General features: G+C 37.9%; 1 protein-coding gene across 1 annotated transcript; it reads right to left on the bottom strand.

Moving 5' to 3' along the window:
- Positions 1 to 54,519: 54,519 nt before the first annotated feature.
- Positions 54,520 to 137,238, bottom strand: GC (GC vitamin D binding protein). The gene is made up of 14 exons (XM_030314490.1): positions 137,071 to 137,238; positions 85,755 to 85,935; positions 73,431 to 73,500; positions 72,734 to 72,866; positions 70,266 to 70,477; positions 69,013 to 69,145; positions 68,627 to 68,721; positions 65,396 to 65,525; positions 64,105 to 64,307; positions 63,247 to 63,376; positions 62,690 to 62,787; positions 60,787 to 60,919; positions 57,182 to 57,236; positions 54,520 to 54,694 (listed from the first exon to the last, which is right to left on the bottom strand). Exons 1-13 carry the CDS (start codon positions 137,236 to 137,238, stop codon positions 57,207 to 57,209), a joined length of 1,716 nt encoding a protein of 571 aa, XP_030170350.1. The 3' UTR covers positions 54,520 to 54,694; positions 57,182 to 57,206.
- Between the last annotated feature and the right edge of the window lie 6,941 nt (positions 137,239 to 144,179).

Genomic DNA, 144,179 nt, shown 5'->3' with positions numbered 1-144,179 from the left:
CAGCATTTAAACACTTCATGATCATTAATTAATTGATATTATATCCTATTTGATGGGAAAAATGAATTTCCTCCTTTAAAAGACAAATTGAGCTAAATTTGATTCTTTGAGCTAATACTGCCTTTATTTTTTTTTAATATGAAATTTATTGTTGAATTAGTTTCCATACAACACCCACTGCTCATCCCAACAGGTACCCTCCTCAATACCTATCACCCACCTTCCCCTCCCTTCTACCCCCCATCAACCCTCAGTTTATTCTCAGTTTTTAAGAGTCTCTTATGGTTTGGCTCCCTCCCTCTCTAACTTTTTTTTCCCCTTCCCCTCCCCCATGGTCTTTTGTTAAGTTTCTTAGGATCCACATAAGAGTGAAAACATATGGTATCTGTCTTTCTCTGTATGACTTATTTCACATTATTCTGAAGCAAAATTGAGGCTAAGAATGGAGATGTTGGGCTTTCAGTATAGGAAAGAAATAAAAATTAGATTGCCTATTAGGTTACCTGCAATGTTAGATCTCTTGATTAAAAGAGAAAGTGTAACTATCAAAGAAATTGAAGAATGATAAAAAGTGAGTTTTTTTTTGTTAACATGAACACATCCAGTATACTTATTTAATACCTAGCCATGTATTATTTTTTGTTATTAGTTTCTCTTTCATTTAAGTTTGTAATCCTCTAGCTGGAAAGACTATATTTCTTGGATTTACCACAGTTCCAACACATTATCAAATATTACATATAATAAATATCTTAGGAATCACTACAGAAAAAAAATCCATGAAATTATAAGTGGGTATCTATCTCACTGTGTTGGATGCTGTACAAAGCAAATGACTTAATGATGCAGTTCTGTATTTTCTAACCTGAGAAATAGCATCAAAACCAGAAAAGTCAAATTACTTGTTTGCTTATAAAATCATTCTGGGAATTTTATAACAAAAATGTGAATATTTTTCCTATTCTGGTTCTCAGTGATGTTTGAGGTGATTACATTCACAATAGAGAAAAAGCCTGATCCAAGAATAGTTTCAAGGGGAGGAAAAGTACCCCACAAAATACGATTAAAAGCAGAGATAACTAGAAGGATTGTTTCAAAGAAGAAACAAGTTCTTCCTTAATTCTCAATTTCCTTTTAAGCCCCCCTTTTGCTCAGGAAATGTAATATCCCTCATCCCACAGTTAAGACCAAAATCAATAGAAACCTTAGGCAGTTATATCTCATCTTGAGTCCAATGTCATTAAGTTCACCTAGAACCTTCTTCTGTAGCCAATTCGGGTACATAGAGTCATCTAAGGGTAGGAGGATTTTTGTGTGTGTGTAAAGAAAGCAATAGGTGAAAAATATCAATATCCCATCATTGAGTTATTTGTTCTTTCAGCACATATTTATCATTCCAAATGCTAAATGTGAACAAAACTGACCAAAAAAACTTTTTTTCCCAACTTCGTTGTGTTTACATTGTGGGGAGAAATATAATAAACAAGTAAAATACAAAGTATATTGAATATTGATAAGAAGACAAATAGAGCAGGGAGAGATGATAAGAGATGCCAGGTGGTGCATATTAGGGGTTTGCCATTTTATATAGGGTTGTCGGAAGACCTCAGTGAGAAACTGACATGGAGCAGGGATCTAACAAAAGTGAGGGATGAGACGTGTGGATAATTGTGCAATGTATGGTCCAGTCAGAAGAAACCTCACATGCAAAGGCCCTGAGGTTGAAGTGGATTTTGCATGCAGGAGGAACAGCAAGGAGTCTCACTTTTAGAAGTGGAGGTAAGTGAGGGCAAGAGAAGTGGGAGGTGAAGTTAGAGATATGAGATGGACCAGGGCCAGGAAGTCCATTTTGAGTACTGTGGTTTTCCCTGACAGTGAGATGGTTTTGAGCAGAAAAAAAGTGTAATTTACTTTATGTTGTAATATAGTCACTTTAATTGAGGTTTTGAGAAGAGGCTATGGAAGATCTGGTTGTGTTTGAATCCCAGTTGTGAAATCCAAAGGAAATCTCTCCTCCCTGGGCAGTTGAGACCCAATGTGACTGCTGGCTGCATCTGTGGATGGTGCTGATGTCTCTACAGTAGAGCTGACAAGAACACAAGCTTCCATGTCAGACAGACCTGTGTTTGATGTTGGCCCTTCGTTTATTTACTGAGTGATGTTTGCAAGTAATTGAGTCTTAGTTTCCTCATCTGTAGGACAGAGCTTAGTGTGGAGTTCTTAGTGTAGCATTGTCACGTAGTAGGCCCACAGTGAATATCAAAATTCTTGTGGTCCTTTCCCCGTTACACCAAGCTTTGTTGCTTCCTCATGCTTCAGTCTGGCCCCCAACCTGTGCTCCAAATCACGCTCCCTTTACTGGTGCCTGCTATGGGGAGGCCAGTGCACTGGCCTCCTCCCTCCTGACACCTCACAAAGTCAGATGGTGACGGTGTGGCACTGGGCTGAAACCCCAGCCCGAGAAAGGAGGCACAACTTTGGTCTGTGCCTCTCAGGGTTTCTTTTTAAATCTGTGCACTCTAACTAGGGGCACCGGGGAGAAAAGAAAAGCTTTTGGTTTGCAACATTCTCTACACCCCCTCCAACTAAATGTACTAAAAAGAAGTTGCCTAGACCAATGATTCATAAGCTTTTTCATGGCACACATAGAAAATAATGACCTTTGCATAGGCCATTTGGGTAAATGGATCAAGCCCCCAGTGGCTAGAAGTTATGGATCCAGAAACATCAACTCCAGGTTCTGCCCCGTTATCGCTAGGCAGACCCAGTCATCTTATAGCACTGGGGTCAACAATCTTGGTTTATATACAACCTAGGAGTTTTCTAAGACGTGAGATTTTCGGTGCCAAAACTGGGGAAGTCTCAGCCAAACCGGGACATGTTTGTCACAGATGTGTCTGCTGGGAAGCTTTGGACTAGACCACAGCCTGGACCATTTGCCTAGTGTGTGGAAGAAATGAGTAAATGAGAAAGGTGGAGAATCTAGAGCCAGCTGGGTTCACCCTGGAAAGGGCAGAGAGTCACTGGTGGAAGAGGTCTGGCAGGGAAGAGGAAAGGAGCCAAGAATTTTAAGATGCCTTTTGGGAAGCATTCTAGAGAGATTACTTTGTGTGGAGAGCTTACTTAGAGCAGAATAAAAGGAGACCTTGAGAACAGATGTTTTCCAACTATTTTTGGATCCTGGCACCTGTTAGCATGACTGGGCCTCGTGGTGACTCAGTTTCGTATAGGTAACCCTGGGAAGTAGACAGGAGGCTGTGAGAGAGGGGTTAGGGGTTATCAGAGAAACCGGCTCTGTGAGCTTCTCAACATTGCGTTTTACTCTGATTTTGAAACGTTTTCTTTCAACTTGTGTCGCTGATTCTTACTTTCACGACGCTATAGCATTTTGTTCTCAAGATGAGCCTTAGTTTGAAGCAAATGAAGTCCTGTTTCATCTGCTTTCCTCCTCCAGTGTCTTGAGTCCCCACTATGATACAGCCCAGGAGCTTGCTGGCCCTTTCCACACCTCTCCCTCCTCCTACATTCAGCCTTTGTTTCACAGGTGAAGATGCTGCTTTGGGATTTTAAGAGGCCTTATTAACTTCCTTCAAATGTTCTTTTAAAAAAAATTAAAAAAAAAATTTTTTTTTAATGTTTATTTATTTTTGAGACAGAGAGAGACAGAGCATGAATGGGGGAGGGGCAGAGAGAGAGGGAGACACAGAATCGGAAGCAGGCTCCAGGCTCTGAGCCATCAGCCCAGAGCCTGACGCGGGGCTCAAACTCACGAACCGCGAGATTGTGACCTGAGCTGAAGTCAGACACTCAACCGACTGAGCCACCCAGGTGCCCCTTAAAAAAATTTTTAACTCTTTTTTCTTTTTCTTTTTGAGAGAGAGAGAGAGAGAGAGAGACAGAGTATGAGCAGGGGAGGGTCAGAGAGAGGGAACAGAGGATCCGAAGCAGGCTCTGCACTGTCAGCACAGAGCCCGATGCTTAGCTTGAACCCACAAACCGCAAGACCATGACCTGAGCTGAAGTCAGGCGCTCAACAGACTAAGCCACCCAGGTGCCCCTAAATATATATATATATATACATATTTTTTTTTTCCATGTTTTTCCATGTCCGTCACTTAACTTTAACACTCCTGACCCGACCAAAGGAGGGAATTACTGAACAGTCAGTTTTGTGATTCAAAATAAATTCTGCTTTACTTCTCTTCACTTATCATTTTGTTTTCTCTGGGCTTGGGGTACTCTAGGAAGGCTGCAGTGGCACTGACACCCAGCCAGGCCGTTTCTGGCCAGCAGTTCACCCCTCCGGTAAGGAGGAGAGAGTTGTGCAAGGTTAACACCATTTACTAAGTAGGAAAAATGGTGGCAGCTGCCGGAACAATTTCTAAAACCTCAGGTCCTGGAAATTAGGTTGTACTTGCTGTTGGTTTCCTTGTAGTACTGTAAGATTTATTGAAAGCAGTTAACACACTGACCTTCCTCTCCCTTTAGGAGGTGGTTGGTGGCATTAAGTTGGATGGAGAGGTGGTAATGCAGGAGATAACGATAGGGTTTAAGGAAATGTGACAGGTCTGAGTGAAAGGACAAAGGGAAACATTTAAAACAGGGAGCAAAGGAATGCTAATGTGGGAAGGAGAAAAGACATCCCTCACATTCAGGGAGAAGGGATAGAAATCAATTATTGGGGGTGTGACAGAAAAAGATCTTGGGGTCTTAGCAGACGGTAAGGTAAAGGGAAGTTGCGATTTTATACTGTCACTTAATGTGTTAGTTTTTCTCTCAAAATGTGTGAGTTTAAGCTGATAAAAGTCTGGTGGCATTTTCAGTAGGACACTTGATAATTTGCTGGCCTTTGCTAAAGTGGCCCTGAGTACTTTCTTCAGTGTTGGCTGAGAATATTTCCCATCAGCATCAGCTTTGCATTCCCTAATTCTTTCATAAAGGACGTGATAAGTCTGCTCCCTCTCTCTTCTGGTTTGCTTATTTCATAAAAATAATTCCTTCTGGCTGAATCCAAAGAGCTATTGGAAAGACCTTTGTCCTCTGATGAAGAGCAAGTCCTGAGGAGAGGAAATTCATTAATTCTTATTACACATTAAGGTATAGTTTCAGTGTGAGGAAATTCGAGATCATTTCCTGAAAGCAGCCTAGGAAGGTGGGAGAGAGAAGGCAGCATGAGGACAGGGCCTCAGGACAAGGAAGGGAGGAGACAAACTATTCCAGAAGGTAGGCTTTGTGCCACATCAGTTTTGCCAGCCTTCTCTGCCTGCCCTAGCCGAAACAGAAACCTCTGGATATCTCCCACGTGTTTTCTGCCTTCATTTTAGCTTTGCCATATTTTCTGCATAGTTCTCAATGTTTTTAGGCTTTGTTTCAAAATGGTATTTTAAATAATTATTTAAAATAATCTAGCACAAATGTGTTTCTATCCAGATACCAAAAGGGAACAGGTTTTTGTGGGGTTCCTAAACTCTTCTACCTAGAAAAGTTACGTCAATGTGATTTTGGGATCTGTGAAAATGTTTTTAAAGGAACGTGAGCATACCCAAACTTATAGGTCAAAGACAATGCAGGAAAACCAGGCTCTCGAAAGGGCAGAAGTTCATTCTTGAAGACTGAGGGGTGGGCATGGCTATCAATACGCTGTGCGGCTGGTAGAAAGGAAGCAGGCAAACTTCCCTGGGCCAGGCAGACTTTCCGGTACAGAGTTCTTTATTTGGTTGCTATAAATATCGCCGTTCTTCCCTGGGGAAATCTGTCTAGTGTGGAAGAGAAAGTGAAAGGGGGGGTTGGTGGTGGATTTGAAGATTGAGGTAGGATGAGGCTATAGATGACATATTATAAGATTTTCTCTCTTGGATTTATTATGGGAAACTAGAAATAGTTTGTGGGGCTTGTGGTCAAACATAATTTCCTCAGAGCTGCTTTAGATTAGAGGCAATGCCAGAATGAAAAGGGAGCCAGGATAAAAATGTTTAATAATTCTTCCTGTTATGAAATGTCTTTTTGCATATTTATTCTAGCCAATCTTGAAGAAAATATTCTATTCACTTCTGAAATTCAACCTGTTTTGGGTTGAAAAGAAAGAAATCCCATTCTCTTTCATTTAATCAGTAGATCAGACAATGGCTCATTAAAAAGCTATTTGGGTGCCTACTAAGTGCCTACTAAGGCATGATGCTAGACATGGAGAAACAAAAATCATGAAATCATGTCCATCATATACTGTTCTAAGGAATTTAGGTTTTATCCTATAAGCCCTGGGCAGCCATAAAATATTTTTTTATGCAACATTTTTTTAAGTTTATTTATTTTTGAGAGAGAGAGAGATAGAGTGTGAGCAGGGGAGGGGCAGAGAGAGAGGGAGACACAGAAACCAAAGCAGGCTCCAGGCTCCAGGCTCCAAGCGCTCAGCCCAGAGCCCTATGCAGGGCTCGAACCCACGGACTGCGAGGTCATGACCTGAGCTGAAGTTGGACGCTCAACCAAATGAGCCACCAAGGCGCCCCGGTCATAAAATATTTTTTAAGTGGGTAAATTACATGATCAAATCTATAATTTGGAAAAGTCACTTGGGTGGCAGAGAACATACCATATGAGGGCAAGACCATTATAGTATTTGAGACCAATTTGGAAAGAATTGTTATCTAAACAATATTGAATCTTCCAATCCAAAATCATATTATATATCTTCATTTCTTTTGATCTTCTTTAGTTTTTCTTAGCAGTGTTTTGCTGTTTTCATTAAACAGTTCTTACACATATTTTATTACATTTATTCCTCAGCATTTCATGTTTCTGATTCTACTATAAATGTTACTGTTTTTTACATTTCAATTTCCAATTACTTGTTACTTGTATATTGAAATGCAGTTGAAATTTGTGTATATTAACATTGTACCCTTTGATCATGCTAAGCTAGATTATTGGTTCTAAGAGCTTTCTTTTTTTTTTTTTTTTTTTTTTTTTAATTTTTTTTTTCAACGTTTATTTATTTTTGGGACAGAGAGAGGCAGAGCATGAACGGGGGAGGGGCAGAGAGAGAGGGAGACACAGAATCGGAAACAGGCTCCAGGCTCTGAGCCATCAGCCCAGAGCCCGACGCGGGGCTCGAACTCACGGACCGCGAGATCGTGACCTGGCTGAAGTCGGATGCTTAACCGACTGCGCCACCCAGGCGCCCCTCTAAGAGCTTTCTTTAAATGGATTCCTGGGGCGGCTGGGTGGCTCAGTTGGTTAAATGTCCAACTCTTTATTTCAGCTCAGGTCATGATCTCATGGTTCAAGAGATTGAGCCCCTTATCACTTGTCAGTATGGAGCCTGCTTAAGATTCTCTCTCTCTCTCTCTCTCTCTCTCTCTCTCTCTGTCTTTCTCTCCCTCTGCCTCTTCGTTGCTGGTGTGTGCTCTCCCTCCCTCTTTCAAAATAAATAAATCAACTTAAAAAAAAAAATAAATGGATTCCTTAGGAGTCTAAAAAATGAACATGGTTATGTTTTTGGCAGAGTTTTTCTTTTCTTTCAAAATTGCTTATCTTTTTTATTTCTTACCTTTTACACTAAAACTGACAAAAAATTTTCAGTAGAAAAGGTAGTGGACATTCTCACTTTCTTCCTGAATTTAGTGGGGAAGAATTTAGCTTTTTACTATTAAGTATTAGGCTTATTCTGGCCTCTTAAGATCACTAAACAGTTCTTTTGTGTGTGTATGTGTCAAACTGCTTCATTCTAATAGTGAAAATAAGTAACAGGAATCGTACTTGGTACTGGCAGCTCTAGATCCCCTGTCCCCATCCCTCTCAGCCCCAAGGCTTGGGGTACTCATTCCTGCCCTCATTGGACTCTCTTACTAGTTTGGACCAGGAGAGGCCTCCACTTTGGAAAACTACACTGGGTAAGATCTTCCAGTGTGCACCAGCTTCATGATTAGTGACAAACTCTCTCAGTGGCAGCAACAGCAACGAGCCTGGACTTTACATTTCAGGAAAGGATGCATAAAACAAAGGAAGTCAGACTCAGCACAATGTATTAACAACAGTCCCGCTGTAGAAGACATGACACTGGTGTGCCCAGCCGGGCCAGACCAGGAACAGGAGACACGCCCAGAGGAGGCTGAGGACGTATAGACAGCCATGGAGGGGCCCTACACTATCACTCCCAGTATTGGAAAGAACTAACTGAGTACCTATGTTTACATTCTCTGGAAAGACGATCAACTTGGGAGTTAATTCTATTTACTGAAAAAGTACATACAAGATTGATATTATTTTTCTGAATGTTCAAAGAATTCACTAGTGCAGTCATTGGGACTTGAGTCTTCTCTATGGGAAGAATTCTATATATATATTATTATATTATATACTAAGTTCTTTAATAGACTTAGGGTTATTGAGATTTTCTATTGCTTCTTTTTTTTTCTTTAATGTTTTATTTTTATTTTTGAGAGAGAGAGAGAGAGAGAGTGCACAGGCAGGGGAGGGGCAGAGAGAGAGGGAGACACAGAATCCAAAGCAGGCTTCAGGCTCTGAGCTGTCAGCACAGAGCCTGACTCAGGGCCTGAGCCCAGGAACTGTGAAATCATGACCTGAGCAGAAGTTGGATGCTTAAATGACTGAGCCACCCAGGTGTCCCTAGATTTTCTACTGCTTATTAAGGCAGTTTTTGGTGGTTTGTGTTTTTCAGGAAATTCGCCTATTTCATCTAAGTTGTCAATATTTTGCCAAATGTTTTTTGTGATATTCTCTTTTTATCCTTTTAATGTGTACAGAATTTATTTGTTTATTTTTGTTGATTACTTAAAAAATTTTTTTAGTTTACTTATTTTTGGGGGGGGCAGTGAGCAGGGGAGGGGTGAAAAGAGAGGGAAAGAGAGAATCCCAAGCAGGTTCTGCGCTATCAGCACAGAGCCCAATGCAGGGCTGGAACTCATGAACCATGAGATGATGAACTGAGCCAAAATCAAGAGTTGGTTGCTTAACCAATTGAGCCACCTAGACATGTCTAATGTGTGCAGAATTTATAGTAATGTCCTCTGTTTCATTTTGACATTGGTAATTTGCCCTCTTTTTTTTTCCCTAATAAGTTTCAGCCATAAGTTTTTCAATTTCATTGATTTTTTTTCAAGCTACTTCCTTTTAGTTTCGTTGATTTTCTCTATTTGCTTGTCACATTTCTATTTTTCCCGATTTCTACTCTTTATTCTTTTCATCCTTCTCCTTACCTTGGGTTTAATGTGTTCTTGTTCTTATTTTCTAACTTAAATCTTAATGATGATGCTTTGGCCATTCGTTTGAGATCTTTTCTAATGCAATCGATTAAGATTATAAATTCCTCTCTAAGCAGTTTTAGCTGAATCCCACAGATTCCAGTGTGCCACTTTTTATTTTCATTTACTTTAAAACATTTTCTTATTTCTCTTGTGATTTGTTCTTTTACCAATATGTTGCTTAAAAGTTTAATTTTCAAATATTTGGGGATTTTCTAGATTTTTTTTTCTTTTCATTTTTAATTTAACTTGGTGTGGTAAAGTAATATATATGATATGATTTTAAACCTCTTAAATTTTTGGGGGCTCCTGGGTGGCTCAGTTCGTTGAGCATCCGACTTTGGCCCAGGTCATGATCTTGAGGTTGATGAGTTTGAGCCCTGCATTGGGCTCTGTGCTGACAGCTCAGAGCCTGGAGCCTGCTTTGGATTCTGTGTCTTCCTCTCTCTCTCTGTCCCTCCCTCACTCATGCTTTGTCTCTCTCTAGCTCAAAAATAAATAAACATTAAAAAAAGTTTCAAACCTCTTAAATTTCTTGAAACTAGGTTTTATGGCATGATGTTTGGTCTACCTTGATGAACGTTCCATGTGCACTTTTGTATAATAACATTTCATGGTAACATTACAATGTTCACTTTGCTATTAATATAGCCATTCCTACTTTGTTATCATTAATGTTTGCATGCTATGCCTTTCTCCCATCCTTTAAATTTTAACCTATTTTTGTCTTATCTTTAAAATAGGTTTTTGGTAAACAGTATATAGTTAAGTCTTATTTTATGATCTGGTCTGACAATCTCTGTCTAACAATTAAAATATTTAGACTATTTGCATGTAATGTAATTACTGATGATTGAGTTTAAATCTACCATTTTGGTATTTGTTTTCTCTGTTTTCATTTTTTTCTGCCTTTTCTTGGCTTGACTCAATATTTTTAAGGTTCCATTTTACCTCCATTAGTGGTTTTTTCATTAGATTCTCTCAGCTTTCATTTTTCTGATAAAATTTTAATTTTTCCTTTTTTCCCCCAAGGATATTTTCACTGGATGTAGATTGCCTGTTGATAGTTTTCTTCTCTTTGCGTTGTCCCATAGCTTGCTTAGTTTCTGACAGGATGTTTATAGACATTCTTGTTGTTTCTCTATGTATGTGTGTTTTTTTCCCCCTGTGATTCCTTTAAAATGTTCTCTTTAATGCTTGCTTTCAGCAGTTTGATCATAATATGCTTTGTGTTGTTTTCTTTATGCTCACCCTGCTTGGGTGTCTTTGAGTTTCTTGGATCTGTTTGTTGATAGAATTTGTCAAATTTGGAAAACATCTGGCCATTTACTATTCAAATGATTTTTTTGCCCACTCTGCAGACTCTAGTCATATCCATGTTAAACTACTTTATATTATTCTATAGGTCACTGAGGTTCTGTTGATTTTTTAGTCTTTTTTTTTTTTATTTTTGTGTTTCATTTGGATAGGTTTTGTTGCTATGGCCCAATTTCACTGAGTTTTCATCTATAGTGTTTAAACTACTATTAATTGCTTTTAGTAGATTATTAATTTTAATTACTGCAATTTTCATTTCTACATGTCCCATATGGTTCTCTTGTATGTCTTTTTTTTTTTCATTATTATGCTCATTTCCTCCATTTGCATCCTTGAGTATGTGGAGCAAATGTATGATATCATTTTAAGCTCTCAATCTTCTAATTCTGTTATTTCTGGAAGTTTCTATTGACTGATTCTTCTGGTCACCTGTCAAATTTTCCTGCTTCTTTGCATATTTAACTAATTTTTTTAAGTTTACTTATTTATTTTGAGAGAGAGAGAGAGAGACAGAGACAGAGAAAATAAGTCAGGGAGAGGCAGAGAGAGAGGGAGAGAGAGAATCCCAAGCAGGCTCTCATTGTCCGCATAGAGTGCAACACAGGGCCCAATTCTACTAACCATGAGTTCATGAACTGAGCCTAAATCAAGAGTTTGATGCTCAACTGACTGAGCCACCCAGGTGCCTCTCTAACTTCTTTTAAATGACTGTTAGACCTCTGATTTTATGTTGTTGAGTGCCAGATGTTTTTGTTAATTTAATGAGTTTTGAATTTTTTCTGAAGAAAGTTAAGTCACTTGTGGATTAGTTTGATCATTTCATAGCTCCTTTTTAAGTGCTTTTATCTGGTGTGAATATAGAGTAGTTTCTATTCTGTAACTAAATTTATTTCCACCTTTAAGGCATGGTCCTTGTACAGTCTACTGGATGATGTATGTATCTGGCAAAGTCTCTCCATTCTGGATGGAGGGAATTCAAGCTGTTCCTGAATGGTTCTTAACTCTAGGAACTATTCCTCTTTAGCTCTCTGGTGATGACTTTTTCCTCAGAAATTGTTCTTGTCTGTCCTTATGTGATTTCACTTTATAAACAGGCAGATTGCTGTGTAGTTGAAGATTCAAGGTGAACCTTAGATTTCTGAAGCTTTACATATGTGATTTTGTATTCTGAGGTATGTTGCCTTGCAAATTCTAGCAAGTCTGGCCTCCCTGAACTCCAAGCTGTGTTTGCTCTTTGCTCAACACAGTGAGATTGATTTTCCTCCCTGTATCACTTCAGTGATGGTAATGTTCACCTAGTTCCCCACTCAGTGCTTCCATTTTCTCAAGAGTTGTAAATGGTTGTGCAGTAACTGAAAATAGTTATTTCTTGTATCTTTTTTTTTTTTTTTTCTAGTTTCCTACTGGCATGGAGGGTAGTTCCAGACTGCTGTAACTCTCTTATGGACAGAAATAGAAGTGTATTTTGCCTCTTAGCCTGTTCCTTGTTGTCATCTTCTTTTTTTCCACTATCTAGGCCACCACCATTTGTTTTTATCTTACTTTTTTGGGTGAGAGTGGTAGAAAGGGCTTAGAACTTGTGCACAAGTAAAGATCAATAAGGAGAGGAGAGCAAAGCATCAAAGCGGGCAAATGTTTCTCCTTCTAAGATTGGTTTCTCCATTAACAAGATTTTCAATCATTATTATGCTAAAGGATTCTCTGCCCCCTTTTCAGCCTTTCTTAATATTGCTAAGACTGTCTTCTTCTCATAAGTCTGGTGTATTATTATGCTAAAAGAGTCTCTGATTTTTTTTCTTCTGTTTTAACAAAACTTTTTTGTTTTGTTTTGTTTAGTTTCTTACGGCTTAATATCCCAGAAGGAGACCCCAGAATATAGTGAAGAGTGGAGAAAGCCCTAAGATATTACAAAAGTGGGAGAAAAACTGGGTCTTGGGCACTGTGGTTATGAGAACATTCTTCTTGCAGTTAATGTTTGCTTCTCATGGAAGCATAGTTTTAATGTCTGCCCACAATAATTTATCATTCATATTTCTACCTGGGAGAGTATTTATTTAAGAGCTAGGGAGGCCAGCATGAATACCCTGGGGAACGGACCAAGAAGATAAAGTAAATTTTTCCCATACGACCTGTTTTTTGTTATTTTTTATTTTATGACTTTGACATAACTGGTTCTTCCTTTATTTATCTCAAAATATACTAAGGTTATTTTTCATAGGCACTGTTTTCTTTAGGTAGAAAGAAGTCACTTTATAAACTTGTTAAACACAATATTTATAATATTTCCACACTTCTGTGTTTTAAGAAAATGATAGTTAATATTGACAAATTGTCTTTAAACTATGTTGTAATTTTATTTTATGTAGTACCTCTTATCATGCTATGTACTCAACCAGTTCTTACAGAGTTACTCCTGCTCCCCTGCAGCCTGTCCTGTTTGATCTACACCCTCTCTTCCAGGTTTACTCTCTACCCTTTGCTGCCCTGCTTTGACCCCCAGGTTTATAAAAACATTGGCTCTCTTGCCTTGATGGTTGGATCTGAAAAATTAAGAGCCCAAGTACAAGATTGGAGGGAGAAGATTGGAGGGAGAAAGAGAGAAAGGAAAGTATATTTATTTTGCCCCCTCTTCCTTCTCACAGTCTGGCAGTGGCTCTTGAAGAGTCGTTTTCTTCTCTTGCTTCAACTCTCCCAGGGTTCAGGTACCTTCTATTTGTCCCTTCAAGTTTTAGGGTAATATCAGCTCCTCTCTGTTGTAGTCCCTAGACAATTCATTAATGCATTGACTCCCTCAGTTCTACTCGTGCCTCTATAAGTAGTCCCTTCATTAAACTCCCTTCAGTTAAACTCTTTTGACTGTGGCTCTTTTTCTTATAGGGACCCTGACTGATATAAATCCCTTTCCATATATTGTTCAGAGATCGCTTTTTAAAACCTAAGTCAATAACATTACTCCTCTCTTCCAAACTCTTTAAAGATTTTATTTATTTATTTATTTATTTATTTATTTATTTATTTACAGTTGGAATCAAATTCAAGTTCCTTGATAGAACCTCATGATCTTAACTCTCCAATTTCATCTCATTCCAATGTCTTTCTATCTTAACCTGCTCTAGCCACATGGTCCTCTTTCTTTCCCATGAACATTCTAAGCTTATTCATGCCTTGGTGCCTGTACAAGTTACCATTCTCTCAATGTGGTAAAGCCTTCCCTTGGGTTTTTACACGACTGACCCCTTCTCATCATTCATGTTTCTCCTCAATTTTCACCTCCTTAGAGAGACCTTCATCGATCAACTTATCTAAATCAATCTCCTCCTCTAATATTCTAAATCCTATAACCCCACTATTTGTTATTTTCAAATAACAATTGTTACTCTTAGAAATAATTTAACTTTCAAGTTGTTTATTATCTGTTTATCCTCACTAAAGTATAAGCAACTATGTTCAAGACCTTTGTATGCTTTGTTCACCATTGTATCTTCAGTCTTAAACCAGTGTGTGGGCACATCATGTACCTTGATGAGTGAATAAAGGGTTAATTTAAGGAAAGACTGAAATAATAAATAAAACTGAAGACATCAAAGAATTCTTAATCCCCTGGAAAGTGAATTGAGTATATAAATCTAGTCTTAAAAGATGTATCCTGTTCCATCTATAGTTCTGGATAAAGGAACAGAACCATTGGTATCAGTGCAAGCCAGTCAGACTTGGAAGAAGAAAAGAGGATTGAGAAGAATGGAGCTGAGAATGTGGCAAAGACTGTGAGCAGGAGACTGATCATGGACCAATGCTTTAGTGAGCATAACTGCCCTGTTTTAAAGGGGAAAATGCAATAGAAAATAAAATCAAGCTAGATCCAGAATGCGCTGTCTCAGTAAAGGCCAAGAAGAGCAACAGGAGCCATAAAATCAACCTGATATGAAGTCATTGGAATAGCTAACCTCATGGGAATATGAGAGAAATACCCACATAAAACCCAAACATTACCTTAGATGTTGTAAGTGTAGTTCTGTAGTTCTTTGCTTCTCCAGTCTAGCATCTGTGCTTAGGAGATGTTCCCTCTCAAGTCATTTGGTCCCCTGCAACTATCTTGATCACCTAGATATCAGCAGGGAAGACTTGGAATTTCTCAGTGGGATTTGTCAATGAGTGCCTTCCCCCCCCCCCCTCCACCCCTGGCAGGGTCAACAATTCTAGCAGAAGGATTCCTTCTCTTGAGATGCTACCCCTCTGTTTGAAACTCAGTATACCTGTACATATGGACTAATTCAGGAGCAGAGCCATGGTGTCTCTGTAGAGTGAAGTATGCTACCTTTTTACCTCCCATTTGAAAGTCAGTTTTTCTGCCTGGCTACATCAGACTCTCAAACTCTGGTTCTTCTCAGTCATACCAAACATTATGCTGACTGTTAGGTCCATCCTGTCTCTTCTACAAAAGGGTGGTTCATCCCTTCTCTAAGCCCATTGCTTATTTATCCAGAGGCTATTAGGCTACTTCACTGTCCTAAAATTTAATCTCATTAGTCAAGAATATCAGATCAACTAAAGATACCAATAAAATATGTTGATTACTTATCCTGATACCAAGTGAAACTGAGCCCCCCTCAGTGGCTCCTAAAATTCTTAATTGCCTGGAGAACAGTCTTTAAGCCTCTTTGGTAGGAGTGAGGAAAAGCTGTGCTCAAGGAGTCAAATTCCAATACTTCCTCTCCACACCAAAGGTAGTAGAATTACTTTTTTTTTTTTCAACGTTTATTTATTTTTGGGACAGAGAGAGACAGCGCATGAACGGGGGAGGGGCAGAGAGAGAGGGAGACACAGAATCGGAAACAGGCTCCAGGCTCTGAGCCATCAGCCCAGAGCCCGACGCGGGGCTCGAACTCACGGACCGCGAGATCGTGACCTGGCTGAAGTCGGACGCTTAACCGACTGCGCCACCCAGGCGCCCCCGTAGAATTACTTTTAAAACTCAGGTAAATATGTTTCCCTGAAGTAATTCTTCTAGAACAGCACTGTTTAGTATGACCTTCTCTGATGATCGAAATGTTCTATATCTGTGGTATCCACTGCAGAAACTACTAGTCACATATGGCTGTTGAGCATGTAAAATGTAGGTAGTGTGGTGAGGAACTAAATTTTAGATTTTATTCAAATATAAATATATTTTTTTAAATGTTCATTTATTTTAAGAGAGAGACAGAAAGAGTGTGCAACAGAACGGAAGGGGGGGGTCAGAGAGAGAGAATCCCAAGCAGGCTCCCAGCTGTCAACACAGAGCCGGATGTGGGGTTCAAACTCATAAGCCATGAGATTATGACCTGAGATGAAACAATGAGTCAGATGATTGATTGACTGAGCCACTCAGGTGCCCCAATAATTTAATTTTAAATTCAAAAAGCCACATGTGGCTGGTGGCTGCCATATTTGACAACTCAGTTACAGAATCTGTCTACAAATACACCACAATACAAGTACAAACATTTGTGCTTCCACTTGTTTATGAGGGATGATTCAGTGAAGGGATTGGCAAGAATCAGAACTATGTTGGAAGGGCACCACACATAAACAAGAATATATCTTGTTCAGGCACCAATTTATAAAGGATGTGACTTCTTATTCTATTCAGTCTGGAAACCATACTAAATAGAGCCAAATAATGTGTTTCTAGTATTAATCCCCAATTAATTTTTTATGTGGTATTAATAAAACTTGTAGTCAATTTGGTTAAGGAAGTCTATGACATTTTTTCTTTGTTTTGAGATGGCACTCCCAATTCACTCTTAACTAAACCCCATGCTAATTCTTCAATATACATGCGTGCTTGAAAAGTGAGTATAATTCTGAAAAATCCAACTGCTGTTATCTCTCTCTGACATTGCTCAAAGCCCATCCTTTAAAGTACAGAGCTACCCTGCATTGGTTGTAGAGTTGCATTAACTATAGTCTAAAGCTTTAGCTGACTCTGTTAATATTTCATGAAGTTTTATAATGCTGGTCTCTGTCTCTTTCCCTGTGTGAATGGACTCTACTTATGCTGTCTATAAAAGTTTCACTCAGTGTCCTTCAAGAAGAAGACACCAAGATGGGATTAAACATGCATATCAGGGTTCTATCAGGGGAAGGTGCTTATGTGAAAGAAAGTAGGGAGGTACCCAGAGAAGGCTGGGAGAACCATCTGACCACTATTCAAGTTTAACCCAGAGAGAAAGAATGTTGGGTGGAGTGCCACACAGTTTCAACAAAGTCATCAGGGAATCTCCCAAAGTTAGCCAACAAAAATCTCATGTCTCTCTGGAATGGGATCTGTCTTAGTATCACTACTGTACTCAGTCACTGGCTGGAAATGCATGGAAAAAGCCCATGGAGGAAGCAGCTTTAAAGCAAATACTGGTATGGATTTCCAAGCTAGGGCCATTGGTTAATTACACTTGCACATTGTCATGGCCCCCACACCTTGTACAATGCTTGTACAGTGCTTGCTTCAGTTATGATGGATAGACAAGAAAATGAAAGATGAAAGATAGGATGGCTAGAAAATAAAAAAGTCTGAACATTGCATAGGAAACTCTACTCCATGACTCAGAATTATACTGCCTCCCTTTTCCCCTAAGGTTAATTCCAATTCTTCTTTATCAAATGTTTCCATTGGCTCTAAAACTAGGGTTAGCAGCCAACTTCTCACCATCTTTCTGGGCTTTTCAGTTAAACTGTTAACATACCCATTTGCAAGTGGATCACAGTGGATCTGGCCAAGCAGGGCTACATTAGTAATGCTTAGGGATGGAAAAACTGAACCAATATTATTTTTAAGTCACTTCTGTCCAATTCTAGCTTTTTTTTTTTTTTAAATTTCCAGAATATACCAAAGAGAAGTTTTTTCTTTTTTTGTGTTCTACTTGCAAGCTACTATTGTCAATTTACCTGTAGTTTTGAGGTCTTTGAAGGAGGCTAATAAATAATAGCCTGCTTCCTCATTCAGTTTCAGAATAATTGAGAAATAAGAAGAAAGTCAGTAGAGGTCAAAAAATGCACTTAATTACTGATAAACCTACCATTGGAGAGTTTGACTTATATCTGTGGACAAATTGGCTTCTTAATGTTGACTCTAAATTAGGAGGTTCAACTGTTCAGCTTTGCTTGCACTAGAACAGAGCAGAAATCCCTGTTGCCAAATGTATAATCTACACAAACTGTAGAAGAGAGATGTGTTTCCTGAAAGCCCTCACAGTTTCTCTCTCACATTCAACAATACAGTTAAGTCACTCCTACTCTACCAGGACTGAATTAGTTAAAGAGGCAGAGAAGTGAGGAGTGGGGGTGCCTGGGTGGCTTAATTGGTTAAGCATCCAACTTCAGCTCAGGTCATTGTCTCCTGGTTCATGGGTTCAAGCCCCGCATTGGGCTCTGTGCTGACAACTCAGAGCCTGGAGCCTGTTCTGGATCCTGTGTCTCCTCTCTCTGCCCCTCCCCTGCTTGTGCTCTATCTCTCTCAGTCTCTCAAAAATAAATAAACGTTAAAAAAAAAAAAAAGAGGCAGAGAGGGGCCAAGAGTGTCAAATTAATGGAAGGCAAGGTCAGTGGTGAGAAGATGCATGCCTTCCCCAACATGAAAGACAAAGTACCATAGTGACACAGGTGGGGGAATACACAGACTCAGTAATGAAACAGAGGCCAATTATTCTCTTGTTTTGGGGTGTTCTTAAAATTATTTTGAGAATACCGCATTCAGCTAATAGTTATATTTATATACCTTTCTCTCTAGACCCTTGAAAATATATTTTCCTTTTCTGTTTTGGCTCAAAATTTTGGGTCAAAGTGTTTTTAGAGAAGCTCATGAGAGCTATGGATTCTTCCTACCAAAAATGTATGCAAACTCAATTTCTGCCTCAGTGGTTAAAAAACAGATTGGTTTCTTTCTTGACTGAAAACTCCAGGTCTCTTTTCTTTTTTCTTTTTTTTATGTTTTATTTATTTTTGAGAGAGAGAGATAGGCAGACAGGGAGACAGTGAGGGCATGAGCAGGGGAAGGGCAGAGAGAGAGGGAGACACAGAATCTGAAGCAGGCTCCAGGCTCCGAGCTGTCATCACAGAACCCAATGTGGGGCTGGAACCCATGAACCGTGAGACTATGACCTGAGCCAAAGTCGGATGCCCAACCAACCGAGCCACCCAGGTGCCCCTCCAGGTCTCTTTTCTACACTGTTTTTATTTTGCATTCACACACACACACACACACACACACACACACTGGACTTGAGGTTCTAAAGGCCCTTTCTTTCATTTCTGCTTTTCTTAAGCTCACTTGAGAGGCGCCAAAATCACTGTAATCCTGACTTTTGACCTTGGGGAGCTTATGTGAAATGGCCCATAAACTCATTCTAAGAAAAGATTACTTAATGCCATTTCTGTATTATTGTGGAATTAAATCCTCTTTCTCAAACTCATTTTTACATTATCTTTCTCAGGTCAGAAGCTTAACCTGAATTTTATGGATTTGGGGAAAAATTATAGCCAGTGAGACATTCTATATTGTGAGATAGTATAATGCATTGGGTAGGAACTCATAGCTATACTTAAATCCTAGCTCTTTGACCTTGTTCATACTACCAGACCTCCCTGTGACTTAAGTTCTTCATGAAATGAGGACAAAGACAGTAGCTATGTTACAGGGCTATGGTGAGGCTTATAGAAGGGGATGTACGTAAAGCATTTAGTATGGTGCCTGGATATAATCAGCAGGCAATAAGAATAAGCTGTTCTTATTGTTACTATTATTTTTATTCAAATTTACATTAACATCATCTGCCACAACATTTGACACAGAATAAGCACTCAAGAAATATTTACGAAATGAATGACTAGGACAAGTGTAATCAGTTTGTTCTTTCTGTGCCCTAGAGTAGAGGCCTTACTATAGTTTAGGTCATTCTATGATAGAATTCAAAATGGACTTGCTACTCTTTAGTCCTTCTGTGACCAGAAGAATCCATCTGAAAATATGATACTAAATAATGTAGTATCTCTAGCTGTTATCCTATTGAAAGACTATCTGTTGCACTCACATTTACTCAGAAACTTCTCTTCAAAATAAAATGCTTGCACACACTCACTGAGTGAACATACTCAGAACTCTATTGCAGAGGGATTTCTGATCTATTTGTTGGAGCAGATTCTTTTCAAGAATTGGTGCAATTTGTTGAGAGTCAAAAGTCAAACTAAGTTAGGATTGACTTGACAGTAGAAATAATCATTTCTAGAATCACTTGCTCTTTTTTTCCTTTTTACAGATATATCCATATCTATAAAGATGATAGATGATAGATAGATAGATAGATAGATGATAGATAGGTAGATATGCATGTTTTGAGATTAACTTTTACTATTCCATAGATTATGGATAATTATCACCAAGCCTCTCACCTCAGGACATCAGAAGTTTTCATATCAGTAAACACAGGTTAAACAAGTGTCTTTTTAAAAAACTGCCCTGTTCTGTCAGTGTTCATTCTCACATGATTTCCCTCCTCTGCCTTGTTGGACAGATAGAATCTTATGAGAATGTCAGCTTGCCAAATAATTGAAATTCTTTTCAGTAATATAGGATCCAAATCAAAAACATTCCTGGAGACTAGTAAATTTACAAATGTTATTGCTTATACAGATGTGTGTTGGAATGAAATAAAATGTTAGGTATGACAACAACAAATTATAGAAGTATGAGGCTGCCTTCAGGCACATGAATATATACATGAGGGTAGAAATATTTTGGTGGGAATTATTACTAAGGATGTGGGATCTTTGAAACAATATTTGGGAACAGAGGATTCCAAGTTAAAATCAAGGGGCCCAGTCAATAAATATTTCTTGAGCACTAATTATGTGCCAATCACAGATGATATAGCTGCGAATGAGACACACACAGTCCTACTCTGGGCTTATAGCCAGATGCAGAAGACAGACATTAAGTAAGCAAATAAATAATTCAGGAGTGTGCAGTGCTCTCAAGAAGTTCAGGGTCCTGTTGGATTTATGGTAAGTGTAGGTTAGGGAGGAGAGGGATCTTGCTTAGTCTGGGAGGCTAAGAAAGGTTTCTTTCTCAAGGAAATGGTGCTTACAATAGGACTTAAGGATGGCATGGCTAGGAAAGAAGGGAAATTTCTCTGGCTAGGTGAAGAGTACAGCATTGACAAAGACCCATGTGGAGAGTTGAGAGAAATCTAGTACATTAGCTTGCTAGAGCTGTTGTAACAAAGAACTGCACACTGGATGGCTTAAACAACAGAAATTTATTGTCTCACAGTTCTGGAGTCTAGAAGTCCAAGATCAAGGCATAGGCAGGGTTGGTTCCCTCTAAGGACTATGAGGGAGAATCTGTTCCATGTTTCTTTCTGTTCATGCTGGTAGATTGCTAGCAATCTCTGGTGTTTTTTGGCTTGTGGAAACAGCACTCTGATTTCTGCCTGTCTCTTCACATGGTGTTCTCTGTGTGTGTGTTTATGTCCAAATTTCCCCCTTCTGTAAGAACACTAGTCATATTGGATTAGAGGCCCACCCTGCTTCAGAGTGACCTCGTCTTAACTAATTATGTGTGCAATGGCCCTCTATCCAAAGAAGGTATTCTGAGGTACTGGGAGTTAGAACTTCAACATATGACATTTTAGGGGAACGCAATTCAGCCCATAATGCCCAGCAGGCCTAGCCTGGGGAGAGGAACAAGGATTGTGTTTTGATGTGGTATCAGAAAGATAATTAGGGTCCAGGCACATAATGCGTTTTTAGGTCAGGTTAAGATTTTGTACATTTTTCTAAGGGCCATGGTAAGCCATTTATCAATTGGTTTTTAAAATTAAAAAAAAATTTTAATGTTTACTTATTTTTGAGAGAGAGAGAGAGAGAGAGAGAGAGAGAGACAGAGTGTGAGCAGTGGAGGGGCACAGAGAGAGAGGGAGACTCAGAATCCAAAGCAGACTTCAGGCTCTGAGCTGTCAGCACAGAGCCAATGCAGGGCTAGAACCCACAAACTGGGAGATCATGACCTGAACCGAAGTCAGACCCTCAACCAACAGAGCCACCCTGGCACCCCTATCAGTTAGTTTTAAGTAGGGAAATGAAAACTATCAGATTTGTGTTTTTAAAGGATTGCTCTGGCTTCAGGGTGGGAGACCGATTAGTAGGTGGGTGAGACACTAATTATATCACATCCCTCCACTTCTCTCCTTTGGAATCCCTCTAGTTCTTCCCTTAGATCTATTTCTCCCTACCCTGATGCCATGAATGCCATTTACCTGGTCTTTGGGGTGCCCAAATCTCTTCCTTGTGGGAAATGCTGTCTTGGGAAACTTTCTATGTTACTGACTTCATCTGTATTACAAAGTTTAGCTTGGCACAAATAATTTAATTAACTCTTGATCTTTTGAGATCACTGATACTTCACATTGAAACTCTGATGAACATACTGCTAATAAAAGTGTTTCACAATTAATAAAAAGACAATTTGTGTGTGGTGATTAAATTCATATAAAATCAAGTATTTAAGTCTGGGCTTTTACAAAGCTATGGGAAGGTTCCATGAGTTCCTTTTTGGTCAATGACTTGCATAAGCAGAAAGCAAGTCTGATTCAGGTGACTTTCCCAGAGCTCCTTCTGGCTGCCCCATGTAAGCTGCAGGATTTCGGGTTTCAAACCCCACATCATCTGCAAGCCCTCATGGGTACTTTATGCTGATAGGCAGAAAACTACTTTTAGTGATCTAATCTTCTCATAGGATTATGCCTGGGGATAATAAAACTTTACTAAATGCCCGTGGGAATTTAAAGATAGCCTTTGTAGTGGAGGTAATCTATTGTCATACTGCATGGTAGTAAATTGGAAGGATATTGAAAGTGATTAACAGAGCAATTAAAAGATATAATGAAGGGGACTGTGAGTCTAAATTGCTAAGACAGAAGAACTATTATTTAAAAATTGATTTGAAACCTTAACATGTGCTTCTGTGATCATCACTGTCAGGATACATGCTTTACTCTTTTTGTTTTGTTCCTAAAACAAAACTTCTCTGTTTCTTCTGTTACATGTGTTGACATTCAGAACTGGAACATGTTGAGCAGTTATTTGTTCAGGACCTTCTGTGTTAGACAGGGGTCATGTTATAAGCTAACTTAACAAAGAGAACCCAAGCAGAGAAGTGCTTTTTCTTTTCTCTCCCATAGGTTGTGATGTAGGTCCAGAGGTAAATGATGTAAGTTGTTGGACTTTGATGTTCAGTGATGTTCATGATGTAAGTGGTTGGACTTCGATGTTCAGTGATGTCCGTCAAGAGCCCAGGCTGGTGGGGAGGCTCTACTATCCCCATCCTGTGGTTCCCAAGCTGGGTCTAAGGTAGTGATTGCAGTTGTCATTTCCCAACCAGTGGGAGCAGGAAGAGTACAGGTCAAGTGGCTTTGAAGAAATGATATAAGGATTTTGGTATTCATGACCACTCCTAGCTAAAACAGGGTCTCACTGGACACCTCTGTGCCTAAATAAAACATGGGGGGGGGGTTATTACTAAAAAGAATTCTGGGGGAATTAATGGTTTACACTGTACTTTCATCCTATGATAAGGGAATTAAGACCCAGAGAGGGGAAGTGATGAGGCAAAAGTCCCATGGCTATTGAAACTTAGATTTCCAGACTCTCAGTAGGGGCCAAACTTGACTAAAAGTCCCTGGGAATTGGCCCTTGTCCCCTTGCATTCATGTTGCTGATATATATATTTTTTAATGGTGGACAAAGGTCAGGAGTTTGTCATTTGATTTTCAGGGATTTATAGGAATTAATTAATTAAAAATTATTTTAATGTGTATTTATTTTTGAGAGAGAGACAGAGCGTGAGTGAGGGAGGGGCAGAAAGAGAGGGAGGCCCAGAATCTGAAGCAGGCTCCAGGCTCTGAGCTGTCAGCACAGAGCCTGATGTGGGACTCCAACTCACGAATTGTGAGATCATGACTTGAGCCGAAGTCAGACACTTAACTGACTGAGCCACCCAGGCGCCCCAGGAATTAATTAATTTTAAGGATTGGTCTGAAAGGTCTTTCAATGTACTGAGTTTGTCAGAATAGAAAGATAATGGTAAGCTTTTCTTTACTTGCTTTAGAATAGTTTTCTCCATACCAATGTGCTGCTCTCAACCCTAAATTCATATTGACCCATCTTGCTTCTTTTACACATTTTCAAATTAAAATCTAGCTTTCTGAGGAAGTCTGTCCTTGATGACCCTAGTTAGCATTTTCACATATTGTCTCTCATTCTGATATTATCACACCATTTGTTCAGATAAACAAAGTATGGGTAACCTGACATAGAATGTGATCACTCTATTTCTATTAATAGAAACCCTCAATTCCTACTTTCATATATCTCTTCTCCACCACGTCACTGAGGGAAACATGGATCAAGCAAACTGAATAGACAAGTATTGGGTATGAGATTTTGTGAGTGTGGAGACAAAGAACTACGTTTCATTGTGTTGTTAATATCAGTATTGTAATAATCAGTATTGTAAGTAATACTTTTCAAAAAGATCTAATTTATCCCTGTTTGGTTCTTAGAATCGTACTGCCTTTGAGGGAGTTTCTGATTAATGTTAAAGAAAATCTGTGTCTAAAGGTGGTGCTTCAGATTCTCTTGGGCTTTGTCAGGTAATAAGATTTCAGTTTCTGTTTTCTCTTGATCAGTTCTGGGCAAGATTGCTTCCTCTTTACAGCATAGCAACATTTTAGCTCCAGAGATGATATCTGTCTCAGTTACACACTGGAGAAAGCCTGCAGTTGTTATTTTTCTGCGATGAAGATGCTTTAATACTACATATCCCCTTATACAACTATTCAGGATGTGTTTGTAACTAAATATTAAGACTTTAGAAGGCCCTTAGGAGAACACACGTTAGGAATGAAGTTGTTTTCTTTAGATATAGTAAAGGTAGTTTTTCTTGTCCTTTTCTTAAATTTCCTAAATTTGTTTATCAAGTCTTGCCAACTCTAAGAATAATGTACAAAGGGGGGGGGGTGAGAATGCAGGTACTCAAAATAATGCTTGGATTACTTTATTCCTAAATTCAAACATTTGAAATTTTATTTTTCTTATATTGGTTCTTTTTTATTTAAGAGAACTTTGTTCTGTAACTTCCTTGCCCCACCTCCAAACAAACCGATAATTTTCTACCCTCTCTTTTCTCACTTATATATTTCTATTACATACTCCCTTATTCAGACCTAGACACATCATGATTGTTTGTCTCTGTTTAAGTAGGAACCACATAAAAACCCAAGAGGTGAGACAGGAAGCTGGCAAAATGGAAAACTTCTGCTTGTTACTGGTACCCAGGAACTGCACTCACAGACTAGCCATGTTATCAACCTCTGCTTCATAGACGTTCCTGTTTGCTCTGAACTGATTCTTGACCCCTTGTCTGGTAGCCTTTGTCTACTAGAATAAGTGCATCCTTCCACTGCCCATGGTTCATAGGGTTTCAGAACACCTTAACTTATATGCTCTGGACCCCTTCCTGAGTCTGACCCAATTCAATACACCATCCTAGGTCCTTAGCCTTGTCTCAGCTATCCTAGTGATCTCATGTCCATGATCAATATCATTTCTTCTTTAAAAGGCTATGAGCAAGCACCTATGCCATGTCAGAAATATCAAAAGGAACGCCTAGGTGGCTCAGTTGGTTAAGCGTCCAACTCTTGATTTCAGCTCAGCTCGCGATCTCATGCATGAGGCCTGCTGGGGATTCTCTCTTCTTCTCTTTGTGCCCCTCCCCTGCTTGTGCACTCTCTCTCTCTCTCTCAAATTAATTAAATAAACTTAAAAAAAAGAAATTTCAAGAATTCAAGGAATATACAATGATATTGCTCATTCCAGCAAAAGCATAACAACAAAATCAAAACACATTAATTTAATTTAATTATGTATATATAATTCATTTAATTACATGCATAGTGTTTATTGGGCTAGGAATAACATTTTAATAGTAAACTATTCAAATGAAAATAGTAATATTTCTATACAGCTAAGGTAAATATGATAGTCTAGAAAGTGGTTCAGAGATGGGAGAATACAAGTCTGTTACTTTAGTTTTCTCTTGTTTTGATCAATTTCTTCTTCCCCAAATCCCAAGGTATTATTTTAAGACAGTTTGTGCCCTTACTCAAGCATTTACTTTGAAAACTCCCAGGACAAGACAAGAAATCATTATCTACCTGTTCTAGATTTCTATAAGCTAGGGTAGGTAAACAAGTCAGCCAAGAATTAAAAATTTAAGCTATGCTCAGTTTGGTTTTCCAAGAAACAAAAGGAGAATTGCCTCCTTAGAGAAACTCATTCAGATGGTTAGAAAGCTAAGTTGGCAGATGGTAATAAAGAAGGAAAAGAAATGCATGTCTATTGGAGTATTTTTTAAAATTTTTTAATGTTTATTTTATTTTTGAGAGACAGACAGAGACAGAGCGTGAGCAGGGGAGGGATAGAGAGAGAGAGAGGGGGAGACACAGAATCTGGAGCAGGCTTCAGGCTCTGAGCTGTCAGCACAGGGGCTCAAACTCACAAACTGCGAGATCATGACCTGAACTAAAGTCAATGTTTAACCAGCTGAGCCACCCAGGCGCCCCTGTTTTTTTTTCAGTCTATTTTTATTTTTATTTTTTTTTCCTTTTTTTTCTTTTCCTGAAATTTATTGTCAAATTGGTTTCCATACAACACCCAGTGCTCATCCCAACAGGTGTCCTCCTCAATGTCCATTGCCCACTTTCCCCTCCCTCCCACCCCCCATCAACCCTCAGTTTATTCTCAGTTTTTAAGAGTCTCTTATGGTTTGGTTCTCTCCCTCTCTAACCTTTTTTTTTCCCTTTCCCTCCCCCATGGTCTTCTGTTAAGTTTCTCAGGATCCACATAAGAGTGAAAACATATGGTATCTGTCTTTCTCTGTATGACTTATTTCACTTAGCATAACACTCTCCAGTTCCAACCACGTTGCTACAAGAGGCCATATTTCATTCTTTCTCATTGCCAAGTAGTATTCCATTGTATATATAAACCACAATTTCTTTATCTATTCATCAGTTTATGGACATTTAGGCTCTTTCCATAATCTGGCCTCAGCTGCAGCAATTTCTTACTTGACACATCTCCAAAGGCAAGGGAATTGAAAGAAAAAATGAACTATTGGGACCTCATGAAGATAAAAAAGCTTCTGCACTGCAAAGGAAACAATCAACAAAACTAAAAGGCAACCAACGGAATGGGAAAAGATATTTGCAAATGACATATTGGACAAAGGGCTAGTGTCCAAAATCTATAAAGAGCTCACCAAACTCCACACCCGAAAAACAAATAACCCAGTGAAGAAATGTGCAGAAAACATGAATAGACACTTCTCTAAAGAAGACATCCAGATGGCCAACAGGCACATGAAAAGATGCTCAACATCACTCCTCATCAGGGAAATACAAATCAAAACCACACTCAGATACCATCTCACGCCAGTCAGAGAGGCTAACATGAACAAGTCAGGAGACTATAGATGCTGGAGAGGATGTGGAGAAATGGGAAACCTCTTGCACTGTTGGTGGGAATGCAAACTGGTGCAGTTGCTCTGGAAAACAGTGTGGGGGTTCCTCAAAAAATTAAAAATAGATCTACCCTATGACTCAGCAATAGCACTGCTAGGAATTTACCCAAGGAATACAGGAGTGCTGATGCATAGGGGCACTTATTCCCCAATGTTTATAGCAGCACTTTCAACAATAGCCAAATTTAAGTCTATTTTTAAAAGTAATGTTTTCATTTTGATTGTAATTTCAAATTATCATTAAAAATTAGAAAATACAAAAACAAAAAGGAAAATGTCATGCACAGAGTACTACCGTTGTGGGGAATTTTAATCTTAAGAACTGAAAAAGGAGGTGACATGTCATTGGGAAATAAAGATGCAGTAAAGATGCAGGGCACAAAAATAGCATTTTTACAACACTGTCAACAACCATTCAATCAGATTGCTTTCCTAAAACCAGCCCTTAAATATGGAAGTGTCGATGAGTAAAGAGGTAATTTTGGTAGGCAGACAGAGTATAGAATTAAGAATCTTTTTTTTCTATAAGGATACATTTTTTTAATTTTAATTTTAAAAAAATGTTTATTTATTTTGAGAGAGCAAGGGAGTGCAAATAGGGGAGGGGCAGAAAGAGAGGGAGAAAGGAAATCCCAAGCAGGTTCCATGCTGTTAGCACAGGGCCCGACCCAGGGCTCAATCCCTCATCCCTGGGATTATGACCTGAGCTGAAATCAAGAGCTGAATGCTCAATAGACTGAGGCACCCAAGCATTCCAGGATTAGGAATTTTTATGGATAGAATCGTGAATGTACCATGGAAGGGAGCCCAGAGACTGGAGGCAGTGGAAGCAAACTACCCCTATTTGGAAAGGTTGCTTGTTACTCTAGGCCTTGCTCACTCTCCTCTTAGACACTTCGATATCTAATTCTTTTCAAGTCAGTTGTTATACTACTTCTTCCTCTTTTTAGTACCGTCTCCTACACAACTCTTCCACAACCTTGGCTCTCACAGAAATAATGATAACAACAACAACAACAACAACAACAGCAATAATAATGCCTAAAGCAACTACTATTTATATAGCACGTTACAGCTTACAAATGCTTTCAAATATATGTTCTCACTTAATATGTGTATTAGCATTCATTCATTCAACTAACATGTAAAAATCAGTGACTAACTTTCTAAGTGAAATGAAAAGGCCTAATGAAATAGGTGTTATAATCCTTTTTCCGTACATGAGGAAATAGTGCATAGGAAGAAGACCTGGCTTTTATTTAAATCTAGGATTCAACTCTAGGACTTCCTACTCTAAGTATTCTATTTTTTTTCCATGGTGCCTTGAATACTGAACTAAAGGATTAGTGAGCTTGAGTTTCTGTAACCAGGATCTTTAGTGCTCTATAGAAATAATTTGTTTCTGATGAAATTTTAAGCCCAGACATTTGTTTGGACCTAATTTTTAATGTATACCATGTCCTAACTTCATTTGTATGTAAATATCTCATGCCAATAGACACTGAAGAATTTCTTTGATTCAGACATGATATCTTGCTGTACAAAATCCAGGGGGCTTTTCTAAGATCTATGGACAAGAATAGTAAATATCCTACACAAAACAGCACACTTTAATTTCTTACTCCTTATTTTTGAATATACTGTATATAAATTTCATTAAAGCAAGGCTTTGTATGTTTTACTCAGAGCTGTGTTCCCAGTATCTAGAACAGTGATCCGTAGAATATGTTCAATAAATACTTGCTGAACGAAGGAAGACACATTGCTCTTTGTTGGTAAGGAGGTAAAGATGAATGCAGAGCATTTTGCATACATTATCTACTCAACATGTTAATCACCTGGCCAGGCACTGCACTAGAAACTGAGGATTAAAGATAGATTGTGACCTGGTCACATGATTTTTTTAAGTCATAACTTTTCAATCGTAGGTGATGGAAATACAATAAACTTTCTTAAGCAAAAAGAAAAATGAAATGCGTTGGCTCAGGTAGCTGGAAAGTTTGAGAAATGTGGCTTTAGGTAGGGTTTACTAAGAGGTTTGTGTACTACGAGAGGTATCTGCTTGCTCTTCACTTTTGTGTTCTGCTTTCTTTGTGACAGCTTTATTTTTAGGTAGGCTACCCTAAAAGGACAGCAAGGAAGGAAAACAGTAGCCCTACACTATACTTCTGACATACTTTTAGGTAGTGACTACAGCCTCTTTCTGGGGTGGCTGTGAGAGAGATGAGAGATAATGATGATCTGAACTGGATTAATATCAATGAAAATGATAAAAAGTGAAGTGATTTGAACAATATTTACAAAATAGAACTGATTGGATATAGAGGAAGAAGAAGGAAAAATCTAGGATGGCTCCAGGTTTTCAACCAGGAAAACCAGTAAGCCATTTGCTGAGACTAGAAATACTGAAGATAGGCTGAATATTTTGAAGAAGAAAGGTTTAGTTTGGAAGATACTGAAGTTCAGTTTTCAATAAAAAACTTAAAAAAGGGTAGTCTTCTGACCTGAACACGAGGAACGAAATCTGGGTTGGAGACATCTAGTTGGAAGCCATCAGCATGAAGATGGTAATTGATGCCATGGTAGTAGATGAGATTATGTAGGAAAGGTTAGGAGAGTGTGAACAGAAAAATTCTTAATACACAGCCTTAAAGAACACTTATGAATAAAGGATGGTTAAAGGAGGAGAAGCCTACCAAGAATATGGAGGAAGAATAACCAGAAACTTAGAATGTGGTATCATATCTCTATTGCATTGTTGGTGGGAATGCAAGCTGGTGCAGCCACTCGGAAAACAGTATGGAGGCTCCTCAAAAAACTAAAAATAGAACTACCCTACGACCCAGCAATTGCACTACTAGGCATTTATCCAAGGTATACAGGAGTGCTGTTTCGAAGAGACACATGTACCCCCATGTTTATAGCAGCACTATCAACAATAGTCAAAGTATGGAAAGAGCCCAAATGTCCATCGATAGATGAATGGATAAAGAAGATGTGGTATAAATATACAATGGAGTATTACTCGGCAATCAAAAAGAATGAAATCTTGCCATTTGCAACTACGTGGATGAAACTAGAGGGTATTATGCTAAGTGAAATGAGTCAGTCAGAGAAAGACAAAAATCATATGACTTCACTCATATGAGGACTTTAAGAGACAAAACAGATGAACATAAGGGAATGGAAACAAAAATAATATAGAAACAGGGAGGGGGACAAAACAGAAGACACTCATAAATATGGAGAACAAACTGAGGGTTACTGGAGGGGTGGTGGGAGGGGGGATGGGCTAAATGGGTAAGGGGCATTAAGGACTCTACTCCTGAAATCATTGCTTCACTATATGCTAACTAATTTGGATGCAAAATTTTAAAAAGTAAAAAATAAAGTTAAAAAAAAAAGAGTGTGTTAGGGAGCTAACTGAAAAAAAAAGAATGTGGTATCATAAAAGGGGAGAAAGTATGGAGAAAGAGAGCACTACCTCTCAAAATTATCAAATGTTGTTGAGAATTTAAGCAATACGAGGACTAAAATACATTGGAAACAGTGCTTGAGATCTTGTTCAGAGCACTGGTGATCTTGTCAAAAGCACCTCAGTGGAATGGTGGGGGTGGAAATCAGACTGCAGAGTGTAGACATGTAGCTAAAGTTGAGAAAACAAGTGGGAAACTTCCAATGCATTTTTCTGTAAATAAGAGGCAAAAATAGGATAATGTCAGAGCAGGACACGGGATTGAGGAAGGACTTTTGTTTTTAATGAGAAGAGATTGAAGAATATCTAAATGTCAACGAAGAGGAACCAGTAGAGAGAGAAGTTGGAGACAAGAGAGAAAGGACTGAAAAGTTGACAAGGTGAGAGGAGATGGGTCAAGAGCATAAGCAGAGGGATGTGCCATTAATAGAAGAGGCGATACGTTTTTCACTCTAACAGAAGCCAAGAAAAAAGAGATGGGTGCTGATATAGGTGGGCATTAGTTCAGCTTGGTGATTGGAAATTGAGGGACTGTCTTTATAATTAAAGTAACTGTGTGTCTTAGTTTTGGAAAATCTTGGTTGATACTTATTGTCCTGGTGTAATTATAAGAGTTTCCTGCTTACTCTCAAAATTGTTTCACTTTGGATGAAAAATTATATAGTCATCCTACTTAGGTTGGCTTCTTTTTTCCTTAGTAGCATTGGAGGTGAGGTGCGGGCACAGGTTCGAGGAGAGGGAAAAGGTATGGAGTAGTAGCTATGGAGGATGGAGAATAAGCTGACTAGAGCCAAAAAGGCTGTAAGATGGCATTTCAGGCCCAACTGAATTGGGGTTTGATTTTCTAGAAGCACCACTATATCTCTATCACTGTACGATAACCTTCTAAGACTTGTGTTAATGTGCCTATTTCCAGGTCTGAAAGCTGACTCAGAGAGGTCATATAACTTGCTCATATTCACAGTAATAAGAAGTAGAGCTTGGATTTGAACCCACATCCTTCTGATTCCAAGATCTGTATACTTAACTATGCCTTGTATCATCACTAAAACTCTTGGGATTTTAGATAGTATGAAGCACTACTTATGCTACCAATTGCTGTGCTATATTGTGTAAGCTCTTTTCATTTACAATATACAGTTATTATTGCTTTGATTATATATATGTATGTGGTTTCTATTCCAAATCTGTATATATTTTGGAAAATGTTCCTGTCACAGCATGACTAAGTTTGGGAACAAAGCTAGGAGAGAGAAGATCTTAGGTTATAAGGACTGCCTTGTGCTTCCAGCTGAAATGTCATAACACACTGGATGGACCATTGGTTTTGGGGGAAGATCAGTGGTGAAGAGGTTGCTGATAACAGTCTCATATGGCAGTTTGTGTACAACTTATTTTTAAAAATAAAAAGAATTAGAGGATATTCAAAATTATTTTTGCATGTATGTGGTAGGTCAGGGGCTGGGGAGAAGCATGACCGCTGTGATTCCAGAAACAGACAAATTATCTCTTTCCCTTCTCTTAACAATGAGTTGGGAAACATTTTCCACTGGCAAGGCTGCTGTGTGTGTGTAGGGGTGGGGCTGGGGAAGGCAGAGAACTCATCTGGATTCTTTGCAGTGTTAAAGGAAAAAACTCCTGGAACTTCAAAGCTCTCATTGGTACTTTGTGTTGCTAAACATAAGTTTCTTATCATTTTGGGGATAGATATAGATATAATTATAGATGTAGATGTAGGCATAGATGTAGGTGTAGGTGTAGGGGTAGATGTAGGTGTAGAAGTAGATGTAGATATAGATAGATGTCATTTTGGTTTGGGGAGTAAACATTTGCATGAACCTGTAGTTAAACAAAGGTAAAATAATAAGATCCTATTTGAGAACACTGGATTTGGAATAAAAGAAACCCAACTGCTCTACAAAGCAACGCCAATGACTGTTTTCTGTGGTCAATAAGAGCATTTCTGTAAGATTATTATTGGGTTCACTGGTTTGATTTCTCCTGAGCAGCCAGAACAAAGTAAAGGTGGCATTTTCCTCAGTGGAAAGAATGAATGGGTCCTAGGAATTCAGTTGAGAGTTGAGGAGTGACTTACAGAGTTTAGGAGTAGCATTTCCTGCTCTTTTGCACCGTAATTGCCTTAAGTCTCCATAAACTTTGCAACAGGCCTTTACAACCATTTACTATGGGTCAGGTAACGTTCTAGGTGTTTGAGATACCTCATGGACAAAACAAAGATCTCCAAATGAGGGTAACTTATATCATAGCAGGACTCCTTTAGTCATGCCATTTGAAGAATAAAGTCTCATGTCAGCTGTGTTTTGGAGAAAGGAAGGCAGTTTCTAGTTTCGGAGTAAGGCAGAGCAGAGACAACTTCACTAGTATGGAGACTAGTTATTAGATGGTGGGGGTGGGGAAAAGTGGTGAGGAAGCCTGGCATAGCCCAAACCAGAAGAACATAAGCTCCATTTGTGGATTCTCAGAGCTTCTAAAGGGGCACTTTGGGTAGTCACACATAATGGAGACCCAGATGGTAATTATCACAATATTGGAAAGAGAGAGAATCCAATAGAGTAGTGAGCTCCTGTGTTATGCCTATAATAACATGAATTTAATTCTCAAATTGTTGACCATATTACCTGGAGTGGAAGAAAGAGGTGGCATCAGAAATAATGTACAGGGAATTGAGCTTAAATCTCATTTACGTCCATTTCATGTCTGAATGCTGTCATGTCTCACGAGTAACCTCTGTGGAAGAAAGGTTGAGAATCATTGGTGTATCTGCCCCCCAGGAATATACTTACTAATATGGAGTAACTGTCACTTGTCAATATAGTTTATTGACAAGTAACATAGATATCCTTTATCTAATAGAATCCTAGATTACATTTCTCATTAGCTATTGCCAGATGGAGACGTTTTTATTTTCAACCCTAGGGTACTGTCCTTGTAAACATTGCTTCCATTCATCCTATATGGCCATAATTATATGCTTAATCAAATGATTGTTCTTCAAAAACACACATTGTGTAAGAATAATTTTGGTAATTATGGTATTTTTCTATCCATTATTCTATTTTCTTCTCAGAGTTTTCCTCCCCTAATGAAATTATATTCATTTTATTTCAGGTACATCAATACGTTATGCCTTTTTGTGTTCTCTGATTACACTTATCATGTTAAGCTGCACTTCTAAATTCAGTTTAGGCTTATATTTTAAAATATGTGATGCACTCATTCAGTTTCCTAACCACACAGAACACCAAATGGACTTTTAATTCAACCTCATGCATATGGAGTTATTGACCTAAAATAGTATTGACCTTTCGGGTCATGTTAATGAGATATGGAGAATCTATAAGAACAACATAAAAAAAATCAGTTTAATTAGCTTCTTTGGCTGTATGAAACTCTTCCTTAGCTTCAGCTTTGCCTTAACTGTCCCAAAATCTTTTCAATTCCATGTCAGATTCTTTTTTTTTTTTAAAAAAATAATGTTTATTTATATTTGACAGAGAAAAAGAGAGAGGAGACAGACTCTGAAGCAGGCTCCAGGCTCTGAGCTGTCAGCACAGAGCCTGATGCAGGGCTTGAACTCACTAGCTATGAGATCATGACCTGAGCCAAAGTCGGATGCCTAACCGACTGAGCCACCCAGGAGCCCCTCCAGATTCTTAAAATTCATGTTAGTAAGGTCTGCTATGCCAGACACAATAATGGCCCCCCAAAGATGTCCATGTCCTAATCCCCAGAACCTGTGAATATGTTAAATTACATAGCAAGGGGGAATTAGGGTTGCAAATAGAATTAGTTGCTAATCAGGGGGATTTAAAATAGGAGATTATCCTGGATTATCTAGGTGGGCCCAATGTGATCACAAGGGTCCTTAAAAACTGAGAAGGAAGCAGAAGAGTCAGAGGGAAATGTAATTACAGACCAAAGACACAGGGAGATACAAGGTTGGGGCTGGCTTTGAAGATGCAGGAAAAGGGCCATGAGCCAAGGAATGTGGGTGGCCTCTAAAAGCTGGAAGGGGCTACATAAAGGATTCACCTCTTGAGCTTTAAGAAAGGAAGACAGACCTGCCAATGATTTTGGCTTCTGACCTCCAGAATGGCTTCGTCTTGGACAAATTTAGATAGTATGTGGTTTTTGAGCAATTAATTTATTTTATCTATGTTGTCAATTACGTGTGCCTGGACATCTGTGTGGTATCCCCTAATTCTTCTTTCACTGTCTACAGAGTCTGTAGTGACATCCCCTCTTTCAGTCCTATTTTCTAGGTCTTTACAGTCCTGTTTGGATCTGACCTGTGCCTTTACCATGTTTGCAAGTCTGGGACCTGGGCAATGATCTATCTTTTAGTTTTTGAGTCTTTTGAGTCTTTCCTAGGCCACCTGAGGTCAGATCCATGCACGCATAGCTTGGAGGTGAGCCCAGCAGTGCACAGCCAACTCTGTAGGATTGCTTCCCTGAGCTCCTCCCTCTCTGTAATTTCTCCATTACTTCCATTTCCCCAAGGTCCCTCTTTTCAGTCCTGCCGCCAGAAATCTGAAATTTGACTTACTCTGTTCTGCCAACATTTCTGGTGACTCCAGCAGTGTTTGTGGCTTGGTGGTTGAAAGATAGGGAGAACAACTGTAAGATTTTACCCTTCTCACCCCACTCTCTTAGGTCTTAGGACCACAGCTTTTCCAACTGGTGAGGAAGTGTTTTCTCCTTCAGAGTTTTAGGCCTCTGTGGTACCTCTTGCACTGTACTGCCAGGTGACTCCTTAACCACTACATAAGCCTAAACTAGAGCTCTTTTTCTGGAACCTTTTCTGCCTTCACAGGTGCTTACTTCTAGGTTTTAGGCAGGTTGGTGGTTAGGCATGGTGACAGCAGTGGTAAAAAAAGGTAAATACACTACTGTTTCAGTGGTACTCCAAATCTTGTCTTTCTTCCTAATCTACCTGCTCTGTTCTTCAAGGAGCCCCTCCATGAATCCTGTCTTGGTTATTAGCTACATTCAGTGGGAGAAACAGAACAGAATGTTTATCCTGTCATACTCCAAATTGGGACTGGCTAGAAAGCTTTTATTAGACTGGAAGGTAGCACGCTATAAAGCAATAAACGTTTGCAGTTGTAAATTTGGTGGAGGACACTCGCGCCCTGATGGGATGGTGGTGACGGGCAGGTATGACTGAACGTTAAATGGCTTTTCTTCATGATTTCACCCAGGCTGCCTCAGCTTCCAAATTCATCATCCCCTATCCCTGCCCCTCCTTGCAGGCCCCACCTTAAAGGGTAGGAGTCCCTTTCAGCCCTGGGACACTGTTTACCATCAGACCCTGTGTCACAGGAGTGCAAACTGAGCATCCCAGAATTCCCCCTCCAGGGGTCTATTTCCCTGCATCCGTTGTCTTCTGATGATTTCAGTTGTCAACATTTGCCCAATTCATCATCATTCTCATGTGACATCTGTGGTAAACTTAAAGACCATTACATATAACATACCTTGGAACAAGTATAAGGATCTTTATATTTTTATAGCTTCACTTTAAACTGTTTTATGTTTCGTGCCCCCAGCCTGTTGGTTAACCAGTTCAGGGACATGTTGGAGCGGTGAGAGTTCACACTGCTCTTGAGCACACAGAAAGATGATTACATGGAATTTGCTGGAATCCTCCTTGAGTTTATGTCACTAGTAAATCTCCTGTAAGCAGTTTAGTCGTTCACACACCGAAAAGTATGTGGATTAGGGAGAGTAAAAGACTGTGTGGGAATTTATACAAATCAGGAATGCTGGCTGGCCCTTGTTGAATCCAATTTTCTCTTCTTCATGATCAGCTTAGAGTCAGAATATTATTGCTGAAATGGACTATTATTGCTGAAATTAGACTGTTAGTCTAACTGATGAAAAAAAAATTAAATGACTTGCTTCAGGTCACACAGCTAGTGGATGCCAAGACTAGGTGTGGGCTATAGGTCTTTGGACTAGCGGCCTATTGTATCGTGTTTATGAAGCAATTCTAAAGAATTCACCAGTAGTGGGAATGGTGTTCAGGGTGCCAGCGGCCCCCAGTTGTAACAGGCATGTAGGGAGTTTATGTCCTTTGAAGCCTATATCCTGATTTCACTTGTTTGGGGGCGATTGCATTCTTTTGCATACTTGTATATGCACTCAGCTTAAAGAACAGCAGAGGGCTAAAAATCAGAGAGTTTATGATTCTACACTTTGGTCACTCAGCAGGACACCACCACATACTTTTGCTTTTGGTGTATACTCGGTCGGTCATCTACAACAGTAACAAAGTAACAGTAAACAGTCATTGAGAGCATATGAGTGCAAAGCACCAGACTGGTCTCTGGTGATAAAAAGGGCAGGCTAGGTTTGATCTCTGCCCTTAATGAGATCAGTGTAGTATGGTCTGTACCAGAAGAATTGTTTTCTGAGCTAAAGAATATGTAATTGGAGGTGGGCCTTTTCTCCCCCTCCCCTTCTCTTCTATTTTGTGCTCATTATTCTTTCTAAATGTGGGATATGCATTGAACTATTTCAGTCTTAACTTGCCTTTTTGAAGGCCCTTTGGCATCATTGGTGTAAGCAGATAGATTATTAATACTGCCTCATTGACAGTATAACCACTCTTCTTCTGGTTTCTCTAATACCCCAGCAGCTTCAGATCTTAGAACACTCCAAAGGCTCTAGGTTCTTGTCCTCATCCCTTCTGGTTGTTCTAGACCCAGCTCATGCCTAGTTCTGCTTTCTCATCACCTACCCTGATCTTGGGTGGCTGGGTCATGTTCTGTAATTCACCACTGCCTGTTAGCACTGGTATCTTGACTGGACTCACCCTGTTACACAGAACAAGTTATCAACATATATCTCTATGTAGAGATATATATAAATAAATTATGTATATTAAACACAGAATTACAGAAAAAAAAAAAAAACCCAGAAATTTGTGACAGTGTAGTTCTTTAGAAAAAGAGATGAGGTAGTTAGGGGATGGTTCCTGGTAGTAACTATAACTAGTTGTGCTTTGCTTTCCACCTTAATTCTGCTAGGTTATAACATTAAATATATTCTTTAAAATTTTTTTAATGTTATTTTTATTTTTGAGAGAAAGAGAGACAGAGACAGAGAGAGAGAGTGTGTGTGTCTCCCTCAGAGGGGCAGAGAGAGAGGGAGACACAGAATTTGAAGCAGGCTCCAGGCTCTGAGCTGTCAGCACAGAGCCTGATACGGGGCTCGAACTCCCCAACCGTGAGATCACGACCTAAGCCAAAGTGGGATACCTAACCGACTGAGCCACCCAGGCACCCCTACATTAAATATTTTCAAAGTGATGATAGCCAATGAGGTCAAAGAAGCACGTGACTGTTGGGAATTTAGTTTCAATGACTTGATGCGTTTGGCATCCTCAGTATTTTATATATTCAAGGCCATAAACCAATATCTGAGAGAATGTGGCAACTCTTGTCACATAATATATAACACAATGTTTTAACACAGAAGTAATGCAATTGATGATTGTGGTGAATAAAGAGAGCCAGTTTAAGGAGGAACCAGATACACTGGCGTCTGTGATCTAGGTTAGAGGTATCTTTCAGTTACTAGTCTTTGCAGTGTTTTGCTAAGATTGGAAACTCACTGGGCTTGCCTGGTGACCTTCAGGTTGACTGCATTTCTTAAGGAGGAATCCAAGAGACTACGGGTTACAACTCCATATCAGAGGGCCCTTAGAGGACTCTTTCAAGAAGTTTTAGTGAGGATTGACTGAGACAGAACACCTAGACTCCTTCAGGACTTAGAGATCCAAGGCCTGGAACTTTTTGTAGCAACTTACACTAACATGAGAAAATTCTGTAAGGTATTTCTGGACGCATGTGCTGTTCTGTGCAGACTCTGAACCTGTGAGTGAGAATCAGGCTAAAACCACTGGTGTATACCCTCAAATATCAGGAGAAAGGGGTAGTATGAAATGGTCTGCAAAAATCCAGATGCCATGGAACAAAACCATAATAATAAAAAAAATATTATGACTAATGTTTATGTCATATCTATTTACTCATTACAATACCCCTTAAAGATACTATTTTTCTCACTTTACAGATGAGGAAACAAAAATATTGTTAATTGTCCAAGGACTTAAATAGAGAAAATGGAATTTTTCTTTAGGCCAAATGGAGATGGTTTGAATGGCTTAAAGCAGGATAAGAGAACATTACTATTTAAAGGTATCATGTTTGTGCTATGGAAACAAAATTCAATCATAGTGTTAGATCTGGAAAGTGCCCTTTGATTTTGTGGCAGGTAATCAGAAACCTTAATGGGCTCATTTGCCCAAGGTCATCCAATTAATAAATAGCAGAGGTGGCAGTAAAACTCAAATCTTTCAACAACCAAAGTCCTTCCATTAACTTTCTGATAGTGGAATTCAGAATGATGTGAAAGTTGGCTTGGCTGCCTGCAATCTTACAGTAGTCAGGATTCTGCTACCATCTAGTGGGTCAACTGAGTAATATTTTCACAGTTTTCAGATCTGAGCTGCATCAAACACACACAGTATATACTGTTGTCTGAAATACAAGGTGAAGAAGGAGTTGTAGAGGCTATCTAGTGTGCTGGGAACATTTTTGCAGATGAGAGTATGGAAGGATTGAATGAAACTTCCAAGGTCGCACAGTGTGATGGGGAGACTGAGGTAAAACCCTGGTCTCTTCACTTTCATTTAGTTCAGTGCTCTTTTCCTCTGGTACTCCACTAATGGGAAACAAAAGTCCCTTTCAATTTACAGAATCCAAAATCCGTGTATTTGCCTGAAGTGCTGTGAGGCTTTCAGCACGTGCAAGATCAGTCAACTTTCTCTTTTGGCAATCAGTTCTTAGTTATATAAGGGAAATATATGGTGGGAAATATATATGGAAATATATAAGGGAAAACTGGTGTATGTAATATGGACATACATCTACGTCTCCATATCTCTATATATGGCTATGTCTCTACCTCGATCTAGAACTATAATCTTTTTTTTTATGCTAACACTAGAATAAATTTCCATTTCTTGGGCACTTGATTACCTATGATAAACTAGAAGTACACTGGATGGCAGTAGACTGCTGGTCAGCATTTTCTAAAAAGTTAATGAGCTTAAAAAAAGGTTAATAGAGTACACATAATAGAATATACAGTATAAATTAATAAAATATATTTTATGCCATTATAGGCATAGCCATAGAGGAGTTTCATAGCAAATTTCAAAGATGCTTATTTCAAAAATAGATTTTTGTTTCTACTTCTGATAAGTTCATTTTGCATATCAGGTACCATACAAGGTCTACCACAATAAGCCTTTAAATATTCTTTAAGAATTAGGTTGTTGAATCTATGCATGAAATGGAGTGAGTGAAAATGGTGACTCCTTCTCTCTTTGTCACGTTTCCTCGTTTGTTTCTTCAATTCTTTTACCTAAAACAATGTACTGAGTATCTGGGGAAGATAGAACTGTTTATTTGGTGATATTGTTTTTGAAAAACTGTATGGGAGCTGGGACAGAGAAAAACAGACTTCTATCTGGAAAAAGGAGTTCTTGTCATTTTTGGATGATCTAGGCCATAGGGAGATTTTAGAGATTTTCTTGATTTTTACCTCTTTACTATATGTTCTAGATATAATTCTCCAATAGGTGGAAAACAACATCAAGTTTATTGTTTGGTATCATCTTCAATTTTGCAAAATGCTTGACACATTTAAAAAATTTCACCATATCTTTAGCAATGTTATAACAGTACTGGAGAGGAGAGAAAGAAGGGAGAGATGGTGGAAGGAAACTAAAATCTTCGGACCCAAACAAAAATATATAAAATGTACCTGGCTATTAGAATATATAGGTAGAATAGACTGGGTAGCCTCAGTTGGTTAAGCATCTGACTTTGGCTTAGGTCATGATCTTGCGGTTCATGGGTTCGAGCCCCACGTTGGGCTCTGTGCTGACAGCTCAGAGCCTGGATCCTGCTTCGGATTCTGTGTATCCACCCCCCACCCTGCCCCTCCCCTGTTCTCAATCTGTTTCTTTCTCAAAGATAAACAAACATTAAAAAAAAAAAAGAATATATTGGAGAAAATGCTTTCCTGGCCAAACATAAATGTTTCTTTTATCATAACTTCGGGCATAATTTAGAGAAGCTGCTTTTTTCTTAACCATTATGCCCAGTGGACACAGACAATGAGGTGTACAAGTTGAGTACATGGGCTCTGAGGTCAGACTGCTTAGCTTTGAATCCCAGCTCCACCACCATTTACTAAAGTACCATTTAGCCAGTCACTTAATCTCATATGTGTCAATTTTCTGCTTTATAAAATTGGTATAATTACTGTAGCTTTTTCATAGAGCCTTTTGTGTGTGTGTTGGCATGAGATAGTGCAGTTAAAGTGTTTTGAACAATGCTTTGCACATAGTAAACACTAATCTTCAGCTATTAAAATAATTGTTATTAATGGCTCCAGAGATCTTGAAGAAATTAAAGTCTAGGCTTAACTCAGTGGAACCATGAATCAGATAACATTTCTCTTGGACCAATCTCCATTTTAACCACTTTGAACTAATTCTGTTCCTTGGAGAATAGTTCTTCAATGTCTTGAAAAGATCATAGTTTCCTCTGAATGTGTTGAATCTGGCTCCACTCTGTACTTAATGTGGGGACTAGGATACTACAGCAGGACTCCAACTGGGGAAGTCATTATACCTTTTCTTTCTCAGCAGTTGTCAGAATTGGTTGGTATTACAAGAGTAAATGACAATGTAGGCTACTCTTCAACAGCACATGGAAGATGCTAAGTTTTGGCCTAACTCATTGGCTTACTGGTCCCTGGGCAGGAGACTATGGACACAGCTGATCTCCGAGAGTGATATCTTTATGAAATGTTGGGCCTGTGCCAAGGAGGCATGGGTATTGAGACCCTGGATGATTTACACTGGAGAATATTTTGAATACACATAATATCTTCCTCATCTCCCTCACAATTATCACAGACCATGGGAGAGCTCTTGGAAAAGCCATGGATAGTATGGAGCTAGACTATATTTCACTTATAGGAATGAGGAAGTCTTGGTATCGCATTTTGAGATTTCAGGTCTCAACTATATATCTTAGTTGGAATCTTTCTGCTTTCTCATTGGATCTCAAGGATAGAAGGTAGTTAATGATGTTAATCATACTTTTCAGTTAACATACATTATCATCTTTGGTTCATGTAAGGCTCAACGTTTAATATATCCCCATAACCCCATATCCCTCTGCCTATGACTAATCATTCTATGTGCTTCCTATGTATACTTTCACTCTGTATCTGTTCTTGTGAAATATAAAAATTTTGTTTTGCAGGTATGTATTTTTCATTGGAATAGATGGTATTGTGTAAAAAAATGTCATTGTATTTTTTTTTTATTTTTTTGTGTGAGCACTATGATTTTAACATCCATCCATGTTGCTATATGCACATTGTTTGGTGTTTTTAATGTCTGTGTAATAGTCCATGGTGTGGGTCCATTACATTCTACCTGTTTATTCTTCTAGGCTAGGGCCGGATAGGCAGTTTTTGTTTGACTCTCTACCTCCACAAACAGCACTACAAAAGCATCCTCCTCCATGTTCTTTTTCAGACCCACGTGATAATTTTAAATGTATTTATATGTTTATGTATTTATCTCCAAGTACAGAATGTGGGGTCAGAGTTTACGTCTATGAGTAATTGGCTAAGGGCCTCTAGATTCCTCCCACAACATATACACCAGACTGCACTCCAACCAGCAGTGCATGAGGGGTCCTTTGTCCTCAGATCTTCACCAACTCTTGTCATTACACAGCTTCCCAAGTTTCTTCAGTCTCACAGAGGTAAAGTGATATTTCATTGTGATATCTCATTGATATCTCATTGATCGCTTTTCTCCGATAATTAATGAGTGTGATTATCTCTTTCTATGCTCACAAGTCTTTTGGGTTTCCTCATCTGTATTTTGTTTATTTAATTTTTTATTAATAGGTTAAATTTTTTTTTATTACTAGGCTTTATCTTTTAGAGCAGTTTCAGATTTAGAGAAAAACTGAGCCAATAGTACAGTTCCCATACTTCCTCCCCAACTCCCATATTGTTGCCCCTCTTCACACCTTACATTTGTATGATACATTGGTTACAATTAGTGAACCCTAGTTTATTTAGATTTCTTTAGTTTTTACCTAGTACACTTTCTTGGTTCAGGATGCCAACCAGGGTACCCCATTGTATTAATTTTGATGTCTCCTTGGGCCCCTCTTGGCTGTGACAGCTTCTCAGACTTTTCTTGGTTTTGATGACCTTGAGAATTTTGAGGAGTACTGGCCCAGGTATTTTGTAGAACGTCTTTCTATTGGAATTTGTCTGATGTTTTTCTCATTAATAAACTGAGTTTATGGATTTTTAGGAGAAAGACCACTGAAGTAAAGTTTCATGTTCATTCGATCATTATCAAGAGTACATTCTATCTACATGACTTATGACTATTTATGTTGATTTTTATTACTTGGCTGAAGCAGTGTTTTTTAGGTTTCTTTCCTGTAAAGTCTCTTTTTTTCCCCCTTTTTACATAGTATACTCTTTGGAAGAAAGTCACTATTCAAAGTCCATACAGAAGGAGTGGGGAGTTATGCTCCCCCTCTTTTAGGGGGAGAATATTTACAGAATTCATTGTAATGCTTTTGCAAGGAAGTTTGTCTCTCCTCATTTACTAATTTATACAATAATTTATTTATATTGGTATGGACTAACTTATCGACATTTATTTATACTTTGAGCTATAATCCAATACTACTATGTCTATTTTGTTCTAGTTTTGACCACTAGAAACTCCTTACATTGACTCCTGTGTCCTTTTAACTTATCCCAATGTTCATGGTCCACCCACCATACTTTTTTTTTTTTTTAGCACTTCCATTCTTTCTGGAGATTTTCTCACTTTGAATATTTTCTCCCTTGGTTTTGGGATAGCCATTTCTCCAAGGATGCCTAGCTCCTTTTATTGGAGGATGGTATTAGAAACTAAGATCAGAGTGCTAGGTATTTTCATTGCTTCTGGGTTATGGTTTCTTTTAGGCCTTCTCAGCTGACAGAACAAGCACACACATGTGTGTGTATATACAAATATATATATACATATATATATATATATATGTATATATATATATATATATATATATATATATATATATTTGCCCTTAGTTTTACAGACTTTGTTTCTAAATTAAAAAAAAAAAATGTCTGCTTATTTTTGAGAGACAGAGAGAAAGAGCGCAAGCTGGGGAAGGGCAGAGAGAGAGGGAGACATGGAATCTGAAGCAGGCTCCAGGCTCTGAGGTGTCAGCACAGACCCGACATGGGACTCTAACTCATGAACAGTGAGATCATGACCTGAGCCAAAGTCAGACATTTAACAGACTGAGCAATCCAGGTGCCCCCAGACTTTGTTTCTAAAGTTATCGAAGTTGACACCTTTTCCCCTAACTCTGTTGGTGAAGTTGTTTCTTCTCTTGTCATAGTCTGGATTCTTTCCTGTGGTCCTTGACCTCATAAATGATGTTTTTAAAGTTGCATACATTAAGGTTCACCATTTGGGTTGTACAGTTCTGTGGATTTTGACAAATGCATAATGTCATTTATCCACTATTACAGAATCACACAGAATAGCTTCACTACCCTAAAAATGCCCTGTGGTTCCCCTAGTCATTTGATTGACAGATTTTTATTTTTTCCTTTATGCATTTTGTCTGCATGTGTCTGTGAAGTTTATTCAGAGTATACTTTGTTGAACAGCATTCTTTAACCTTTATGTAATAAAATCCATCACTATTTTGCCTCTGATTTGTCCTTTTTGAATATTTTTTAAAGTAGGCTGTTCCTGATATCATGTTATGAATATGTTTGCTTACATTTTTCTCTATCAACTTCAGAGTGTTATAATTTTATCTTAAAGACTTTAGTCCATTTGTATCTTTACATATGTTGTTTGATAGCATTCAGATTTAATTTTTCTACACATTGAAGAAAAATTCCAGACCATCTACAAAATAATCTAATGTTTTCACATTGATTTATGATGCCATTACTATAGTTTTAAGTTCCCATATATGCCTGGATTTATATTCTACTCTGCTTAACTATTTGTATGTTATTATATTGTTTATTATTTGTATGGCTTTGTATTATGTCTTAATATCTGCTTATGCACATTCCCGGACATTACTCTTCTTTTTTTAGGCTTCTTTGTTATAGATGTTTTAAAATTTCTACATATATTTTCCAACAAGGATTTTGAATGATTCTTTAAAAAAATTCACCTGGAATTTTAATGGGGGATTGCATTTAATTTATAGATAAATTTGAAGAAAATTTATATTTTTATGACAGTCATTCACTTCAAGAGCATGGACTGTCTTTTCACTTATTCAGCCCACCTTTAAGATTTTATCAGACTTTTAAACTTTTCTGAATGCATGAGCAGAGTTTAGAAGCTTTCTTCTGCGTACTTTGCCCGAGGTTGAATCCACTACAATTCAACCTTCTTCCCCTACTATGTTCCCAAGTTCAAGACAGCCTTTAGAGAATTCTCCAGCCTTCAGACTCTCCAAACGTTCTCATAATTATTGTTATCATGGCGGTTAGTTCTTCAAATCATTTTAGTTTCCTTTCACATTTATAGTTGTTCAGGTTTGGAGGAAAGAGTCAGCAGCTTGCTTTAAGTCACCATCCTGATAAGCCTGGTGCAATTTGTTGTTAAAGGGGCCTGAATAAGGCTGTGTATTGCTTTTGTGTGTGGGGGGAGGGGAGGGGCGGAGGGAAGAAGTCTCTTACTTGATTCATTTTGGTACCTGTAAAATACAGACCTGACCTGAAAAACTGCAGGCCCACGTGGAGGAGCACAAATGGAGGCCCACATAGCATATGTCTAAATATTTGAAGGTTTGAAAACAATCTGACAAACTGTTAAATAAATAAAACATGTTGTATCCTCCTTGTTTGGCAAACATACTTTTATAACAACCTGAAAATCCAGGTTTAAGCTTAAAATCCTTAGATTCCTCTGAATTCTGTAACAGAACTTGGTAAAATGCAAAAAGCCAGCGTCTATCCGGTGGCCTGTCTCTGTCCACCTCTGTGGTGATCTCACACATATGCATATGCAGACCTTGGTCCACAAAGCTAACCCCTGTCCACATCCTCTAGAGACAACTGCCTCTTGGGCCACCAGTGTGGTCTTTCTAGTGAGGAGGGCTGTGCAGGTGCTGCAATGGAATGGAATTCTGGCATCCTGGGTACTAGAATGAGGTGTGGAAGGAGGAAGAGTAGATTCTAGGGTTGGCATATTCCTTTGGCTCCGTGGATGTCTGTCTCCGTGATGCCATGGGAGAGTCCTAGCTAGGCAAAGGCAAGAACAAGGTACCCTAAAGTGTGGTGCCCAGAGCTGGAGTTCTGTGTGCCTAGGTCTAAGGGAGGTAGTGGTCAAGTACTATTGCTTTTTTTAGTCTTAGGCTTTGAAGAAATATCATCCATTCCATTTCAGTTCTGAAGAGGTATGGTTGTTGCCTAACCTGATGTAGGGGAGAACTTTCTGTTTTGGGGGTAAAATGAACTATGGATTATGAGAAGAAAGACATCTCATCCCAAATTGCTTTTCTTCCTGTTCTACCTGCAGAATGTAGATGTGAATCACAAGTTTGCTCTTAGCCTGGCTCCTAAAAGAGCATGGACTGACTTAAAACAGAGGCTAGGAAGTGTGGATGGTGACTCGGGAAAGCAAGCCCTCTTTTATTTATTTTTTATTTTATTTTATTTTTTAAAATTAATGTTTTATTTATTATTTTCGAGAGACAGAGGGAGACAGGCAGAGCATGAGCAGGGGAGGGATAGAGAGAGAGGGAGACACAGAATCCGAAGCAGGCTCTAGGCTATGAGCTGTCAGCACAGAGCCCCACGGGGGGCTCGAACTCAAAAACTGTGAGATCATGACCTGAGCCAAAGTCAGGTGCTTAACTGACTGAGCCACCCAGGTGCCCAACAAGCCTGCTTTTAATGAGACTTCACTAAGGATGGATCATATAGTTGTTTTGAAGTTGTGTTATGGTTAGGATTAAAATCAAATAATGTGTTTCCTTAATTATCTGTGCATAGAAAAAAGGGCTCAATCCTGAAAAGTCCACATCACTGATGTTCTTAGCATTTTATGTAATGGGATAAAACAGTCTTTTATTAAGGAGGGGAGGGTGAAGAGGACAAGATGCAATCTTTGTTCCTCTTTTGTAAGGACTGTGTTCTGGACTGGCAGAGTCATGAATCAATCTCTGCTTGGGAGGGGTGAACAGTACTGTATTTTGCATAAAGTAGCAGAAAAGGTGCAAATCTCATAGGTACACAAGTCAGAGAGACAGTGGAGTTTAAACGACTGGTTACTTCCGGTCCCTGTTGTGTCTCAAATCTTCGTGAAGTAGATGAATGATAAATAGTGATGGCCTCATCGCACTTGCAGCACAAGGGATGGGTGGGTCTAGGTCGTGCCGCTGGTGTGCTCTGATAACCTGAGTTTCTGGGTAGAAGTCAAGTCCTTTCATGTTTTCTACATACGGCTCAGAATGTAAGCAGTGGAGTGGAGGCAGTGACCAGTTTCATAGACAGGTGCTCCTGAGGGAAGTGTCTTCTTTTTAGTTATGTATTAAACCACAGTACATCCTGCCTTCGTGGTTGTTTTCCAGGAACAGCTAAGAAATAGAAGAAAGATCTGGGAGGTCTATTTTCACAAACAATGATCTGGTCTAAATTTATGGCAAGAATGATGTGGTTCTAAAATTTTTAACATGTCAGAAAATTTTATCAATGTTTGCATGATATAGCCATGGAAGTGCTTAGAGCAACCATTTTGAAATACAGTTGTGCTAATTAAAAATTATATAATCGACTATATATAATTGCCAATTGGTGACAACATTGATTTTATTTGAACCAAAATTAATCACAGATTTCATCATTGCAGTCTTTTGAGTTAATGACTGATGATGTCTCACTATATAATTCTGTGCTTTTTACATAGAGACATTCTATTAGAAATTAGATTAATAGCTGAGTGTATTTGTCAGCCTGACTTGAATATATTAGACATCATAATTAGGAACATATGAATGACAATGAGCCAAATATGATAAACTGGATGAGAAAAACTCATTGTAGACTGTAATTCACTTTTTTCGATGGTAAGTTTGTAGTAGTTTTGACCTTATTCTGAGTTTATATTAGTTTCTTATTTTCATCTGATTAATTTTATAATATCTAAATTTATTCTATGCACTACTTCTCAGATTACTGATCTAGAAAGTAATTTTTTAAAAATGGTGATTTTCTTTCTGCTCAGCAAATCTATATTTGGCTTAGACTCCTATTTACATGATTTCTCCAACCTTAGGAGTGCTTTGTCATATTCTGCATAGCCATTGCCAATGACAAATAGGTTGATCTACAAATTTTATCTGGAGGGTGGTTTTAAAATGTTTGCAAATTATTTGATACTTCATTCAACAACAAATGCAGTCTGTCTCATCTTGTCTTGAAGCACTGCCTGTTAAAATAGAATGCAGTGGAAAGAGAAACTCAACAGGTGAACACAGGGGAAAGGAAGGAAAAATAAGATTAAAACAGAGAGGGAGGCAAACCATAAGAGACTCTTAAATACAGGGAACAGACTGAGGGTTGCTGGAGGGGTGTTGGGTGGAGAGATGGGGTAAATGGGTAATGGGCATTAAGGAGGACACTTGCTGGGATGAGCGCTGGGTGTTATATGTAAGTGATAAATCACTGGGTTGTACTCCTGAAGCCGAGACTATACCGTATGTTATGAATATAAATAAAAAAAAAAAAAGTAAAAAAAAAATGCAGTGGGAAGGATGCTGCCTGACATCGAAGGGTTGATTAGAAAGGGCAGTTTCCAGGGACACCTGGGTGGCTCAGTCCAACTTCAGTCCAGGTCATGATCTCAGTTCACGAGTTGGAGCCCCGCATGGGACTCTGCTGACAGCTCAGAGCCTGGACCCTGCTTCAGATTCTGTGTCTCCCTCTCTCTCTCTGCCCCTCCCCAGCTCTCTCTCTCTCAAAAATAAATAAAAACATTAAAAAAAAAAAAAAAAAGAAAGGACAGCTTCCACCATTATGTCTTGGGAAACTCAGGAATCTGTAGCCACCTAAGAAAGGTCTGGCTGTCCTGAGGCTGCCTGAGAAGACCACCTGACCAGACTACCTGGAGCCCGCCCTCTGGTTCCTTTTGGGCCCAGTCCAGCTTATGTGAATGGAACCACCTTCAGGATGGGCCCCACTGCTGCCTGACTGCAACTGCACGAGAGACCCTGAGCTCAGTCAACTCGGATAGACGTGAGCACACTCTTAATGATTGCATTGGTCTTCAGCTGCTCTGTCAGGGTGGCTTTTGATTAAGCCATAGTAAGTGGCACACTTACCAAGTAGTACATGCTGTACCTGACTTACAGGAAGTGCTTAGTGCATGTTCAGTATTGCTAGATCAGTCTTCGCTGTTAGCTTGTGTTCATTTCACCGAACCCATGTTACCTGTAAATTAGATGCATTAGGATCTGGATTATCTGCCTCATGTAAATGTGAAGATTAGATGAGATCATAGAGGAAAGTTTCCGAAAAAGTAACATCAAAACTGCTTAAAAGCATGAAGTTGAACAAAAATCAAGATGGCTGCACTATTCTTCAGAGGAGCTTGATTTTAAAGTAACCTTTTTCCTCTCTTCCCCAAACCTCTCCTCCTCTTTTGGTCTTTTGTTTCAGGAACCACACAGCCTGAAAAACCACTAAGGAGGCTGGCACACACACACAATTTGTGTAGAAACCGACTAGGTCCTGTATTTCCCTACCCACCCCTCTGCATCGTCAAGCCCCTTCCTCTGGGTAGGCTTGGCAGTTTCTGAAGACCCTAGCCTGCTTCAGTCTCCTTGCCCCACTAAGCAATACACCTCTTGTTCCTCTTTATCCCAAACTCTGTTTTCGAGTTATATTTTGGCCCTGAAGCACACAGGTCAGTTATAGACAACGATACAGTGTGTAAAAAGTGAAGTATCATACTAGTTTTTTTTTTTTTTTACATGTTCTTACCTAATTCTTACTCCATCACTTATGCTATATTTAAAGAGAGAAAAATGGCTTAATTTTTTTTTCTCAAAATTTTAAACATTTCAGGACCTAAATGAAAAAATTAGACTGATCATTTGGTTGTGTTGTGTACAAAGTTGCCAAATTGACACAGTTGTTGAAATCTCTGAGAATAAAAGTTGAAACTTCTGTACCTTGTTAACTTGGCTTTTCATGTTGTTCTAAATAGAGCTGTAGCACAAAGTAAGCATATTCCAGGTGATTAGTACTGTCCATTTTATGAAAATCTGATTTCAGAATAGATTTCCGCACGGCCATCTGTCTTTAGGCCTGCCAACCACAAGGTGGAGGCAAAGATTTTTATTTGAAACAGGCACGCCTTCCAGAGGCTTTTCATGGTGCAACACACAATGTGACAAAGATCCATATTTCTGATATTGAAGCGTGGGAAGAGACACTAGTTCATTGTTGGAAACTTTCTTACTGGGGTAGAAACAATACAGGACTTCTAAACCGCTCATCTGTGGATGGGTAAGTAGGTACTATTGTTAATTGCAAACTAGAATTTGCTGAAAAGCATTAGTTATACAACAGGGAGATTTGTGGTGGTGGGTGCAGTGCAAGGAATAATTAGGTACTTTTCTTGGCCTAATAGGGAAAAAAAGCTCAGATCCTGGAAGAAATGGAGAAGGATGGAATAGCTTCTGGAAAGGGGCATCTTTTGACTTGATTATCTATGACTAGGTTTCTTTCTTTCTTTCTTTCTTTCTTTCTTTCTTTCTTTCTCTCTCTCTCTCTCTCAAGTTTATTTATTTATTTTGAGAAAGAGAGAGAACACATGACAGCACAAACCATGAGGGGCCAGAAGAGAGGGAATAGAGAGAGAATCCCAAGCAGGCTCTGCACTGACAGTGCAGAGCCCCACACAGGGCTCAAACTCACGAACTGTGAGATCATGACCTGAGCAGAAACCAAGAATCCTCCCCATGACTGGGTTTCTTTAATGGGAGACAAAAATTTCACTGAATAATTAAAAAAAAATGTTTATTTACTTTTGAGAAAGAGAGAGAGAGAGAGAGTGAGCAGGGGAAGGGGCAGAGAGAGAGAGAGGGAGACACAGATTCCGAAGCAGGGTCCAGTGTCCCCACTATCAGCACTGAACCCAATGCAGGGCCTAAGCCCAGGAACCGTGAGATCATGACCTGAGTTAAAGTCAGCCGCTTAACAGACTGAGCCACTAAGGCGCCCCGCGTTGTATAATTGACAACATTTTCCTAGTGCAATGGCAGACCGAGAGAAAATGATGTTAGAAATTTACCCTTGCCCCGGGTACCTGGGTGGCTCAGTTGGCTAAGCATCTGACTCTTGATTTCGGCTCAGGTCATGATTTCACAGTTAGTGAGTTCAAGCCCCAAGTAGGGCTCTATAGTCACAGTGCTGAGCCTGGCTGGGATTCTCTCTCTCTCCCTTTCTCTCTGCCCCTCCCCTGCTCTCTCTCTCTCTCTCTCTCTCTCTCAAATAAACTTAAAAAACAAATAAATTTACCCTTAGCCAAAAGGTCCTTAACTGGTTAATTTCAGATGTCTCCCTTTTCCTAATGTGGGTGAGGGTGTCAAGCTTCCAAGGCAGTGATTTGCAGGCTTTTGCACTTCAGGTTCCACTCAAGACTGATTACCCATCTAGCCCCTCTCCCACCCACCTCCCTCCATCAATCCCCAGTTTGTTCTCTATCTTTAAGAGTCCTGTGGCTTATTTTCCTTGCTCTCTCCCGCCACCAATCCTCCTTAGGTTCATCTGTTTTGTTTCTTAAATTCCACATATGAGTGAAATCATATGGTATTTGTCTTTTTGATGAATCACTGAATTCTACTCCTGAAACCAATATTACACTATGTGTTAACTAACTAGAATTTAAATAAAAATTCGAAAAGAAAAGAAAAAAAAAGACTAGTTAAATCTGTGTCTCTGGGAATTGTTGGTCTCTCATTTGGGTGAAGGTGAGGCTTTCGTGGTGGGAAGATCAGAGTCATAAAAACACAAGCTTCTAAGCCTTCAGGTTTATTTTTAGCTATTTGGAAATTGGGTACACTGTCAAGTTGACCGAATTCTTGTTTCATGAGAGTTTATTGCTGTTGAATTAAATGACATCATAGACACAATCCCTTTGCTATGTCTTTAAATTAAAATCTCCATAAAAAAAGAGCTTTGTTTTTGTTGAAGGATTTCCAGGAAAAGGTATTGATGGTGTAGACCAATTAAGGTGATGGTTCTCAGGTGGCAGTTCGAGAATCACCTGTGAAATGACTTAGGCATCTAGAAAAGCACAGGGGGTTAGTACTACAATTTGAAAGACAGTAAGCCTGATAAAGGACAGTGGAAATAAAAGAAGTTTTGTGTGATGGCTACCCTTTTTTGTGTCAGTTTGGCTAGGTTATGGGGGCCATTTGTTTAGTCAAATGTTAGTCTAGACATTTCTGTAAATGTATTTTGCAGATGTGATTGACATCTACCATCAGCTGACATGAAGTAAAGGAGATTACTCTTGATGATATGCAAATGCCTCATCCAATCAGTCAAAGGCTTTAAAAGGAAAAACTGAGACTTTCCAGAGGAGACTTTTACCTCAAAGCTGCAGCACGGAAACAAATCCTTTGTGGTTTCCACACTGTTGGCCTGCCTTGTGGACTTCAGGCTTGCTGGCTCCATGACTATGTAAGCCAATTCTATAAAATCTCTTCATGTCTCTATCTCCTCTTAGTTCTATTTTCTTGGAGAACCCTTATCGATATAGTGTGTTAAGTGCCATTTTTAGAAATACACAGTTTTATTTGTTTTATCATGGTGAGTATCTGGTTTCTGGAAGAAGGTGATAGGCAATGCATAAAAAAACTGAGGATTATTTAATAGACACAAGTAAATTCAGCTATGGTTGACAGTAGATGGAAATTCAAAAGCATGTCTTTAACGATGAGAAGCACTTAGGAAGTAAGTGTAAGTTTTGGCAATATCTTCTCAAAAGACCTCTGCTTCCCATAAAGTGGAACAAGTACAGGCATAATTATGCATATAAAGTCTAAAATTAAAATTCTTGTATTAGAATGATGGTGTATTTGGGTCAGATATGCTTAATATAAAAAAATAATGAAAGGTGTTCGGAGTTGGCTGGAAAATCTATCCACAGGAGCCCTGAAAACACTACTTCAGCCCATCATGTAATACTTATTGAATACTTTCTAGTGGCAAAAAAACACCCGGTGCTGCTTGGTCAGGCATAAAAATGCTTGACCAAAATTGACTTGTTTGTAGTGATTAATGAACATTTTGTGAATGTAATTTCTCAAATAAGAACAGTTCAATTTTCCAAGATGAAATTTACAGAGAGATAATTCTGGGTGACATCCAAAGAAAAAGGGGTCTGTGGTTAAATTTAGGGAATACTGAATTGTACACAGCAAATTGTGACTCTTCAAGGGAGCTAACCTAGATTGTTTCCAGAAGTTTAGTTAAGGAACACATTCTTCAAGTATGCCCATTAATCTCCCATGGCATACTGGACCTTGAAAACGAAGTCTCTTCTTTATTGCTGCATTGGGCCATTCATTTGCCTTTTTGGAGTTTCATTCTCTCATTTTTATCAGTGATGTTTACATATCAGAATTGGTTTTGAAACTTCAGCAAGGTACTTTCAGAAATGATAAAGAACTTGAAGAAATCTAAAATACTGCCTAAGTATGTAGCATATAGTTGGTTGCCTCTTTTTTTTTTTTCTTCATTGTATCTGAAAAACTCATTTGAGGTTAATTTCCTAACATTAGGAAATATTTGTGTAAGGTAGGACTCAACCTTCTACCGACACTGCAAAGGGACAGGCATTTTACTTCCCAGATACTGGCAGCTAAAGTCTTGAGCATTTGACCTTGACTTAGTTAATGAAATTCTCCCTGCTGGGACTTAGAATCTTGAGGAGTGACCAGGGATGATTTTGGTTAATGTGACTCCAGTTACATTTGCTATAAAGTCTATATCTCTACCATAGAACTCTATATCTACCATGAGATAAATGTAAAGTCCTTCAGGTAATTAATTATAAATATAGAAGTTTTCCTTGGCTTGTATTGGTTTGAGAGGTATTTATTTGAAAGGTATGATCTTTTTTTCAAAACTAAATATGTTGAGTTAGAACACCTTCACTTTCCCTGAGCAAAGAAAGCACATAGAAATATTCTCTACAGTGTACACATGATAAATTGGATTAAGCTGAAATCAGGTTTTTAGAATTTTGACCTAATAAATTGCTCTGAGGAGTCATCTTTAACAAAAACTTGTTCAGGCCACAGAGATTTTCTTTTTGTAAGGTAGATGTTTCTTAATCCCATACAACCTGCACCTGGGAGCAAGGTTTTCTCCAGAAGGTGGTGGTGATGGTTCTTAAGGAAGTGAGTAATCCCAGGCTATTTATGATAGAAGCCTGGCTAACTTTTCCTTAATGGTACCTATTAGGCCTGAGGAGCAATTAAGGAATGGAACTTCGTGTACTGGGAATTTGAAAGTGGATGCTTAACGTTGTGAATCTTCTAGAAATAGATAGAAAACAGGTGCTTGTAAGGTGGGGGCTGCGTATCTCAGCATTTTTGTGAAAATCACAGGGACAGTGCTGAAGATCAACGTGGTGACATCCTTGGTAACATTTATGATCTGCATTGTTTTTATTTTATAGCAAATTATCATACTTCTCATTGTATAAAGATACTGTAGTTAATAAGAAGCAGGAAGTATTCTACTGGTCTCCCCAGGAGCTCTGGTTTTGCTTAGGTAAGGCCATCAGATGTTGTTCCCAGGGTGGTTCCAGCACTAGATCTATGAGAACAAGGCAAATAAATGTTAGACGAACAGCTAATGGGCACAATCATAATACTGCTCAGCAGAAGTTTATAAGATCAGGTTATTTTTATGTTTTAAGAGAAACCTGTCTAGCATGACCCATATATCCACTGTGATCCACCTGATGGGGCCAGAATAAAAATGTAAGAAATTCCCAAAACCTGTACATAAGGCCATCACTGTTGTTATGCCAAGGTATATCATAGCTTTTCTTTTCTTCTTTGAACTAAGGATGTATGTAGCTTTGTGCTCTGAGAATGTTCTCTGCCATAGCAAAAAACACAGCAACCATGAGGTTTCTTAGTCATGGGATTGAGATGATAGTTTTTTATTTTAGTAAAACACTTAGTGTAAGTTCTTATCAAATCTCCTTCTACATTGTAATGAGCCAAATGTGTCTCCATTTTGATTCCCACCCCCCCCAAGATACTACAGCAGTTATACCATAGTTCTATTTGCACTGTGCAAGAAATTCTACCTTTCATTGTCCTGTGTGAGGTTATGTCTGAGGATGAGACAGACACACCTGTGTTTTCCTCACTTGTTTCTTTCAAAGTGTAAGCACCTGGCTATGCTGAGTTCTTAGGTTTCTCTCATGTAAGCACCTGCTGAGTGTAATTCTGGTAGTGCTTTCTACCCAACTTGAATCTTCAATGTGGACCAAATCCTTGATCTGTTGGCAACTCGGGGAACACCATTTCCAAAGCTGAAGGCAAAAGATAACTAGATTTATGGGATTTATTAAGAGACCACAATTCTCCAGTGAGACCTACAAATGTGGCCACAATCCATCAATTTTGGGGCTTGAAGAAAGAAAGTGATCAAGGGGACCACTAACTGTCCAGATGACAACTCAGGTTTACAATGGTTTTAGTTAATCAAATAGCATCACACTGTTGACTGGAAGACCTGAATCATAGGTGTCCTTGAGGATGAGAACACCTTGAGACAAAGGCTTCTGCTTCTACAAGGCCAAATCTCTGACGAGATGAAGGCTTTCACTGAGAAGACAGGCAGCGCTAGCCAGTTGGTTTAACAGTTGTAGGAACTGCTTCCTACTAAACAATATGTGCCACTTCTGTCATTGGAGAGCTGATGTGTTCTAGTAAGAGAAAAATCAAAAGAAAATGGATCTATTCTAGAGCAATTTAAAATCTGAAAAGCCTCTCTGGGGGAAACTTGTTTTAGTTTAGATTTACATCTGTAATAGAAGCAACGTAGCAACTTTGCTAATAGTATTTCTTGGCATTTTATACACATCACCTCACCTTCATCATTACAACAATGCTGGGAGGAGCAGTTGTAATTTTCTTTTTACAAAAAAGGTAACCGTGGGGCGCCTGGGTGGCTCAGTCGGTTGAGCAGCCGACTTCGGCTCAGGTCACGATTTCGCGGTCCATGAGTTCGAGCCCCGCGTCGGGCTCTGTGCTGACAGCTCAGAGCCTGGACCCTGTTTCAGATTCTGTCTCCCTCTCTCTGACCCTCCCCCATTCATGCTCTGTCCCTCTCTGTCTCAAAAATAAATAAAAACGTTAAAAAAAATTAAAAAAAAAAAAAAAAGGTAACCGAGCTTTAGGGGGTATAGATAACTTGCTCACAGAGATGGATAGTTGGAGTGGAGATTCTAATGTAGACTGGGTAATTCCCCAAATTTCTGTGACCACCACCCCCTCTATTGTACTGCCTCTGAGTGTTAATTTTCTTTTTTTACTGTTTCAGATGCAAATAGTTTATATTGAAAGCCTGAATGTGGTAGAAGAATTTAATTTCCTTAGTCAATGGTTTTTGCTTCCACATCATTCTTAGGAATGTTGTCAGTAAATTAGCAAAATAAAAATCTTACAGTGGTGAAAAGCCTCAGTTCAAGTAAGGTCTGAGATAAACCCAAATGATCGTTTTCATCACTTTAAATCTCAGAAGTAATCTCTTTAAAATGAATATAATTAAATCTGGAGAGAATAATTTTGTTAATTTGCAGAGTTGAGGTCACCTTCAGTTTAAAGTATGGGGTTCTAGCTTCTGTTCTTAGCCTCTTCATGTATTTTTTAGTGGGTAAAAATGTAATATTTAAAATAAGTGAGTGAGAATATTTCAAACATGTTTTAATTTGAAAAATGCCTTTCTCCTCCTAAGAGCCCTGTGGTCTTTAAGACTTGATGGACTCGGTCTTTAAATCTTTAAACTTTTAATTCATCAAAATCCCTGAAATGATCTCTATGCTGTCATTACCTTAGATGTGAGGTTGTAATAGGTATGTATCAAGCTGGAGACCTGGTTTCTAGTCCTAGACAGGTCAGAAGTTGGTTGTGCATGCTTGTATAAGCTCTTTAACTTTTTCAAATACTTAATATTTTCATCTGTAAAATCAGTTTGAATAGCTAATAGAAAGACTATTCAAATGCTGATGTTTAAAATACATTGTATAAATCTACATTCTTTGCTGCCTTCAAAAACTATACTTACCTAAGACAATACACATGCATCAGGACTATAGGGTGTTTTTCATTTCAGCCTCAATCTGCAATGAAAAAAAATGTCTTCTAAGTCATAAAGTATTTTGTAGACTGTTGCAGATGGTATACAAAAATGTGAAACTTGCTTGGGGAAAAGATTCTTGTCAAAATGTCGTTTCATATTATTTATTGGCCATCATTCACGTTTGGTTTTATACTGTCTCTGCTCTTAAAATTTACAGTGTCCCAAGAAAAACAGACCAGAAAAAAGTCAATAGTTAATAAGATCTAATTATTGGGTGTGCACAGAGTACAAAGAGAAAACAGAAGAGCTTGAGTGTCAGGGAAGGACTCCCAGAGGAGGTGAGGTTTAAATTGTATCCTGAAACTTGAAAAGTTTAGTCAGGATGAAGTAGAAGGATTAGGCAATAGAGGATGAGTCATAATGTGCAAAATCCTTGAGGTAAGAGCAAGCTTAAGGTACTTGAAAACTTGCAAATAGTTCAGGAGAGTCAAAGGAGGAAGAACAAGAAGTAATGGTAGATCTGACTGAAGGGGCAAAGGTCCAAGCTCTATTTAAAAACAAAACAAAACTTTAGATGCAATGGAGAGCAATTATAGGAATGTATTAACTATTTGGTATTTTACAAAGATTATTCTGATCTCTGTATAGAGATGAGGTTAGGTGTAAGAAAAGGAAGGGGGGGGGGGTACAACCAATCGGGATGTTGTAATCCAGGCAAAGGATTGCCTCAATTTAAGTACCAGTAACTTAGAAGTAGATAGGGAGACCAAGATACTGAGGTGTTAGAATCATAGAATCAGTAGGATTTGGAACTTGGACAAATATGGAAAACAGGTGAAATACAGGAGTATTTGTTATCTTAGACAGTGGGTGAATTGTGATATTCATAAATTTAGGAAATACAAGAGGAGGTTTTTAAGGGGAAGATTTGGGGCTCGTTGAATTTGAATTTCTTCTGGAACAAGAGAGCCCCATAAAGTTGGATAAAATGCTCAGTGCTGAAGGAAGAGATCTTGGCCTGAAGGTAGGGATTTGGAGATTAAAGGCATGTCTTTGGATGAGAATGCTCAAGGAAAATGTACTATAAAGATCAAGGAAGAAAACTCTGGAAAGGAGGTAAAGGATGGCTAGAAGAGGACAGTATAAAACAGCATGAGAAGGGAAAACTCCTAGAAGGACAAAAGGTAGAAAGTGATGATACAGATGCCAAAGAAATTGTTTCAAGAAGGAAGGAATAGTTGTGGGTGTCAAGTGTTTTTGCAGAGAAGGCTGGTAAGAAAAGGACTGAACGTTGGTTAGATTTAGCAAGAAGGAGATGGTCAGTGTAATGTTATTGTTATGGTACCATCAGAAGTTCTGTGAAGAACTAAAGAATTAACAGGTGTGAGGAAAGAACATACTATTTCAAAAATCTTGGCTGTAAGGGGAGGAGAAAAGAAAAATAATGAGGGAGTAGTGTCTAAAATGTCTTATTTAAGGTCAGGAGAGAAGTAACTTTAAATTGGATGAAGCCAGTAAAAAAGGATTGTTGAAGCAAAATAAGTATAACTAATGGAAGAAGAGCAAGGTAGTGGGATGGGTGGCATTCAGATGGACAAAGCTGACCCAGCACAATTTTTGTTCAACTTCAGAAATAGTTTTGGATTTCAGTCAATAATTAAGTATTTTGGTATCTATACTTTGATTTTTATCATTAGCTAAGTTGGGGCTGAAGTCTATGACCATGCCTGGAGTGAGAGTAATGGACTGCTAAGGAATAAACATGATTTTCCTAACATCTGGTAATCTTTGCATATTTCCTTAGACCCATCTGTAAAAGGGAAATTAAAAATAGTACCTTTCACTTAGAAAGGTTTTAGATTATTTTATATATACGTGCACGTAAGGCTATTATCCTTCACATTTAATAATGGCTTAATAAATGCTAGCTATGATGTTGAGGATCATAAAGCTACTTCTAAGAGCTAGGATAAGCTGTAGTGGATATGCCAGTCTCCCCTGTAGTATGGGTGAAAGAAAGGGGGAGGGGAGAGTCTGTCTCCTCCTTGCCTGGCTCCCACTTGGCCATTTGCAGTTGTCTTTGTTGTCAAAATTGTAATGACCAACTCCAGCATGTAACAGAGACTTTCTGAAACTTTCTGAAACCATATTTAATGCCCCTAGCACTCTGTTGGGATCTTAGAGGAGCATAGTAATGAGTTCTCAGAAGAATCCATGGTAGTGCCTGGACTGAATGATGGGTGGAGAGGAAAAAAATTAGAGTCTAATTTTACAACTGTTTCTGCAGCTAATGAGCTTCTATGGGATAATAATAATAATAATAATAATAATAGAACTAGTTCTGAGGGTGCCATGGTGAAGCTAAAAGAAAATTACACTGGTGGCTATTTGCTGGTCATTTCAAGATCAGGGTGAGGGGTAGGGATAGGTCAACTCCTAATGTTAATTTAGTCTGGTTCAGAAGCCCCTTTGCCATTCTTCTAGTGGCTGTGCCAAGTATATTTAGAATGGCAGATAGAGGCAGATCCCTGGATATAAATGACTTCGGAGTCAGTGTAGTAAATAGGCATTAATTTTCAGGAAAAAAATTTGTCAAATATAGGACAAGGGGATTTAGTAAATTATACCCCAAATATTACAGAGTCACAGGACAAATATGCATACCAAGCATTGAGAATCAAAGCACATGCTGTTGTAAGCTGAGGTCAGAAAGTAGAGGCAGCTTGGTTACCCAGCTGTGAGATGAGTGTGGAAAGACCATCTAAAAGGCTCCTACAAATAGCAGAGGTCTCATCTGAGTGCTCCAGACCATCAAATATGCGCAAGTGCCTCAACTCCATTTATCTCCCTCTTTGCTAGCAATTACTGAAAGACTGGTTGCTCAGCAGCACTGCTCCACACTTACTGGTTATAAAGCAAGAAAATAGTTACGAACCTGCCTTTTCATCATTGTAATTGAAAATACAAAGGTTTTAAATGGCAATATGTTATAGAAAGTAATGGAAAAGCAAGTCAAACGAAAAGCAAGAGACTTGAAGGAAGCCTGTGTTGTGTGCAGTTCAGTTTGTCTTGGATGATGTCAAAAAGGAAAGTGTAATTGGATAAGCAGATAAGAGGGACTAGGAAAGGGTTGTAGAATTGCTATTTTTTGACAGAATGTAAAAGAAAAATATTTCTTAAAATTGAATGAGACTCTCAGCAAAATCTGCTGATAACAACTCCTAGGTAAGGTAACTTTATTTTCCTGGGATAAGGCAACCTAATGCAGCTGTTGTATCACCAGCTCTCCCCCTCTCCCTCTCTCCCTCTCAAAAATAAACATTAAAAAGCTGTTAATATGTTACCACCTACAGTTGGGAAAAACCCTGCACTGTACTTTGTTGTATTCACAAACCTTTTGTTAAAAAAGTTGAACTGTCTCATTTGCTTTTAAATTGGCATAACCTGGAAACAACTTTTGTCTTTACAATGAAAGTATCAGGAAAAGTCTGCCACATACGGGCATTTCAATAACAAAGGAATGAGTAAATCTGAGTACACAAGTTCTTAAAATACTGTTGGGTGATCAGGAGGGGGTTAAATTTTCTTACCTCTAAATCACAGTAGAGAGGAGGTGAGTTTATGGAACAGCACTTGGAGGCAAAGTCTGAACGCTTGTCAATCAGCCCTTGGAGTTCCAGGGCACTGACGTCAGGCAATTTTGCTCTTAATCGTTCTGCTAGTCTGAAAAACCATATTTATGTAAGGTTTCCATACTTGTATTTTATAAACCTTTCTCATACAAAATGATAACCCACTTCTGGTCTTTTACAATACAAAGATGGAAATAGTTCTTAAATTACGGGTCTGTGGAGTGATTCTTAGCGACTCAATTTGAGGTTAGAAAATGAAATCTCCAGCTCTTCTCAGATCCTAAAAGTAAATTTGCGAATTGCTGCTAGATTTGAACTCCAGGCTTTCCCTCTTCATTTGCTCCATTATATCAACACAGAAGACTTCCTCTCCTATTCTTGCTGACGTTCTATCTTCTCTCCTGTACTACATTTCAAGTTCCTTAAAAAGCCTTTCCCTGTCAGGACTTTATGCCACCTTAATCTTTTTTCTCTTTATTCACTTTATACAACTTCCCCCTCAGCGTGCCTACTTTCCAACTGGCTATGTTGGAAAACACAAGGTCAGAAACGGGCTCTTGTTTTTAGCTCTACTATCCATTATGTCTCCACCTCACTTTCAAGATGGTGCTAGGACTTGAGTTCTCTAGATTCTCTCCCAATTTGAATGGTCTATAATCTTGGTATCTATTGTTATAATGGGCAATTCAGTCTTGTTTTCTGATCTTCTCCAGGAACTGTTTGCCAGCCCAGTTGTGGGCAATGGGAGGTAGTAGAAGCCCAAATTTATCTAGTTGGGGTAAGGTGGATCCTGGGAAAGCACAAGAGGATGAGGGGGGCTGGTTTGCTTATAAAAGCATTACTGAAATGAGTTGGTCCCAGCTGGAAGGGGAGGCAAGTCAGACCAGGAGGAACTCCGAGGATGGAGAAAGTATGTGCGTGCGTGTGTGTGCGTAAGCTGGTGCAGTGTTTCAAATACCTAGACTCCGTAGTCTGTCTTGTGATTTTATAACCCTACATGTCAATTCCACTATATTGATAATTTCTATAATCTCAGTATGTTAAAAATATCAGTAATTGCCCCATGCGACCCTGGAGTACAAAACTTGGATTATCTGTTTAATGTTGTTCTATACTATTTTTTTTTATAATTGGAAATATTTTGAACTTAAGGCTTTCACAGTTTTTCATTTTAGAACTTTGCTAAAGTAGACTTCATTAGGGTCCTACTTTTGGGGATTCTTTGGTCTTCTTGTGGAGTTCCATTTGTGCTTGCTTTAGGCCTATGTTGACCAAGATGATTTGAAATGGATGTGAGCAATCTACTTAATGAAACTAGGAATGCAATGGGTCTTTAGGAACCCAGCAAAATTTCTTTCACTTTTATGGCCGTTCTTGAGAAATAGGACTACTGACTATTGTACAACATTATTGATGATTAATTAACATTTGTATCTTCCATTTATAGAGAATACATGCTGGTCATGGGTGGTACTACACTTGATTGAAAGTTTGGGTTGTTAGACCATCTGCCATGAAGTTAGATAACTTCAGTAGTTTTATAGTTCCTCAATTATTGATAGCAATATCTACATATGGCTTTAGGGCAAGAATGTTGATGAACTGTGGGCTAATCTGTTTTTGTTTTTTTTATGAAGTTCCTATAGGTCTTATAAATATACTTTTGTGGCTGTGTTCTAATTGATATCTCACCTGATACACATGACCATTTTTCCCCTCCAAAAAGAACTCCATTTAGATAGAACTCCATATAAATATCAGATTCTACTTTTTAAAGTCTCAAGTCTTCAACTATACTTTCAAATCATAATACCATGCTAATATTTTTGATAAATGTGGAGGAAACAGAAAATTTCCTTACTTCTTCTTAAACTCTGTGAAAGTGTTTTCTGAATAATCTGCACATAGTTTTTGTCCCTTGTCAATGAAAGAAGATAATTCCTTTTTCAGTTGAGGGCCCTGTAAGAAAACAATTACATAGCAAAATTATTTGTCTTGAAGCACTGTTCTATGAGGCATTAATCAGAATTCCGTGTAATGTGTTATTATGTGTGTTTATTATCTACACCAGATATTGGCAAACATTTTCTACATAAAACCAGATAGTAGATATTTTAGGTTTTGTAAACCATATAGTCTTTTATAATTATTCAACTCTGCCAATAGGACACAAAAGCAGCTATAAACAATGTGTAAACAAGGAGTGAGGCTGTGTTCTAATGAAACACTATGAATCCTGAATTTTGAGTTTCACATTTTAATGTGTCATAAAATTAAAAAAATTAGAAGACCATTCTTGGCTCATGGGTCATGTGAACACAGATATGGGGTCAGATTTGGCCCATGAGCTACAGTTTTCCAACTCTTGACCTAAACCAAGGTTGCTGAAGAAAATGAAGAAAATAGAGCATATAGTACCTGTGTATTAATGCAGGCAGCAGAGTCCTCAGACTCACAACATTCAGCAAGGCTTTTCAGGGTTGGCTCAAGAATTTTACTGAGGAATACTTCTGGAAGAGGAGTTCTCCTACTTAGTTCAAATATATATCTGGCATGAGAGAGAAAGGAGAGAATACTCTTTAACATGTGTAGATTTGTGTAAATGTTCTCTGTATTATAAAAAGGCAGATCACCTGACTTCTGCATCTTAACTAAAAATAAAAGATTTAAGTAAATGTGACTCCAAATCGACAGATTTTGGATTAATATTCTCATTGAAATGCAAATTATTAGCAGTTGCTTTGTAACTATTCTGACTAGTTCATAATGAATTAAAGCTCTGTGTGTACTATATATGCATATGTATATGTTCTATATAAACCTATCTATTTCAAAATAACATGGAACTAGCTTTTGTGCAACTATAACACCATGAATCTCACACAAAGCATCAAGTAAAAGCCTTAATTGGCTTTTCTATGAAAACAGATTTCTATAAATTCTTCCATTGTTTTATTCCATTGTTATCTATGCATTTATAAAAATCCTACTTGGACAGACTTCCAGCCTAAAGTTAGTCTCCATTCTGCTCTCTAATATTGATAATTTTCTGACCTGTTAATACAACCTATTTGTGAAATATTTCTATGCAATGAATATGCATATACTTGTAGCTTATGCAACTTAGGGTATATGCAGCAAGGGTGTATTTTTAATTTTTGTTGGATCAAAACAGATAAAGGTTTACCCTTTCTTCCATTTAATTTCTTTGTCATTTAATGCTAGTGAATATCCATACTGTCAAGAAAGAAAGTTACTCCAGTTAACTCTACTTACTGATCTATGGCTTTGGTGTTTCCTTTATCACATACGTCTTGACCTGTGGGCAGCTCGACAGCTGGCAGCTCTGGTGTTGGGGCAGCAGGCATGAAGTAAGCGCACATGAAAACGTCCATGGGCGTTTTTTCTTGACAACAGTCCTTAAACTTAGAATTCTTTGTGGCTAAGTTGTCACAGATCTTTACTGTGTATTCAGGCAGCTACAAAAGCAATTGTGAGTTTGTGCATTGTTAGTTTCTTGGTTGGCCTAATTAAAAACAAGGAAGGCTTGGGTGCCTGGGTGGTTCAGTCGGACTTTGGTTCAGGTCATGATCTCGCAGTTCACAAGTTCAAGTCCTGTGTTGGGCTCTGTGCTGATAGCTCAGAGCCTGGAGCCTGCATCAGATTCTAGATCTCCCTCTTTCTCTGCCCCTCCCCTGCTTATGCTCTATCTGTCTCTCTTTCAAAAACAAATATTAAAAAAAAAAAAGAGGAAGTCTTATGTAGGCTTACAAACCTTGGCATGGTATAGATGAAAAGTTGTAAGTCAGGTTATAGAAAAACACCTATTAACGGAGACCTGTTTTCTTAGGTTGTTATCATCTGTTTTTTTTTTTTCCACTATTATTTCTAAAGCTGTCCAGACTTGGGGTGACCCTTATCTAAAGCACCAGTTCAAATTCCTATCTAAAGGATTATGTAAATAAAAAATGATGAAAAAAATTGACCATCAAGTTATAACAGGTATAAACATGAGCAGCTTTGAATAATAATTGTTGCAGTATTGTTCAGTAGAACTTTGATGAAATGATCTGTATCTATGCTGTCTTATGCTATTGTACGTTTAAAATGTGGCTAGTAGGGTGCCTGGTTGGCTCAGTCAGTAGAGTATGTGGCTCTTGATCTCAGGGTCATGAGTTGGAGCCCCATGTTGGGTATATAGATTAAGTAAACTTTGTTAAAAAAATTTTTTTTCTTATGTGGCTAGTGTATTGAGGAACTCAAGTCTAAATATTATTTAAGACATTAAAATTAAGTAAGTGAAGTTTAATGATAATTAAACTGCATTGGGTTGTGCAGGAAGAGTAAGGAATTCTTAGGAATTAGATAATCTTGTCCTTGTGTGTGGACTTTGCCATTTACTATTTGCAAGACTTCAAGTTATTCATCCCTGTTAATCATTACTCATCTGTAAAACGGAGTTAATGACACACTTAAATTTCATGAGGATTCACTGAGTTGATGTATGTAACCAGCAATTTAGAGTGCCTGCCACACAGTACATGGTATATGATGATGATTCTCTTACCTCCTTGGCCATACAGTCCTCAGAGGTAGACTCACAGCACTTGGAGAGGATTGTGGTGATCTCTTCAGCTAGTGGCAAAACATCCTCCAGATCAGCAGTAGGCACTTTCTGGGCTAATTTTACGAGATGGCTAAATGGTTAAAAATGGATTGTTAGGTTACCCATATTCTGTTCTCTTTTTCCCTATGAACGTACAGTCTGGAGGAAAATTACCATGGCTTCAACCCTTTGTCCTTGATAGCTGCGTGGAACACATCTGCTATGCAATGCTTCCTATGTGCTAGAGCCGCTAATCAAAATTCAGTCATCCTAAATAAATCGTTTTGTATTTTTAGTACTGATACGCAGCTTTTCTTCTTGTCCCATCCACTACTCGAAGCACGCCTTTAAAATGTTAGATCTACGACAGCAATAAAGCACTAAGTCCCTATTCATAAGACCAATAGCCTATTTTTGTGGCCCCTCATTGTACTTTTAAAAATAGTTTATAAATTCTCTTAGAAACTACAGATAAAAGAAATATGAAGACTTATAGCCCTAGATCACAGAATTAACAAATGCTGGTATTTTGGTATATAACCCTGAAGCATTTCATCAGGTTTACCAAGTATTTCATAACGGATTCTGCTCTGCTACACTATTTATGTATTTGCCTTTTTCACTTAATGATACAGAAAACATTCCTGATCTACAAGTATTCTTTTAAAATTTTGGCAAAAACACATAATAGTGTTTGCATCTTAACTATTTGAGCATATAATTCAGTAATGTTAAGTATATTTACTGTAAGTAAATATCTGTAAATACAGACTTCAGAATCTTTTCACCTTGCTAAATTGAAGCTCTATACCCATTGAAAATTGACTGCCTCCACTCCAATCTTGGGGTAACCACATTTTTCCTTTTGTTTCTATGATTTTTCACTGCTTTAGATACTACAAAGTGGAATCACACAGTATTTGTCCTCTTGTGACTGCTTATTTTGCTTAGCATAAGACATTTAGGTTTCTTCTACCTCTTGGCAATTGTGAATACTGCAATGAGCGTGGGTGTGCAAATATCTCCTTGAGATTCTACTTTGAATGCGAAAGTGGGATTGCTGGATCATACGATTCTAATTTAAAATTTTTGAGAACTCCATATTGTATTTCATAATGGCTACACCATTTTGCATTCCCATTAATAGTGCACAAGGATTTCAATTTCTCCACATTTTTGCCAACACTCATTTAGAAAGTGGCCATCCTAAAGGGTATGAGATGATCTCTTATTGTGGTTTTGGTTTGCATTTCTCTTATGATTAGTGATATTGAAAATCTCTTCATGTGCTTGTTGGCCATTTCTATATCTCTTGGAGAACTATTTAAATAACTTGATTAGACAGAATTGAATACTTTGTTATTGTTGAGTTATGGAAGTTCCTTAAACAGAAGCTTAAGTTTGATGTAGTTCCATTTATCTATTTTTGCTTTTGTTGTCTATTCTTGGTCATTTCCAAAAAATCCTTGTCAAATTCAGTGTTCTGAAGCTTTTCCTTTTGTCTTCTAAGAGTTTTATAGTCTTAGGCCTTACGTTTAATCCATCTTGAATATTCAAATCTGTTGTAAGAGTTCAATTTAATTCCTTAGCATGTGGATATCCAATTTTTTCAGCACTATTTGAGAGTGTCCTTTCCCCATTGTGTAGTCCCAGCACCTTTGTTGAAAACAATTTGGCCAATTTGGATCTCTGTTCCATTGATCTACCTACATATATATATATAAATTTATATATTTATAAATTTATATATTTATATTTATATATATGTATTTATGCCAGTACCATAGCATCCTGATCATTATTGCTATTAGTGTGTTTTGAAATTATAAAGTGTGAGGCCTCCAACTTTGTTTTTCTTTAAGATTGTTAGGCCTGTATAGAGTCCCTTGGCATTCTATATGAATTATGAATTTTAGGGTGCCTTTTTTTTTTCTGCTGCTGTCAAAAATGTCACTGGGGTATCAATAGGGATTGCATTATATCTGTAGATTGTTTTGAATAGTATGAGCATTTTAACCATATTCTTACATTAATGATCATGGAATATCTTTCTATTTATTTGTATCTTCAATATCTTTTACTAGTAATCTATAGTTTGTTTTAATTATATTGTAATAAGATATTTAATCCAAACTATGGCATTCTCCTATGGATATACCACAATTGATATAAGTATTCTCTATTTTAGGGAAATTTTGGAAGTTTCTAATCTATTGATATTTAAAAAGAAATGTTGCAGCAACATATCTACTGAATCTTTGTTCATGTTCAATGCTATTTCTGTGGGATAAATTCCTAGACACAAATGCAAGTATAAACTAATGATTAAGATCTAATACATATATATTATATATATAATATATATTATAGGTGGTTTTATATTATAAATCCTTATGTTCTACTTCCTAAATATATTACCTTAATGCAAAAGGAAAACTAAAGGGAAGGTCTAGAGAAAATGCCATTTAGTATTTGAGTATTTCTATTGGAAGATTCTTTTTAAAGGACTCATGAAAGTAGTTTCTATTACCATTAGAGAACCTTAGGGTCTGATGCCAACACAAAATAGGCTTTTTCATTACCATTAGAGAAAAGAGTCTTGTGAATTATAGACTGTAAATACTGAAAAGATAAACCGCAAAGTCTAGAAGTCTGGGGAGATGAGAAAAGTGTTAACCTAGAAACTCAGAATTAAAATATAGTGTTAACAGTAGCCACACAAAAATCAAAGTGAAGGTTATAAATAAAGTAGCTAACTAATTAGAATATATTCATTAAACTTAAGAGACATGCATGATATATAGCACAAAGCTTCATATAATAAGAATTCAGGAAGTCTCATCCCAAGAAAAAAATAGGTCAAGGAAATAACAGGTGATGAGTAAAAAGAGTTTTTGTGTTTGTAATATATGCTAATATGAATACTGAAGAAACCATTTCTAGTGGTCTACCAGTTTTCCCATAAGTATATGGAAAAGGTTGATTAAAAGTAAATGTCATATTTGACAATGTATACTTGTTCTTGATTCATATTTCATGTAGAGAAAAAGAACCGGACTATATTTTTGAGAATTACAGGAACATAAGACTATAGTCTATATATTCTATCACAAATATTTTCTTAGAGAATTCTAATATTCTAGATCGTGTAGACACAAACAGCTAAACATACTGTTAGTGCTTAATCTTTACCTGAGCCTTGATTTCTCCTTCCCATAAGCAGCATATTGTGAACAGACTCTGTTTGACATAGTGGTGAGAAGTGATAAATGTTTCATCTGGAGTCTCTAGGAAATAAGTGAGAGAACCTTATTAGATGGTCAAGATCCATTGAAAGCAGTTTGCAGAAATGGAAAAAAGAAACTACTATCTTATATGACTATAAAACTGAATTCTGACCAAAGGAACTAACTGATAAATCTTTCCTAGAGGTGGTTATATTTTTTCCAATGAATGAAATGCAAAGGAGGCATTTTAGAAAGTTTCTCCTTCCAGAATCTGAACTACTATTACTTAAATTCAATGGCATTAATAGAGGAAAAAAATAGAACATAACTACATAATAAAATGATACCTACCTCTTTCAAAAAGCATACTGTTGGGCTGGGTGAGGTACAGCAGGACCCTACCATAGAGAGATAACTCTTAGTATAACCGACTAAGAGTGGTAGAGGAGCTTGTCCATAATTAATGGAATATTCATACATAAATCTGTGGGAGGGGAAAATAGTATTGGTCAACATTTGTGGGAAGCAGAATCTACTTTTTCATTAGTTTGGTGGAAAAAGGATGTGTTACATTAGTTCAATTTCAATATCTAAGGCTCACTAAGGACTTAGAGATAGGATACTAGTCCCTTTTAATCAATATTTTTAGTAAAGTAGTTTCTTAAATTTCCAAGTGGGTTGAGAGGAGGGGCCATTTGTCTCTTTATCGTTTAGTGTCTACTAAGTGCATGGCCCATGATAGTTGCTTATTAATATTGAACAAACTAAAATGAAACACCTTTACCTTTCATCATCTATCCCAGTTGACTTATTCTCCACAATTGCTATTTGTAGGCTTATTTATTGAAATGTTTTTTAATTGTTAGGAGTATAAGCCATAAGGGTCTATATGAGACTCTGAAATCTTGGGCAAAATCCTGATTATTTACAGGGATGAGCAAGCCAACCAATTTTTATAAAATCATGACCTTAATTTCAATTCTGAGGCCAATCTGAGCCACGTTGCATTTGACTCTTGGACATGTATTTTGCCATTATCCTAAATAGAATTGTATAGCTGTGTACACTTTAAATGTTTAATTTTCAGAAAAGCATGTTTTTTTATTCTCATATCCCTAGAAACAGTTGCGAACATGATGTGTTCTACCACATAAGTGAACATGTAATTTGATCTCCTTGATTAACATTCATGAGGAGCCAGATGATATATTGATTCTTCTATTAGTCTTGGAAGATCACAAAAATTAACATAAATGGAAAGAAAAAAATCTACCTGATTGAGTATGCAAGGATCCCTAGCATAAGGGGAATCACGGTAGCTGTCCAATATTTGAAAATGTCACATAGACAGGGGATCCAAGTGATTCTGCTTCAGGTGATAGAACTAAGTTTGGAAGTTTTAGAAAGTTGACTTTATCTCTGTCTGAGAAAGGCATTTATAATAATCAGCACTGACTGAAATGAGAAGTCTTAGGGAAGAGTCAAGTTCTTAATGGAAATTTCCTGGTTGCTGTAGAAGAGGCGTTTATGTAGACTAGGGGGTTAGATTTGACACACTTCTGATTATTTTATGCCCTGAAGTTTTACTTATGAAAGCAGCTTACTGCTCAGCAAAGTCTTTGGGATCTTTCCTGAATGCCTCACAGATTTCATCATTTGTTGGCTCTACGTAGGTAGGGAATTCTTGTGGCTGGTGCTTCAGGGCAGCCATACAGAGTTTCTGTTCAAGGCCCTCTTTGGTACAGCACTCAGCAGTTCCGGGGTGCACTGGGAATGGAGAGTCACTTTCACAGGACTTAGCAGACAATGCTGAGGTCTAGAATGAGAAAAGAAAAACAAGTCAATTTCTATATGGAAGTTTCCAGGCTTGTAATTCTCCATGGAGTATGACCTGTTAGTCTTTAAATCTAAAAATTCTCATCGGTAACAAACTGTCCATGCCAAAAACTCTACTGGATGACTTATCAACATGACAATTTACATAGTTACAGGCAAATACAGGGTCTTATGTTAATTACTCATTAACGGAAATAGAACCTTCATTAACAAGTGGACTGTTTGCAGCTGTTAGAGGTGGTTTTTTTTTGTTTGTTTTGTTTTTAGCTCAATGTTTCTATACGTAAATATTAACATATCTCGGGGTAAGTGAGGTCATTTGAAAAACTTCGCTGGTGATTCTGCTATGATCTCCCACCTGCTTTCTGCTGCAAATACCCCAGGGAGAAGGGTCACATCCTTCTATTAAATGAGCAGACTCTTCTTGACTGTTTTAGTCTTCTGCATTTGTTTGCATTCTCTTACCTGCTGGTGCTGGAGCCTGCTTTTGCATCAGGATCAGAGCCCAGACGCCTGGGTTTTACAAGGCAGAAACTGATTCATTAATTCAAAGAGGCAGCCTGAGGATCTGTTTCCTAAAGCCCCAATATTTATTCTCCTGTGCAGTACAGATTGAACACCACTGGTGCAACTTAATTTACTGCCTCAACACTGTGCACTGATAGCGTGGGCAGACTAAGCCCATAGTAAGGGCACCACTAAACCAATTGCAGCAGCAAAATGTTCTTTTTGGAAAGAATTTGATACTTGGAATAAATGTAAAATAGAGTCCCCATGGGAAAAACTTTCTGGGGATTTACTAGGGAAAACTGCCTAGACATCCCTACACTTAATTTATGTTGGTCATATTTTTAAAAACTTCTAAAGATCATTTCCTGTAAATGAAGGAAAGCAACATGATGAATTAATTACATAAGCCAAAAGTAAACCTCTCCTCCTCATCTCCTCCTCAGACTCTCAGAACTTAGGAATTCTTAGAAACTCTTTTTCATCCTTATCTCTTGTTGGTGAATTTTTTTTTCCTTTCCATTTCTTTCCCTGGCAATTGTCCTTTTTTTTTTTTTTTTTTTCTTATTCTCTCCTTTCCAAAAAAAGTTTGTAAAGAAAGTATCAACATGGTTTTAAAAATGCTTCCCACCCCTGACAATGGCAATGCCATCTCTGTTTCATGTGATCTGTCTCTATAATCCTGGGGCTTATCTCAGGTCAAGGGGTCAGTTAACTAATGCATGAAATAAAATGTAAATAAGACAAAAACACGTTCTGTTATTGATCATGGTTGGTAGTTTATTTTACAGTGGTGTAGAAGGTCTGGTTGAAATGATAGGTATTTATGGAATTGATGGTGGGGGGGAAAATTGATTTAAAATTCTTGGAACATATACAAGGGCCCAATGAAGCAATTAATAGGTAAGACTAATCATTGTGTAGGATTAAGAAATTTTTTTTTTCATGTTTGTTTACTTTTGAAAGAGACGGAGAGAGGCAGAGCATGAGTGGGGGAGAGGAGAGCGAAGGAGAGACACAGAATCTTAAGTAGGCTCCAGGCTCTGAGCTGTCAGCATAGAGCCCAATGTGGGGCTAGAACCCACGAACCATCTGAGCCTCCCAGGCACCCCTGTTTAGGATATATTCAAATCAGATCTTTGGAGCATGATTTCTGCAGGCTTGAACAAAGGGTTTGGTCAGTAGAAGCCTCTATCAAAATGCATCTAAATGTGCTTTGCATGAGGCCTGATAACTGTGTTAGTAAATTGCTAGAAACACCTGTAGTTTTACCTTTTTCAGGTCTTGTCTACATTTCGAATCCTGTCAATTCAGCATTTTAACTTCTGCATTTATACTTAAAGGGAGAAAACCCAGAACCTAGTGTATGTATATAAGGCAATTTTTGAAACCCAAAATAACTTGAGGCCAACACTAAACTATTCTGGGACAGTTGTACCTGTCTTAACATGATAAATGTATAGGTATGGGTAGGCTTTTAAGGTACACAGAATGCATTATTTCAAGGGGTTCATGAACTAATAGATATCCCAGTCTTTTCATTTGAACCTTGTAGGACTAATGGGCAAAACTGATTCATTATACTAGAATAGGTCTGGGCTGGGGGTAATTCTCTCAAACTTGGAGTAGGTGGAGTTGATGTCTAAGATTTCCCCGAGATACAGCATAAAGGCCTATCTTGGCTTCTTTCTGTGACTCCGTAAGGACATAGGCAGCCACATGAACCTACCCTGAGGTCATAGCAGTCCGGGTCAGCCCCTTCAGCACAGCAGGCTTCTGTCAAGGAGACAACTTCATTCACAAGGTGACTGATCTGTTCAAATGTGCTACTGGGAAACTTTCTGCTGTATGAGACCATTGATCTGAGGAAAACAGTAGGTTGATATATTTAGAATTTTAAGAAACTTCACATTTGCACATATTAAAACATGAAATTTGTTCAGTCTTTAACCAGAATATTGCATACATTGATTAGTGAAAAGAACCTGAGGTTCACTTTTAAAAAATAGTTTTTGTTCTAGGCAAATGTTCCCTTGTAAAATGGAAGTTGGATTTGGGGGTTTTATCCAAGAAGTCTTCTATTCTTTCCTTTCTCAAGCCTCCCCAGTAATCCTGTTCTATGTCTTGTTTTTGTTTGCCACAGCCCTTGTATATACTCTTTGCATTTTATTTTATCTTAAGCTGTGCTTGTTCTCTTAACTCTATTAATAACCTTACTGCTAACAAATTCTTAGACTCTAGTAACGATAACCCAACTGGATTCTTTGGATGTCCTCCACTGGCCTAACACCTGTGCCCACATTGGTCTTGGGTTCTCACAATGTGCAGAGAGTGGCTCAGCCCTCCCTGCTGAATTGAAGTTCTCTCACATGTGGTTTCATTCAAGGTGAAGTAACCAAGAGAGTGAGTGAATACCTCGTACTTACAAAGATGTGAAGTCATCTTTTCCTAGATTGGCAAGTTCCTTGCAAACTTTATCCTTCTCATAATCTCGGCCTAGGAACCAGAAATAGAAAAATTGGTATCTTTTCCTTTCTAATGAATGTAACGTTGTATGTATAGGTCTTCCTCATGATGCATCTATGGTGAAGGTAGCATTTTCTCAATATCTATATACAATTTCATTTTGGGGTGCCTTTCTAGCTGGGTTCCTACAGATCAATTTTATGGCCTGCTATGCATTGTAATGAACAGCAGAACAAACGCCCTAATACTGAAAGCAGAGAAGTCAAAGGTCAGAACTTACTGATAGGGCAATCAGTCTCTTATGTCACTTCTGTATAATAATGCTAAAAATGTAACTTTTAATCTTTCCCTTATTTGTCTCCATTTCACTATGGTCTTAAACAAGAACAAAACATAAATGGTGAGCATATGCCCATACACACTTAGTGAAGAGCTAGCCCCTCTAATGCAGGACTTTAAAGGAGATTTGTGGCTTGGTGTTGCCACCATAACTCCATTACCCACTTCAAATTCTATCAGGGAAGGCTAGGAATTCAGCTTAGGGGGGAAAATGGAAATTTGGCAATTTTCTCCCCCCAAAAAAAGATTAGCCTGTGAGGTGGGTTTGGAGAAATGGTGGAAAGCACTTCCCTTCAAGCACTGAGAGAGGCTTAAAGGAAAACACTCAGACCTTCATAGGTGACCCCTGGGGTTTGGGGTACAACGGCAGGTGTCTGATTCAGACTAGAGAATATTAGAGGGTGAGAGGGGCTAGTGAAGTGGCCTGGGGCAGCAAAGGTGAGGGCTTTGAGTGGGAAGCTGTGTTGTGGTCTGTGGACCTTATATAGATCAAGCAGGAGAGCAATCTGACCTGGAGTTGTCTTAATTTGGGGGGAGGAAGGGGTGGCCTGTCTAGAGGGCAGTGTGCTGCCAACAGTGGGACATCTCTGTGTGGAGTCCGACAGCTTGAAAGTCAGAGGCCCAAGGGGAAGTTTTAAGGTGCCAGCTGGATGTCAGAGATTCCAGAAATGTTGCAAAGAGCTTTCCAACGAACCCATAAAGTGTCAACTTTGAATATTTCCCATAACTAGTGGAAACACTAGCTCACAAAACTGTCCATTGAATTAATGTTCCTGCTGCTTGCTTCTCCTGCTAGCTTGTCCCTTTTCTGTTAACCTTGGAAGAGGTAAAAGCAGTTGAGTGAGCATGAGGAAGAAGAAGAGAATAAGCAGAGAAGAAACTGTACATGTCTTTTGTTGCCACCATAGGCAAAAGGACTGAAACAGTCCTGATCTGGGGGGGAGTAGTTTCAACTTCAAAAGAACTTACAAATATTTGACCATTAAACAAACCAGCCTTTCCCGTGACTTTTATGAGGTAGTTGTTTTGAGGATCAAAAGGATCAGAGGGACCTCTTTAAGGGAACAGAAAAATCAAATGAACCCACTCTCAGGTCCATTCAAGTGGCTGGGAAGAGCTCGTTCCCACAGGAGAAGAGTTCTTTACAGATTAAGACCCACTTGCGCAACATCCCTACTACATAACACAATAGGGTAGATGTGTGGAAGTGGTCCATGGTGTCCTTCCCTGACTCATTTATGCAAGTAAGTCTAGGAAACCTTCAACATTTAATGATACATCTTTTGGAAAGAAATGTAGGAAGTATATAAACTGCCTAGTTTCTAAGTGTGTTAAGTGTTAGCAACTTCTCCTGGACGGTAAATATTGAGAAAACCATCTCAGGTGATACAATGGCAACTTCTGTCATGCATTTACCCTCCCACATGCCCTTGCCTCTCAGTTAGGGCTTTGAAAGCATGAACATAAGGAAGCCAGGGTAGAAATTGGTCTTCTATGGTTTGCTGTGGAGGTGGTGGTACATGGATATAGACTAGGGAAAATTTTTTCTTTTGAAAAGTTCTCTTTAGGATTTTAGATTTAATGGCAAAGACCTCCTGCAGAAGAAGCTGTTGCCCCCTATATCTTTCAGGTGGACTGTTCAAAGTATATTACTGCAGTGGGAAGAGTCAGAACTGGGGGACAGAGACATTCCTAAGCAGTACTTTGAGTCGCCCCCTTATTACAAATACCATCAAAATCAGAGTGGGAAAGAAACTACATGTTCAAATCTCACATCCTCTTGGAAACCAGGACAAGCCAGTAGGATTGATAAATTTAACAGTCAATGGAGTATAAAAAGCCACTTGCAGTGAACTTGTTACAGCTGAGAACCTTCACATCTAGTACATTTTCTGAAATGTATTGACAAGGTTGCAAGGTCAGATATTGTCACCATTTCAAAGGGCTGAAAGCTTCCATTAATCATTAATGATATTCAATGAGACTGACCACTAGGGCATGGGGGAAAGAATCTAGGGGAGAGCTGCCCTCCTATAATGAAGGATATAACATTAGGATGTCCACAGTTGTTTTATGTTGTTCCTAAGGTAGGATGTCCAGGCTTTTATGTTGTTCCTAAGGTAGAGCTAAGAAAAACTGGTGGCAGATTTTAGTTCAATGTATGAGAACTTTATTATAGCCATGACTGATAACTGAAATGATGAATACCTTTTTGAAGAGGTGAGTTTTTCCTGGAAATAATCAAATGGAATTTAACCATATGTATTAAATTCCTAAATTTAGTACAAGATTATATCCTCGTATCTATAAGATCACATACAAGGGATTACAAAAGAATTCCTTTTAGAAATATTAAGAAATTAAGTGGAATCTTCCCCCTCCCCCCCAGAACTTACCGTGTTTTGAACCACAAAAAATAACTCCAATAAGAACTTTTCTGTTTAATGCATAAGGGCTAATTTTGTTTAATGTTCCCTATAAAAATACAGAAGTCCATTTTTGTTGATATTGCTGAACACTCAATAACATGCAAAGTGAGAGCCTATATTCAAAGGGCATACCTCTGATGAACATTTAAAGAAATATTTTTTCTGGCCTTCCAGATTCAGATTTCTCACTTCATCCAAAAAAGTTTCACTCAGTGCATTATGGGAATATAAGTACATGTGATATAAGCAGACACTACAGATTAGCCCCTGTTAAGTAGCTTTAATTAAATCAAATGGTGTTTGTACCGAAATGCATGAGAATCCACAGGTGTTAGGTACTAAGTGAAATAAAGATAAATATCATATGATTTCACTCATAGGAGGAATTTAAGAAACAAAACAGATGAGCATAAAGGAAGGAAAAATAAAAGGGAGGCAAACCATAAGAGACTCTTAAATACAGAGAACAAACTGAGGTTGCTGGAAGAGTGTTGGGTTGGGGATGGGCTAAATCGGTGATGGGCATTAAGGAGGACACTTGTTGGGATGAACACTGGGTGTTATATGCAAGTGATGAATCACTAAATTCTCGTGAAACCAATGCTACACTATATGTTAAGTAACTTGGATTTGAATAAAACTTAAAAATTAAAAAAAATTCAAAATAACGATGCAAAAAAAGGGAGGGAAATTAGATCAACTGCATAAGATTTAAAATGGTTTTGGAACCATTTTTTCTAGAAATTCAACCTTGGGCTTGATAGAAGCAAGGGAGGCAGCTCAAAAGAGTCAACTGAGAAAGTTTAGAATTAAGGGTAAAAAGCTCTCAAATAACCTGTAGAGGAAGCTGTTGTACCATGTATCTTACAGATAGACTACTCAAAATATGTTTCTGATTAAAAAAAAAAAATTGTTCACTTATTTATCCAGAGAATACCTATATCTTATAAGCCTAAGCAGATGTTAATCATTTTCTAATGGTTGAAAAAACAAATACTGAAGTTAATTTGCAATATGATTATTACAAATTGATTCCTTACTCCAGGGAGTGCTGCTAAATGTTTTCATACCAGTTGAACCCACTTTGATTCATGTAATTAAATACTATCTAGAATGAATGATAAATGACAGTCTGTTCTTGAATGTTCCATGTGGTTATAAAGAAGGCAATCTGGACTTTGATACAGCCCCAGTAAATATTGGCATAATCTCAGTGACTCTGGTGAAATCACTTTGACATCAAGTGACCCCTAAGCACTAAATGTTTACAAATTAATGGAATTTTTGCTTTTTGCAATAGCCTGTCCCATTTCTTTCTATATTGTGAAATATTCTGGTAAGTTGTGTCTAATTCTATCTAGACTTCTGAAAACTTGATTTATTTTCAGGAAATTGTATTGCTTTATGTACCTCCTCTCTCTCAACAGAGCTAATAGTATTAATAAATGAAACAGATATGTTTTGAAGACCTACTCTGTACTAGGTGGTTGGATTCAGTAGTGAATATACAATGGAGAGCAAAATACTCCTTCTGCCCTCATGGAATTTTCAATCTAGTTGAAAATAGACCACAAGGTACTACTGTCCTGGTACAAACTTTGCTAAAAAATGTATTTTGAATGCTTGAACTACTGCTACAGTATTTCTCTAAAACAAATTCGGCCCCCTATAAAAGCCATTTATATACCGGGAGCAATGGCTGTACCCTAAATAACATTGAATTGAATAAATGTTTATGTAGGATGCTAGAAACCATATTAATGTTGCTATTTTCCTTTTTTGTTTTGGAGAATCATAGGTTTTCAGAGCTCCATGGAGCATTATATATTGTTTTAATTTTATTTCTTTGGCATTTTCATTTCCATCATGCACTGACAGACTCATTGGTGTCAGAAAATGTCCATATATTTGGGGGGGGGGAGGTGTGTGAGTGTGAACTTAGAAATATGATTTGTAGCATTTATTTAAACTAAGCAGACTATATATTGATTTCAGAATAGTGATTTTACTTGAGAAATTGAGCCTTGCTGGACAGGTTTAGGAAGCTTCCCTAGTTATTGGAGATAAAACTACTGATTTATTGCTAGAATCCCTATTAATGAAGCAGTGGCGAATTAAAACTTGATTTCATTTTTTCAGGCTTTTTTGGTTCTCATTTCTATTGCTTTTTTTAATCGTAAAACACTGATCTGGTCTTTCACATTGATAATGATTATAGGCCAGTGTACAGTTTTCTGGGTTTGAGTCCATAGAAAGAAATTCAATCCTTCTAATACTAAACCTAGAACTCTACATGGCCTCTATAGATTAAACAATTTAGAGGAAATGAAATGTCCTTCTTAGGATGCCATCAGAAGAACAAATAAAGCTTCATTTTATATTTTGAAAATTAAACAGTAGGAGATACGGGGTCAGTGAGTCAGTTCTCTAGAAACGACAGTTGTGGTAGAGAGTGGCCTCATGGACTTCACTCAAATTCAACGTCCATGGGTCTACTGTAGTGGTCTCACCAAAGTCTCAAAGGAGGGCATTCTTTCTACATCTCCTTGCACTGCCCCTTCCCTTTATAAGTTGGGCACCTTGTCATCTACAAATGCTTTTGCAGGGGTGAAGATCAGGGAGCAAGTTTCATATTCCCACTTTTGGGATACTTGAGGGCGATATGTTCTATATCTTGATGTGGAAATTTGGAATGCATTGTATAGCCTACAGGAATAAAAAGGTGCTATGCCAAAACTCAGAAGACCCCTATACTTAAGGAACTGAAGTCTGGTGGTAGAGATAAGCATGTCATACCAGTAGTGATCATTGCCCAAGAAGAGATTGAAACAAAGCATTATGAAACTCGAGAATGGAAGGGAGAGCTTTTAGAAAGCCTCAAGAAAGGAACTATTACCTGAAGTGAATCATGAATAATAGGCAGGATTTTAACAGGAGTAAATGAATTGGGAGAAGTATTTGTGTGGAGGGTACAACTTGAAGAGCTGTCTTAAGTTAGAAAATCATAAATCCTACTTGGAAAATGAATAGTCCAATAAGAGAACTGAAGTATGAGACTTAAACACAGACTTAATAGTCAAAGTTTTAATTTTAAGGTATGGGGTATCCATTGAAATCTATTCCTGTAGGGGAATTCAAGAAAGAGTAATCTTGGGCTTAAGGTAATCAATAGTATCTTTTTCATAAGGTTCTTCTACATTAATCTATGTGAAAATGCTTAGCACCTCTCCTGCCTAATGTGTTAAACGCTCAGTGTTAAAAACTTTTTATAGCAAAATTCAACTTTTCATAGCAAAATCCAATTATGGTATATATTATCAGATATTCTCTACTCTGGTGATATAGATATTCTGTGATTTGTTCCAGTCCTCCTTGCAGGAGATAGGTTAAGTTACTTTCTGGTAAAAGGAATATGAAAGAGAAGATAAAAATAGAAACTCTAAGAAATCAGCGAAATGAGTCAACGTGCACCCCAGTGATCTCCTGGCCAGCTTTCACTGGATCTGACAAATAAAATGGTAGCTCATCAACCGTGAGATGCCTTGCCTCACTTCTCCTTTTCTCTGGGAAGTCTCAACTCGTCACAGGGCCCAGAAACCTACTATATGAGACTTCTTTTGCTACTGTAACAAATTACCACAAACTTAGTGGTTTAATCAACACAAACTTACTGCCTTATAGTTCTGTTGGGTAGTCTGGCCAAGGTCTCCTTGGGCTAAAATCAAAGTGTCAATAGGACTATGTTCTTCCTGGAGGTTTAAGCAGATCCTTAGGGGATCCTTAGAGGCAGTCAGCATTTCTTGGGACCAGGCCGTCTTCTCCATCTTCAAAGCTAGAATTTTGCATCTTTTTTCCTTAGTCACCCCTTCCTCTGACTCTTCTGCTTTTCTTCTACCATAAGCACCTTGTGATTGCATTGACCCCACTGGGTAATCCAGCATTATTTTTCTATTTGAAGGTCAGCTGATTAGCAACCTTTTTTCCATCTGCAACCTTAATTCCCTTTTGTGATGTAACCTACCTATTTACTCACAGGTTCTGGACCTTAGGATCTAGACATTTTTAGAGGGCTCCATTCTGCCTACCATTTGCTCATTCCTATTTCAGCCTGAAGTTGTACTTACCATTAGGTGGCTTTAAACAGACTAGAATTGGGGTGGATTTGTATTAGATCGCCTGATCCCTGAAATCCTACCAGCTGGCTGTATAAGCTCAAATTGATCATTTCATTAATCTCTCAGTAGTGATCCTGACTTTTATGTAATTCATCTTTTGGACTCCAGTTACCAGATTGTCAGGTTGTGTATTGTATTCTAATATGAACCAAGTGGGGAAGAGATAAGAGGTAGGGATTTGGTCGGAAGCCATTACAATAACCATGCAAAGGGGAACGAGGGCCTGGACAAAGACCGTATATGGAAATGTAGATATGAGAGGTAGTGTTCACAGGGTTTGAGCTTAAATACACATAGGAGGTAAAGGAGAGAGGCAAAAGGGAATACGGAGGAGGTTCCTATAGTGGAATGCTCTGTATAAGGCTGATTTACTTCAGGGCTGAAATTGGTAGAATATGGACATGATTGAATATAGATAACAAAAATGAAAACAACAAAACTAAGGAAGTCTCTGCAGGATTGGACATCAAGCAATTCCAAGGTTATGGTACTGGGAAAACAGGGAAGTTAGAAGACAGAGCCAGTCCTATGGAGTATGGATGAACTAGAGTTTGGATCGGTTCCGGATGACCATAGTAGGCAGAGTGAATTTGACTTAATTCCCCCTAAACAGGTGCTAATGAACTGTTTTTCTCTTTTGTCCTTAGGTTAGTGAGAGATTGTTCAGATATCTGTCCCATGAGAGGCAACAAAACCATGATTTCAAGCATTATCTTTGTAAACCTAACTAATCTAGGTAAAATTCTGATTCTGCCACTTATTAGCTTATTTTCCTTGGATAATTTCTCTCACTTTCAAAGTGGGGATAATAGTACTGAGTTGATCAAGGTGTTTTAAAGATGAAATTTATTCAAAAGACTTTGAACATGCTGACACATTATGAATATTGGCTATATTTAGTGCATAGACTCTAATGTTTCACATTGGATACTTTATAAATCTTATAATTTTACAGAGTTTACTACTTCCAGGATATCTATTATATGTCCTAGTTGACGTTTAATTTTCCTTAAATAATCAAAACTACCTAACAATCCTAACTTTCTGATTTTACGCAAAAAATCTGTTGAACACATAGTACATGTCAAGTAGTCTTCTAAAACTTGGAATTAAGCAAGGAACAAAAATAAACTCCTTGATTTCCTGGAGGTTGGGTTCTACATTTTACATTTATTATAATACACAGCTGGTGATCAGATAAGGTGAGGAGTACTAAAAAGAAAAATCAAGGTAAAGGGATAAGGAAAAATGGAATAGTCAGTGCTATTTCAGATAGGTTGGTCAGGGAAGCCTCTTATGTACATGAACTTGGAGCAGACACTTGAAAGGAGGTGAGGAAGGGAGCCATGTGGATATCAGGTGGATCAGTGTTCTAAGAGGAGGGGGGGAGCTAGCACAAGCTCCTTAGGTGCAGAGCACATAGTGTGTGGGATAGTGTGGATGTCAGTGTGACTTTAGCAGAGGAACTGGAAGGGGTGGGGGACAGAGCAGGGTAGTGTTGGGCAGAAAAAAACAGGTTAAGTGGCCATAGACACCCAGGGAGAAGGGTAATAGATGCCTATTAAGGATTGTTCATCTCTTGGGGCACCTGAGTGGCTCAATTGGCTGAGCGTCCAAATTTGGCCAAGGTCATGATCTCATGGTTAGGTTCGTGAGTTCAAGCCTCTCATTGGGCTCGCTGGTGCCCTCTCAGAGACCACTTTGGATCCTCTGCCACCATCCCCCTCTGCCATCCGGTGTCCCCACCTCGCTCATGCTTTCTCTCTCAAAAATGAATAAACATTAACAAAAATTCTTCATCTCTTCCTCCTAGATTAACCTCATGTCTGCTTAAAGCATACATACTTCTCCCTATACTAGCCATGTGGTGAGTGTGTACCTGGCTTTGTACCTAACAACAGTGGAGTGTAACTGCTATTAATTTCCAGGGAAGTTAACAGTGCCTTTGTGATAAAGTTAGCTACCTCTCTGACTTCAGCTCCTCCTCCTTTTCCCTCAAAAAGAGCTAAGCCTCTTTTGTGCTTTTTCTCTGGCTGCTTTGTGAACTTGATTCAGGCCATACTTGTTCCTAAAACTTTTATACCTCTGTTCCTTCACCTTGAAACACTCTTCTAGATCTTTTCATGGCTGTCTCCTTTTCATCATGTAGACCTCTTATCCTGGGTCACCCCCTCAATAACCATTTATGTAGGTTTTGCAGAGAGGGTACAAAGACCTATCTGAGAAAACAGAAGATCTCTACGTATCCTAAATTACTTCTCTGACATTCTGCGCAGCGATGCTCCTGAATCAAGCTTAGAGCAACTTATTTTTAATATGGCTGCTGATGAAGGCTGAGCTTGTGGAAAAGAGAAATGGTGATTCAGTGGTGATTTGGGAGATTGGGATAACCCACATTGTCTAGGGGTGTTCTGACAGGCAAGCGGGAGAAGGATAAATGCAGCTCCCCCACAACTCAAAGAACTTACTTTCTTCTTGCTATTTGATACCCCATCTAGTAACAGTACATATGTTGAGAATGAGATGCTTCAAGCAAAAAGGAAAATGTTTGTAATAATAGATCCCGCTCTTGCCAACAGCTCCTATAAAATGCAGAGGCTTATTTCCCGTAGCATTATTTCCTTAGTAATTGTGTAGCTGTGTCAGCCTTCCTGCTGCTTTCTTGGGGAGAGGGAGAGACAGATTTTAGATTTCAGTCCTGAGGAAAGAAACTTGAGTGGAGAGGTGATTGGCATACACAGACTTCTTGCCTCTCATGGGGTAGCTAATGTGGAGGTATTTTTATGACTCCATCCGGATTTGGCATACTTGGTAAGCCCTTTTCTCCCAAGATGTACCCAAGGGCTTGTGCACTAAATCTCCAGGGCCATTTGCTAGGACAGGATTTGCCTGACTGGGGCCACTATTCATGTTGAGCTGCAGCAGTATCCATCTTAAACCTGAGGTTTCCCAAAGAATACTTGCGTGGTGTCTGGACACTTTAGGAAAGAGCCTGTGTGTTTGGGAAACTGGGTGAAGTAAGGTTTCTTTCTTGTATGACTTCTTGGAACCTTTAGGGTAACAAAGACATGGATTATAAACCAACCAAGAAAGACTAATGTATGGCTTATTTCTTATCTGTGTTTGGCCATAAAACTTTTCCTAACATGAGTCTTGAATGAAATATACTTTGGAAAAAGGTCTTCTAGATACATGTTGTGGATTGTTGATCAGCTCTCTAGAACTATAATAGAACTGCAACACATACCTATTGTCTACTATCCAAGCCTCCTCTCAACTCCATTTATTTTATATACATACAAATATATATGTATGTATATATATGTAATATAGTAACTTTCTGCTAGAAGAGAGCCTACCTAGCTCCCAGGTAAATCATTGACTTGGTCATTTGGGTCATGCTCAGGACTGGTGGGTCAGGAGTACTATTTCCAAATATTGGACATTGATTACTTATAAATGTATTTTATGTCTTGGGGGTTATCATCTGACCTTTGGAATCTAAGTAATCTGAAGTTCATTGTTAAGCTTCCTTTAAGGTCTGAAGTTAATTGAAGTTCTCAGGATCCACTTCATTAGAGCCTGAGAGAGTGCTGAATGTCAAAACAGGGGTTGCAGAATACTGTTTTCCAGAGGACATTTGTGATCCTTTGGGAAGCCAATATGCACTTAGAATCAGCAATCCAAAATGATGACCCCTGCCCTATGCTGGGCATCCACATACAATTCCAGGACCTAGCCATTACTAGATCTTCTGTGTTTTGAAGATCTTGATGTGAACGTTATTTCAGTAGGATTTCTCAGGTTCGTATATGCCCCAGGGAAACCATAGGCAAAGGAGTAAGCTTTTAGGGTTTCCTGGGACGTGGCCTATTTAGGGCTCTTGTAAAGGACACAATTTATACCCCATGAGATCTCAGACTTTGTAGTCGAGCATAGGATCTGTAGCTTACTTAAAAATCTATAAATGAGGTGTGTCTGGGTGGCTCAGTTGGTTAAACATCCGACTTCAGCTCAGGTCATGATCCCATGGCTTCTGGGTTCAAGTCCCACGTGGGGCTCTATGCTGACAGCTCAGATCCTGGAGCCTGTTTCAGATTCTGTGTTTCCCTCTCTCTCTTTGCTCCTATCCCATTCTCAAAAATAAACATCAAAATATATATATATATATATTTATATATATATAAAGAACTTAAAATGTAAAATAACTTGGATAAAAGATCAAGGAAAAGTGAATGTACAGAGAAGAGGAATAAAGTTCATGTCACAGTAACTGGTAATTTCTGGGTTATACATCTTATTCTATTGGTTAGATATGTTGTTAATATGAATACTACCACATGACTTGAGTGAGGCTGCTCACGGATAGCACTAAATGTAAGTTTCACTTCTCCAAGATGAATGCAGATTTCCTTAGAAGCACTAAAGAATCAGCCAGAGAAGGAAATTGGAAAGGATTATGAATTTGAAACTTGGAAACTTTTCATGAAGTCACATGCTTCTATTTCAGCTTCTTTTAAAAACATTTTTAAACATTGCTCAAAGATGAGATGCCATTTGGAGAATATTTAAAAAAATTTTTAATGTTTATTTTGAGAGTGAGCCAGCAATTGGGGGAGGGGCAGAGAGAGAGAGAGAGAGTGGGAGAGAGGGAGAATCTCTGTGCAGAGCCCAATGCAGGCCTGGATCTCACAAATCATGAATCATGACCCTTGCCTATACCAAGAGTCAGACGTTTAACTGACTGAGCCATCTAGGTGCCCCTCCCATTTAAAGAATATTAATGAAAAATCTAAAACATGGTTATCAAGATAATTAAGCTATATTCTTTCATGTGGATGTTTTAGAAACTATAATGTGCTTTCAAATATTAAACATACACAGAATTTCTTAAAGAGGATCTAGGATCTTTGCTGACTTCATGCATCATTGATAGAATGTATTATGCTCTCAAAGACCATAAATCTTTGAAGTCTAGGGGGAAAAGTGCTCATTGATTGACCACAGCTTCCATTTGCATTATCTTCTAACAACTGAATTTCTAATTTCAAGCGATTCTCTCCAAATCTTGGCTCTCAAAAAAAATCAAAGAAGGACAATTATCTTTTCAATTTTCTTTTCTGAGATTCTTGATTTCTTGTCTATTCCAATTAAATGCTATATGCCACATTTGAGCTCACATTAGTGCCTTTTTGATTCTATCCTTTCTCAACATGTTTACCAACTCTCTGTTCTTGTATACCAACTCTCTGTTCTCTAATTTTTGTATGACTTTTCAAAAGGGTAATGGAAAATCAGACTACTAAGTTTTTATAAATGATCACACCAGTGGAAGTCTTACCTCTTTCTAGAGCACGCACAAATGCTACAGCAAGCAGAAGAACCAGAATTCTCTTCATTTTTCTGCTGGTGAGTTCTGCAGCACCTCGTCTCCTGTACGTCACCCAGTAAAAGTGACGGCCCAAAGTAACCAATTCCCTTTTACTAAGATTCCTGACTATGAACCAATCAATTATTAATCTCTACACAGAAGCAAGGGCAGTCATCCTTGGACCATAAGAGATAAAATAATATCAATCAAGACAAATAGACACCCTGGGGGAAAATGTAGAAGATTGTAATCATTAACTTTGTCAAACTGCAAGTCAGGGTATATATAGAATTTTTTCCCCCCACTGCTGCTTTTTACTAAAATGTGCTTAATGTATTAATGGGCACATTTCCCACCTGCCCTGTGAGTTAAGCATCTTGGGACTGTCTCTACCCTTCTCATGTGTAAATGGAAACTTGGAGGTTTCTCTCTATTGGTCTGCCTTTCTTTAAATGTACTACAAGTAAGGATTATCTTTAAAATATCACAGACTAGTTGTTTTTAAGTCCTAAGGGGGCAGGGAGAGGATGAGAAGCCAACTTATCACCCATTCCATAATTTTAATGTTTTAAAATTTTATTGAATACGGTGGGATAGTACTTCATGTCCTATATTACACTTTTTAAAGCACTGACCTACATATTAAAAATAACCCTTGAAGGGCAAATAACTAGGGGTGATGGAGGTGGTGGTGGTAAATGCCCCAAATCACAAAAGTTAGTGGCAAATGTTGGACTCCCTGGAGCTCATTTAAAGTTCTTTCTACAAACACTCTACAATTAATATGTTTGGGAATAGTATAACTTGAGAGTTCATAGTGGCCTTGTAGAATGCAGAAGAGGGAACCAAGCCCCAGATAGGTTTTGTAAATTACCCAGAAAGGCATAGTTATCATTCATCCCATCATTGGAATCAGGTCAGTCCCTGGGTCTTGGAGTAGCCCTCTTTTCAGGAAACTGAGTCAGGTAAGGGTTGGGTACATAAGCTATGAAATCAAATCCTCCCTCAGCTCCTATTGGCCCTATAGCCTTGGGAAGTTTTGTTTAAGCCTGATTTTTTTCTCCTATGCAAAGTAGTGATAACTCTTAGTACCTTTGTCACAAGATTGTTGTGAGCTTAATGAAGATAATCCATGTACAGAGTTTACCATGACATCAAACCCATGATAACATTAATGTTCTCTATTACTGTTGTTTACATTAGCTATTACTCTTATTTTAGCTGTTGTCCAATTTCTTTGCTGGCAGAGCTCTCCAAACTGAGAAGATCACTGGAACTCAGCAGAATATTTTAAAGCCAACACTGTATCTTGGCTTTAGGACCATCACAGACAAGTAATTTAGAATTTCAGTAATGATTTAGTAGCAAAGGATTAATTACATGGGCAGATTCCTTCCAAATCTTGGTAAACTGCACTAAACAGTTACATTTTTAGTCTGATCCACCATCTATATTGAAAATAGTAGGGTTTTAGGTTCAGAAAATGGAGTCCTGTTAGTTGGAAAAAGATCTCTGCTTTGATCTTGTTTAGTTACTGCTGTAAGGCCAATGGGCATCTATGTGGTAAAGGAGATTAAAAGATACTACAAACCTTGCTAGAGACCATATGGGAAGATAGTCTTGCACTTCAAGAACCAACTCTATACTGTTGAAAGATGAATTTTCTGCCACCTCAAAATCTTCTAAACTTTTCCTTTGGCTAAACTACTGGTTTATTTTGTAAGTTAATTAAAAAATGTTTTAGTCTTACTGTGAATTATTTGGAAATCCACTCTAAATTAGGGCCAAAGAGTTTAAAAATAACTGAGAAGCCCAGACTTGAGAATAACTGATAAGTTCCATTAAGATAACACAACATATGTTCTTAGTTTACTTAACAGTATTTCAGTCCTCTTTTGATTCACTCAAAGATAAACTATATTGTTTCCTATTAAATTTGCCACAGAGTTTAAGATCAGCCTGTTCTTTCACTTAAAAAATAACTTTATCTCTGCTTTTGCAATAACCTCTAGCACTTCTGTTTAATGACAAACTACATGTAACAAGAATTGCAACATCTCATTTAGGAGTCCTCTTGAGTAATCTCTACATAAGCTGCCAAAAGCATTCTCTTGGTTGAGTTTCTTTTTCTAACTGAAAATTAGCTCTCACCTGCTAATAGCTAAATATATGAGCCTTTGCTCAGTATTATTTGCATATCACTCTTTAATCTTTCAAGTGTTCATTGCTTATAACTATTCTAAAACTGGGAAGAAATAATCATAATTGGCTTAAATGAGAAGTCTCATGTCGCAATGACTACTAGTAAGTTGGATGGGGACAAAAGGTGAAAACAGCCAACTGAAATCTGAAATCTACTATAATACAGTAGCAGTTGTGGCCACTTAAATTTATTATTGAAATATATTTTTAAACAGATTTATTAAATATTTAAGTAGAATTTTATGGTAGTTGTCTTGCCTATAAAGAATTGGTTGGGGCACTTGACTGGCTCAGCTGGTAGAGCATATGACTTTTGATTTCAGGGTCATAAGTTTGAACCCTACATTGGGTATAGAAACTACTTAAAATCTTAAACACTACTTTTTTTTATCTTGTCACTGGATTTAGAAGGAATGTAGGTTTTTCACCAAAAAAAAAAAAAAAAAAATAGTTCTAGGCAAAATTGTGAGACAAAGCCCATCTTTGCTTCTTTACCTATTATTCTCTTTTACTAACTCTTAGGCCATATACTCTTTACCAGAGCAGTATCTTGAACATTTTTATGATCCTACAGGCTGTTTAGAAACTGTCCCATTATAGTATGATAGTACAAATGACCTTCTTCAGAATGATTTCATTTCCCAGAGTGTTCTTTTCATTTAGATTCTCTTTAATAGTATAAAGTGCATTATCAGTATCTTGCCCTGATGAATGACCTGATGAGATGGATGTTAGTAGCATAAAGTATGTATTATCCTTAAAGTTGATGTGCAGAGTAGGAATTGAACACAACCTAGATTGCAAGGTATTTTTTTTATTAAGCTCTTTAATTTCAGTATAAATACAGTATTAGAGTAGTTTCAGGTGTTCAATATAGTGATCCAACAATTCAATATATCACCCAGTGCCCATCACCAGAAGTGTACTCCTTAATCTTCATCACCTATTTTACCCATCCCTCCACCCACCTCCCTTCTGGTAACCATCAATTTGTTCCCTGTAGTTAAGAGTCTGTTTCTTGGCTTGTCTCTTTTTCCCCCCTTTGTTCATTTGTTTTTCAACTTCCATGTATGAGTGAAATCATATGGTATTTGTACTTCTCTAACTTATTTTGCTTATCATGATATTCTCTACCTCCACCCATATTGTAGGAAATGGCATGATTTCATTTTTTTTTCATGTCTAAGTAATATCCTTTTGTGTACATGTACTACATCTTCTTTATCCGTTTATCTATTGATGGATATCTGGGCTGCTTCCATAATTTATCTGTTGTAAATAATGCTGCTATAAACAGGAATACATGTATTCCTTTGAATTCATGTTTTGGTATTTTGGGGGACAAATAGCTAGTAGTACGATTACTGGATTATAGGGTAGTTCTGTTTTTAACTTTTTGAGGAACCTCCATACTGTTCTCCAGAGTGACTATACAAGTTTGCATTCCTACCACATCCTTGTGGTTTCTTGTATTTTTTACTTTAGCCATTCCAACAGGTGTGAGGTGACATCTCATGGTACTTTTGATTTGCCTTTCCCTGATGACGAGTGATGTTGAGCATCTTTCCATGCATCTATTGGCCATCTGTATGTTGTCTTTGGAGAAATGTCTGTTCATGTCTTCTGCCCATTTTTTAATTGAGTTTTGTAGGTTTTTTGTATACTAACCCTTTTTCAGATAGGTCATTTGCAAATATTTTCTCCCATTCAGCAGGTTGCCTTTTAGTTTTGTTGAATCTTTTGTGCAAAAGCTTTTTGTTTTGATGTACTCCCAATATTTATTTTTGCTTTGATTTCCCTTGTCTCAGGAGACATATCTAAAACCCTTTGCTCTGGCTGATGTCAGAGACCATTCTTTCTGTGCTCTCTTCTAGGATTTTTATGGCTTCAGGTCTTACATTTAGGTCTTTCTTCCTTTTTGAGTTTATTTTTGTGTGTGGTATAAGAAAGTGGTCCAGTTTCATTCTTTTGCATGTAGCTGACCAGTTTTCCCAATATCATTTGTTGAAGACCCTGCTTGTTTTAGTTTTTCTTCCCCCCATTGGATGTCCTTTCCTGTTTTGTCAAAGATTAATTGACTAAGTAATTGTGGACTTAGTTCTGGGTTTTCTACTCTTTCTACTTTGATCTATGTGCCTATGTATGTGTCAGCACCATACTGTGTTGATCACTGCAGCTTTGTAATGTAACTTGAAGTCTGGAATTGACACTACCAGCTTGGCTTTTCTTTGTAAAAGTTACTTTAGCTGTTTGGGTTCCATACAAACTTGAGCATTTTTCTAGCTCTGTGAAAAATGCTGCTGGTATTTTGATAGGGATTACAAAACCGTATAGTATTCTGGGGTAGTATACACAATTTGACAATTTTTTTCTTCCAATCCATGAGTATGGATTGTCTCCATTTCCTTGTGTCCTCTTCAATTTCTTTCATCAGTATTTTATAGTTTTCAGAGTATAGATCTTTGACCTCTTTGGTTAGGTTTATTCCTAGGTACCTTAATATTTTCAGTGTAATTGTAAGTGGGATTGATCTTTTTTTTTTTTTTTTTTTTTTTTTTTTTTTTTTTTTTTTTTTTAGAGCTCTGTAAGTGGGGATGGTGGGGAGCAGTAGAGAAAGAGAATCTTTAGCAGGCTCCAAAGTCAGTGCAGACCCTGACATGAGGCTCAATCCCACAACCCTGTAATCATGACTTGAGCTGAATTTAAGAGTCTGACACTTAACCAAGTGAGTCACCCTAGTACCCCTGGGATTGTTTTCTTAATTTCTATCTCTGCTGCTTCACTATTGGTGTATAGGAATGCAACATACTTCTGTACATTGATCTTGTATCTTGCGATTTTACTAAATTTATCAGTTCTAGTAGGGGTGTGTGTGTGTGTGTGTGTGTGTGTGTGTGTGTGTATGTGGATTATTCTGGGTTTTCTATATATAGTATGATGTCCTCTACAAATAGAGTTTAACTTCCTCCTTGCCAATTTGGATGCCTTTTCTTTTTGTTGTCTGATTGCTGTGGCTAGGACTTCCAGTACTATGTTGAATAAAAGTTGTAAGAGTGGTGATCCTGGTCTTGTTTCTAACCTTATGGGGAAAGCCCTGTTTTTCATACAGGGTAGTCTTCATAGCCAAACAATTTTCCTGTTCTTGACTCCCATGAGAAATTCCAATATCCAATCTCCCTTTTTATTTAAGTTGACTCAAGCTGCAGTTCCGGTCATCTGCAATTCAAGGCTCTCTAACCTATGTTTAGATCAATCCTCCCTCTGTTGCTATTATTTATCTAAAAAGCAAATGAGACCATATTATTGCCTAATTATAACCCTTTCATTGAATGCCTCTGTTTAAAGTTCATGACTACATTCTATGCACCTCTGTAAGATACTCTTTGCCTTGCATATTAAAATTTAGTACAGCTGAACTGCTTGTGGTTTACTGAGCACATGGCATTGCTGGGTCTCCAAAGGTCTTTGTTCCCTTTGTTTTCATTGGAAGAGCCCTTACTTTCCTTTGTGTCTGCTCTTGAAACTTTCAATTTTTTATTTAACATATATTTAATTCACACCACTTTTTGCAAGGTATCATGAAAACTTGTTGGTATTACCATTACCTGCAGACCTCCCTAGTCCTCATGGACCTTCTAATCTAGTTAGGAAGGCAGATAATGTAAACAAAATTGCAAAGTGCTGAGTGGTAAGTATGTAGAGAATGCAGAGGAGATGAGAGTAGATGCAGAGAGGCTGGTTTGAATGCTGCTTCAGGAGTCCAGACCAGGGTTGACAGTAGCTTGGCCTGTGGTTCTGGCAATGGGATGAGGAGACTGTTTAGGAGAGAGAATCAGTGGTGACTGACCAATGTTGAAAGGGAGAAAAAGGCAGGGGTGAGCCCCCAGGTTTCTGGTTTAAGCAAGTTGGTGATTATTAATACCATTTTCTGTTATAGAACATACTAAAGGAGAGAGTTTGGGGAAGATGTGTTAGGAGGAACGCTGAGTAGGCACATGGATATACTATTCTGGAATGCAGAAGAGACCTGAATTTCCAGGCTGCACTGAGTCTTTCTGCACTGTGCTCTCTTTACCCACAGTGTTCTTACTCTAGCTGAGATTTGTTCATCTAAGTGTTCCCAACAGCTAGTACAGAAACTCAATGTTATAAATCCTCAATAATAATCAGTTTAATGGAGGAATTTAAATATCTGGTGACTTTGTCAACCCTGTGTTTAAAATTAAAGAATATGATAAAAGTCTATAATTGGTTTTTACTCATTGAAATTCAGGTAAAATGTGAATGAGTCAATTCATTTTAAATTTTACTTGCACTTTCATGTGAATCTGCAAATGACTCCTCTGTATTTTAAACAAGAGGCTTATATAAATATATTCAACAGAGTACAAGGAGTTAGAAAATCTCACAAATATATATGGGTTTATTAAGCAAGATGGCTTCATTTATTTTAAAAGGAAAATTTTGAAATTAGAGATAAATTCTACCATGGTTTTACTAAGGCTACAAGTAGTCTAAGAAGTCTTCTATGATAAGTTGGCAAATAATAACTTTCCCAAGAATATGTTCGTGAAATATCACTGAAGAGGACACCAGATGTTTAAGAGAAATGCTTATTCAGACTAGAAGCAAAAAAAAACGTCTTCTGCTTGAAAGAGTAAAGAAAAAGGAATTAAAAGTCTCAGGAACAAGTTTCATAGGAGATTGCCTCAACCTTAGACAAGGAGCTACAACTGTGTGACTCTGTTGCTCAGTGGAATGAGGATTTCTGTGGTCACCACTGCTACAGTGATAGTCCTAACTAGTGAAGTGCCAGCTAAGAATTCCTAAGAAAAAATGATGTCTAGGTTCAGTTAATAAAGAAGAAACCACTTTACAGTGACTTCCTGCTCAACTATTTTCCAATAGTGGAGCCAAGTAATTTGTGAAAACAGGCTTAATTACTAAAACTGTGCAATTACTTTCTGGAGAACTTTGCAATGGTAGTGTAGAAGAGGCAGGGGTTGATAATGAGAAAATGAGACCAGGAGGACAAAAATAAGATGAAAGAAAATGAGAAAATTAGCCCATTTATAATCAAATGGCCATTGTGAACAGTAAAGATTGATGTGCCCAAAATGTACATATTTCTTTTCCACATTTTTAAATGCTTTCTAAGAACAGAATTGAGTTCTCAAAAATAGAATAGGTGATAATATTAATAGCCTGTGTTAACCTTCACTAAAAGCTTCTAATGTTGTCTTCCAGGCATTCTCTAATAAGCAGCACTCTAAAAAGGAAAGGCTGACAATTTGAATAAATTAAGGTGATATTTAAATTAGATGACATGAGTTTAACATTTCCAGGATCATATTGTAACAATTAAAAATGTTAGATAACCTAATAGATTATACTTGGGGAAAATACATTATCTTGGTTTTCATTAATTTTTTTTTTTAGTGGGGGCTAGAATGTCAAGAAATAGGAAATTTTGAGAAAGTATAATAGGCAGTATATAGGGATATCTCTGAGATGTTGTAGGTTTGGTTCCAGACCACCTCAATAAAGCCAATCTCACAATAAAACAAATGAAATGATTTTTCCCTCTGCATATAAAAGTAATGTCTACATTATACTGTAGTCTATTAAGTGTATAATAGCATTATGTCTAAGAATTTACCTTAAGTAAAAAATACTTTGTTGCTGGGTTGCCTGGGTAGCTCAGTTGATTAAGCATCTGACTTCACCTCAGGCCATGATCTTGCAGTTTGTGAGTTGGAGGCCTGTGTGGGGCTCTGTGCTGACAGCTCAGAGCCTGGAGTCTGCTTCAGATTCTCTCTCTCTCTCTCTCTCTCTCTCTCTCTCTCTCTCTCTCTGCCTCTCCTCAGCTGCACTCTGTCCATCTCTCTCTCTCTCCAAAATAAACATTAAAAAATTTTTAAAAATACCTTATTGCTAAAAAAAAAAAAATGCTAACCACCATCTGAACTTTTAGCAGGTTATAATCACTGATTGTAGACCACTATCACAAATATAATAATGAAAAGTTTGAAATTGGTAATTATGAGAATTACCAAAACATGACACAGAAGCACAAAGTAAGCAAATACTGTTTGAAAAATGGTGCTGACATAATTGCTTGCTGTAGGGTTGCCACAAACCTTAAATTTGTGTTTACAAAAACTGTTTTCTGTGAAACACAATAAAGCAAAGCTCAATAAGACAAGATATGCTTATAATACCCCTTTTTCTACCTACCCCCCCCCCCCAGATGCTCACATCCTAATTCCTGGAACCTGTGAATAGGTTATGCCAGGGTGGTAAGGGGAGTATTAAGGTTGTTAATCAGATTACAATAAAATATGTTGATTTTTCTGGATTATCTGGATGGGCCCAATGTAATCACAAGAGTCCCTTAAACAGAATAAGGAAGGTTAGAAAAGGTTAGGAAGAGATGTGAGGGTGAGAACTGGAATGATGTGATTGTTGGCTTTCAAAATGGAAAAGATAGATGAACCCCAAAATGCAGGCAGCCTCTAGAAATTGGAAAGGGGGCAAGAAAACAGAGGGGTGTTATGTTACAATCTCCAGTTCTAATTGAGAATTTTTCCATTTTCTTTATTTCTGTACTTGTTTAGCTTCTTAAAATTTGAAAATGCTTTGTATACATACAGACTTAAAATTTTTACTTCTGATAAATTAGTCCTTTCTCAGTATGTCCTTTTTTCTGTAATACTTTGTCTTGAAGTCTCTTCTGCCTAATACTAATATAGCCATGACAGGTTTCTTACACTTAATGTTTACATGGTTTAACTTCCATCATATTTTTTACTTTCAGCCTATTTGTGTCTTTGTATTTAAAGTGAATCTCTTGAAAAGGGCATTTAATTAACCTCTCTTTTAGATATCATCTCTTCAATTGAAGGGTTTAGTTCATTGATGTCATCATTGATATGACTGAGTTTGAGTCTACTATCTTATGTGCTTTTTCCATTTTTCTTTGGCATTTTTTTAAAAGTTTATTTTTTGAGAGAGTGAGAGAGTACATGCACAAGCAGGGGAGGGGCAGAGAGAGAGGAGAGTGAGAATCCCAAGCAGGCTCCATGCTGTCAGCTCAGAGCCTCATGTGGGATCATGACCGGAGCCAAGATCAAGAGTCAGATGATTAACCAACTGTGCCACCCAGGTGCCCCTCTCTTTGGTATATTTTGTTGGTTCTTGCCTCTCTTCTTGGTCAATTGAATATTTTTATTTTTCAGCTTCTTAACTATTTCTTTAATGGTTTCTCTAGGACTAACATTATCTTTAATATATCAAAGTTCATTGGTTTTACATCCAACACTTCACACTTTCTAGGTCACACTTCCCATTTAACATGAGAGTTCATATTTCACACTTTCCCACTTCTCATTTCATGTTTTCACTTCCCACTTCATACATTTAAAAATGTTACACAGTAGAATACCCTTTACCCATACCAACCTTTGTGCTATTTTTGTCATACTTTGTATTCATGTTTCATAAACTTTCCTTTCAAAATTATTCTTGCCTTAATTAGCACTTTTACACATGTTATCTCATTAACTTCTTCTAAGTACTCAATGGTAGTTCTTTTCATTGCTATCCTATATTAGTACTCTGTTTGTGGTTTTCACTAGTTTTTGTGCACAGGGTGGTTCTTGTTATACCTGAATAAGGTTTCATTGAGCTTCTTGTATCTTTAAGTCAATGTTTTTTCATCAAATTTGTGAAACTTGAGGAGTTAAGATGGCAGGAAAGTAGGGGGACCCTGGGCTTTCCTTGTCTCCCAAACACAGCTGTATTGACATCAGATCACTTGGAACACCCAGGAAATTGATCTTAGGATTGCAGAAGGATCTCTCCTATTGAAAGGAGGCAGCATAGCAGGTGTGAAGCTTACTGTAACAGATCAAAGCACACCTGGTTAAAGGTCCAAACACTCTCCACTGCAAGCAAGGAGGAGCTCTTTAGAGGGCTGACTAGTGAAACGAGCAGTCAAAATGAAGAAGCAGAGTGCACGCAGCATATACCTGAAACACTTCTTGAAGTGCCAGGTCCTGGACAGTGTGTGACCCCTTTTCAATACAGAATTATTCTCAGGTACAGGAAACCTAGCTTTCAAACCACTCAAAAGACAGAAACTTGGCCAAAATGACAGAGGAATTCTCCTCAAAAGAAAGGCCAAGGAGAAATCACAGCTAGGGACTTGCTCAAAGCAGATAGAAGCAATAGATCTGAACAAGAATTTAGAACAAGAGTCATAAGACCATTAGCTGGGCTTGAAAAAAGCATAGAAGATACCAGAGAAACCCTTGTTACAGAGATCAAAGACTAAAAAGTAGTCGGGTTGAAATAAAATGCAAAAATGTAGGGTTGGGATGCCAAAATGACTGGATACAGTGACCATGAGGATTGAAGAAGCAGAGGAGAAAAATAAGTGATATAGAAGATAAAACTAAGGAAAATAATGAAGCTGAAAAGAAGAGGGAAAGAAAATTATTAGATCACAAAAGAAGACTTAGGGACCCCAGTGCTTCCATAAAGCAAAATCAGTATCCATATCCTAGGAGTGGCAGAAGAGCAGGGAAAAAGGGGAAGAAGAAGGTTTATTTGAACAAATTTTATCTGAGAACTTCACTAATCTGGGGAAGGAAACAAGTATTCAAGTCCAAGAGGCACAGAGAACTCCCCTCAATATCAACAAAAACAGGTCAACACCATGATGTATCATAGTGAAAATGGCAAAACAGAATTCTGAAAGCAGCTAGGGACAAAAGATCCTTAACCTACAAGGGCAGACAAATAAGGTAAGCAGCAGACCTGTGCGCTGGAACTGAGCAGGCCAGAAGGGAGTGGTAGGAAATACTCAATGTGCTGAAATGGAAAAATATGCAGCCAAGAATGGCTATACAGCAAGGCTATAATTCAGAATAGAAAGAGAGCTAGAGTTTCCAAGACCAGCAAAAACTAAAAGAGGTCATGACCACTAAACTAGCCCTGCAAGAAAATTTAAGGAGAACTTCTTGGAGGAAGAGAAAAAAAAGGCCAAAGTAACAAAGACAAGAAGGGACCACAAAATATCACCAGAAAGACCATCTCCACAGGTAATACAGTGGCATTAAAGGCATAGCTTTTAATAATCACTCTGAGTGTAAATAGACTAAATGATCCAATCAAAAGTCCTAGGGTACAGAACAAGGGGTGAAGAAAGGGATTATATCATGATGAAGGGGTCTATGCATCAAGAAGATCTAACAATTGTAAATACTTGTGCCCCCAACTTGAGAGTACCCGAATATATAATTCCATCACAAACATGAACTCATTAATACAATAATAGTAAGGGATTTTAACACCTTACTTACAATAATGGAAAGATTAAGCAGAAAATAAGGAAACAATGGCTTTGAATGACACTGAACTGGGTGGTCTTAACAAATATATTCAGAACATTTCATCCTAAAGCCGAAGAATACACATTCTTTTTGAGTGCCCATAGAACATTCTGTATAATAGAATCACATACTGGGTCACAAATCAGCCCTTAACAAGTACAAAAAGATCAAGATCATACCATGCATATTTTCAGATCACAACACTATAAAACTTGTAGTCAACTGCAATAAAAATTTGGAAAGCCCTCAAATATTGTAGGTTGAAGAGTGTCCTATTAATGAATGGGTTACCAGGATATTAAGAAGAAATAAAAAATACATGGAAGCCAATGAAAATTAAAACATGACAAACCAAACCCTTTGTAATACAGCAAAGACAGTCTTAAGAGGAAATTAGATTACAATTCATGTCTATCTTAAGAAAGGTCCCAGGCTCCTGGGTGGCTCAGCCAGTTAAGCTTTTGGCTCTTGGTTTCAGCTCAGGGTTATGATCTCACAGTTGGTGAGTCTGAGCTTTGCGTCAGGTTCTGCACTGATAGTACGCAGCCTGCTTGGGATTCTCTCTCTCCTTCTCTCTCTGCACCTCCCCTGCTGGTATTCTCTCTCTTTAAAAATAAACTTAAAGAAACAAAAAAGGTCCCAAATATACAATCTAACCTTACACCTAAAGGAGCTAGAAAAGAATAGCAGATAAAGCCTAAAGCCAGCATAAGGGACCTAATAAAGATTAGGGGAGAAAGAAATGGTATGGAAACAACACAGTAGAACAGATCAGTGAAACTAAGAGCTGGTTCTTTGAAAGAATAAATAAAATTGATAAACCCCTAGCCAGCCTTATCAAAAAGAGAAGGGAACACAGAAATTTGAACAGACCCATAACCAGCAAAGACATTGAATCAGCAATCAAAAATTTCCCAACAAGAGTCCTAGGCCAGATGGCTTCCCAGGTGAATTCTACCAGGCATTTATTTTTTATTTTTTTATGTCCAATATCTTATTTTTTTATTATGAAATTTATTGTCAAATTGGTTTCCATACAACACTGAGTGCTCATCCCAACGGGTGCCCTCCTCAATGCCTATCACCCACCCTCCCCTCCCTCCCACCCCCTATCAACCCTCAGTTCTCAGTTTTTAAGAGTCTCTTCTGTTTTGGCTCCCTCCCTCTCTAACCTTTTTTTTTTCCTTCCCCTCCCCCTTGGTCTTTTAAGTTTCTCAGGATTCACATAAGAGTGAAAACATATGGTATCTGTCTTTCTCTGTATGACTTATTTCACTTAGCATCACACTCTCCAGTTCCATCCACGTTGCTACAAAAGGCCATATTTCATTCTTTCTCATTGCCACGTAGTACTCCATTGTGTATATAAACCACAATTTCTTTATCCATTCATCAGTTGGTGGACATTGAGGCTCTTTACATAATTTGGCTATTGTTGAGAGTGCTGCTATAAACATTGGGGTACAAGTGCCCCTATGCATGTATCCCTAGGGTAAATTCCTAGAAGTGCTATTGCTGGGTCATAGAGTAGGTCTATTTTTAATTTTTTGAGGAACCTCCACACTGTTTTCCAGAGCAGCTGCACCAGTTTGCATTCCCACCAAGAATGCAAGAGAGTTCCCATTTCTCCACATCCTCATCAGCATCTATAGTCTCCTGATTTGTTCATTTCAGCCACTCTGACTGGCATGAGGTGGTATCTGAGTGTGGTTTTGATTTGTATTTCCCTGATGAGGAGTGATGTTGAGCATCGTTTCATGTGCCTGTTGGCCATCTGGATGTCGTCTTTAGAGAAGTGTCTATTGATGTTTTCTGCCCATTTCTTCACTGGATTATTTGTTTTTTAGGTGTGGAGTTTGGTGAGTTCTTTGTAGATTTTGGATACTAGCCCTTTGTCTGATATGTCATTTGCAAATATCTTTTCCCATTCCGTTGGTTGCCTTTTAGTTTGTTGATTGTTTCCTTTGCAGTACAGAAGCTTTTATCTTCATGAGGTCCCAATAGTTCATTTTTTTTCTTTTAATTCCCTTGCCTTTGGGGATGTGTCAAGTAAGAGATTGCTGTGGCTGAGGTCAGAGAGTTCTTTTCCTGCTTTCTCCTCTAGGGTTCAGATGGTTTCCTGTCTCACATTCAGGTCCTTCATCCATTTTGAGTTTGTTTTTGTGAATGGTGTAAGAAAGTGGTCTAGTTTCATTCTTCTGCATGTTTCTGTCCAGTTCTCCCAGCACCATTTGTTAAAGAGACTGTCTTTTTTCCATTGGATGTTCTTTCCTGCTTTGTCAAAGATGAGTTGGCCATACGTTTGTGGGTCTAATTCTGGGGTTTCTATTCTATTCCATTGGTCTATGCATCTGTTTTTGTGCCAATACCATGCTGTCTTGATGATGACAGCTTTGTAGTAGAGGCTAAAGTCTGGGATTGTGATGCCTCCTGCTTTGGTCTTCTTCTTCAAAATTACTTTGGCTATTCAGGGCCTTTTGTGGTTCCATATGAATTTTAGGATTGCTTGTTCTAGCTTTGAGAAGAATGCTGGTGCAATTTTGATTGGGATTGCATTGAATGTGTAGATAGCTTTGGGTAGTATTGACATTTTAGCAATATTTATTCTTCCAGTCCACGAGCACGGAATGTTTTCCCATCTCTTTATATTTTCTTCAATTTCCTTCATAAGTTTATAGTTTTTAGCATATAGATCTTCTACATCTTTGGTTAGGTTTATTCCTAGGTATTTTATGCTTCTTGGTGCAATTGTGAATGGGATCAGTTTCTTTGTCTTTCTGTCGCTTCATTATTAGTGTATAAGAATGCAACTGATTTCTGTACATTGATTTTGTATCCTGCAACTTTGCTGAATTCATGTATCAGTTCTAGCAGACTTTTGGTGGAGTCTATTGGGTTTTCCATGTATAATATCATGTCATCTATAGAAAGTGAAAACTTGACCTCATCTTTGCCAATTTTGATGCCTTTGATTTCCTTTTGTTGTCTGATTGCTGATGCTAGCACTTCCAACACTATGTTAAACAACAGCGGTGAGAGTGGGCATCCCTGTCGTGTTCCTGATCTGAGGGGGAAAGCTCTCAGTTTTTCCCCATTGAGGATGATATTAGCTGTGGGCTTTTCATAAATGGCTTTTATGATGTTTAAGTATGTTCTTTCTATCCCAAGTTTCTTGAGGGTTTTTCTTAAGAAAGGGTGCTGAATTTTGTCAAATCCTTTTCTGCATTGATTGACAGGATCATATGGTTCTTTTCTCTTATTAATGTGATGTATCACATCGATTGATTTGTGAATGTTGAACCAGCTCTGCAGCCCAGGGATGAATCCCACTTGATCATGGTGAATAATTCTTTTTATATGCTGTTGAATTCGACTTGCTAGTATCTTGCTGAGAATTGTTGCATCCATATTCATCAGGGATATTGGCCTGTAGTTCTCTTTTTTTTTTTTTTTTTTTTTTTTTTGCTGGGTCTCTGGTTTAGGAATCAAAGTAATGCTGGCTCTATAGAATGAGTCTGGAAGTTTACCTTCGCTTTCTATTTTTTGGAACAGCTTGAGAAGGATAGGTATTATCTCTGCTTTAAATGTCTGCTAGAATTCCCCCTGGGAAGCCATCTGGTCCTGGACTCTTATTTGTTGGGAGATTTTTGATAACTGATTGAATTTCTTCACTGGTTAGGAGTCTGTTCAAGTTTTCTATTTCTTCCTGTTTGAGTTTTGGAAGTGTGTGGGTGTTTAGGAATTTGTCCATTTCTTTTAGGTTGTCCAGTTTGTTGGCATATAGTTTTTCATAGTATTCCCTGATAATTGCCTGTATTTCTGAGGGATTGGTTGTAATAATTCCATTTTCATTCATGATTTTATCTATTTGGGTCCTTTTCCTTTTCTTTTTGAGAAGCCTGCCTACAGGTTTATAAATTTTGTTTATTTTTTTTCAAAACACCAACTCTTGATTTCATTGATCTGATCTACAGGTTTTTTTTTTTTTTTTTTTTTTTCATTCCATATTGTTTATTTCTGCTCTGATCTTTATTATTTCTCTTCTTCCACTGGGTGTGGGGTGTCTTTGCTGTTCTTCTATTTCCTTTAGGTGTGCTGTTAGATTTTGTATTTGGGATTTTTCTTGTTTCTTGAGCTAGGCCTGGATTACAATGTATTTTCCTCTCAGGACTGCCTTCACTGCATCCCAAAGTGTTTGGATTGTTGTGTTTTCATTTTCATTTGTTTCCATATATTTTTTAATTTCTTGCCTGGTTGACCCATTCATTCTTTAGTAAGGTGTTCTTTAACCTCCATGCTTTTGGAGATTTTCCAGACTTTTTCCTGTGGTTGATTTCAAGTTTCCTAGCATTGTGGTCTCAAATTGTGCATAGTATGATCTCAATTCTTTTATACTTATGAAGGGCTGTTTTGTGAGCCAGTATGTGATCTATCTTGGAGAATGTTCCATGTGCACTCTAGAAGAAAGTATATTCTGTTGCTTTGGGATGCAGAGTTCTAAATATATCTGTCAAGTCCATCTGATCCAATGTCTCATTCAGGGCCCTTGTTTCTTTATTGACCGTGTGTCTAGATGATCTATCCATTGCTGTGGTGGAGTATTAAAGTCCCCTGCAATTACCACATTTTTACCAATAAAGTTGCTTATGTTTGTGATTGTTTTACATATTTGGGGGCTCCCATATTCGGCTCATAGACATTTATAATTGTTAGCTCTTCCTGATGGATAGACCCTGTAATTATATAATGCCCTTCTTTATCTCTTGTTACAGCCTTTAAAGTCTAGTTTTTCTGATAGAAGTATGGCTACTCCAGCTTTCTTTTGACTTCCAGTAGCATGATAGATCTCCATCCCCTCACTTTCAATCTGAAGGTGTCCTCAGGTCTAAAATGAGTCTCAGGTCATGATCTCACAGTTTGTGGGTTTGAGCCCCACATCAGGCTCTGTGCTGACCACTTTCTCAGAGCCTGGAGCCTGCTTCAGATTCTGTGTCTCCTTCTCTCTCTGCCCCTCCCCTGCTCACGCTTTGTCTCACTCTGTTTCTCAAAAATAAATAAATGTATAACATAAAAATAAAAACAACCAACTTTCCCTCCCAGTGTTCTCTCGCCCTCCTGCTCTCTGAGCAGAGCTGTTGACTTTTAACATTCCAGATGTTAAGTCCTGCTGGCTGTCAGAACTTGTGGAGTCCAGCCCCTCTGCTTTTGCAAGCCAGACTCAGGGGCTCTGCCTTGCCTGGCAGGCTGCCCCTCACTGCCCTGGCTCCCTCCTGACAGTCCATGTAGTGTGCACCGCCTCTCCACCCTTCCTACCCTCTTCCATGGGCCTCTTGTCTATGCTTGTCCCTGGAGAGTCCATTCAGCTAGTCTTCTGGCGTTTTTCTGGGTTATTTAGGCAGACGTGGGTGGAATCTAAGTGATCAGCAGGACAAGGTGAGCCCAGCTTCCTCCTATGCTGCCATCTTCCAAGACCTCTCTACCAGACATTTAAAGAAGAGTTCATACCTATCCTTCTCAAGCTGTTCCAAAAAAATAGAAACAGAAGGACAACTTCCAAATTTATTCTATGAAGTCAGCATTCCCTTGAGTCTGAAACCAAAGACCCCATTAAAAAGAACTACAGGCCAATATCCCTGAAGAACATGTATGTTAAAAATTATCAACAAGGTATTAGCAAATCGAATTAAACAGTACATTAAAAGAATTATTCACCACGATCAAGGGGGATTTATTCCTGGGCTTCAGGGCTGGTTCAGTATTCAAAAATCAATTAATGTGATACACCACATTAACAAATGAAAGGATAAGAACCCTATGATCTTGTTAATAGATACAGAAAAAGCATTTGACAAAATACAGCATCCATTCTTATTAAAAAACCATTACCAAAGTAGGGATAGTTGGAATATACTTCAACATCATAAAGGCCATATATGAAATACCCACAGTTAATATTATCATCCTCAGTTGGGGGAAAAACTGTGAGCCTCTTCCCTGTGATCAGGGACAAGACAAGGATGTCTGCTCTTATCATTACTATTTAGCACATTGCTGGAAGTCTTAGCCTCAGCAATTAGACAACAAAAGAAATGCATCCAAATCAGGAAGAAGTCAAACTTTCACAATTTGCAGATAACATGAACTATAGGACACTTATAAAAGAAATTTAAGAGGTCACAAAGAAATGGATTGGAAGAAGAAATGTCATTAAAATGTCTATAGTATCCAAAGCAATATACATTTACTGCAATTCCTATCAAAATACCACCAGCATGTTTCACAGAGTTAGAACAAACAATCCTAAAATTTGTATGGAACCACCTAAGACCCCAAGTAGCCAAAGAAATCTTGGGGGAAAAAAAAATGAAGGCATCAGAATTCTGGATTTCAAACTATATTACAAAGCTGTAGTCATCAAGACAGTATGGTACTGGCACAAAAACAGACACTTGGGTTGATGGGACAGAATAGAGGACCCAGAAATGGACCCATAGCTATATGGTCAACCAATCTTTGATAAAGTAGGAAAAAATATTCAGTGGAGAAAAGACAAGTCTCTTCAACAAATGGTGTGGGGAAAAATGGACAGCAACATGTAGAAGAATGAACCTGGACCACTTTCTTACACCATACACAAAAATCAAAGTGGATGAAAGACCTAAATGTGAGACAGGAAACCATCAAAATCCTCAAGGAGAACAAAGGCAGCAACCCCTTGACCTTGGCCATAGCAACTTCTTACTAGACGGGTCACCAAGGCAAGGGAAACAAAAGCAAACATGAACTATTGGGACCTTAGCAAGATAAAGACCTTCTGCACCATGAAGGAAACAATCAGCAAAACTAAAAGGCAACCTTTAGAATGGGAGAGGATATTTGCAAATGACATATCAGACAAAGGGTTACTATCTAAAATGTATAAAGAACTCATCAAACTCAACACCCAAACCACAAACAACCTAGTTAAGAAATGGGCAGAAGGCATGAATAAACAGTTTTCCAAAGAAAACATCCAGATGGCTAACAAACACATGAAAAGATGCTCAAAATCACTCATCATCGGGGAAATACAAATCAAGACCATGATATCACCTCATACCTTTCAGAATGGCTAAAATTAACAGAAGAAATAACAGATGTTGGCAAGGATGTGGGGGAGGGGGGAGGAGGAACCTTCTTGGACTGCTGGTGGGAATGAGAACTAGGGTAGCCACTCTGGAGAACATGAAGGTTCCTCAAAAATAAGGAAGTATCCTAACATCCAGCATGTGCTCTATTAAGTATTTACCCAAAGGATACAAAAAATACAGATTCGAGGGGATATATCCACCCCAATATTTATAGTAGCATTATCAACAATAGCCAAAGTATGGAGAAAGCCCAAATGTACATCAACTGATGAATGGATAAACATGTAGTGTGTGTATAACTATATATGTATATATATCGATATGATGGAATATTACCCATAAAAAGAATGAAATCTTGCAGTTTGCAATAACGTGGTTGGAGCTAGAATATATTCTGCTAAGTGAAATGAGTCAGATAAAAATACTATATGATTTCATATTGTTTAAGAAACAAAACAGATGAACATATGGGAAGGTGGGGGGAAAAAGAAGAGAGGGAAACAAACCACAAGAGATTCTGAACTATAGGGAGCAAAGTGAGAGTTGCTGGTGGGAGGTGGGTGGGGAATGGGCTAGATGTTTGATGTACATTGAGGAGGGCACTTGTGATGAGCGCTGGGTGTTGCATGTAAGTGATGAATCACTGAATTCTCCTGAAACCAATATTGTTTTGTATGTTAACTAAAACTTAAATTTTAAAAAAATTGTGAAATTTTCAGCCATTATTTTTGAAGGACTTTTCTACCCTACTCTCTTTTCTTTGGGAATATAACTGTACATGCTCCTAGTGTTGTGTTAGAGTAATTAATATCCCAGATGTCTTTGAGGTTCTATTCAGCTTCTTTAACCTTTGTTCTTGCTGTTCTTCAGTTTGGGTAATTCCTATTTATTAGCCTCAAATTCATTACTCTTCTATCTCTACCTTCATAGAATTCATTGAATTTATAGAATTTAGCATTTTTTTCAGTTTTAGAATTTCTATTTTTTTTATAATTTGTTTTGCTATTTCCCTGTTTACTTATGACCATATTTGCTTTTAATTCTTTAGGCATATTATTCTTTAAATTGTTCTCCGTATTAATAAAAGCTGCTTTGTATTCTTTGTCTACCAAATACTATGTTTGGGCTGTCTCAGAGTTGGTTTCTATTGCCTGATTTTTATCTGGACTATCAGTGACATTTTTATGTGTTTTTTTTTTCGTGTGTAGTGACTTTTTCACTATATCCTGGACACTATTGAATATATGTTATAGAAGATCTGCATTCCATTATATTCCTATAAAAATTGACTTTTATTTCAGTTGGCACTTTAATTACTGGGCAACTTGATCTTAAACTTGTGTGGTCTTAATTTTTACTTTTCTTACGGAGGATGACTGGAGAGCACAAAGTGTTCCAAGCCCCTGTTACTTGGAGGGATCAACCCCTCCAAACTCTTTTATTGGTCTCATAATGACTTGGATTTTAGAGTCTGTATGGTGGGTCTGGAGTAGGTGTTACACTCCGATGAGGTCTCTGTGCCTGGAGCATAGGCTTCTTAGCGTATTAGCTGGGTGTTTTGATGTTTAAAAACAAGGTGACAAAGTCTTTCCACTAGCTGGATGGGCCCTACAGGGTTCTAGCACTGCTTGACCTCTATTCTCTTTTCCTTTCTCAATACAGTAGCCACTTTTTGGTAAGCTTCATCTATTTTTTTAATAGAAAAATTACTGAGATAATTGAAGTTCCATAATGTTCATCTGTTTAAGGTGAATGGTTTTTATTATAGTTGGGCAACCATCAGCACATCTAATTTTAGAACATTTTATCACCCTGAAAGAGCAGTCTTGCAGTTGTTTTGACACGATAGCATGAGGAACACCATGGACTTGCTCCACTAGGGAAACTGGTGAAAGTCCCTAGAAATGGTTCTTTGGGCATATAGCAAATGAAGAAAATTTTTTTTTTAAGAAAATCTATTAAACTTGGTAAGGAAGGTGACAATCTGTGGTATTTGAGACAAGAGACTCACTCATTCCTTACTCCCAGCTCAGCAAGACAAGTATAAATAAATACACAGGACACCCTTTCTCTTCATATCTCAGTTGGTAGGGCTGACTTTTCAAGAGGGCCAGGATGCCAGCATTTCTCCCTCACTTACCTATTACTGAGGCTAAGTTCTTGGCGAGTATGGCCAAAAAAGTAAGTGCCCTTTATATGCCCAGCTCCTGTTCATGAGATATATATTCAACCTTGGTCATGGCATCACTGAGAATACTTGGATCCTAACTGCCCTTGCTTTGGCTTGTGGACAGGAGCTCAAGGACAAGAGAGATGAGCCAGGGAGCTGATGCCTGCTCCCTCCACTGAATGCTCAGCTCTATTTCACTAGTAATTTCTTAAAAATGGGGAGGAGGGGTATTCTTCATGACAGTGGATTGATAATGGATTCCTAGATAGGACACCAGAAAGATAAACAGCAAAAGGGAAAAACAGTCGATGAACTTCATCAAAACTAGTGTCTTTTGCAGTACAAAGGTTTTTATCAAAAGCTTGAAAAGACAACCCTTATAGCATAGGAGAAAATACTTGCAAAACATATTTGAAAAGGGTCCTGCAGAGGGCCTGGGTAGCTGAGTCTGTTAAGTCTCTGACTCTTGGTTTCCACTAGGGTCTTGATCTCATGGTTCATGGGTTCTAGCCCTGCATTGGGCTCTGCCCTGACAGTGTGGAGCCTGCTTGGGATTCTCTCTCTTCCTCACTTTGCCCCTCCCCATTTGCACAGTCTCTCTCTTAAATAATTTTTAAAAAGTTCCTGGGGCATCTGAGTGGCTCAGTTGGTTAAGCATCCAACTTCATCTCAGGTCATGATCTCACAGTTAGTGGGTTTGAGCCCCACATCGGGCTCTGTGCTGACAACCCGGAGCCTGGAGCCTGCTTCAATTGTGTCTGCCTATCTGTGCCCCTCCACCTCTTGCTGTCTGTCAAAAATAAACATTAAAATTTTTTTAAAGGTCCTGTATCCAAAACATATAAAGAACTCTTACAGGGCAGGGTGAAGGATCTGAATAGACATTTCTCCAAGGACAGTGGGGCACCACTTCATACCCACTAGGATGACTACAATCTCAAAGTTGGATATTTATCGAGAATGTGTAGAAATTGAAACCCTCATAAACTGCTTGTGGGGATATAAAATGGTGCAGCTACTTGAAAAATGGTCTGGAAATTCCCCAAATGGTTAAACATAGTTACCATGTGACCCAGCAGTTTCTCTCCTAGATTTCTTCCCAAGAGAAATGAGACCTTATGTCTACACAAAAACTTCTAAACAAATGTTTATAACAGCACAGTTCATAATAGCCAAATGGTGCAAACAGCTCAGTGGTGGAAACAACCCAACTGCCCATCAGCTGATGAGTAGGTAAACAAAATGTGATATATCCATACAGTGTATGGGAATGAAGTATGGATACATGCTTAACCATGAAGCCATTATGCCCAATGACCACATATTACATGATTCTATTTGTGTGAAGCATCCAGAATAAACAAAGCTATGGACACAAAGTAGCTTAGTGCTTGCTCAGTTTTGGGGAAATGGGGGATCAGTGGGGTGAGAGCTAAAGGTATAGCATTTCTTTTCCAGGTGATGAAAATGTTCTAAAATTGACTGTGGCTGGTGCCTGGGTGGCTCAGTCGGTTAACCATCCAACTTCGGCTCAGGTCAGGATCTTGCGGTCTGTGGGTTTGAGCCCTGTGTTGGGCTCTGTGCTGACAGCTCAGAGCCTGGAGCCTGTTTCAGATTCTATGTCTCCCTCTTCCTCTGACCCTCCCCTGTTCATGCTCTCTCTCTCTCTCTGTCTCAAAAATAAATAAATGTTAAAAAAAAAAATTAAAAAAAAATTGACTGTGGTGATGATTACATGTATCTGTCAACATACTAATATTTTAAATCTATGGTGTGTGAATTATATTTTAATGAAGCTGATATTATCAGAAAGAAAAACAAATTTATATGTGAGCAAGGATTCTGGGTCTTTGCTCTGGGCATGTACCGCCTCGTCTTTGGCCTAGGTCCTAAGGGGAAGCTCATAGTCTCCTGAGCACATTTCCTGCCTGACAGCCATACCCAATGCTGCAAATTCCATTTGTTTCAGCTGTCCTAAATTCTCCTCCCTGCCTCCTCAGCTCAGTGGGACCACTGTGCTCTGCATGGATTGCAGCTTGTTACAGTTGAGGTCAGCATATTTTCTACAACTAGAGAGCCAGGGTAACCTTGGCGCTTACCTTTTGAGGTTCCTCATTAAGAGGGATGCAAACTTAACTGTTGTCTAATGCCTGAAACCTCATTAATGGTTTATTACAGAAGAAACTCTAGTGTGGTATTTGATTTTCCTATTTTTCCTTCATACCTGGAATAGGAAATACTCTTCACACATAAACAGAATTACAAATACCTGAAACATAAAAGCTTTGTCCATAAGTGTTGATAATAATTAAGAATTTCACTGGCATATTTCTAATGGCTAGACTTTAATTTTTATATATTTGTACTCAACTTTCCTATAACTTCTTGGTAGGTTCATTTTTTTTTTCCTGTTCTGAAAGTCCATTTTAAAATGAAAATTAGTCTTGGTATTAGAAAAATTAAGTGAAGATACCAACTTAATTTTTAACTTCGTAAAAGTGAACAGAATATCCAATTTTTTGAGTAAATTGACTTTATTGCAGTCTTGAATAATGCCTTTATTTCTTTGGACCATACATTTGTTGTGACTGAGTATTGGATGTATCCTATTATTCTAATACCTCCATACTTTGATCATTTTTAATTATTTTTCACTCTTATCTCTTACAATGAACACTTCACTGTTTTCATAGTCTTAGGGTCTCCAGCACATTCGATGATCACAATTAATATTTGTTTGGAGTTTAAGCTTAACATTTTTATTTTTATTTTCTTGATATTTACCTTCCTGCATTATTCACATGCAGGATCATATTGGCCGTCTGCAAAGAGCTATGCTTGCACTGATTATGTTAGGTCAATATGGTCTTTCACAGGGAAACAAGACTTAGGATGGTCTAATTAGCATTTGTGATGTTATAGGGAATTAAAAATCAAAGCACACAGAACTTTCAAGTTGTTTTCACATTGCTTTCTCATTCTTGATATCCCAGAGTATAATTAGTGCTGTTGAGACATCCTTTTAATTGAATTGATTGGATAGCAGCCAAATTACTGCCCAGTTTAGTCAAACCACCATTTAGAATACTCAAAAATCTGGCTAAGATAGAAAGATCTGATGCAGTCAGTTTCATGTCATACCTAACCTCTAATTTGGTCGAGGATAAAAAGAATGAGCAAAGAACAGTTTTCTGGTAACAGAAACTTATTCTCCTATTTCTGAACTAATTTGTTTACAAAAAGGAAAAACGGGCACCTGGGTGCTCAGTTGGTTGTGTCCAGGTCTTAATCTCAGCTCAAGTCTTGATCTCAGAATTATGAGTTCAAGCTGGGTGCTGGGCTGGGTGTAGGCATGAAGCCAACTTAAAACCAACAAAAAAGCACCTGATTACCTATTGGGAAGTTGATTTTTTTTTTTCCCTTTGCAAGTCTTTTTTTATTTGTATTTTTTTGTTTTCTTAGTTTTATTTTTTATTTCTTAAAACTTACATCCAAATTAGCATATAGTGCAACAATGATGTCAGGAATAGATTCCTTGGTGCCCCTTACCCATTTAGCACCCCCCCCACAACCTCTCCAGCAACCCTCAGTTCTCCATATTTATGAGTCTCTTCTGTTTTGTTCCCCTCCCTGTTTTTATAAGATTTTTGCTTCCCTTCTGTTCATCTGTTTTGTCTCTTAAAGCCCTCATATGAATGAAGTCATGATTTTTGTCTTTCTCTGACTAATTTCACTTAGCATACCTTCTAGTTCCATCCATGTAGTTACAAATGGCAAGATTTCATTCTTTTTGATTGCTGAATAATACTCCATTGTATATATATACCACCTCTTCTTTATCCATTCATCTGTCGATGGACATTTAGGCTCTTTCCATACTTTGGCTATTGTTGATAGTGCTGCTATAAACATGGGGGTGCATGTGTCCCTTCGAAACAGCACACCTATGTCCCTTGGATAAATGCCTAGTAGTGCAATTGCTGGGTCATAGGGTAGTACTATTTTAGTTTTTTGAGGAACCTCCATACTGTTTTCCAGAGTGGCTGCACCAGCTTGCATTCCTACCAACAATGCAAAAGAGATCCTCTTTCTCTGCAACCTTGCCAACATCTGTTGTTGCCTGAGTTGTTAATGTTAGCCCTTCTGACAGGTGTAAGGTGGTATCTCATGGTGGTTTTGATTTGCATTTCCCTGATGAGTGATGTTGAGGTCCTAGTAGTTCATTTTTGCTTTTGTATCCCTTGTCTCCAGAGACATGTTGAGTAAGAAGTTGCTGTGGCCAGGATCAAAGAGGTTTTTGCCTGATTTCTCCTCGAGGATTATGATGGCTTCCTGTCTTACATTGAGGTCTCTCATCCATTTTGAGTTTATTTTTGTGTATGGTGTAAGAAAGTGGTCCAGGTTCATTCTTCTGCATGTCGCTGTCCAGTTTTCCCAGCACCACTTGCTGAAGAGACTGTCTTTATTCCTTTGGATATTCTTTTCTGCTTTGTCAAAGATTAGTTGGTCATATGCTTGTGGGTCCATTTCTGGGTTCTCTATTATGTTCCATTGATGTGAGTGTCTGTTCTTGTGCCAGTACCATACTATCTTGATGATTACAGATTTGTAGTATAGTTTGAAGTCTGAGATTGTGATGCCTCCTGACTTTAGTTTTCTTTTTCAAGATTGCTTTGGCTATTCGGGGTCTTTTCTGGTTCCATATAAATTTTAGGATTATTTGCGCTAGCTCTGTTAAGAATGCTGGTTTTATTTTGATAGGTATTGCATTGAATATGTAGATTGCTTTGGGTAGTATGGACATTTTAACAATATTCTTTATCTAGGAGCATGGAATGTTTTTCCATTTTTTTGTGTGTCTTTTTCAATTTCTTTCATAAGCTTTCTATAGTTTTCAGCATATAGATTTTTCACCTCTGTGGCTAGATTTATTACTAGGTATTTTATGGTTTTTTGTGCAACTGTAAATGGGATCGCTTCCTTGATTTCTCTTTCTGTCACTTCATTGTTGGTGTATAGGAATGCAACCAATTCCTGTGCATTGATTTTATATCCTGTGACTTTGCTGAATTCATGAATCAATTCTAGCAGTTTTTTGGTGGAATCTTTTGGGCTTTCCATACAGAGTATCGTGTCATCTGCAAAGAGTGAAAGTTTGACCTCCTCCTGGCCAATTTGGATGCCTTCTATTTCTTTGTGTTGTCTGATTGCAGAGGCTAAGACTTCCAGTACTATGTTGAATAACAGTGGTGAGATTGGACATGCCTGTCTTGTTCCTGACCTTAGGGGGAAAGCTCTCAGTTTTTCTCCATTGAGGATGATATTAGCATTGGGTCATTCATATATGGCTTTTATGATCTCGAGGTATGATCCTTCTGTCCTTACTTTCTTGAGGGTTTTTATCAAAGGATGCTGTATTTTGTTAAATGCTTTCTCTGCATCTATTGAGAGGATCATGTGGTTCTTGTCCTTTCTTTTATTGATGTGATGAATCACATTGTTTTTGTGGATATTGAACTAGTCCTACATCCCAGGTATAAATCCCACTTGGTTGTTGTGAATTAGTTTTTAAAATTTTTTTTTTTTCCAACGTTTATTTATTTTTGGGACAGAGAGAGACAGAGCATGAACGGGGGAGGGGCAGAGAGAGAGGGAGACACAGAATCGGAAACAGGCTCCAGGCTCTGAGCCATCAGCCCAGAGCCGGACGCGGGGCTCGAACTCACGGACCGCGAGATCGTGACCTGGCTGAAGTCGGACGCTTAACCGACTGCGCCACCCAGGCGCCCCGAGTTTTTAATGTATTGTTGGATCCGGTTGGCTAATATCTTGTTGAGGATTTTTGCATCCATGTTTATCAGGGAAATTGGTCTATAGTTCTCCTTTTTAGTGGGGTCTCTGTCTGGTTTTGGAATCAAGGTAATGCTGGCTTCATAGAAAGAGTTTGGAAGTTTTCCTTCTGTTTCTATTTTTTTGGAACAGCTTCAAGAGAATAGGTGTTAACTCTTCCTTAAATGTTTGGTAGAATTCCCCTGGAAAGCCATCTGGCCTTGGACTCTTGTTTTTTGGCAGATTTGTGATTACTAATTCGATTCCCTTACTGGTTATGGGTCTGTTCAAATTTTCTATTTCTTCCTGTTTCAGTTTTGGTAGTGTATATGTTTCTAGGAATTTATCCATTTCTTCCAGATTGCCCATTTTATTGGCATATAATTGCTCATAATATTCTCTTATTATTTTTATTTCTGCTGTGCTGGTTGTGATCTCTCCTCTTTCATTCTTGATTTTATTTATTTGGGTCCTTTTTCTTTTTGATCAAACTGGCTAGTGGTTTATCAATTTTGCTAATTCTTTCAAAGAACGAGCTTTTGGTTTCATTGATCTGTTCTACTGTTTTTTGCTTTTGTTTTTTGGTTTCAATAGCATTAATTTCTGCTCTAATCTTTGTTTCCTGTCTTCTGCTGTTTTGGAGTTTTATTTGCTGTTCTTTTTCCAGCTCCTTAAGGCATAAGGTTAGGTTGTGTATCTGAGATCTTTCTTCCTTCTTGAGGAAGGCCTGGAGTGCTATATACTTTGCTCTTATGACTGCATTTGCTGTGTCAGAGGTTTTGGGTTGTGGTGTTATCATTTTCATTGACTTCCATATACTTTTTAATTTCCTCTTTAACTACTTGGTTAGCCCATTCATTCTTTAGTAGGATGTTCTTCAGTCTCCAAGTATTTGTTACCTTTCCAAATTTTTTCTTGTGGTTGATTTCGAGTTTCATAGCGTTGTCGTCTGAAAATATGCACGGTATGGTCTCGATCTTTTTGTGCTTACTTAGGGTTGATTTGTGTCCCAGTATATGGTTTATTCTGGAGAGCGTTCCATGTGCAGTGGAGAAGAATGTATATTCTGCTTTAGGATGAAATGTTCTGAATATATCTTAAGTCCATCTGGTCCAGTGTGTCATTCAAAGCCATTGTTTCCTTGTTGATGTTTTGATTACATGATCTGTCCATTGCTGTGGTGTGGTGTTGAAGTCTCCTACTAGTATTACTATTGATGAGTTTCTTTGTTTGTGATTAATTGATTTATATAGGAAGTTCATTTCTGATTGTCACTTCAAATATGGAGACTTTAAACGGGTTAATATGCAATGAATGATGATAAATTACCCATTTCTCCCTGCTCTCTATTCCAAGTACTGCTATGTGAATTCTTTGTGAGGATGTACTCTGAAAAAAGGAGTCCAGTTAAATAGAAAGCGGTATGCAGGATACAAAAACTGGCTATTTCTGTAATTCTATTTTTTGTCCACTTCAGATATTGGAACTCTACTGATTACCACAAATAAAATTTGGTGTAAAAATCATGGCTCTTAAAAAAAAAAAAACTACAACAATATGAGTGAATATAGCTGAGTGCTGATATCAACCATATGCTATACTGCAATTGTTTTACAGCTTATAAATCACTTTCCCATACTTCTTATTTCATTTGCTCTGGACAACAATTCATACATTGGTAAGAAGATTATAAATTAGTTTTACAAATAAGAAAGCTGAGGCTCAGATCAGAGAGTACCAATGGTGCTTCACATTCTTTGAGCTGAGAATACAAAACCTGACTCCAGACCAGTGTTTCTCACTGACTGAATTAGTTCAGATTATCACCATTGTTACTTAAGGTGGATGGCTTTCTTCTGATGGTGTAAGCAATCTCTCAGAACAGTAAGAAGAGTGTGAACTTTGGTTATAAAGATTTATATGTAAACTTTACTAATAACCTTGATTAATACAATAGCATAAGTTTAATGATTAAATTGAAAAGACATCTGGCCAAACATTGAATTAAAAACACAAACCTATAACTTCTGTTTTATTTATTTTTTTTAGAATACATCATTTTTTCAATCATGGCTAACTCATAAGGAGTGTGTTTAAAATTTTGATTCTATAATGTTGACTCCTATAACAAGTCAGGAAGAAGCAAAAGGCCACCTTCTTAAAAAACCTAACTCTAGTTAATTTGTAGTCAGGTGGCAAAATATAGTAACATATTGTTCCTAATGTTCTATTATATTAATTATAATAATTTGACTAGCATTAGTAACACATTAATTTATTCAAGGAAACTTTTATTGATCAGGGCACTGTTCATTCTAAACATTGGAGTAAGATAATGTAAATGCAGACAAAAAATTTTGCCTTCATGGAGTGTAACTCTAGGATAGATAATTATGTTTTAATGAGTAGTTACATGTAAGGTAGTGGTAACTGATTTCTGATGTAAAAGTTTTTAGTGGACTGTTTATGCAGATAATTTACATTGGGAGAAACCTGAAGACCCATATCCTTTAAAATCATGTGTGGTGTTTTCTGGGATGCAGGTCTGCTAATAGATACAGTTGTGTAACTTTAAGGATTTTTGAGCCACTGTCACCCGAAGAAAATTGTTTTATAATAAGCAGCCCATCCTAATACCAATTATTTTTTTTAACTTTGCTTTTTATTTTATCTATTTATTTATTTATTTTTTTGTAGAGAGAATGAGTGGGACAGAGAGGCAGAGGGAAAGAGAGACTCTCAAGCAGGTTCCATGCTCAGTGCAGAGCCAGATGTAGGGTTCGATCCCACAACTCTGGAATCATGACCTGAGCTGAAATCAAGAGTTGGGCACTCAACCAGCTGAGCCACCTGTGCCCCCCCCACCTTTACACCTTTTTAATTAAATAATTCACTGAGTGCCAAGGAGAATCAGACTTGAGATTTTGCTGCATTGTTTTTTACCTTCTAGCCAATAAAAATTATTTCTAACTTAATGACAAACGTAAAAAGTAGAACAGCTATGGGCAACAAAAAAATAAAAACACACATGGATGTTGCAGCATATAGAACCACAGGGAATAAGCACAAAGTGTATAAATACTAGATGAAGAAACTCCTCTTTTTTGGTGAGGGGAGAGGGTATTAACAGTAAGAGAAAACAATTATCTTTTCCTTTGCTATTGACTTTTTTCTTTCATTTCTTGTATAGCCTTCATGATGTATTACCTAAGATGTGTACAGTATTTAAGAATTTAACTTTTCCAGGGTTATCTACAAGAAGGGTTGTTCTCCTATGTGTTGGTAGGCAGAACATTTTATGTTAACTTTACAAATGAGGAATCTGGAATTCTTACTAAGATTACTAATTTGTAGTAAAACTGAGGTTTATTTTCAAAGATCATTCTTTTAATTATCAACTCATGTTATGGGTCATTCTTAAATTTACTCTAAAGCTGTCAAATTCCAATAAAATCTATTTGCATTTACATAAAATTTCCAATGAACTAACCAAAAATTTCTCTAGACTGTGTAGACACTTATTAGTAACCTCTTTCTATACTATAGTTTTGTGATCTAATTGTTCATTGCTCAGGAAACTGGACTGGCTATATTAATAAAGATTGGGAATCTTTTTGCGGGGAAAGGGAACAATGTCATTGTGAAAAATCAGATCATATACATACTACTAAAAATGTTAACATGAAGTGAGATTAATATTTACTATATGCTATGCTGAACATTTTACATGGATTTCGTCATTTAATCTTTATGATAGTACATTAAGTAGGTCATCATTCTTTTTTATAGATGAGAAAATTGTGTCTTAGGGAGTTTTCTAGTAAGGAGAATCTGATGGTCAAGTCAAGCATTTTGATCCAGAGCTTACCCCTAAACCAGTGTTCTCCTGTCAGCAAGTAAGCAGTGACTCATAAATGGAATGTGTATTTTCCATGCTGGTATTTTCAGTTATATTTAGTACTCATCTGATAATTGAAATGCAATTTCACTTAACTGAGTTAAGGAGGCACCTGGGTGGCTCAGTGAGTTAAGCATCTGACTCTTGATTTTGCCTCAGGTCATGAACTCTGTTTCATAAGTTTGAGCCCCGCATTGGCTGCATGCTCATGCTCACAGTTCAGAACCTGCTTGGGATTCTCATTCTCATTCTCTCTCTCTCTCTCTCTCTCTCTCTCTCTCTCTCTCAATCTCTCTGCCCCTTCCCTGCTCACACTTTCTGTGTCTCTGAAAATATATAAGGAAATGAATTTAAAAAAACTGAATTAAGAGTAGTATGGAGAAGATGTTGATAAATTTTTTGATTGTAAAAAAGGTCTGCATACTTGAAAAAGTTGGAAGCCATAAAAGTAGAAGTTGGCAATATTTTGGCATCTCTGGCTTAAAACTTAAGTCTATGGCACTATCCTCATGAAAAAGCATTATGGCTATATTTTCACCATTACTGACCATCTTAGACGTGCAAGCTTTTATCTTAAAAGTAATGGAAAAATAAGAACACTATAATGGAAATAGCAACTCAAATAATTTGAAAAATGAAATGAATTCTGAAATATTTCTGTGTGAAAGGCAACTCTTTATAATCGAGAGTAAGTTGAAATCTTATTGTCTTTTTCTCCTTCTCTGTGAATACATACACAAAACACATAAAAATGTACATATAATGTAAGGATCTGGAGAAAGCTATATATACCACGTGGATTATGCTAGACTAGTGCATCGCTTTGCTATTGGGTAGAAAAGAATGTGATATTTCTGAAAACCAAAATAAAAAAAACCTGACTATATATGCATAAGTTTGTGAGCTACCTTGAACTCTGCTTCATTTCAAATTCTCTTTCATGCTAACTTGGGTTAAAGAATGATCACTGAATCATTTAATCTTTTATATTCTGTAAATATGGATTGGTTGAACCTATAGAAACTTGAGTTTGCCTTTGTCCCTGTTTGTCATGAAGACATTATAGATACTGACTGCCTGGATAATACGTATTTTATAAAGCATGAGAAAATGTTTCAGTGCACTGTTACTTAACAGGAGTCCTGTATCTACACAGGTAGTAAGATGACATGATTTAAAAATTTCCTCCATTAACAATTCAGTGATAAGCAGCATTGTTCACTTATTCTTTCAACCATTTATTCAACAAATATTTGAGCACTTATTATGATAAATAAGGCACATCCTGTCCTTAGCTTCATGGAGTGACAGACTGTGTTCCTAAATATGTATTTAATGGGGTCTATGGTGCACCAGATGAGTGTCTACCAGGATTTCCAGATTTTCTTTCCTATCAGGAACATGGGCAAGTCTGCTTGTGGCTTGCCTTACATTGTCTCAGTCCATTCCCACCTCCCACGGCCCCCCCACCCCCACAGCCTCAAACATTGCTGTAAAAATTTGAACAGGTGTAACCTGGCACTACCTTATCTCAGCTGCATTGGGAACCTCATTTTGTGCCTTCTTTACAATATCTTCATGGGTCACCTGTGAAAATCCTCAGTCATTCTGATGAATGTTCAAAGCTGGGAGGATGAGATAGTTATCACACCATGAGATAGGCCTAGGCAATGGGCATAGGAGTTGGTAGATAAATACTACTCTTTTTCCATCCATAGGCAGAGAATTTTAAGGTTCTAAATCATTCCTCTGAGGGAACCATTCTGGAGCATAAGCATATCTCAAAAAATATATGTGCAAGCCCTGTCTGGGTCTCTGCTTGTAGAAGTCCAGGCTAGCAGAGTTGGTACCCTAAATAGCTCCAGTAGTATTTTTCTAGCAGATCCTCAAGATGGGACTCTAGAAGTGGTAATTCTCTGATCATACAGTGATCATACCTCACTGCTGGTGCTAGGGTGATATGACTGTTGGCATGCAGAGTAACATTGATATAATTGACTTTAATGATGGGTTGAGTAGAGGTACTGGAGATAAGTCATTGATTTATACAGTAACTGTGTTGATTAGAAAGAAATTGACAAGCTCTGTTTTGCCACTTCTCAATTTAAACCGTGCTGTGAAATCCAGAAAGCCCAGGTTTAGGAAAGGTAGTGTTCAGAGACCCATATCTCCTATAGTCACTGCATGACCACTATTTCGTCTCAGGGTTATGTTAACCCACCTGTTCTTTATGACAGTATAATATGAAGACCATGTTGATATTCTGCAGAATATCATGCTAGTGCACTATATCATTGACATCAGGTTAATTGGATATGTTGAATAGGAATAGGATTAGAATAGAATAGGAATAGAATTAGAATAGGAATTAGAATGTACTCTGATATCCCAGTAGGACACATGAGTGGTTGAAGATGAGAGAGAAACTCTTGGAAGATTCAGGGGCTATCATATAGGTAAAGTGTTTAGAGGTCCTATAAAAAAGACTGCACTAGGTAAACCTCTTTGGATTTTTGAAGTGGTATATAATGCATTTGGGAATACTTCTTTGACTTACTTATTAGTGACTTGAAAGTTGGCTAGATTTGAATAGGCCCAGAGCAAAAGAGGACTTTGAAAAGAAGTTAACTTTCAGCACAGTATTTTGGGAGTTGTCCTTCAGAATGCATTATACACACAAAAACAATGGTTTGCAGACTATGGTATATGAAGCTGTGTCCTCAATAACGAAAGCGTATAGAAATGGGAATAAAAGTTTACAGAGAGGATTGGCTCCTCTTCATAGGACTCCAAATGACCCTCTTTTTTTTTTTTTTTTTGAATTTTTTTCAGTCAAATGAAAAAAATTTTTGATTCCTAATATTCTTACTCTAACTGAAGATTTTGCTAAACAGTATTGTTTTGCATGCTTCTATAATGCTGTCAACACTGTGAGCTACTTTTGGCAATGTGTCTTTTTTCTCAAAAACAGTAATTTTGAGGTTTACTTAGGTTGATGACAGTAACTCTACTTCATTTTAACAGCTATGTAACACTTATATGGATATGTTATATTTTATTTATCCATTCTCCTGTCAATAGACATTTAGATTGTTTACAGAATTTACAGAGTAAAGGTCTGAACTGTTCTTCCACCATCTTTTCCTCACCAGGGAAAATAAAGACTTCTGTGGTTTATGCCCATTAGGAAGGATAAACTATGTACCTCTGTGAGAGCTGCTTCTGTGAACTGTTGGGGGAGAGACCAAACTGCTCTTGGGGTCTGGGCAAGCAGGAGGTAAGGGAGAGAGAATGGCCTGATACAACCATTAAAAAGTATCTGAGTTAACAGATTTGTTTGAAAGGAGATGTGTGTTTGGGGAGAAAATGAATTAGGGGAAAGCTCCCTCTGCATATTGTTTTCATAATGCATAGACCATGTTTTTAGAAGGTTTCAACATTCTAAGAGCCATCTATCAGATGGATTTGTAACAGTTCTTATTTTCCATTAAAGATGGCATTTAATCATCCAATAGTACTTCCATTGGGTTCTCAGGGCTGTGTTTAAGGTTTTTTTGTCTGAATTGTTTCAATGACTTGATTGTATATGGAAATTCCTACCTTTATCTCACTCTTAGAACAACAACAACAAAAATAGAAATAAGATTTTTCATTTCATCAAACTTTGTGGAGATGGCCTGGTCTACAAGAAGTGCTTCTTCAAGAATCTCAATAATTCTCAGCAACAAGTAACCAGTCTTCATCTTTTTTAAAAAGATGTTTATTTTTGGGAGAGAGTGCAAGTAGGGGAGGGGAAGAGAGAGAGACAGAAGATCTGAAGTGGGCTCCGTGATGACAGCAGAGAGCCCAATGTAGGGCTCAGACCCACGAACCATGAGATCATGATCTGAGCTGAATGAGTTGGACGCTTAACCAACTGAGCCATCAGGTGCCCACAGTCTTCACCTTTTAAATTCACACTGGCAGGAATTACTTCTCTTACAACTTTTCTTTTTCTTACCTGACACACTGATAGGTGGACTTAATTCATTTGATAACATATCTGACAAGGGAGTAAGCATGGATATAGTCCCATGGTACAATGCAAGATATAAAGAGTAAAAATTACCTTATATGCTTTCTTGCTCTGTCTTGGTAACCCTAAATGATCTCCTGTCAGTAAAAGTACCTAGGGCTTGCTAGAACCTGTTTAGCAAGCCCATTATGTTCATAAATGAACCCATTTGTTACATGGTAAATGACCAAAATTCCCCAACTTTCTGCTCCCACAGTATTGATCTGAGTCCCTAGACACTTAGGAAATGGTGGTTGTTCTTATGCATGAACTAAATGTAAGCAAAAAAGAATAGTAGTGTGTTTTGAACAGTAAGGATAGGGAGGAAATAGACTGAGGTGTTCATGAAAGAGGAACTAAGGATTGTCAATAGATACTTTTCAGAAACTGAGAAAGTCCTCAGGTTATATGGGATACCTCCTGTAGGATTCAGCAGTCTGTTTCTATGGAGCACCCAGGGAGGTAGCAGAACCTCAGATGGAATTGAAAGCTGCTTACCAGGAACCTAACTCCCCTAACTGGCAAGAATCATGGTGCCCAAGATGTCCAATGAAACAGCAGTGTTCCCTGCTTCATACTTTCCACTGTATGGGCTTTTCCAGTGTAGACTGATGAAAAGTCCTTGTTGGATGTCTTGGAATAAATCAGACTCTGAAGCTTTTATATAACCTTAGAGAAGGGCCCTATAAATTACAATGAGATTGAATTTCTTGCTGGTGAAGAGTGTGGAAATTCAGAAGGAATTTAATTTAGAGATTAGATTTAGAGAAATAAAATATATACTATGTGTGTGTGTATCTTCTTTGTCTCTGAGAGTTGAGGTAAAAACTGCATATCTGCTATAGTTTAAACAGTTAATAAACATATCAGTAAAAAAACTGAATATGTACTCTGAAACTATGACATAAAATAAAACCAATCGCCCTTACTCCAGTAGACTCTAGCTAGTTGGTATAACATCTAGTAAGTGTCCAGCACATAGTAGGTCATAGTTTTAAAAAAGCTGTTAATAAGTCCTGTCACTTCCAAGATGATTGTTTTAATAGTGATGGCAATAGATAACCTTAATTAAGCTCTCTCTCTCTCTGCCAAGGATGCTTCTAGTCACTTTACATGCATTATTAACTGTGACAGAAGTGTTAGGAGAAAAAGTATTAGTATCCCAGTCTCCCAGCAGAGAAAATCAGGGCTCTGAAAGAAACTTGCCCATCTCTAACCCATATATTCCATTTTTATATTCTTTGCTACCACTTTAATCTGTGCTTAGTCACTTCTTTGATTACTAGCACAGCCTTTTAATGGTTTCCCTGAATATTCTGTTGCCTGTCTTCTCTCCATTTCTCACAGGGTAATCAGAGTGAGTCCTTTGAAAGCACATTGGATTCTATCACTTTCCTCATCCTTCAGGGACTTCCCACTGTTTTCCTGTTACTATGGTGTTCTGGACTCAGTTTATATCCCCAGTGTATGTCACCAGTGAATAGTGCTCCTGTAGTATTTCTTCCCTTTCTTGCTAATTTCATGCTGAACTAGTCTTCTGATTTTAGAAACATTGCCTCAGGACTTGTGAACCCACTATTGCCTCGGGTTTTCTTCCCATTCTGGTTAATATTAGGTTCAGCAACAATTAACAGATAAGTCCAACTAACAGTAGCTTAAACTAGATAGTCTATTCATCTCACATGAAATTTCTGTAGATGATCTGTTATTCCATGGCATCATGGTCCAAGCTCCTCCTATCTTGTTACTTGGCTGTGTGCCTGGCAGCATCCATATTCCTGGTAGCAAGATGAAGGATGAGACAGAAGAAGAGGTTAAGTTCAGCTCAGAAATCTCTCTACAAAGGTAAAGATAAAAACAATTATTGAGTAAGCATTAAATCAGAATGTGATATGTATCACAGGCAATCTACTGAAGAAATTGTGGACAGGGGAAATCTCACCATCTTCTGTTGCCAAGCAGATATAAACTATTACATAGATGTTTTCAAGATAAACAATAGCTAGTCCCCAAGTCCTAGAACTGGCAGCAGCATTGGTCACATCTAGTTCACTCTAAATCCACTGGTTTTTTTGTCCCTTTCCTTCCCCTTTCTTCCTCCCCTCACCTCCTATTAAAGTTTTCCAGGTGAATCTAATATGCAGCTGAGTTGAGAAACACTGGGACTAGGAAAACAGGAAATTGGTACTTGTGTAGAGCAAATATAAGGAAGAGGAGTAAACAATATTTGAGAATAGGCAGGAATGCAAATGTCACTATTCTAAAATATGAGTCCTCAGGGTTTGAAGAAGAGTTCATCAAAGAGAAAGTAACAAGATGATTGGCTGTATTCAGGGAAATGAATGAAAATCCCTTTTAAATCTTAAAGCCTCAAGCGATTTTTAGAAGACTCCTTAAAATTGGATAGAATCAGAAAATAGAAGAACATAGCATAACTACCATATAAGGAACAGAATGAGAACATTGACTCCATGTGTAATCAATGCAGTGATTATACTCGATTTCAAATTCTGTCTTGATCCCTTATGTCCTAAGGAGTGAATACATTCTCAGAACAAGAACTGAATTGACTGTACAGAGAATCCAATTAAGTTTATGAATTTAAAAACAATAAAAATGTACTTAATGTCTGAATTGCATTTCATTTCTGTAAGATTTTCTGGGCAATTTTCAGGTAGCAAATACTCTGGTTCTTAATAACACTATTGGTAAATTTCCTCAATCCGTCAACATACTTAGCTGTGATAACTCCTGGTAGACAAAATTGGGGTTTCTCTTCCTTATCAACTTCTAGTTATACCAATCAACTGAAAAGATTCTTTTTTCAATCTATCCTCAAGGGAGAAATGGAGAAGGAAAGCAAATGTTTAACACCCTACCATTATTTTGGGAAATCCAAGTTAGTTCTATCTTGATAGTTCATTATGCCTTATATAGTATACTGTTTTAGTTTTCTTACCAGCTTCTATTTCACCCCCTATTCATTGTGCAGCAACTGGTATGTTCAGGTGATATTTGTCCCATATCTAGTAAACCTTTTCTGGAGACAACCTATTAGCATAATTAATTCCCACTTTACCACAGTTTAATCTCCTGCCCATGGGGATTCAGGAAAAGATGTGTAAACTAAATTAAACTAATCAGAGTAAGGCCTTGAAGAGATGGCCCCAAGAGATGTTTTATGGATGACAGATCAGGAAGTATTTCAACTTTTGTTATTACAAGCCAAGAAAATGGAACTGGAACTCTGACTAAAAACATGCTTGAGCCCATTAACCCTATTTTTAGTTACATGTGATAATAAATTATTCTTTTTTAAAGCCAGATGGAGTTGAGTTTTTTGTTTGCAACCAAAAGTATCTTCCTTGGTAGAGAGCTATATCTTAATTGATATAATAGCTACCATTCAATATGGTAGGCCTTGTGCAAATCACTTGCTCTTCACATTATAAAGGTTTCTTTTTATTTGAATCCTATCTCCACTTTCTCAGAATTTCTACAGAATTTACATTCATCCTTATAGATTCCATCTCACCACTTCAACGGTGCTTATCTCCATATCATTGTACATGGTCAAGTGTCTTCCATTGAAAACAATAGGCAATGTTAGTCAATATCTCCTTGTTCATCAACCTTTTGTTACTTTCTCTGACATTAGATATACTAATTTAAGATATACCATATGATTTTGACAGGGAAGCATCATTATAGAATGATCACTCTATTTTTCATGGTGAAGCAAGGTATACTCAAAGTATGTATTTTTAAACGTTGAGATTAGTGAATCTGCTAGGGATAAGTGCCTTCTACATGCCAAGGCTCTATCTCTTTGGTCCTTTCAATTAGAATGAAATTAAGCACATGCCTTCCCTTAGGTACTGCTGACAACTGAATGGTGATTGTTATCCGTTAAGTGATATATAAAAGAAACCATTTGCAGAAGGAATAACTGCAAATATAGCTCCTAATTTTATGTGGACCATTAGTTAATTCACCACCAACAAAGCAGCAACCCAGCCGTCCTTTACTATGAGCTTACCTTTATTTTTGTAGGGGTGTAGAAGTAACTGAAATCAGGTATTTTATTGTTTCGTTGTTTTTAATCATTTGGTTTCAATTAAAAAGGCATTTCTCCTCAAAAGCAAAGTTCAACAACAGGTGTTCAAGGTGACCGAGAAGTTAATAAATACTTGGGATTTTAATAGAATTAAAATGAGAGAAAATTATTCAGAGAAAATCTCATACCTCAGAAATGGGTCATTTGATTCTGAGAACATATTTTTATAGTGAAGGTGGGAGATGTAGAAAATTTAATTATCTGGATATGAGAAAATATTTTTGACCTCTGTAATAACCTTGTAACATAAAGGTGAGTCAAGAAAATAGGGCACATGGAATAAATTAAAATCTTTGGAAAAAGAAGTCATCTAGGAAACAATAGTCTGAGTTCAGAAAGTTTAAGATATTCCTACCTTTTCTGAGGACCAACTTTTTGCCTACATAAGAAATGTCAGAATGGTAGAAGGGAAAAATTTAAAAGGGAAATTAAAACCATGAGACATGCATACGTATATAGAAATTGTCAATAATATGAACTATTATCTTATTAAACTAGCAAAAATAGTTTTTTATCCTTTTAACACTGTAGTCTGTGGTTATTTATTTTTTTAATGTTTATTTTTGAGAGAGAGCGTGTGAGTGGAAGAAGGGCAGAGAGAGAAGACGACACAGAATCTGAAGCATGTTCCAGGCTCTGAGCTGTCAGCACAGAGCCTGATGCAGGGCTTGAACTCACGGGTTGCAAGATCATGACCTGAGCTGAAGTGGGACACTTAACGAACTGAGCCACCCAGGTGCCCCTGTGGTTGTTAGTTTCTAGTCTAATAACAAATGTTACAAATACTTGACAATGAATGGCAGTGTTAAAAGTTGTGGGTTTTTAAAACATTTTTAATGTTTACTTTTTTCATTTTGAGAAAGACAGAGTGTGGGCAGAGGCAGGGCAAAGAGAGAGAGGGAGACATAGAATTAGAAGCAGGCTTCAGGCTCTGAGTTGTCAGCACAGAGCCTGACACAGGGCTCGAACTCATGAACCACGAGATCATGACCTGAGCTGAAGTCTGCAGCTTAACTAACTGAGCCACCCAGGTGCCCCAAAAGTTGTTTTTTCCTTAAGTGTCTTTCAAGTGAACATAAAGATAAAATGATAGAAGATGGCGAATAGTCACTTCACTGAACATTCAATTATTAAAATGCTAATGAGGAAACATGCTAACCTTTCAATAGATAGTATATAGGACCATTTTTAAGTTTTGCTAAGAGAAAGCCAATTCAATTCCTTTAGGCATTAGCAGAAACCACTCTATTTTTTTTAAAATAAAAAACCTGTGTTTAACTGCGTTCATTTCACACATTTCATGGAAGGCTTCCTTACCCTGTTTCTAAAGAGGCATTATAAGTAATTGAAGGGAGTCTTGCATGTGAGCAGGAAATGTGATCTAACATTAGAGCTTTAAAAATTTTTAGCATCTTTCCTGAATTTTGCCATCCAAACTACTAGAGGGAAAGGTTTCTACTTTTACTGTGGATCCTGGAGTACTAGGGGCTGGATGAAATCCAACAAAACTTAATTATAGGAAGGATGGATGTCTTTGAAAGCCTAGCAAATTTAGCTAGCTTCAGGTAGAAGGATAGATATCAAGAGAAGGAAATAATGTTCTAAATTTTTGTAGCTTCTTTTAAGATTTATCTTGGTATAAGTACAGATTTGCTACCATTTCTTCTACCTTTCCAAATCTAAGCCTACAATTGCATACAACAAAAATTTCATTGGGGCGTCTGGGTGGCTCAGTGGGTAAAGCGGCCGACTTCGGCTCAGGTCATGATCTCGCCGTCCGTGAGTTTGAGCCCCGCGTCGGGCTCTGTGCTGACAGCTCGGAGCCTGGAGCCTGTTTCAGATTCTGTGTCTCCCTCTCTCTGACCCTCCCCCGTTCATGCTCTGTCTCTGTCTCAAAAATAAATGTTAAAAAAAAAAATTTCATGACGGTCTTGAAATTGTGAAAGATAAAACACACTGGACAGTTGAGATAATTTTATTCTAACTACTGCAATAAAGAGTATATTCATTAATAAGTAATGTTAGAGAAATTGCATGAAATAGAATTAAACAAGGAAGACTTTGTTCAAGAGTATTGCAATGAGAGAGAGAGAGACTATTGCAACAGAGCAGAGAAATTGAACTCAAATCCACTCAGACAAAAGATGGGAATTTAAGTGCTGGAATGAGTAAGCAGAAAAGTATAGGAGGACTTTGGGGAGGAGGAAGGTGATCAGTGGGATTAGACAAACTGTTTGCAAACTGGTACTTAACCAAAATTAGGCTTCTGCCTCCCAGAGAGATGGGGGAGATGAGTGCTATCTTCCTTGATGGTTACATTTTAAAGGAATGGCCCCATGTCCTTAAGAAAGACATTCTAGGCTATAAGATTGGCAAGCAGCTGGGAAAAGATACACATCTCCAAGGGTCAAGGAATGATTTTATAATTACAAGTTTTCTCAAGTAAATGTTCTAAGGAAAGGGAAGTCAGGGCTGATAGTAAGAAACTTGTCTAAAGGTTAATCAAGTTGAAGGGGAGGTTAAGGCTATTTTGATTAGGAAGTTCTCAAAAGGAGAAATTTTAGGGTTTTGTACAAAAAAAGACCGAGGAAGAGTGGGGATGTATCTTAACTGAGAAAGGTGGAGGTGTGAGCTATTTCAGAATATGTAATGGCCATTTCTCAGGACACAAAAGGATGGGGGGGGGATTTTTTTTTTTTTTTTAACCTTCTATTTCTAAACCATCCCATTCAGGGAACACAGGGCTCAGGTCACGTTCAACATTGTCAAACCAATACAAGCCTCCTCCCGCCCCCTTTCATCAAAGGACGATGCAATTAGCTTTAGAATACTGTTTTCTATGTGGGAAACTTTTAGCTGGATTCTAATCATCATGATGATCTTATTGATCATCATGTAACAAAATCAACCTAATCTAGGCATAATATTCTACCCAAAGCATTCTTTTAATCAAAATAGCAATTTTACTGCAAGTCACAAAGGGTTCTTCTGTTTATGATCTTTGCTTTTTAAATGTTTTGTCCTTTCTGCTATGATTGTTGGTTAGTTTCTGTTAAGATTCCCTGCTTGTTCCTTGGAATACTAATCCCTCAAATTTGTATTGTCCCCTACAGATTGCAATTAGCAGATAATATAAACAAAAGTTCTGCATCAACATCTGGTAAGGTAGTCAAGCGTATGAATAGGCAAACTTTTTTTTTTAAAGGCTTATTTATTTTAACTTTTTAAGTCTTTATTTTTGAGAGAAGAGAGAGAAACAGTGCAAGCAGGGGAGGTACAGAGAGAGAAGGAGACATAGAATCTGAAGCAGGCTCCAGGCTCTGAGCTGTCAGCACAGGGCCTGATGTGGGGCTCAAACTCACAAACTGTGAGATCATGACCTGAGCTGAAGTCAGTTGCCTAACCAACTGAACCACCCAGGTGCCTTGCAAACTTTTTCTTAAAGGACCAGATAGTAAGGATTTTAGGCTTTCTGTACCATAAGCTCTCTGACAGCTACTCAGCTCTGATTCTGTAGCATAAAAACAACCATAATTAATATGCAAATGAATTAACATGAATGTGTTTCAATAAAAATGTTGTTCATGGACACTGAAACTTGAATTTCATATAATTTTTCCTGAGTCATGCTATATTAATCCTATGATTTTTTTTTTCCTTGAACTCACGAACCATGAGATTATGACCTGAGCTGAAGTCCAAAGCTTAACTCAGATGCTTAACCAACTGAGCTACCCAGGTGCCCCAGGGCTTGCTAATTCTAACTACTATTTCCCTAAACCTCTACTTACCGTGGTGCCTAAATGGGGCACCTAAATGGTCTCTTGATCTGATGGGGGCTCCCAAATGTGAGGTAATGATTGAGTGGAAGCCAGTGGTGCACAGGTGGTGAAAAAATTCACTTGAGGCAGAACAAAGGAGATAGAAGCTTCTTGAATATACTGCAAGGGGGGACAGGGGGCAGGACAGCAGAGGTCAGGCTGTCTGCAAGGAGGCAACTGGGAGGGGACTGCTTTTAAGGAGGGAAAGTGAGGAAGTGTGGTACTTACAGAATTTTCCCTTTTTGGTAACTGTGCCTGGTTGTAAGTAGCCTATTGGTCAATTTAGGGACCATGGATATTTCAGGGTGGGTTGCCTGATGGGCCTGTCTATATTCATCCAGGTGGCCCTTTCTTCATTCCAAGCCTGTTTGCCTAAAAGTGGCCTCCACACTCCCTGGAGACCACCAGGTTTCCTACAGTGGAAAAGCTCATTTGCATCACCTTATGTATTGTGCTCTTTGTTTTATATTATTTGAGGTTGCTCCCTTGGATTTTATAATGACAGATGGCAGTGGAAAATATGAGAGAATTAAGACAGTATTAGAGTATAAAACAGCACATTGTATTTATAAATGCAAGTGCAATGTTTTTACTAAAACATGAAAAAGCAGTTGGTTACATTCACAGTGCAACTAGCTTAAATCAAAGACCTGATATAGACAAAACATAGAATCTTTATTTTCCAGGCAGATTATGTTAAAGGTAAAAAAAAAAAAAAAAAAAAAAAAAAAGACTGTTTATAGTTTCTTATTAAGAGCAGACTGATAATCTAAGAAAACTCTGTCTTCTTAATGGAAAACCTTTGTATCTTTGTCCTTTTGGTATTAAAATCCTCCCCTTTTTTTCTTTAAGTGTGCAGTGTTTTGGTTATCTTCTGGGGTGTTTACATTTCAAAGACATAAGACAACTCTACCAGACAAAGAAAAAAATGCAAATTTTCTCTTAGGATTTTTTTTTTTTGGTAATTGTTATTTAAAATACTCCTTTGTGTTAGCGCTCAGACAGCTTGGGATGTCTCCTCTTTTTTAAAATCATTCTTCTGTTTATTTTCATCATTGTTTCAGAGATTCCAAGTCTTAACATCCTTATAAGGCTTTGTCATAAGCCTCTCAGTCTTAATCTGTGGCATCTTGTGCTCTCCTAACTTTGCAAAATGGTATACTAAGACTCTTATTCTGCAATCCCACCTTGTCTGTCAACTCTGAAGATAGCAGACCCCTGACCACCGCCTTCCATATACTTCTCTAATCTCCATTCTTTCTCTTTCTGATTCGAGCTTCAGCTTCTAGCTGGGCATCAGTGGCCGTCTGAATTGCCCACAGTAGATGCTGATGAAGTTTTGGGGTGATGGAGGGGTTCAGAGCTGACAGCCAAGAAAGAATTCTTGAATATGTCTTTGGTGCTTTTTGCTTTATTTATTAAAGCACGGAGACAGGACCCATGGGCAGAAAGAGCTGCACTGGGGGTGTGAAGAGTGGCTCCTTATATCCTATGGGGTTGGGGGAGGTAAAGTCAAAAGGGAGTTTTTTAAAGGGATTTTTCACATGCTAATAACTCCACAGATTACTGGAGGCCTAGCTATTGTCAAGCTAAGTTTGGTTTTCCCTCTAGCAAATCACTAACATTAAGACATTAGACATTAAGACATTAAGATTAATGTCTTAACATTAACATCAAGACATTAAGAATTTAGGGAGTTCCTGGAGAAATGTTTTACACCCTCCTGCCCCAAGTATTTTTCAATGGGCTGCAGGTTATAGGGAAACTTAATTTTATCAGCCATTTCCTACTTGCCTTTGTTCCCCACATCACTATGGAGGGGAGGGTGATGTTGGGCCTCCAGGAAACTGACTCCGTAGGTTGGAGATTAGGCTACTTATAAGATTATATTTTTCTGGTAATTTACCAAGACATTTGTAAACTGATAGACACTCTATCAGTTTAATCGCTTGTTTTCTGTTCTTTTCTTTGTCCTTGGGCAGCCAGGAGTGTCTGAGGAATGCCACATATATCCCACCTGGGGGTGGGGGAGTAATGCTAGCTTGTGCTTGGCCCTCAGCTTGCCTTATGGTCCCTCATCAGAGGCCATCCCACTGTGGCATTCATGCGTTTGCCTTCCTCTGCTGCAGTGTGCTTCCTGTAATGCCTCAAACAAGTGGGTTACAGAAGCCAGCATTTTGGGGGCATCCTGTACTCATGTGGTGGTCCACAAGCACCTGACATATGGTCCATCATCCTCATATAGAGGTCAAAGGCCAATTTGGGGTTTCCCTTGCAGATGCATCTTTCTCAAGGCTAGGGAACTTAAGAGATGTGTAGGGCCATCCCTTCCTGCAGAGGCAAATTCAGGCTTTACCTGATAGGACTTTCCCCAAGGCTCATTTCTTTAATCTCCTGACTGGCTTACCAGTTGTTGGTTCACAAGCTCCTTGGGGGCTTCCCAGGAATAATTTGAAATTGGCCCCCTACTCAGAGGCAAAGAAAGACTGGAGAGAGAGGCAGACCACTTCATATTGGTAGGTGGCAGTTTAATAAGCAAAGGGAGGTTACATATGAGGGTTACATTAGGCAGCTACAAAACAAATAGATCTCCACATCCACCTGTCACATCTTAAAAGTTTTTATAGAAGCCTTAACTGGGTTCAGTCACATACTGTCTAGATAGTCTTAGTACCATATTATTATTTCAAAGCTGTGTCCTTGGGGCAGCCCCTAGGTGTGGGGAAGGCAAGCAGAATTCACATTCATGGATAAAGGAGAGGATGAGGAGCCTTTGTCAGGGTCAAAGGTCACCAGTGGTCATGTCCTCTTGATGACTTCCTCTGACAATTTATTCATATTTCCCTTGTTAATATTGAAGCTGAGATCATTGATTTGAATGCTTTCTTTTTAATATAGGAGTTTATCACTGGATATCAATTTAAGTTTACTTTTTTTTACATTCAATACTTTATAAATCAATATGATAATACTTCATGATCTTTTGGCTTGCATTGCTTCTGACATGAAGGCTGCTGCCATTATTATTTTTTACCCTTTGTATATAAAAGATCTTTTTTCTCTCATCAGGATAGGGAAAAATTATAAGATGGCTGGCAGGACTGATAGGGAAATTCCAGTCCCCAACCAAAGCCTCCCCTTCCAGGTTCTTCTTCCTGCCCCACTTGCCACGTGAGTGCCAAATTACTAATGCAGAAGTAACAGACTATAAAGTGTCCCCCCCATGTTTATCCTCTGGACTCAGACCTCTGGAGAGTGATCTTCTCTGGGCCCGCTGGTGTGAAATAAACCTGCCTTCCAAGATCTCTGAGTGCCACTTGGTTCTACCGCCAGGTGATCCAGACCGGGTTCTGTAACAGTCACACTTAAAGCCAGTGACAGAGACAACATTGAGAAAGTAGATTACTTTTTGCTTTGGTGTAGTTTTCCCCATTTTCCTTGTGTTTGGTGTTCATGGTGATTTTTTGATATATTAATTTATATTTTTCATCAAATATAAAATTTTTCCAGTTACTGTATCTTCAAATGTTTTTGTTCCCCCCCACCTTCTCCAATTTAGGTACTCTAGTTACATTTATATGTTAGGGTGCTTGAAGCTGTCCCACAAATAATTGGTGCTCTATGTTTCATTTAAGATAACCCTATTGGTATGTCTTCAAGTTCAATCTTTTCACCTGCAACATCTAATCTGTTAATCCCACATATACTTTTATTTTCCATTTTAAACACCTTCGTTTTCATCTCTAGAACTTTGGTTTGTGTCCTTCTAAAAACTACATTAACCTGATTAATCTCTCTGCTTTCATGAATGATGCAATATACACCTATAATTTTTAATGTGCTTGTTTACTAATTGTATGATCTGTATCATTTCTGGGTTGAATTTTCATTATAGACCTTTCTCATATGGGTCCTGTTTTTCTGCTTTGCATACATAACATTTTGTATATTAGACATAGTGAATTGTACCTTTCTTGGTGCTGGATGTATTTCTATTCTTATAGTCTTGAGTTTTGTGTGGGATATACCTTTTTTACTAGAAAACACTGCAACCCACTTTAGATCTTTTAAGTTTGTTAGATGGGGCTAGAACAGCATTTAAGTTGGGGCTAATTTTTCTATTACTGAGGCAAAACTGAGTACTCTACTGGATGCCTTATGAGTAGTGAGATTTTATGTGAAATCTGGTGAGAATAGGATTTCTTTTTTCCGCCCTATATGGACCCCACGTATTTTTCCTGACTTTAAATGTTTCCTCAAATATATACTTTGATCAATACTCCATGAAGAATCAGGATGGACTCTTTATAGATCTTCAGTGCTTTTTCTGTGCACTGTTTTCTTGGCCTCTTCACTGTGAAGTCTATTTGCTTTGCTCTCCCCATGTTGAACTTGGATAACTATTAGATGGACCCTAGAGTTTAAGTTAGATAATTGAACTGAATAAAAACTTACCCATTGTAAGCATATGTGATGTATTTAAAGCCATGGAACAGCATCATTTACCAAAGGAGTCAGTGTTGACAGAGAAAAGAAGACCGAGATGTTAAGCCCTGTGGAAATCCAACATTAAGAAGGTGGGATAAAAAGAGGAAAAGCCAACAGAGAAATGCAATAATTCCGGCTTCTTAATGTTTTCCATACTTTACTGTCATCTTATATTCATAACAAAATACTTATTATCCTGAAATTTTAGATATCCTATAAAATGTTTCTTGACACGTCTAGTTCATCACATTTTCAGCAATGTGTTCTTTTATATTAATTTTTATTCACTTTTTAGGTGGAGAATTGTCTTTATAATTAATAGTAAATTAATGGCAGGCCCTATCTGAAACTTTTAAAATGTATTTATTAGATCTAGTTTCATATTAGGGCCGCTCCTAAAAAAGTATGTTACTGATGTGATTTAAGGATCACATCTCCCTGTATGAGCATTATAGTTGCTTGCTAAGAATGTTGATTAGTGGTATTCTATCCAGGATTTAGAGAATTGATAAACTTTCACTTCTATCAAGGTCTTCAAATGACTCCTAGGTATACCAGGGATGAAGAATTTGAACTCAGTTTGCCGGTGGTTCTGAACTCTTTCTATTCACTAAAGGGTTTTTTTTTTTTTTTTTTTTGAAAAATGCTGATGCCTGGGTCCTATCTATAGAGATTTTGATTCAATTGATTAGATTTGGAGGCTGAACATCTACATTTTAGGCCTTTCAAGTAATTCTAATGTACAGCTAGAATTTAGAACCATGTCTTAGGGTGGAGTGTGAGTACATGAAACTGTGTGTGTGTGTGTGTGTGTGTGTGTGTGTGTGTGTGTGTGTGTGTGTATGAGAAATTGGGAATTGTCTTTTAAACAGCAATGTAGCTGAGTGCAAACAGTGAGAACCAGGCTGTTATCCTAGATCAGGGCAGGTTATAGGTTAAATAGAAAAAGTTGGACAGGCATGGAATAATTAAAGTATAATGTCAGTCAAAGTAATGTTAATGAAGCAGAGGCAGGAATATGTCATCACCTCATAAAGTCTCAAATGATTCTGCCAATGGCCTCTAAATCTGGAATGTCAGAGAGTAAGAGTATCCTAGTGAATAGGAAAGTAAAAGTATTGCTGATCTTAAGGATTTTTAAAAATTCTATGTTATAATATTAGCTGTGTGAATGGCTTATAACTCAGAGATTTTTCTTTATACCAGAGTATGTCAAAGTTCTATGCATCCTAACAAAGGCAATGTACATAGATTTAGATAAATGAAAACAAGTTTTCTTTGACTTTTCATTCTTTCATCTTCTTTAACACTTCATGACTATGACTATATTTCCTTCATATAATGTAATTCTTAAAGCTGCTTTCAGGAGAAGATTTGATCCAGAAAAAAGGCTTACTTCTTCAAGGTTATTTTCACTTTAATGGGAGATTTTGTCAAATGCATCTCTAATAGCTGGAAGATCAGGTATTTTAAAAGTATTACTTTTTCCTGGTGTCCCGAAATCTTACCATATGGCTTCTGCTATAGACAGCGTTTTTATCCTCCCAGATTTCATGGTGAAATCCTAACAGTGATAGCTAGAGAAGTTAGAGCCTTTGGGAGGTGATTAGGTCAACAGAGTGGAGCCCTGATTATGTGATTAATGCCCTTAGAGTCCTGAGAGTGCTTGCTTCCCCCCTCTGCCCTGGGAGGACACACTGATAAGTTTGCAGTCTGCAGCCCAGAAAAGGGCCCTATCCAACTGGTGGCATTCTGATTTGGGCTTCCATCCTCTAGACCTCTGAGAAATAAACTTCTGTTGCTTATAAGCTACCCAGTCTATGGTAACTTATAGGATCCCAAGCAGACTAAGACAGTTACTTTAATTACATGTATGGCCATATCATTATCCACATACTGTTCACACACATAAGTGCATTTAACTTTAAGGGAGTGTTGGATAGACATATAAATAATGTCTACTTTCCTCTAGTTCTGGTTTCCTTCGCCATTCTGGTAGTTTGACTACTTCCATGTAAGCTCCAAAGACCATAGGATAGCTTACTTCAGTACAGAGGTCTCAAATCTAACAATTTGGCTGTCATCAACCTGTGCTTTGATGATCTCTTGTGTTCTGAAAGGTCTTTTGCAGTGTTCTTGTCTAAGAAGCAGGAAAAAAAAATCAATTTCATTTTTCATCCTGAAGAGATTGATTCCTATAGATAAATCAGCCCAGTTGAGTTTTTCTGTGCAATTACTCATTGTCTCTGAAGCAATTGCATTTCAGAAACTAATTCCAGATTATCTGAATCTGCTGCTTGGAAGCAATGTTAACAAGTAGGCAGTATTGGTTAAATGGTTTCACACACACACAAAAATGCAATGTATAAAACTGAAAGCACTCCACGTTGGACTTCATTTATGCAAGGACAATTTGAAAAAGAAGATGCCCATTGGCAAAACGTCACCTTGTTTTTCCAGAAAATAAACTATAGCAACACCTCAGGTGAGGATTTTAAAAACAAAGCTGTAAAAATAAGAAATGTGAGTTTTAAATAAGAATCTGGTGTTGTGCTACTCAATTATATTGCAAGCATAAGGTTAGACTTAACTGCTTCAAAGAGCTAGAGCTTTATTCTGTATTTACAGATTTCATTTTATTTCTCTATTTTCTTGTATAATTTACATTTTCCATGTTCTTCAAAGTTTATTATTTGTTCATTAGATGGTCAATACTACCATCCTAAAGAAAATTTGAAAAAAAAAGTTACCTACCTTTAATACTTTAGTGCATTTGCTTTGTTTATTCTCTTAGGCAAATTTATTTATTTTTAAACACATTGCTATTCACATCTGCAGATTTGGTCACTTGTCTTTTATTTCTACAAATAAATTAATGCTATTTTAAGAATCAATATGCCAATTTGATGAGTGAGTCCCATTTGGTATATTATACATTCATTTTTTATAACCTGGTTTCCCCAGTACCTTTAAGCTGTGTGAGAGAAAGGACTTTTGAAAAATCTATTGCTATTTAACAAATACTTAGAATCAGGCTCTCTACATAATGTTCACAAAATGAATGCTGTGTGAGAGAAAGGACTTTTTTTTTTTTTTTTTTTTTAAATCTATCGCTGTTTAACAAATACTTAGAGTCAGGCTCTCTACAAAATGAATGCACATGGGGGCACATGTGTATCTCTAGCCTTTGGCTTATAGAGCTCAATGGGCTCTGTAAGAAGAGTCAGTTCCTTCTGTTTCTACCAGTAGTTGTTGGATTAAAATTCGAATTTGAAATTATATCTGAGGACACTAGTGAAGAAAATATGAAGAACATGCAGAGATGTGTTCAGAGCTCTGTGCATGGCCGGCCCTACGAGAGGGAGCTATTCATTCCCTATAAAAGGGAGAGAGTGTGCTGTTTTATAGCACGGGAATAATAGAGCCAAAAAGATCTCCTGAAATTGCATTCCAATCTATTTTCAGGATTTCTCTCTTGCCAAAAATAAGTTGTCTTAACCTTTTCTTGAGAATCCTAACAAGACCCATACTTTCAAAACAACTTTAAAAACCTTTATGTAGGATGAGGTTGCACAGAACTGGCCCGTCTATTTTGTGAGCTACTTACAGGAAGAACACCTTCTTTCTCCCAAAGTCTCATACATTGCAAAGTGTAAGAGGATGGCTGTGGCCTAAATATTTGTGCTCCCCCCCATTCTTATGTTAAAATCTTAATCCCCAATGTGATAGTATTAGGAGGTGGGGTCTTTGGGAAGTGATTATGCCTGTGGGTGGGGCCTTCATTAATGGAATTAATATTTTTAGATAAGAGAACCCACAGAAATCCCTCGCCCCTTCTACCATGTGAGGATAAAATCTGCAACTCAGGAAAGGGAATTAGCCTGACCATGGTAGCACCTTGATTTCTGACTTCCCAACCTCCAAAATTGTGAAAAATAAGTTGCTGTTGTTTAAGACCTGCCCAGACTGTGGCATTTCATTGTAGCAGTCCCAACAGACTAAGACAAGCATCTAGGACTGTTCTCTGGTGTAAGGTGTGGTGACCTCCCACAGCCATGTAAAAGGGGCTCACTGTTATGGACGTATAATTATCTTATTTCTCAAAGTAACCATTTATTTCAAGCCATTTCTTGACTCTCATTTCATTCTGCTCTCTATTATTTAAGCTATTGATATGGCTACCTGGTCTTTCATTTCTACTTTTCCTTTGCCCTTCAAAGAGTCTGAAGGCATTGCCTTTCTATCAAGAAGAGCCTTTCCGTTTTCCTTTTTTGCTTCATGCAGCCTGCAGGACTCTTCCATGCTGGGGCAACCCTGACTGCTGAAGCTGCCATCAACATTCCTCAGCATTGTGAGAGTATACACACACACACACACACACACACACACACACACGTAAGTTTCCTTACTTAGAGCCCAGTACTTAATGCAGTTTCATTTCATGTACTTCTTGATATTTTTGTTCCAACTTTTATAATGTCTATATCCCAGGTACTTTTAAATAGCTTTTGAATCATAAATGTCCTTTGTTCTTAATTGCCCTTTTAGAATAAGGCATCACCTGTCACCTCTACCCACCGATGAGCCTGTGAACCAGTATCCCATAGCGTCTGAACTATGGTTTTGTTGTCATTCAGAATATCATAAGTCTCTGGGTCTTTGCTTATGTGTGACTTAAAATGTGGCACTGCTGTCCCTAACCCTCTTTATCTCCCCTATCCCCATTCCTCCAACCAGTACGTAAAATGTAGGTTCATGCTGAATTTAGGCTTAGAAGTTATTTTTGCTGCTAAGACCAGCAGTGTTATCCTATATCTTAGTCTGTTCAGGCTGCTCTAATAAAAACACCGTAGACTGGGGGACTTATACAAATGTTTTTCAGTTCTGGAGTCTAGGTAATCTAAGATTAAAGTGCCAGCAGATTTGGTGTCTTGTTGAGGACCCATTTCTGGTTCATAGAAGGCCATCTTCTTGCTGTGTCTTCACATGGCACAAGGGAGCTATAATCCCATTCATGAATGTCTGTCCTCACAACTTAACCACTTTCCCAAAGCCACCCTCCTTATACTACCACCGGGACTTGGGATTCAATACAGAATGTTGAGGTGGACACAAATAGTCAGTCTATAACATCTTAATTTCTAAAATTCATGGCTAGTAATGATAGAATAGTCGGAGTGCATATTCCCAAAACCAGACTGTCCAGTTTAAGTACTAGTCACTAACTAGTTATTTGACCCTCAGCAAGTTACTTACCACATCTGTGTGCCAGTTTCTTAATCTTAACATTACCATTATATCTATATTATCACCTACATATTTAAGGATTAAATGACTTAAGATATACAGAACACATTGAGAGATATTTGAACATTCAATATGTTTTAGTTACTATTGCTGCTTGTCATTATATTTTATATTTTGGATCCAGTGTCATTGTTTTACAGTGTGTACTGTTACTAGCTATCTAGCCAATTATTTAAAAATTTTTAATGTTTGTTTTTGAGAAACAGAGGGAGAGGGAGAACGAACATGAACAGGGGAGGGGCAGAGAGAGGAGGAGACACAGAATCCAAAGCAGGCTCCAGGCTCTGAGCTGTCAGCACAGGGCCCAACGTGGGGCTCAAGCCATGAGCCATGAGATCACGACCTGAACCAAAGTTGGACATTTAACAAACTGAGGCACCTCAACTATCTAATCAATTATTATATCTACCACATACTGGTGCATCTTCACTGTAATTACAAAAAATTTTAACTAATTTTTGTTGATACCCAAGGGTCTTAGACAAAGTTAAAGGATGTCCGTTCTCTTAACAATCCAAATAATTTATTACATCCTAATAATCAATACTTAAGATACATAATTGCATACATTTAAACAAACTTTTGTAATAAATTTAAGGTTTTTGTCTTAATTATGGCTGTTTTCTATCCAGTGATTTTAAAATCAGCTCCTGATTACAGTGTGCTTTTCTTTGTTACTCTAAGTTTCTTAACCAAACGAACATGTAACAATTTTCAGGGCTCATCCACACTATTGGTTAGTTGGTAACATGAAGTATATTTTATATGAGGATTGCAGCCTTTAACACTTGCATAATTGAAACTTTGCAAAATGTGAGATTAATCATAAGGATAATCAATAATTGTGTTTTTCTGTTAAAATGGCATCGCCACACGTCAGGAGCAAAAACACAGCTGGAGACTGAAATTCAAGATGAATTTTTCATTTGAGGGAATTTGCATTATATCAAATCTTGTGTATAAAACAAAATTAACATTTTCATAACATAGTCTATCCAATTCTAAAGATTCAAATAAGTATAAAATGCAAACATAATATTTTGTTTAAAATAATTTTGCCACTTAAATTATTTGTCTTCTGCTCTTTTACTAATATTAAAGGCCATCAAAACAGTTTTTAGTTCTTGTTTACTTGTTCAGTAGTTCCAATTAGAATTCTTGATTGAAACCTAGATATGCATCTGTGTATTACTCAGAGTTCTTTTAGTAGCTATATTTAGAAACTCTGCTTGAAATTTGAGTAAAAAGGAGAATTTGTTGAAAGTATATTGGGAGTATCTCCTATAACTAAAGGCAGGCATTAGGGCAGGTGGATTCCAAAGAAAACTAAAAAAAGGACTTGAATTTCCTCTAAGACCCTCTGTCTTTTTAGCACTTGTCCATAAGATATTCTGTGTGAATTTTATTCTTTTGTGCTCTAGAATAAACTGTCTTCCAGAAGGATGATAGGAAACTGAGTCATTCCTAGCTCCCAAGCCTTCTATTTCATGATCCATAATAATCTGACTGGCATTGACTCTTAACACTAACTTAAAAAAAACCACAAAAACTTAATAGTTATAATTGGATTGGCTTGCATCAGATACCAACCTTTGCATCACTTAGCTGTGTCAGGAAAGGAGGTTCCTTGTGTCAGAAATACAGCCTGTCCCTGGATATAAAGAGAGAAATAGCTTTTTTTTTTTAAAGGTCTACTATGTGTCAGGTATCATACAAAACTATTTTTCTGATCATCGAAACTATCCTTTAGACCTTTTATAAAGTTAGATGGCTAGCCCAAAGAACTGACTTTCCTATATTTTGATTATACTGATCGCCCCAATTAAAGGCCTCCTTATATCCAGTACTGTTGCCCTATAAGGTTTTATTCTCTACCTTCTCTGACTCTGGAATGATCTGTGACTCAGCCAATAAAATATGGCAGAGGTGGCATGTACCAGTTCTGAGCCTATGTGAGCTTCCGCTTGCTCTCTGACTCAAATGGGTTTAGTCATTATTATACCTCAAGCTTGCCATGAAAACATGCCTGATCTAGCTTCCTTGACAGATGTGAGAGATGCATGGAGTCTAGTCCATGGCCTGGACATAACTATGTGTCCCAGATTGATTGTGTGTCTTGATTCTAGCATAAGCTGTGACTGATGTTAGGCTCTGAGGAATACCCTTGTGACCACCGGTTGTAGGTGTCAACCAGGTATTTGTCTCCATTCAGCAGGATGCTCAGGAAACAGACTGACACTCTGATATGGTCCCTTTGCATGACTACTAATAGAGAGGAGAACAGTTACCATGTGGCATGCTGAGGTCCACACATCTCACTAGGACACTACAAAATAATTCGGTCACTGCTACTGCCTATGCCCCCCCCCCCCCCAAAAAAAAAGACTGTAATCCTCAGGGTTATGGAGAAAATGCCCACTCATGGTATCCCCATGGCTCACCTAAGGGGTTAATTTAAACCCAATTTAAATCTAAGATCCTTAAAAGCATTAAAGCCACCATTGCCATGGAGACCTCTAATCCTCGTGATACTGATTTGGGATTCTCTGGAAAGAGAAACTAATGTGAGTAGGTGGACAGAATCTCCCACTGTAAGTATATTCAATAAATAGCAAAAAACAAAATAAAAGTTATAAAAATCAAACAACAAACCTAACCTAGATACAGGGAGAAGAAACAAAACCTGAAACAGATTTGAAGTTTGACCCAATTGGAAAGTCAAAATTTACTAAATGAATTTGTCAACAAAGAGTGTAAAATAGCCTTTCTGCCTCTATACCCTGTTCTGAATTTACTTTATCAGCTGAAATGTACTAATTGGCCAATCCTGACCAATACTTTATCAAATTAGTTAAACTTTGGGATCACACTAAATTTAAACAAGACACTCAAGGTAGTTTTAGGGGACTTAGCCAACATAAAATAGGTATATATCACCTTAACTGTCCTCTTGCAGAATTCTTGCTCTGCCTAAATTATCTATTGTCTTAAAATATCCCATAATAGGCATGGAATCTCTGACCCATTGGAATAAAAATAACTTTAAGTCTTTGGTACTTATAATTGGCTTGACAAATGGGGCTCCATGGATCTTCCTTGCCAGTTAAAATAGTTAATACAATTCAGTATAAATAAATATGGAGCCTTCAAGGATTAAAGGCCATTATATAAGAGCTATGATTATATAATAGCTCTATATTGTACAAGAGCTATTCAGAGAAGGGGTGATTGTTTTCAGTGCTTCTTTATTTAATAGTTCAATTTGACCTGTTCTTAAACCTAAAACCAATGAATGCTACCTCATAGTAAATCATTATGACCTTAATGCTGTGGTCCCACCTATGTAGGCCCTCATATCCAATGTTACTGAAATTACTGATTTCATCCAATTAGCAACTGGTAAATAACTTGCAGTCATAGATTTTGGCTAACATTTATTCAGAGTCCATTTCGACAGCCTCTCAGCTGCAGTTGACCTTTAATTCTGAAAGAACACAATACACCTTTACCATGGGATATCTCAGCAGCTGCACCTTCACACAGTCTTTGCAGGCAGAATTTAAACCTTGTAGGACTTTCTCCAGGAGCACAGGTATGGCGTTACACTGTTAACATCCTCCTCCAGGGACTTTCATTTGAAACACTCAACAGGACCTATAAACAAACATTCACGGAATGACAAAAAGGAATAGATCATTGCCATACATGAAGTATAGGCTCATGGCTCCCTCAGTAAAAAATCTCTTGGCATTTTTTGATTATTCAAGGGCTACTCCATTCCTGATGCTGTTAAAGAAAAATGTTGCCCTCTTCAGTACAGACAACATTAAAATAATTCCAACATGTTTTAGGCCTTTCGGATTCCAGAGACAATGTAGTCTTTATATATACATTGTATTTAGCCCATTTATGTTGTTACTTGCAAACTGGACAAACTCAAATGGGGTTTTCTTGAATGAAAGTCTCTAGAATCTGACCATATAGCAACACAAGAGTGCCCTTCAAAGACTCTTGCACTGTAGAGGTTTTAGCAATGCTCTTTCATGGCTCCTAGAGTCTCTGGACCACCCTTGATGGCCAAAAATTGCCCCAAGGGTTACCCCAATTGGCTGAATTTCATGCAGTCAGTTTAGCCCCAGATGCCCTTGCTTACAAATGGCTGCATCTGCTTGGTTTTACACAGTCTGAAGCCGTTGCCCAAAATCTGCTTAGGCAGATGGTCTGGCCAATAGCAGCAACAATAATTCCTTATCCAAGTTTGGCTCCTTTAAGGTAAAGAACTCTGGGAATCTCTTGCCTCACAGACACCCAGACTAAAAGTCACACGAGTTTCTGAACAACTAAAGCCACAATATAAGGCCTTATTAAAGTGCTCCTCACCCCCTTCATGGCATTCATCTAACTTCAGAAAATCTACAATGCTAGTTTTTGGTCAAGTCAGCATTAAGTCAAAGGTGAAGGGTAGACCTTTCAGCATCCTTACTGGCCTCGGGCTACAGGCCTCAGAGTGCCATATGATTTAAGTTCAAATTCAGGGAAACTAAATGTGGAACATTCCAGCTATCATTCATCCAGGTTAAATTGTAATAAGGAGTCTTAAACTCCAGTTTTGATGGTTGTCTGCTGACCATTTTTTTAAGACTTTTTCTTTTTCGCCCCATAATTGGGCAAGTTGGTAAGCAAACTTAGTTGTTTCCTCCTTTCAGGTTAGCAAGAAGTTCAAACCAAACAAACTACATTTATAGTAGCCCAAATGCCAGCCCCACCTTCTGACCACCACAAAAACCCAAGCCAGTCTCTTTTCCCTGCTCTCCTAAGCCATTTTTGGACAGGCTTGGGAACCTGCTCCATTCTCCCAAGGGAGTCTAATGTGAGTAATAAACCTTTTGATACCCTCCTGGTATCTGTATGGTGTTGGTAGTCTCAGTATCCAGACCAAATTTGTGTGTGGGGTCCATCCATTCTCTGTTTGGTGAGAACAACCTATAAATATTTGAGTAATCAAATAGTTTTCTACCTTGGACATAAAACCCAATCTGAGCCTACTTGGTGACTTTGAATGTAAATGTGCTATTTTCATCCTTTAAGTGGGCTGCCCTAATGAAGGATGGGCCCTAAGTGTTAGCACAATTGGCTGAACTGTATCCAGCCATCTTAGCACAGGATGATCTGGGTGATGTCTAAAAATTCATAACAATCATAGGGTATTTTGTGTATAGAGAGTAAACTGGCTGCTTTTTGCATGTTTGTTTCTTGGAAATGTCAGATTTTTGTCTAAAACTTATCAATTATTTACTTCATCTTTTATGGATGCAGCAGGTTTTCACCCAAATAAGGCAATCCCAGGCTTTATGAAAATGCTAATGTCATCCATGATCGATGAAATACAGTAGGTTGGGTGAAAATTACATGAGGAAATGCTCTTTTATTCCCCCTAAGTTACTATATTTAACAAAATCAATCCTGTCATTTCTAATTTTATGTGGAAAAGGCAATTTTGCCTGAAGAAAATTACATCATGATTAAGAATAATACTATGTTTGCTTAGGTAATTTTCCTTGAGTATATACTCTTATTAGAAAATTCTAAATTTCAGGCATCTAATGATCACTGAAAAAGAATAAAAAACAAGAGACTTTCTGGCTGTTATCATTTAGTATTTCTTTTGCCAAATTAAACATAAAATGTAAAGTTAAGATGACTGTTTTATTCTTGGGGTTTGCCTCAAGAGTACAGTATACTACAGAAAAACACCATTTGTCCCTCTTTCTCTACACCCTTTTGGAAACCTGGATGAAGGTTTTCATGAGAAGAAATCTGAAAGAACATTCCCAACTCTTTCCCGCCAAGGGTACTTTGGCTATTGCAATGTAGGACTTGAGGGAAGATACCCATAGCACTGTGTAAGTCATGGACAGGAAAAAAAAAAAAATGTTTCACAGTGGTAAAACTTTCCTTGTCTCTCACATATAGGACATTAAAAG

This window comes from Lynx canadensis, chromosome B1 (genome assembly GCF_007474595.2).
Source record: "Lynx canadensis isolate LIC74 chromosome B1, mLynCan4.pri.v2, whole genome shotgun sequence".
NCBI lineage: Eukaryota > Metazoa > Chordata > Mammalia > Carnivora > Felidae > Lynx > Lynx canadensis.
Note: the sequence above shows the minus strand (reverse complement) of the source record. Positions and strands in the feature narration are given on the sequence as shown.

Excerpts from the sequence above, each read along its gene's own strand:
- GC (XM_030314490.1), bottom strand. The coding sequence starts at position 137,238 with ATGCTGAGGAATGTTGATGGCAGCTTCAGCAGTCAGGGTTGCCCCAGC. Across the intron at positions 70,478-72,733 it reads CGGACTGCTATGACCTCAGG|ACCTCAGCATTGTCTGCTAA; the intron begins GTAGGTTCATGT and ends TTCTCATTCTAG. Across the intron at positions 63,377-64,104 it reads AACACCAAAGCCATAGATCA|ATATATATTTGAACTAAGTA; the intron begins GTAAGTAGAGTT and ends CTCTCATGCCAG.